The sequence below is a fragment of the Xiphophorus maculatus genome, chromosome 9 (assembly GCF_002775205.1).
Source record: "Xiphophorus maculatus strain JP 163 A chromosome 9, X_maculatus-5.0-male, whole genome shotgun sequence".
Taxonomy (NCBI): Eukaryota; Metazoa; Chordata; class Actinopteri; order Cyprinodontiformes; family Poeciliidae; genus Xiphophorus; species Xiphophorus maculatus.
This window is the reverse complement of record NC_036451.1, coordinates 16,158,645-16,269,470: the sequence shown is the minus strand read 5'-3', so window position 1 is coordinate 16,269,470 and position 110,826 is coordinate 16,158,645. Positions and strand designations below refer to the sequence as shown.

The 110,826-nt window shown below is 38.1% G+C and overlaps 9 protein-coding genes across 14 annotated transcripts; 6 read left to right on the top strand and 3 right to left on the bottom strand.

The window, feature by feature from the left end:
• The first annotated feature begins 5,372 nt into the window (after positions 1-5,372).
• On the top strand, positions 5,373-32,989 carry tpm4 (tropomyosin 4). 4 transcript variants are annotated; one of them, XM_005806375.3, is made up of 9 exons: positions 5,373-5,676; positions 7,799-7,924; positions 26,024-26,157; positions 26,260-26,377; positions 26,836-26,906; positions 27,022-27,097; positions 28,909-28,971; positions 29,247-29,316; positions 31,912-32,989. In XM_005806375.3, the coding sequence occupies exons 1-9, from the start codon at positions 5,563-5,565 to the stop codon at positions 31,992-31,994; spliced, it is 855 nt and encodes a 284-aa protein (XP_005806432.1). In that variant the 5' UTR covers positions 5,373-5,562; the 3' UTR covers positions 31,995-32,989. The 4 variants fall into 4 exon arrangements, with proteins under 4 accessions (XP_005806432.1, XP_005806431.1, XP_005806434.1 ...); XM_005806374.3 differs by lacking the exon at positions 31,912-32,989 and adding an exon at positions 29,888-30,099; XM_005806377.3 differs by lacking the exons at positions 5,373-5,676; positions 7,799-7,924; positions 31,912-32,989 and adding exons at positions 14,484-15,053; positions 29,888-30,099.
• Positions 32,731-35,037, bottom strand: LOC102224586 (40S ribosomal protein S27-like). The gene is made up of 4 exons (XM_005806373.3): positions 34,101-35,037; positions 33,577-33,685; positions 33,386-33,496; positions 32,731-33,288 (listed from the first exon to the last, which is right to left on the bottom strand). Exons 1-4 carry the CDS (start codon positions 34,104-34,106, stop codon positions 33,260-33,262), a joined length of 255 nt encoding a protein of 84 aa, XP_005806430.1. The 5' UTR covers positions 34,107-35,037; the 3' UTR covers positions 32,731-33,259.
• A 665-nt stretch (positions 35,038-35,702) lies between these two features.
• Positions 35,703-41,720, top strand: rab8a (RAB8A, member RAS oncogene family). The gene is made up of 8 exons (XM_005806372.3): positions 35,703-35,912; positions 37,272-37,332; positions 37,745-37,805; positions 38,146-38,223; positions 38,332-38,421; positions 38,501-38,566; positions 39,733-39,783; positions 39,887-41,720. Exons 1-8 carry the CDS (start codon positions 35,789-35,791, stop codon positions 39,974-39,976), a joined length of 621 nt encoding a protein of 206 aa, XP_005806429.1. The 5' UTR covers positions 35,703-35,788; the 3' UTR covers positions 39,977-41,720.
• Positions 41,721-45,600: 3,880 nt separating this feature from the next.
• Positions 45,601-50,416, top strand: hsh2d (hematopoietic SH2 domain containing). The gene is made up of 6 exons (XM_023339286.1): positions 45,601-45,746; positions 46,111-46,239; positions 47,662-47,751; positions 47,828-47,993; positions 48,156-48,416; positions 49,241-50,416. The coding sequence occupies exons 2-6, from the start codon at positions 46,115-46,117 to the stop codon at positions 49,685-49,687; spliced, it is 1,089 nt and encodes a 362-aa protein (XP_023195054.1). The 5' UTR covers positions 45,601-45,746; positions 46,111-46,114; the 3' UTR covers positions 49,688-50,416.
• A 1,204-nt stretch (positions 50,417-51,620) lies between these two features.
• tax1bp3 (Tax1 binding protein 3) lies at positions 51,621-58,962 on the top strand. Its single transcript, XM_005806405.2, has 4 exons — positions 51,621-51,850; positions 54,985-55,104; positions 57,381-57,458; positions 57,598-58,962. The coding sequence occupies exons 1-4, from the start codon at positions 51,812-51,814 to the stop codon at positions 57,793-57,795; spliced, it is 435 nt and encodes a 144-aa protein (XP_005806462.1). The 5' UTR covers positions 51,621-51,811; the 3' UTR covers positions 57,796-58,962.
• A 3,563-nt stretch (positions 58,963-62,525) lies between these two features.
• LOC102223915 (excitatory amino acid transporter 1-like) lies at positions 62,526-74,800 on the top strand. 3 transcript variants are annotated; one of them, XM_005806371.2, is made up of 12 exons: positions 62,526-62,682; positions 62,795-62,882; positions 66,907-67,173; positions 67,281-67,418; positions 67,583-67,790; positions 68,958-69,000; positions 69,087-69,209; positions 69,314-69,498; positions 69,646-69,879; positions 70,998-71,192; positions 72,477-72,611; positions 72,895-74,800. In XM_005806371.2, exons 3-12 carry the CDS (start codon positions 66,951-66,953, stop codon positions 73,091-73,093), a joined length of 1,683 nt encoding a protein of 560 aa, XP_005806428.1. In that variant the 5' UTR covers positions 62,526-62,682; positions 62,795-62,882; positions 66,907-66,950; the 3' UTR covers positions 73,094-74,800. The 3 variants fall into 3 exon arrangements, with proteins under 3 accessions (XP_005806428.1, XP_005806427.1, XP_023195383.1); XM_005806370.2 differs by lacking the exons at positions 62,526-62,682; positions 62,795-62,882 and adding an exon at positions 63,688-64,574; XM_023339615.1 differs by lacking the exons at positions 62,526-62,682; positions 62,795-62,882 and adding an exon at positions 64,581-66,073.
• A 940-nt stretch (positions 74,801-75,740) lies between these two features.
• On the bottom strand, positions 75,741-81,625 carry LOC102231954 (C-C motif chemokine 17-like). The gene is made up of 5 exons (XM_005806404.3): positions 81,449-81,625; positions 80,664-80,793; positions 79,067-79,214; positions 76,705-76,781; positions 75,741-76,599 (listed from the first exon to the last, which is right to left on the bottom strand). Exons 1-4 carry the CDS (start codon positions 81,510-81,512, stop codon positions 76,743-76,745), a joined length of 381 nt encoding a protein of 126 aa, XP_005806461.1. The 5' UTR covers positions 81,513-81,625; the 3' UTR covers positions 75,741-76,599; positions 76,705-76,742.
• A 9,550-nt stretch (positions 81,626-91,175) lies between these two features.
• Positions 91,176-93,475, bottom strand: pole4 (DNA polymerase epsilon 4, accessory subunit). The gene is made up of 4 exons (XM_023340030.1): positions 93,099-93,475; positions 92,342-92,426; positions 91,573-91,614; positions 91,176-91,442 (listed from the first exon to the last, which is right to left on the bottom strand). Exons 1-4 carry the CDS (start codon positions 93,345-93,347, stop codon positions 91,429-91,431), a joined length of 390 nt encoding a protein of 129 aa, XP_023195798.1. The 5' UTR covers positions 93,348-93,475; the 3' UTR covers positions 91,176-91,428.
• A 2,091-nt stretch (positions 93,476-95,566) lies between these two features.
• Positions 95,567-105,642, top strand: LOC102231438 (serine/threonine-protein kinase NIM1-like). Its single transcript, XM_005806402.3, has 4 exons — positions 95,567-95,621; positions 98,101-98,403; positions 98,695-98,963; positions 102,588-105,642. Exons 1-4 carry the CDS (start codon positions 95,600-95,602, stop codon positions 103,338-103,340), a joined length of 1,347 nt encoding a protein of 448 aa, XP_005806459.2. The 5' UTR covers positions 95,567-95,599; the 3' UTR covers positions 103,341-105,642.
• The last annotated feature ends 5,184 nt before the right edge of the window (positions 105,643-110,826 follow it).

Sequence of the window (110,826 nt, the reverse complement as noted above, 5' to 3'; positions counted from 1 at the left end):
GAATCCATTCTCCAGAAGCTAAAATAGAGGGCCCTGCTTGCCCGATTTGATCTTTCTTCCTTGAAGAGGCTTCCTATAGTTTCTGACCCGAGTCAGGCCAAATTCCAGGAAATTATGGAACCTCCAGGTTTCCACTGGCAAAGTCCCCACTATCTCTGGATCCAGGGCTGGTTAATCTCTCTAAGGTTTACCAACCACTGTGCTCTACCATCATTGAGATCATCCAAAGGGCAAAGCTGTGGACAGAAAAGCCCCCAGCATCATAGGGCTAATCAAACTCCTGAACCACATTAAGGTGGTCGTTCCACAGAAGGACAGGACGGGTACTGAAGTGGTCATGTGATCACCTTCATTCATGGGGGTTCTGGACATGATGAGACCAAAGGCCACACCCAAAACCCTTTGGTCAGGCCAGAGCATAACTTGGGATCTCTTTCTAAACCGGTTGGAGAGAGTCGCTGTGGAAAGAAGTCTTTAGATTTGTCATTAAGCCTCTCTACAGCCCCTCTTCCTGTCAGATTACTGTCAGTATCTTGACACAATATGTTGTGAATCAGAACTACATATGAAAGCTGAATCTCATATTAAAATTATATCTTACCTTTATTTTCTTGCATTTCATAGTGAACTGATTTGTAAATTTATCATGAAACACTGATCATGAATCTTAAACTTTTAAGCTCATTTTGTGAACTACTGCCATTTTAAGTTTGTAGAAGAAAAAAAAAGAAGGAGCAAAGAAAAAAAACATTCCTAAAGAATAAAGTCAGTCGTCTAGACAGTCAGTCCTCAATAGTTTCTGCACTGCAAGTTTTGGATGTCTCCCTGACTCAGCACACCTGAATAAAACATATGTTAATTTAATGACTTGCTTAGGAAACAATTTATCCACTTGAATCAGTTTTGTAAAAGCAGGGACACGCCTAAAACATGTGAGTCCTAGAGGACCGAGTTTGGACACTGCTGAGTAAAGGAGTTCAGTTGTGATCTCAAATATGACAAATCTTACAATTTGCTTGCAGTTTCAAAGTTTAATGTTCAAGTTGAAGTGCTAAATAGGGAAGTTGCAGGATTTTCCCGACCCTGATTTCAACATCCAGTATGGCTCCATTACTGACATCGATTGACATGAGGAAACACATGTTTTATGCTTCTATTTGTATCTCATTGAGTTTAAATAACTTCTCCCAATTTTAAAGTTCATTTTCCAAAGAAATACATTGATGTTATTAGCTTGTATTGCTAATTGCCAGTGCATCACTATGCTCAACAATTAGCTAATCCCCCACAGGCCGCTAATGTCGCTAATTCCACCCAGTTTTAAAACTTGGACCTAGAAAATGACTACATTTGATTTTGTCTGAGTTTAAAACGTAAATTGAACTCAATGTTCCTGTTACATTTGAATACTAACAGTTATTATTTTTATGTTACCTTGAAAAGGATTAATACCACAATTAGCATTCAAAGCATCTTCTCATGTGAAAATATTATTAGTAATGTCATTCTTTCTTTCTTTTTTCAGGTGTCTTGCCTTGGCATTTCATACATTTAATGCTACATTTGGAAGCTGGTTGCCTTTGTCATTACTTTAAAGCTTACATATTTCAGGAATGTTCTCACTTTTTACTCATAGGAAGCTAATCCACACTGGCATGATTACTGATGGTGAGTGAATACGGTTGTGAAGTAAACAAAAACCATGAAATTATTTACTTGAACCAATGTCCAGCAGCAGATTGAATATAACATCTTAATGTTTAGTTGTTGGGATGACTGTCAACAGAAGTTGTAACCTTCTCTTGGCCATAAAGAATACTTCTATATGTTCGAACTGTGAGATTTTTCTTTTTCTTACCTGATTAATTTCTAACACCTGAACGTCAGGTGCAGTTCAGGTGTTAGAACTGTCCTAGAGTGCTAGAGTTGTGTATTGAACCTGTAAGTCATTTAAGCTGGAAGAAACAATTTAGATCAATTAAACAAAAGAGAAAAACATGTTGAACGTTCTGCACTTTCTGTACTGGAGTCATTTGACTCAAGCTGTCTGTTACAACATATTAATTAAGTACATCTGGGATGACATCTGAAGTTGTGAAACAGTAACTGTGCAGCAGATTGTGTCACAGTGATGTGTTTTAAAAAGATGTTCAAACATGCAGACCTCAGTCTCAGAGCCAAGCCTCAGCCTCAGCAGTGAAGCCTGAGGGGAAAGGGTGAGAGGGGAAGTGGGGCTGGTTGTGGAGGGCACGACGTCATCACAGGCAGTTCAGAAGCTTAACGTCACACTGAAAATATGTGCTTCTGTCTACAAGGGTGCAAAAAGGTGCAGAAGAGGAGTTTCTTCACAGCCGACATGAGTCATGCTTTATGTTTCCACCCCAAAGGCACACGAGTTCACTGATGAATCCTTAGTAAAAGGATTTGCTGTTTTGCTTCTAGGAAGACTGCAAAGTTTGTTCAGCTCGACAGACTTTTTCCTCTGTGGTTGCATCTTCTTCCCCGACATGATCTGTTATTCATCATACATAATAAATAATAATAAAAAAAAACAATTTCCCTTTGATCGGATGCTATTCTTCTTCAGTCCAGATCCATCCGCTGCATTCCTGTGGCTGGAAAGGAGCTGAAAGAAGCACGCTTGCAACAATAAGGCAAAATACTCAAGAAATCACTCATGTTCACTGAGTCAAACTCTGTGACATTCATGCAGCAGACACAGGAGACAAACAACACCTGCTTTAAAAAGTAGAGCAAAGTAATGCTGAGGCTGGTCTTTACATTTAGGTTAAACTTTCTTTTTTCAATGAATAACTTACGGAAAAAGCCAATACAGCATCATGTTTTCTGCAAGATAAACATAAAATTTAGTTCACAATTTTAACTGTAATTTCTATTTCTCAAATAAAACTAGTATGATCACTGAAAATGTGTGGTTTTGGCATAATCTACATCATAAGCTAAACATTATTCTGACTTTAAATTTGTTCTTCAGCTTCTAAGCTGCAACTTCAGATCTTCAGATGAAACCAGATGTTTACGCTGTATAAAAAGACTATATCTTTTTTTTTCTGGCCTAAATCAGAGTAAACCTATCCTTGTTTTAAGTCACATAGGAATACTAACATGTTTTTACCTTCTCATATTCAGAACTTCACTTAAATTTCTTTAATATTTGGTAGAGATGAATTTAAGCCACCTGACTTGGGTTAAACATGTTGGATTATCGTCCACAAGCTTTTCTCTATAGTTTCCTGGAATTTTGGTTCATTCCTCTAGAGTCTAGACAGAGACTCAGGGGGCAATAATGGCCACTTTAGTTAACAAAGCCATCACAATGCTTCACTGTAGCCAGCGTGATCTTTTCAGCTTCATCCTTCCTCTACAAACATACCTCTGAACCATAAGCCTATAAATTTATACTATCGTTTAGAGAACATATTCTCTGAACGTCATTGGATTATTTACATAGATTTGAGCAAATTGGAGTTGGTTTTCCTTGTGCCTTTAGACTAGTAGTGGTGTCCACCTTGTAGTTCAGGTATGGCGCCATATAGAGAGAAAACTGAAAACTGAGTTGCATTGGCTGCAACTCTTGTGTAATTATTCAACATAAAATATATTACATCAATATAAATTATGGCTATATAGAATGTTTCTTTTCTAGATTTTATGAGAGATAACACTGTTGTATAAACATTTATAAAACATATTCCAGCACAAACATTATTTGAAGTTTTTAATCACTTACTAGTGATTTTTTTTAATGAAATGGTTTAAGTCCATTATCAAGTCTGTACAGATGCAGATAACAAGTTGGTTACAATAAATCAACAGACTTTTGTATCATTTTTGACAACATGGCTGTCCAGTTCCACAGTACACATCCATGCTAATGTATTTTTGCCTACTGATGTGTTCTTTTGTTTTTTTTGCATATTTTCTCACTCTTTACAGGCTGACTGTGTAAATTGTTCTGCAATGTTCCTATATTTCCTCTGGTTTCATCGCTCACTCATCAAAATGTAATACAAGGTGCACAGAGGACCAGAAACCTCTTCTTCCAGACTCTGTCTATAAATTTTATCATATTTCTTTTCTTCCACTTTTTTAATTGCACTTGCAACAGCCACAGCAGTGTAACAAAGCTGTATGACATTCTACAGTTATGAAACCAAAACAGTTTGTTAAGTATTGGGACACATTTGCAGAATGTAATGGCTGCCATTCAGCATCTTCTCACTGAAAGTTTGACCTCCACTTGATGGAGGTTTTCTTCCATCTTACCTCACCTCCATCCATCTTCCCATCATCTCGGACTACGCTAAAGGGGCTGCATTAGGTAAAATCAACTTCCACACAGCTCCTCCTCTGCCAGACTATCAGCTGCAGCAGCAATTACCTGGAGGAACTGCACATCTGCTGAGCTCACCATGCAAACTACTTTTCAGTGCAACACTCCTAAGAACAATTTTAAAGCCTTATAAGAGGAATGTTGTTGTGATGACATGCTGAAGGCGGAGTCTCAGAAAGAACAGGAGTTCCTTAAAGAGACAGGGACCCAAGATCGATGCGTTAAATTCCAAAGTTAAATGTCTTTTGAGCCAAGTTTGATGCATTCAACACTTTTATAACAACTGAAGGTAAAATACCCAATAGATTGTGCCATAAAATGTCACTGTGTGTCTGGAAAATACATACTGTAATACTGCCCCTTTAAGGAAAGTATGATGGTGCCACCACCATGTTTTATTGTAAGGATGATATTTTCTTGGGTGATGTTCAGAGTTAGTTTTGCACCAGTCTGAATGTTCTTTCAAATGCTCTCCACACCAGATAGTTCTGTGGTCTTGATGCAGCTTCACGGCCACATACAAAGTGACATACAAGGTTAAGAATATGATCGCAACTTATCTTTCTCTGTATGTTTACATGTTATTTGATCAAGCGCATGTTTGTCACGTAAGTGTCAGATATGTGTACTGATGGAAAACTTGCAGGAGGTTATATGTGGAAGCCAGACCTGTTGGTATGTGAAAACCCAGCAGCCCAAATAAGGAGATCAGGCAGGGTGAAGGGTAAGTGGAGTGGAGCAGCCTGACCGTTCCTCACAGAGAGGGTTCAGTTTGATAGGGGGGAGAGAGTTGCTGAGAGGCTGATAGTCAGGGAGTCAGGATGGAGTGAAAGCAGAGTGCTGATTGGAGGGATGAGGAGAGGAATGAAAAGAGGGGAGAAAGGATGGAGAGGAAGGCTGGATAGAGGGAGGGAGTACTGAACCATGGGAGGAGATGAAGGAGGAGGAGAGGGTGATTGGAGACAGGAGGCAGGTTCTGCTGCAGCCCAAATAACTACCCATATAGGGCTGGGCTCTCCATCTCTTTCCACATCTCTCTCTGTCTCCTTCCTTCTGTCCTCTCCCTTTCTGTCTCTTTCCCTTTTATTGTTCCTCAGTAGCGCCCCACTGGAACATATTACCCTCATCAAAAGGCAACAAGAGTCATTAAAAACACGTTTTAAGGTGCTTTCCCCCACATCTGAGAAAAAAGGAACTCAGTCGACACCATGGAGGCCATCAAGAAGAAGATGCAGATGCTGAAACTGGACAAGGAGAATGCCATCGACCGAGCAGAGCAGGCGGAAACGGATAAGAAGGCGGCCGAGGACAAATGCAAACAGGTGGGAAAAATACAGCATTGGGAGTAAGATAGTAACAGTATATGGCCCAGTCTTTATTTTTTTATTAATCAAAAATTTTGTTTTAAAGTAAAGTATCTGCAGTTTTAGAGCTGCAGTCTGAAATAATAATTTTTCATTGAGTTCCTGAGCTCAGATTATCTTCAATAACTATCATTCCCCCACTGAATCAGTCTAAAAACTTTTATAGACTGTGAAGTATTTCCTTATCGCTCTTATCTTGATGCCATTAAACATTTTTATAGGCATCATTACTGTCTTTTAAAAAGTGGTTTTCTTCTGTTCTTCTGAGTCAATGCAGAAAGTGCAGGTCATTTTCTGCATTGAGCAACCTCATGATTAAATGTGAAAAAATAAATAAATAAACAAGGGAAAGATTACCAAAATGAAAAACTGAACTTTGCGTGAACAAATCTTGCACACAAACACTGAATCGTGTGTCTTTTTATGGTCTCAAATCACTTTCTAGGTCAGCAACAAGAAACTAACGATCATTTCCAGCTACATTTTGAAAAAGTTTGTCTTAAACCTCTGATTCAAGCTGCTGAAAGAAGAAGGGTTATCAGTAGAGACCACCCAGGAGCTGGCTCAAACATCCCACCTCTCCCAGCTCCTAAAATGCGTTTTTAATTTAATAGATATCACAACGTGTTTGCAAAGGTGCTTTAAACATAAACACACACATTCTCAGAAAGACACAGTAGCCCTGTAGCTCCAGATGTCTGTTCTCGCCGATAACGGCTGTATTTTTAGCATCAGGAGAGAAAGTCCGAGTGGAATATAGCTGGATTATCAAACAAACTTCACAGGCTCTCCGGGTGACACTGATTAGGATGAACAACTGAGTCTCTGTCTCTGTGCGAACAGAGAAACCGAGGTATCAGCTGCACACTGGCACTCTTGTCAGGAGAGACTGATAGCTACCATGGTCATTTAAATGTTGCTTTACATCATAAACACAATTAGACTCTCAAATCAGCCACCGCTTTGCTATCAGTAATGTTCAAAACTTTGGCTTCACTGACGTCAGGAACTCAATTACAATTGGCGATGAGCTGTGAGACATTTTGCTTAAACTTATGAGGTATAATTTTATTCTATTTTAAAGATAAGTTGGGAGAGGTGTTGAAGACACAGCACCAGTTCGATGCATTAACACGACTAGTAAAAAATTTTAGGAATTGATAAATAAATGTATAATTTCTGTGTTAATATGGCCACATGTTTTAGATCATCACCTTGCTGAAAGACCCAATCATGACCTATTTAAAGTTTTCTACTGGAGTCCATCAGATGTTTGTTTAAAATCTCCTGGTAGTTAAATGGTACATGATGAATTGCACTCTAACGAGATTTACAGGGACTCTGGAACAGAAACGGGCCCACAGAATCACAGATCCCCTCCCATACTTAACACTAAGCATCAGTTGCTTTTCTACATATTCATACATTGTTTATATGTTTGTGTCTGTGATGGTAGGACAGGTAAGGCTTCCTTGCTGACTGTGTGGTGGCAAGACAAATATAGATCTTCATTCAGCTTAATGGCTAAAAAGTGTTATAAAAATATGTAATATTTAAAGGAAGCAGGAAGTCCTTGATTACTAGCTGGAAACTTCTAGATAGTAAAAACAACGTAAAAAATTTTATGCTGAATTCTAAAAAATGTTTTGTGATGTTGATATTTAAGAGATTCTTGGGGAGGCAAACAAACATGCAGCTTATTGTTATTTGTTTCCCTGTGAATAAATGTGCTTAAGTACGTACTTATCTATACTGTTCAGTGTAAGGTCATGCTGCTGCAAGATTTGTTTATATCTTCAGGTGTTTTAAAAATGTTCACCATTCAACTATTTCAAGGTAGCATAGGATTACATTTTATTTGACAGGATGTGCATAAGACTGACAGGACACTGTCATGAACACGACATAACAGAGTCTTTATGAATGTCTATGTCATGAAACAACATTCGGTAAATAATGACACTTCTAATGCGAAGTTGTTATAAAAGTTGCCCTGAAAGTCCATTAAAAGTGCCAACTTTACATTATTTTGTAAATAATGAAACTTCTAATGCAGAAGTAACCTCTGGTCTTGTTGCAGCTGGAGGATGAGCTGCTGGACCTCCAGAAGAAGCTGAAGCAGACGGAGGATGAATTGGACAAATTCTCTGAGGGCCTCAAAGATGCTCAGGAAAAACTGGAACTGTCTGAGAAGAAAGCTGCAGATGTGAGTACAACAGCCCCACACCCCCAACCCACACACACACTCACACTCACACACAGACCTGGCATCACAAGCTAAACTGAACCTCCAGCCAAAGTTTGAAAACAGACATGAGGCTTCTGCTCCTATCATCAACCACTTGTTCTGTTAACAAACAGACCACACACTTACACACATATTACCTTGGCAACAGTTGAGACTAGAGGCCCATTACGCCACAGCTGGTCCGTCAGCAGCTGTAGGTTTACTTTGATCCATGGCTTGGCGCTCGGAAACTGTAACATTCCTGTGCAGCACTCTGAAAAGATAAACGAGTGGTTAACCTGCAATCCGTTTAGTCAAACACACACATTCACCCAGATCTTTAAAAAAAAATATATATATATATATAACACAGATCGTCATTATTAAACAGTAAAATGATTTTTTTTACTTTTGGCATTCAGTGAGACATTCTTAAGGTGCTTATTTTTAAAATTTTTATTTCAAAGTTCCTTCCAGAATATACATACCTTCACGTATCCAACGCTTTCCTTCATAGACAAAACAGAAAATATGTTGCTACAGAAAATATTTAGATGGGAAATTTCAAAAATAATACTTGAAAAAACTTTAAACAGAGCAACTGTACATCAGTTTGTGCATCACAATCCGGCACCTTTAAGCTATAAAACTATATACAGTACAGACCAAAAGTTTGGACACACTTTCTCATTGAATTCAATTTCTCATTGAATTCAATGAGAAAGTGTGTCCAAACTTTTGGACACACAAACTTTTGTGTGTCCAAACACAACTGTTTGGACACACAGTTGTGTCCAAACTTTTGGTCTGTACTGTACATAATATATTGGTATCAGATTTAACTCCACCAAACAACAAGCAACAAAATGCTCCATTCAAAAATAAAAATATTTATTTTTAAAATGACAGAATATATATTAAAGTTAAGAGATGTCTTGTTCCCAAGGGTTAGATTTTTTTACTCAATGATTGGTGTAGAAGTCTCTGACTAAACTCACCTCCTGACTCCCGTTGTTGGTGTTATGTCTGAGAATTTACATTGTGCTAGCTTTTTAGAGGAGCTGTTGTCTGAACAATACCATTGTTTTCTTTAGCTCTGTGTTTGAACCTCACTTTGCAAAAAGTTTTTGGTTAGGGAAAGGTTTGAGTCGTTCAAGTCCCCTTCCGGACTTGAACGACTCCCCTACCGGATACAATAGAATAGAGTACCCAAAAGTTACTTGGTATTGCCTAATGCTAAACCTTGCTGTAAATGTTTCGAATACAAATCAGAGATAAATGAGTCTTAGTGCTTGCAGCTACTCTGGCAGACTCCCCTCTGGTTCACAAACATCTTGAATGGTAAGCAGACAATATGACAAAAGGGCAGCAGTCACAACAAACATTTGGAAAACATAGCATAGCAATTATAACAGTCTGATAAAGATTAAAGATATATACACTGCTCAAAAAAATAAAGGGAACACTCAAATAACACATCCTAGATCTGAATGAAAGAAATATTCTCATTGAATACTTTGTTCTGTACAAAGTTCCATTTGCACAACAGCAGGTGACATTGATTGTCAATCAGTGTTGCTTCCTAAGTGGACAGTTTGATTTCACAGAAGTTTGATTTACTTGGAGTTATATTGTGTTGTTTAAGTGTTCCCTTTATTTTTTTTGAGCAGTGTATATATATATATATATTTAAAGTGACCACAGATTGTAAAATAGCTTAAATTTACACATAGACTGTTTTCACATCTTCTTATTTGTGGCATTAGTTGTAGCAATTAGAGTCAAAATGTTAAACATTTGACATACTGGAGAATGGGACCATAAACAAATCTGATGAAATTGCTTCCTTCATTTTTTTTCCTTCAATTTTTCTTTTAGTAATTTGTATTTGCAGTTCTCAGAATAAATCAGTACTGACCTAAACAGACTTAAGGGGTCTGTCCAAAAACCTTTAGGGTTAAAAAATCCTTTTTATAAAACATAACTTGGTGTAGAAGTAAAAACCCTAAACTATGCAGCTTAATCAGTACAATCTGGGTGGAAAGGCCATATTTTAGATTGCTAGCATCACCACAAACCACAAGACTGTATTTCTGTCAGTGTTGGTTCCTCTGGCATTGGGGAGAGAGCATGCTTGTGCACAAGAGTGTGTTTTGTTGCCTGAATCTGTAATTATGTGTTTGTGTGTGTGGAAAGCAAAGAAAAGAGGCTAAGTCAAGGGCAATGAATTGTTAACATCCACACCAAAGACAAAATAGTTTGTTGGTAAAATGGCATATTAACAAAAACAAATTAGAATCCAATGATTTAAATTTAAAAATAATTTTTAAAAAACAAAGCAAGCTGAGCAGAGAGAGTTTAGTCAAAGACAAAACTCCTTTAACCTTCTTCAAGATGTGCCATTGTTAGAGCCTCATGTGGAGGAAATCCCAGGGAAATGCAGCTTTGTTCTGTGTGCACACAAAGACAAGGGAGGGCCTTGCCGTACGGACTCACAGCTGGCGTCCGGGGCCATGCAAGATTGTCCTAACGCAGTGACTGAACACAATCTGAGGACGACTCCGAGAAGCCTCACAGGAAAAAATGATAAACTGGACTCTTGAAGGGCAGTTTACAAATCTGCAGACTGAACATAAACACAGATCGGATGCGAACACTCCACATGAGCATAAATATCACATCAGTTTTGTGATGCTTTTTCTAAGACGGAAAAATGTACAACATGAGAAAAAACTGTATTGTTTACATGAATTTTATTTTGTGGTGTATTGTCTTTAATCCAGGCAGAGTTAAAATTAAGCATACAGGTCGAAGTTTTAACACACAGCCCTAGTATGATTCTAAATATCTGAGGATGTTGCAGTTCATCCATAACTTTTGGTAGAATTTGTGGAGCTCATTTGAAATTAGTTCATGTCTTTAAGCAGAATCCACAAAGTTTTATTTTATTTGACTTGAGGGCTTTCAAATTGTCTCAATTCAATCTTGTTTGGTTTAAGATTCTGTTCACATTGTTTTATGAAAATGCAAGAATGCAGTGCAAGAACCACAGCATAATGCTACCATCTTCATTTCTAGTCTTCTTTGGTTTGAGAGATTCAGTCCTCTGAACATATCTGATGTTATTGTACTCCGTTTTTCTCCAAAAGACATTTGGCTTGTCCATGTTCATAACAGTAAATTACTGTATATTTCAGCTTTAGTGGTTTCAGTACAGAAGCTCCATTTCTGGTCAGCTTGGATCAAATGGCTGAAACTTGCACACGAATGAGTATTCCAACAGGAACATGAACTGGAATCAGCTTTAGAATGAAAACAATTTGATTCTTTTCTATCCTTCCCAAAAGCCCTGACATTACATGTCCTTAAAAGCCAAGTCTATACAAAACTAATGAAATTTAAGTAAATTAACTCGACCAATTCGGTCTTGAAGAGCGGTCAAACATTTTTGCCAGAATTGTTCCACAAGCTTCTCAGTGGTTAAAAACATGAGACTTCCCTAAGGACATTTACCCAAATAGAAGTCAGAAGCTGCAGATTTGATTAATAATCTTTATTATGTCTGGATTAGAAAGAATCAGCGATAAATTCAAATATTGCTTTTGCATGCTATGTAATAATTTCACCTCCCTAAAAGAAGAAATAAATAATAAAAATCTGTGGATTCAAACTTCTAACCCGAACTGTCTGGAGTTAAAACTCTTAAGTAGAAAGACAGATGTTTCCTTTGAATGTATGACATTCCCAGTGAAGCCAGTGAAAAGACAATAACAAGAAGTAAAGATGTTCTGCTCCACTTGCACAAATTCTCCTCGGCATGTCACTCATTAGAGGCAGCAGTCAAGTCATTACACATGTGAATTCAGAGAACTGTCCAGAAAACCTCTAAGCTGCTCTGAAGCAGCCTTTAGCAAAAAAAAAAAGAGAAAAAAGTTGTGTTTTCTAAAAGGGAACCAGAGCAGAGGTGCCAATATTTAGGTCATCATTGTTTATTGTTAGCTCAGGCTACCAGACGGAGTCCGTACTTCTGAGCGCAAGATCCCAACCTCTGTGTAGCCTGTGGAGATAAAGATGGCACCATTCAGTCATTGTGTGTGGATTTATAACTCACAGCAGCAACAGTTACAGTCTGAGCGGTAAAGCTAGTCTGCTGTGGCGGCGGAGAAAGCAGAAAGAGAGAAGGAGGGGGTTGGAGAGGGGTAGAGGTATGTGAAGAATGCAGCTAAGGCAAACAGAAAGTCCCACACTCCTGTGTCTAATAAATATCAGGGCTTCCAGCTTTTCCGGTGCAAGGGGCAAATCAGAGAGCGGAGTCTCGATTGACACATGAGACTGATTTGAGAGGATTTTCTTCTTTCTGCAAACATGTTTGACTCTGAGCTGGGCTCTGCTGCCTCCCTGTCCAGTTCACGCAGCACTGTTTGTTCCCAGGCTGGTCATGTGAATAGGAGACGATGAGGGTAAACACACAGGCAGGTCTGCGAGGGACACATGAAGGGGGGAGGAGGGGCATCAATCAGATTTACACCCACTCAAGGCCCATCATTTTGTGCTGGCAGGTGGGGAACTCGTGGATGTTTGCTCTCTCTTTTATGCCAAACACTCCGCATGGTTCCTCAAAAGCACAACCATTTACACTGAATATTTGAAGTTGTAAATACAGTAAAAGATTAATATTACCTTACTGTCCATCCATTTTCTAACACCCTTGTCCCTAATGAGGTTGGGAGGGGTGCTGGTGCCTATCTCCAGCTAATGTTTCGGGCGAGAGGCGAAACATTAGCCTCTCGCCCGAAAGGTCGCCAGTCTGTTGCAGAGCAACACAGAGACAGAGAGGACAAACAACCATGTGCACACACACACTCACACCTAAGGAGAATTTACAGTCATGTTTTTGAACTGTGGGAGGAAGCAGGAGTACCCGGAGAGAACCCGCGCATGCACAGGGAGAACATACAAACAGAAAGACCCCAGGCCAGTAATGGAACTCAGGACCTTCTTGCTGTAAAGCAACAGTGCTACCAACTGCACCACTGTGCAGCCCTATTACCTTACTACCATGAGCTAAACTGTTTCAAGCAAGTGTCTCAAATATCCAACGCCTTCCAAGTTTAGTTAGAGCATCCAGACAGACTATTTCTTATAAATATATTCCACACAGGTGTGACAAAACCTCAGAATAATGACAACTTTAAATGAAGGCATCAAAGATTTGCCAGAAAATATTAGTGAGCACACCAAACAGGTCAGGAATAAAGTTGCAAGAAGTTTCAAAGGTTATGAAACAACATCCCAAACTTTAAACAACTTCACATTGTATTGCTGAATCCTTCATGTGAGAGTGAATAAACGCCATGGCATAGCTGTATATGGAGTGAGTCGTGGTTGTCCACCAACAAGCCAGGCAAGGAGAACTTTAATCAGTAAAGTTGCAGAGGTCCATAGTAACTGGAGGAGGTGCAGTGGTCCACGGTTGAGAGAAATGAAACAACTGAACTTTCTGTCCTACATGTAAAATACGATGTTGGTCAGAAAACACATCATCCTAAACTCAACAAGTCCAACGTTGAGCATTGTGGATTTTTTTCTTGAACATTGAGGATGTGTATATGTCCATTTTATGGTACACGATAACCGGGAATATAGATGACAATCATTAACAGCTTCTGCAAGGATGGTAATTCAATTAAATTCAACTTAAAAATACTTCACTGACCCCAAAGAGAAATTAAATGTACCTGTAGCTCATTTAATTAAGGAGTTACTGTAGATGGTGATGCCTGTGGGCAAGAAAGATCTTCTGTAGCGGTCTGTATTGCAACGACTTTGAAGAAGCCTCTGACTGGAGAAGTGGGAAGGTGGAAAAAAAAAAAAGGTGGACAAGCAACTATGATAATCACAGCCCATTCGAGAGTTTGGAGGTATTCACGAGGTAGAGGGAGTGTTTCATGAGCCTCCCATCGTATCCCAAAAATGGGCTGCAAATGTCACATATCCTTGTGTTAAGTGACTCCTCCTGAACCAGGAGCAATGTCAGAAGTCATTAACCTGGGCTAAGAGGTAATTACCTGGGTAGGTAAATGCAGTAATTAATGCAAAAAGAGCCACCATCAAGGGTGCTGTTACTGTATGTGAATATTTTCAGTGGTCTTAAATAAAATGCATTTTTTCAGAGGAGCTGATAGGATGTGCGCATAATCATCAAAATGAACAGAAAACACTTGAAATTAACAACTCTGTGTGTAAGGAATCGATATCCAAGATTTACTTTTTTTAACTGAAATATCGAGATGACATTCTGATTTACTGTGATGCAACTGGATATTTATGTCTAATATTTATGTCTAATGTTTTCACTGAAGAGAAAATCAGATTGTGGAGCTTTGAATGACAAAACGATAAACCTACTATTGACAGATTAATTAATTAGTCCTGTTTTTCCTTTTACTGCACATCAGACCTTCTTAAACACACACACACGCTCATAAAAACGTCCCGCCCCTCTCTGACCTCACCAATCATCGCTCTCCCTCCTGTTCACTCCGGCGCTCTCTGCTCTCCTCTCCGCACACCGTCTGTGATCCTCCTCAAACCCGGGACCAAAACCTGCTGCGCACATTCCTGAGGACGACTATCTGGTCTGCTCATGATCCTTTCATTCCCACAGACCAGGAGCCATCTTTGGAGATCACCTGGACACTCACACTTTTCACTTATTTAACTTTTTTTTTCCCCCTACCGGACTTGAACGACAATTTTTTTTTTTACCAGTCAGGGACGGACATCTAGTGTTTTGTTTTTCTTGTCTCTGCAAACAAGCGATCAAAGTAATTATTATTTTACTAGCATTTTAAATTATTCAACTGGGTTGACTAAGTAAGTTGGAAGCTGTAGCACACGCCTTTTTATTTTTTTTTGCACAACCCAATTCTCTTTTCCCTCTACGTTTAGTCTTAAGTAACAAAAACAGGGAACAATGGCAGGTTTGAACTCTCTGGAAGCTGTGAAGAGGAAGATTCAGAGTTTGCAGCAGCAGGCCGACGACGCAGAGGACCGGGCTCAGGTCCTACAGAGAGAACTGGACGGTGAACGGGAGCTCCGAGAAAAAGTGAGACTATCTCCTCCTCCTGCTCTACTTCTTTCCTCTCGCTTTTAACCCCACCGCTGCGCGCATACTTTTGGTTTTGTTGCTGTAATGTTGTCAGGCTGCGGAACTGGTTTTGGCAGGCTTCGCATGTACCTCCACGGGTGTAAAGCGTCTCATTAGATCATGTCATTGATTCACTCGCGGGCGTGATTGTGCCACAGTGCAAGGCGTTGGTCTGCAATGAAAAAAAAAAATGGAAAAAAAAAGAAGTTTGGATTCCTTCTTGCGCATGCGCAGTGTTATCTAGCAGAACTGAAGTGAATGAACCACGTAGACATTCACATGCAAACGTTTAATCTATATGTGGACGTTCTTCTGATGTTGGTAACATTTTCATCGAGTTTCACGAGTTTTGACTACGTTTCTATTTATTTGTTTTTCAAACTTCATTGGTCTGGCAGTAGCACATCAGCTGTTTGGACGCTTTCTCATTGCAGCAGATAAGAAAATACAAAACACATTGCTGGAAAAGGTCTTCCCCTGATATATATAAAATGTGAGCGTTTTCTATCATGCGTTGCAAGAAAACAGCTTGTTAAACAAGACAATTATTTTCACTGGCCTTCTCTAATCATGCTGACTTTTGAATATATTGTGTTGATGGGCTGGTGTATGTGACCGGTAGCTGTATTAGCATCATTTCAAAGGGTTTTATGCCAAACAAGGTGTGGGCCTGTGTGAGATTCTTGAGTAAAAGTCCCACAGTTTCCCATTGTTTTAACATAAATTGAAATTCAAAGAATGGTCTAATAGCTTTTTTTTATATATATATATATATAAGTACGTTATAAGTACAGCCATAATGTCTCTGGTGTTCATTTATTGTTGTTTTCAATTTTCAGGCAGATTTAAGCAAACATATAAAGAAAACATGCTACATTTAACTGTATTTTCCAAGTCAATATGATTTTTTTTTTGCTCTTTAGCCCTATAGAGTAACACCAGCTGGTATTAGCTGGTTAGTTAGTTGCACAATTATCTAGCCTGCATTCTGCTGTTAACCAGTCATGATGTTTGTAGCTTCCACACTGTAGTTTCTAAACACATCATGCTTAATAAGAGTAATGGGTGACCAGATTAGTGAGCTGTGTCAGCAAAGAACAAGTTTTGAAGCTGGATTTCAGCTGACTAGCACTTCTCAGCAACTATATAAAAAGAGTGATGATCTTTTAGTTTCCATATTTAAATGTCTTCTGTTTTTTTATTTTTTTCAAATGACTACATTAGTCTTTCTTGTAATCATGGTAAAAATGAGGGAGCCCTATCTCTACCAGCTGACCAGCAATGTGCATGAACCGGTAGAGGGGTGGGTTATTCTGCTTAAACAAAATGTCTGAAAAGTGTGGTGGAAAATTTTTGCAATTCAGATACTGTAATTTCTTTATAAGTGCTGCATACTTTGGTAACCGTAACTAGTCCTTGTGTTGGTAGAACTAGTTAGTCAAATCAAAATAACTTAAACTAAACTGTCAAATAATAGGAAGATCACATGTATCTGGGTTAAAAATGTATTTTTTCAGCATTTTAAAATTATATACACTTTTTTTCTTACTTCATACATGCCTGAAAACATGAACTAAAAAACTGTTTGGTTATTGACAAAATCCTCTAGTTGATCGAAAATCCAACCTTAGCATCAAACCCACCTTCATCTGACCCAGCTTTGAACTGTCAAGGCAAAAGAAATAATAGCAAGAACTTCAGCTTGCTTGTGCTTACATTTCAACACTCTGCAGTTATGTAACTTGGTCTGAAATTGGCAAACGTCATGGCTGAAGCTCCACAAAATGTGCCTGTTTGGACAAGTCAGAAATATTCACACCCGCACTGCCTCTTTGAATCAGGCCACATCTGAGTTTTATAACTTAAAGCAGCAAAAGTAAAAGTAGTACAAGGGGAAAAACTGCTTAGCAGCACAGTTGGGTATGGTTTTATAGTGCCATACCTTCTGGTTTGCGGGACCGGAGGGAAGATTCAAGGAAGAGTGGGAGGAGGGGAAGGTGTGGCTCTAAAGATATGGCTCCTGAGCTGATGAAAGGAGCAGACCCGTCAGAGGACTTACCTCCTTTTGTTAGGCTGCCTATTAGGTAACAGGGCACCGTTTTTTTTACTTGACAATTGGGCGTTTGCCTGGCTTGTGGTGCAGACGTAAATATTGACATCTCAAAGAATTATATCCCGTCTGACTTTATACTTCTCAGAATGTTGCTAAATTAATTGAATTTTGTCATTGCTTAATAGAAATCTTGCGTTTGGACTGCAATAAAAACAAGTTAGAAATATTAACAAAGGAGTTATTCTTTTCAGAAGGTACCAAATCAAAGTTCACAGATGCATCAGCTCCGTCTTACTGTCGATGATTTCCACAGGGTGTCCTCCGACTTTGTTTGCTGATTTTTTTGCAGAGGCGGCTTCAGACATTGCACATTTGTGTCCGTTTGTGTCAAGAGTCAGCCATTCCGGTGCACACTTGTGTGGCGAGGTCGGTGTGGTCCCATATGCGAGTAATTAGAACAACCTGGAGTCATTTCTTCTGCACAAAAACACCCTTTCATCCCGGCATGGGGAGATCAAAAACAGGACCCTCGCTGAGTACAATGAACGTGAAAATGTGGAGCTATCAGGGTACCCTTTACCACATCTGTCACACCCCTGCCCCTCCAAAAAAGAAAAAAGTAAAGTAATAGCTTGATGTATCTCATGTGGATTTGATGCTCGGGTGAAACTTTAAAGCTACTTTAAGAGAGGTGATCTGGTCGTGATTCGTCCATTAGACTTGTTTATTCCTAGCCATCATTCTCAATGAGCGGCTCAGTTTTCTCTGTGGTTACTCCAGGGCAGGCTATAGATAATCATTTGCGCTCTGTTAGAGCTGCTCGGGACACCCGGTTGGACCAGATTAGCTGCTTCTAGCAGCATGAAACTTTGTTGTGATGCTTTTAAGTAGTTGAATAATCAGAGGGAGAGCAGTATTAAACAGGCAATTCCTCTTTTGAAGTTAAAAAGTTCTTCTGCTTGTTCAGTGCGGTTATGTTGGGAAGCAGGAACACAGTTCACCATGGTGACGGTTTGTTTTTATCTTCTCAGATCTATTTCTAAAATCTCATTTAAAAAAAAAAAGAGGAAGTGAGACTCCAACCCTCACTGATGTATTCCCCCGCCCTCACTGCCCCTCCCAGGATGTCGTCTGGCGACTCTGGTCCAGCACTTCCTGTACTTCTACTCCTAACGCTTCCTGTCCCTGAGCTCCAGCCCAGATCAACAGAAAGATTAGTGTTTGAGTTGAAATTGGATCTCAGATAGTTGTGTACAACTTTGGCAAAGCTTCAAGACTTCGTATTCACTCCTATCTCTTTCAGGTGTTATGATTTAGCAAAACAGAGAAGCAGTGAATTTTCTAATTGATAGAATATGTCTGTCAGCTTTCTTATGTCTGTATCTCCATATGATATTCGTTTCAATGTGTACAGCAAGGAAGGTTGTGCATGCAGCCCTTTTATTTGAAGCTGGGAAAAAATCCTCAGTAATTTCTGCGTGTAACACAAGTCCTTTTTGTCTGACATGGATTATGTATTAAAGCACTAGTCAATGAGAAGTTGTCACACTATCCTCTTTGAAAGTAGACAGAATGTGAATCTCAGGTATGATAACCATGAGTAAAAACACTGCGGTTTCCTAGCAACACAGTTTTGAAACAAAAAATTTGCGTGACCTGGTTTCTCTTATCTAAAACAGAGCAACAACAATTATTCCTGCTACTGGAAAAAAATATACGATGTATGGATTATGATAGTTTGAGTATATGTAACATTTACTGTTCTTTATGACTTGGCAGAGGTTCTCAAGTGCTTATTCCACAGAATATTATACATTTTTTATTCTAATATTTATTGAGTGAGACTGGAAGTATTCATTAGTCAGACTATCTGCTCGGCTAGACTCTGCAACCAGCTATTTAACATCAAGCCTCAACACATCACTATCTTAATAAGAGCTCCCTTAGTTTCCACGCCGTGCCGGTTTATTTTGCTCATCATAAACGAATCTTGTTTTTGCTGCAAGCATGGGAAAAGTGTACCGTTTTCTTTTGACAGCTTGGAGCAGCAGGTGCACTACAGTTCTGTTCTCGTCACTCTGGCATTTAGCAACATTTTAAACAAATTATAGGAACAAAATTAAGTTTTTCTAATTTTGCAATACCTGAATATACTGTATCTTGAAGTGGGTAACTGCCTAATGCTTAGTCACCAAGAATCATCCACAGAACTAGGGAAGCACTATACAGTATATCGGCTCTGGAGCTGCAAGTGACTCTTTAAACCTTTCAAATTGGGACTTAATAACTGGATAAAAGTAATTAAAAAAACAACTAATGTGTTTCAACATAGATAAAATGGCAAATGCAGGTCTCAGCAGTTTTTTCCTTAAAACAATTTCATCGATTATTTTCTTATAGAAAAATTAAACGTTCCCTAATGTAAGACATACAGAACGTCAAGATACTTGAACTGCTTCCAGATGCTTTCACTGTCTGGTGAACTGCAGTATCGAGTCGATAGCTATCATATCATAACTCTCCATCAGGTTATCTTTAGTTCCAGTTTTGCAACAAAACGTGGTTAATTTTGATTTGATAAATTTTGCTCTGAAAGGCTAACGAACACACCTTCTGCTTTTTTACCCTGTGATCTGTTTGCATGCATTCCTCAGATCTAGTTTCTGCAGCGGAGCGTCATTCTCACTGCTTTCTCACTAAACCAGGTTACCTTCATTGTAACCTTCTCAAAGATAAAAGCTTGTCTGGATAATTTTTGCATTTAAAAGCCCTTTTGTTCAGGTAAAATTCTAGTGTTGTAGTTTTCTAAATGTGCGATTACTTTGCAATTAAGTGCTGCGTTGCTGCAGTTTTTCAACTGGCCTTCTAACACTCTTGCAGATTCTCTGGAAAAGGCTATTTCCTGATTCCAATGTTTTCTTTGGACCTACTTCCTGGGAATAGCTCAACTTTCCAAATATAAACGCCACATGTTGATACTTTCTGGCGGTCTGTGGCATTTGGAGGAACACCCCCATGTTAGTGGCTTTGCTGATTATGCAGGCCAAGGCTGTGGGTTCTCCCTCGAGTGAAGAGCAGAATATATTTGTGCATTTAGGGCAAGCAAGACTAAATTTGTCACAGTGTCACTAAATAGTATTTAGAAACTGTGAGTAATGGTTTGGCACCTGGCAGTCAAGCAGCACAGGAAACATTGAGGAATGGAGAGTCCTGCAGGACATTTGCTTCTTTCTTTTATCTTGAAAGAACTGCAGAAAGTTCAGCTGTTTGTGTAACTTGTAAGAGCTTTCTATTAGTTCAGAGAAAAGCAGCGGCCTCTGCTCAGCATTAAAAACCAAAGGAAGAACCTCTTGAAAGTCCGATAAGGTACTGAGCAGTGGTGGCAGATTACATTCAGCTCAGAGACGGTGCTCTTGGATGAGCTTGTCTTGGATGTTTAATGACATTCTTTTACATATCATGCTTCCTAACAGAGCAGCTTATACTCAGTGAAGCTGCGTTTGCATGCCAGGTCTTTACAGACGGAGATTGTCTCTCCTACCATCACATATTCGCACTGAGCACAGCCACCATCTGTGTCAGGAATAACTTGCCCAGAACCCCAGCAGCACCGTGCAGCTCATTAACCCACTGCCCTGAAATCGCCCGCTAATTGGATTCTTCTTTCATTTGTCCTTGATCTGGACTGCAGCGCATAAAATGCACCTAGGTATTAACAAAGTCCCTCTAAGCTGAACTGTGCTGTGTCTCCACGTGGTGAGGTTTCAGCACTGCTTATCTTGCAAAAGAAAATGCGTCTAAAGAGTGAAATCGGGACAATACCTGCTGGTATTATTGATTAAATGTTCTACATATGCCATTACCTAAAGCTATTACTCAGCCGTCATGCACCAAGCTCAGCAACAACACAGTGACGCGAAACACTCCCTCAGTATTGTATTGGCAAGTGCAAGTCGTCTCCCTGAATGCAATATTTGGTTAGAGATCATATTTCAAGTGAAATGGATTCACTCCGCCTGACAGTAATACATTTACCTATTTAAGTGGTTTCTAATTGAACTCCATGCACATGGGTAGACTCTACGGCACACAGCAACTCGTGGGTAAATACTATTGATAGAAAAATGTGGGCCGATTGTGGTAAATATGGTCATAACATTCAGCTATGATACAGCAACTTTACATTTAACCTGGTACCATGTAGTGAATATGGCAGGGAAAAAAGCCTGTGTTGTTTGCATTGCTATTCATTCACGTTATAGCAACATTTTCAGCTGCTGAAAAAGTAGGTGGAGAAAGTGCTGGGATCGCTTTAAAACCAGTTTTTACTGTTAATAGAGATGTTGTTTGTTCATCTTGTGTACCTGCATTTTCTATGTGATTATTATGAAAGCAGTTTGAACTTAACCAGAGAGTAAACGAACGCTACAGCAGTTGCATTATATGCATGTTTCTTAGTGAGAAGATAAATCAAAGAATCCAGATTTAATCAAGTGTTACAGAACTAACTTAGTAATACACAGTCTGCTACAGTGTAACATGTCTTTCAGGCTTGTTTTTGAACTGTATCTGAACCAGTGTACATGAAGATGAACAAATGCACCTTTACACTCTTTCTGCTAATCCTTTTATTAGAGATGCACTGATCAGGCTTCTCCAGGTCAAAGTCGACGTTTCCTATTTAGCTTGACTTGCTTATGTTGACTTTGATCTATTCTGATGAGGCTACAGCTTTATAAAGAATATAATAAATAACTCGGAATAAAAATTCTGCTGCAGTTTTTTTTGATTGGGGTAGTTTGATAAATTAAAAAAACAACTAAATTGAAGTCAAAGTAACTGCTCTTGGTTTATACATTTGTAGACTAAATTGTGGAAAATGTTACGCTTGGTGCATTTATTGAACAGGTAATAAAGAATAATTTCTAGATCATATTTTCTGGCCTTCTGAGAAGCCTTCCTGTGTTTTAATAACCTGGTTGGAGATTTAGGAGCAATTAAATCAGTAGGAGTGAATCATTTCTTTGAAAAGTATCTGAAGAGATCAAACTATGTTCACCTTTTACTTGAAATATCAAAGAAGTTGTTGTGTAAAGATGATAGTGTACAGGGCGTACAGTGCCTTCAACATGTAATTTGATATTTGTACACAATTTAAAAAATAATTCTTTAGGAATAGTTGATAAAATGTTCGTCAGTCCATCAATGTTTTTTGTATATAGTTAGTTATAAATACTGTTTGAAAAGGAAAGTGATCTTATATCCAATCAGAACTGTTGTTTTATGATCATTGTTGCAATTTTTAATGTAATTAAGACTACACAACATGGTAGTTAATCTTGGGTGTGATATCCAACTAGCAAAGAGTCAGCGCTCATCCAGAAGTAGTTTTTCTGGCTAATAGCAGATTATTCAGATTGTAACGCTAAGAAATATTTCAGGATTCATTGTGAGCTTTGAACTATCTCTGAGCCTGAATAAGGAGTGGTTCTGACCTTTGATTGGACAATAGGTTGAGGTATTTTCCTGTGCCAAGTTTTATAAATTTTCTTCACGTTACTGTTTCACTTTGCTAACACTTTTCCATCATAATGTTAACTTGTAACATAAGGTGCTGCCATTTTCTCTGGCTTTGTGAAGCACAGAGTAACGCAGCTCCCCCATGTGTTGCTTCTCACTGGCTGAAAGACTCTAAACCCGTAAATTGTAGACCTGCACCATATTTTTCTAAGTGGTTAAAGTGTCCCAGTGTTTGTGGAATAGCAACGGAGCTACAGGAAATATTTTCACTTGGCATATTTTTAAGAGCACAAAGACCCACTGTGATATGTAAGGATTTCTGTTAAATATTTTATCAATGTAATGATACAAAATGGCACAATTAAACAATTGTTAAAATGTAGTAGTTTCATGTATGCCGAAATGTTTCTTTTTAAAGTAGTATTTCTTAAAAGAAAGGGTGGAAGGGTGTTGGAAGAACCCTAGGAAATGGTGATTCAGCCTTAATGTCCTTTGAATACCTTTCTTTCTGTGTGTGTGTGTGGGTGTGTGTGTGTGTGTGTGTGTGGACATTTTTGCCTATTGTCACAATCCTACTCAACCACAAGCATTCTCCAGAGTTTGTTTACCTTATAAGGCAGAGTGACTCCATTGCTGTGGGAGAATGCAAAGTGGGTGCTAAGGGAAGAGGCGTGGCCAGATCTCTGCATCGCTGAAGGAGAGAACAATCAAAGGGAGGAAATGAAAGAATGGTGGGCTGCCAACTTCCTGTCACCTTTTCTAAGATCCTCATATTGAAGCAATGACAGCAGTGAGGTTGGTCATTCCAGGTAGCTCTTGTTCTTGGTAAATCATTTTGCAAAGACTCAGGAAAGCAGCTTCTTAAGGTACAGCTGCACCCTGAGGGTTTTCAGGCTCCCCCCTATATGAGAATATGCTCTGTACACGCATAAACTTTTGATTTTAACACAAAGCTGTCAGTGTGCATGAGGGGCTCCCCCCACCCCTTTCATGTTTATGAAAGCCTGATGACGGATAAGCCACCAGGTTACACTTTTTTGATTGTGTGTAAGGGCATGTTTTCACGGTAGTAGTGTGAACTGGTTTGTGTGGTTCTTTTCTTACTCTTGGTGATAGACGGGAACGCAACAGGCTGGGAACTATATCTGTGTGTTTTCGGAGCCTTTCAGGGTCTGTGGCAGCATGGCTGACCTGAAGCTCATGGGTGACGTTTTTTGTTTCTGTCGAGGTCGTCCTTCTTGCCTCATTCAGGACGCCGGGAAATGACGGGCTCTGTTGTTTCAGGCTGCAATTTAATCCTGTGCAACGTTTCTCACCTCCCAGACGGTGTGCCGATGGACGCTGATGAGAATTCAAGATGCTATGAGAGATTTATTTCTCGTTCATTCATTCTGCAGTGGGCTGTCTTTCCTCACCGGTGTGCTGAGACATGCTGAAGATTCTCTAGCAGGCATTTCCTGTCTGGTATCAGTGGCCCTCCCTTGGCACAATATGCAGAGAAGAAATGGTTTAAATATTAGTGGGGACAATTTGGTCTGAGTCAGAATAAGGAGAAAAGAAAGCTGAAAGATGAGACACTTTCATTTCCTGACATATGAATATGAAAGAAAGTATAGCTTTGAACATGAACACACAGAATGCTTCTTCTTCTTCTTCACTGAGATCTTAGCTGTTCTTTGCGGTTCCTCCTTCTCTCCTCATTGAGTCTTTTCTCTTCAGTTTCAGCCATTGCCTTGCAGAATGACTCACCAACCTGCAAACTGAGTGACAAAACCCATTTGACTGTTGAACTGACTTCTGGACTCATGATTAGCTAATGAGTCACTGACCTACTAACTGCTGTGGTGCACCTTCAGCTGCTTTTTCTGGACGTAATTGTGTCATTTATGAATGGTTGTGACCATTCGAAGGTCTGCCCTCTGTGGTGGACTCAGTTTGAAAGCAGATTACTAGGAGATAATAGTTGTTTTGGGCAGGGGAGATTCTTGTTTAGTTAAACCTTTGCCTCCACTTTTCTCCTCTGTTTATGGAGAGCAGATGAGGGGGAAAAAGTAATTTGTTCTCTCTGCCTGGCTGATTTCTGCATCCACTAACCCTGGAAATTGAGTTTTACTAGGCATTTCATTCAGATACCGCAAAGGATTTACGCTACAGGTCACACTTGGCTCAGTAGACAGCAATGCTGTTCCAGCTGTTATTTATCAACTCATTGATTGGCATAGCAAGAGCAGCTCACTAACATATGGTGTTTTTGTAGTCCACCTATAGCTGAGCATTGCCTTTGTTTGGATTTAGACAGTTGGTGTTGAATTATTAAAATGCCTAAATGATAAAGCTGAATATTTTCCAGTTGTCATGGCGCCATGGTCATGCTCTTGTGGTTGTATTTGAATATCTTTTAACGGATGTTTTGTGAGAAAGAGCCGAGTTAAGCGCGTGGGTACAGTTGGGGCGATTGTCCTTGACATGTTTTTTTTTTTCAGGTTTTTATGGCAGTAGTGGCCTTCAATCAACCGTAGCATCACAGACAGACAGAAGAGCAGAGAGATGAGGGGAAGAGATGGGAGGGCAGGGCAGGGACAACTGCGTTGAAGACTGTACCCTTAATTTAGGATGTGCCTGCTTTAATACTAAGCCATGCAGTGCTCCATCTTTGCCTTTTTTAATGTCAAATAAAGCATAAAATAGGCAAACTCTTTGCCTATTTTTCTGATTTATGAAAAAACAGAAGTGGTTTGGTGAAAACTTGTCATAGTCATGAGGAACTTGGTCAGTGGTGACTGCTGCTCTCCTTTAAGATGCTTATTAATCCTCCCTAATGTTCATGTTTGGTCATATATTTAGATTTTCCATAAACATGGAAAAAGAAAACAAATTATTGAAAGATATTTATGTTTCCAGACTTCTCCTTCTCTCAAATTCTAAAGTATCCATCCATTCATATGCCGATCTGTCCAGCCATTCTTCCTCTTCTTTACAACTTTTTGCAGGTTCCATATTGAAAACTTTGCCATTTTAGAAATATCTGACATAAATCTTTAGGAAAATTTTGCATTCCAATGCTTTAATTTGTATCTGGGAACATATGGAGTTTTGACACGAAGTATGTGTTGAAACCAACATTTATTTCTTGAGCAAAATGTCACAATAAGCATTCTCAAAGCAAAATAAAACAAACAAAAGACCAGAAACAAGACTTCAAAGATATGGAGTCATTCAAATCATCTTCATGTTTTTGTTTAAATTTTCTCCTCTTCCTGTCATTTTATTCTGGTTTGATAGGACACTGGTTGGATGTTTTCTTCTAGAAATGTCTGGCTAAAGTTCTCTTCTTCCTCCCCATCTTGTCCTGCAGGCAGAAGGTGATGTCGCAGCTCTTAACCGTAGGATCCAGCTGGTGGAGGAGGAATTGGACCGAGCCCAGGAGAGGTTGGCCACAGCGCTGCAGAAGCTGGAAGAGGCAGAGAAGGCCGCAGATGAGAGTGAGAGGTCAGATTTGTTTCCTTTAATTATATACCTGGCTTTCACGTTACGAATAATCAATGTAGGAGTTGTTTTGAAAAATGTATCTGTTGTCTTTTTTCACATCAGAGGGATGAAGGTGATCGAGAACAGAGCGATGAAGGATGAGGAGAAGATGGAGATCCAGGAGATGCAGCTGAAGGAGGCCAAACACATCGCAGAGGAAGCTGACCGTAAATACGAGGAGGTAAAACTGCTTCCTGCTCCTTTGGTTCCTAGGAAGTAGTAAGGGTGGATTAGGGTGCAGAGTCGGGGAGAATTGCCCACACCTCCAAATTGTGCCTAAACTCGGCAGATAGTGATTGTCTGTTGACCAAATAAAGTAGTGAGGTTTTCACACTGCAGGTGAAATGCAACTTGGACCTGTCAGTCTATCAAAAAAAAAACTAGCACCACATTCACTGATGATGATGTGGAGGAAATGTGAGAATCAGCTAGAAGGATATGATTGAAGTTGACCAAGAAAGCAATTTCATATCCTGTTGGTATTTATAATGGTGGTTTAAGCAGCAATCTTACCACCTTTTCCAGAATTATTATTCTTTAATGTGGGCAAAGTTTGGTAGTCCATCCCAAATGTAAGCAGCATAATGAAATCTGTCCTCCCACTCCAAAATATAATAAAACGTACCCCGTTTGTGTCAGGTGGCTCGTAAGCTGGTGATCTTGGAAGGGGATCTGGAGAGAGCTGAGGAGAGGGCTGATCTCGCTGAATGGTAAGACAAAAATGCACTGTAAAACATATTTACAGCATATGTACTTAGAAACATCTGGATGTTTATGTTTTGTTGTCTAATATAGCTAAGTGTGCTTCTGTTTTTTTGTGTGCAGTAAAGCCAGTGACCTGGAGGAGGAGTTGAAAAATGTGACCAACAACCTGAAATCCTTAGAAGCCCAAGCGGAGAAGGTGAGAGTGGACAACAAAAACACCATGTTCAAGTGATAGGTGTAACTTTTGCACTCTAAAGTTGTACATGTGAACTAAAAATCCACGCAATTGTAAAACCAATTTTAGCTTGCAGCAGATTAAAAAACAAGTTTTATTTGGAATCCGGCAGAGCTGGCGTGAAACATCACAGCACAAAATATAAGTTTAAAAAGTCTGAATATGTAAAAGAATCATTATAATAAACAAAGGTCTCCGACTCTGAGAACATGGATCCTGTCATTTGGGTCACACTTGGCTCAGTAGATGGTAATTCAGGCAAACTGCGTTACATCACTAACGTGTTGTTTAATACCAGTTCTGTTGTTGCTTAGTATAACTACAGTAAGTCCTCCGTTTTGTACAACCATGTATTTTCCTGTTTCTTGTGGAGACAAAACCCATGAAAGTAGTGATTTTATACACAATTACTCACCAAGACATTTTTCTTTGTGCTGTCGGTGCCTAGATGGAGGGCCGTGTAAAGGTATTCTCACTGCATTGTACATCATTGTGATTTAAAGGGGTTTTATGTAATAACAAAACACAAAGTAGATTAGAGTGAATCATTTTTAGGGTTTATGGGCAAATAGGGATGCAACTAATGATTATTTCAGTAATCCATTATCTTATCAATTATTCTGATGCTTAATCGGATAAAATTTTAATTGTTTAATAAAATTGCATTCTGTAGTCTTTCCACAAAAACCCATAAATGAAATCTAAACCATCCAACTGCATAAATAGAATCCACCCATGTTTTATTTGATCTTTTTTACATGCAGCTAATCTGTGAAAGCCTCAAAGATTTATTTGAACATTAGAGAACAAACAGCATCATGAAGACCAAGGAAAGGCAGCAGTCAGGTCTGTTCATCTCAAAATGGACAAACCAAGGCACAGCTTTCTAAACTAGTCAGATATCCAAGCTGACAAGGAAGAGGAAAAATGTCTTTAGTCAAAGAAGCAGCTAGTCAATTGTTTGTCACTCTGGAGGAGCTCCAGAGATTCAGAGCTCAGGTGGGAGAATCTGTAGACATTATGACAAATAGTTGTTCAATCTTCAAATCTGGGGTTTATTTAAGAGCCACAATGCAAAAGTCTTTGTTGGGTAAAAAAAAAAAAAAAGCTACAAGAAGTGAAAGGCATAGACGGGACACAGAGGAAGGCTGCTCTGGTTGGAAGAAACCAGAAATAAACTTGATGGCCTAAAAATGAAACAAAATAGTGGCAGCATAATGCTGTGAGGAGACAACTTAGAATGTAAATCTAGATTAAAATGACTCATCTTGGATTATTTCATAATGAACAAGCAGAAATGTCAGCCCGTTGATGTGTAGAGCTGATCGACAACATGCACAGTTCAAAATCATGCCTATCGCATAAAAAACTAATGAAACACATTGATGTGTGTGATTGTAACGTGACAAAGATTGAAGGTAAAGACACTGTAGGGCGTTTATGTGAATGCCAGCTGCCCTTTTGTCTTCGCTTTCCTCCCAAGGTCAGGCATGCAGTATGACAGCATGCCAGGTTAACCGCATGCCTACTTCTGCTTTGCGTTGCAGTATACGTTATGCTTTTACTCAGTCAGGCCCGTCATGGTTGACGGCACAATAGGTTGTTCCCACAGCATAGCAACGTATTTGCCTCTGAGGAACTTAACCTTTTTCCTGTCTAAGGAGCTGAAGAAGGAGGAATTAAAGTTCACACTCAGTTAATCTGCAGGTGAAAGCATGTGGAGACATGTTTAGATTTCTGCCACTGAGTTTTCTGTTTTTCTGCCTCAACAGTACTCAGAAAAAGAGGACAAGTATGAGGAGGAGATCAAAGTTCTGACTGACAAACTGAAGGAGGTGAGACCCAGACATTCCTCTCTGATTATACTGTCATCTCAAAGCAGGACCATATTTCCTCACTTCTTCACATCCCTTAAGACGAAAACAATACAAATGTGTGTTTATTTTTATGGCAGTATCATTTATGTATTTTTTTTTGTCTGAGTTATGTAAGGGAGACATTTTCTAACAGCAAAACACCCAGAAAAGAATGTGTAAAACTTTTCCAGTGGTGCATGCTGGATTACTTTGTCAAGGCTCGCTGACTTTGTGTGTGTGTGAACTCCATCCAGGCTGAAACCCGAGCAGAGTTTGCAGAGAGAACAGTGGCCAAACTGGAAAAGTCCATCGACGACCTGGAAGGTATGCAAGCATTACCAGTCTGCTTAACTTGTAGACGGATTATGGTCTTCGCTGCTCAAGTTAATGCATTTTTAATACAAGCAGCTACAGTTTTGGTAGAAATCTTGAAGGAGTGGAAACATCCTTTTGAGGGAGTGGGGAAACAATGATATGTCCAAAAGCTATAAAAACTGGCCACAAAATCTGAAGAGATCCTCTTTTCCGAGGCTGCAAAGAGGACAGTATGTGCTTTCATGTTTTGTAGGTCAGCATTATTTAGTTGATGAACCACAGGGAACTCACTTTATGGAGTTATTGGAGCAGCTTTATAAGACACTGAGAGCAAGCTGGAACGCCCACAGCTCACCCGGCAAAAAGGGCTGCTAGCCTAATTAGACATGCATCATTCTTTTAATCCAAGCATTCTATCTCTTTTGTAAAAGCCTGACCTAATTTTTTTCTCCTTGTCTTCTCCATATTTTCTCTGCTCCTTCCTGCCTCCACATGTCTCTCATGCTGCTTTTGGCTTGTCTGTGTTGCTGCTGTCCTTGCCACCTGTCTGTACTCGGCTGTGGACCTCTGTGACCTCCAGACGAGCTGTATGCTCAGAAGCTGAAGTACAAGGCCATTAGCGAGGAGCTGGACCATGCCCTCAATGACATGACATCTCTTTAGGCGTCTTCTGCTCGCTCCGATTCTCCTCTGTCGCACTCTGCGTAGCTTTTTCCCTACAGATCATATGTGCCTTTTGCTCAGCTTGCTTTGCTAAACTGTTTCATTAAAGTCTCTTTATTTCCTACTTTGCAGCATTTGTCTCTGTTCTTTTTTATGTAAAATAAACCTTTTCCTCCTTTTTTTGTCACAGTAAAACCTCAAACTTTTTTCATTGTGATTTCAGTGAATGGACCAATACAAAGTAGTGCACAATGGTGAAGTGGAAATAAAATCATATATGGTTTGAACATTTTTTGAATGAAAAATATGGTGCCCATTTTGCATTCAGTTCCCTTTACTGTGATACCTTTAATTTATAAAAAGTTTCCACCTGTGTGTCATTTAATCTCAGTATCAACACAGCTGTTCTGTGAAGGTCTCAGGGTTTCTCAGAAACATTGGTGAACAAAAACCATCATGAAGACGAATAAGGGGTCCTGATTCAGCTTTTTCTCTTCCAATACCGATATTACAGCTTTTAGTATTGGCCATTACCGATACTGACTCGATACGATGTCAGCATGGACCATACATTTACACTTGATCAAGTGATATTACTCAGAGACAAATAGTCAACGACAGCTATGAGAACAACTGACCCATTTGTTTAAGCCAATGGGTCTTCATTCGCTGCTGCACCAGAGTGCTTCTATCGGAATGCACGTATCAGAGATCTTAGACGCAGGCCAGTGGGAACCAATACTGCTTTTTTTTTTTGGTTGCTAACAGTATCTGATAAGGACAACCCTAAAGATAAAGAAACAGCCAGTAGCTCATATAGAGAATTATGGAGAACTTTGAAGCAGATTAGGTTATTAAAAAAATATCCCAGTCAATCATGCAAAAAAGATATAGCCCAACTACAAACCTCACTGTCCACCTAAGCTGACTGGCTGGGCAAGAAGAGGATTAATCAGACAACCTGGTACCTTTGGATCTGCAGAAATCACCAGCATGGCTGGGGAGAATATATTCTCACATTACCTAAATGTGGATGCTATGGAAGAGTGCTGAGAGAAAAGTATTATTGGAATACAAGTTAACATTTGTAGCCATGTGTGGGAAGATACTCTGGTTTGGCAAGACCAAAGTTTACAGTAACATTTTGACTTGCATACAAAACACTTGTTTGGTGGAACGCTAAAGCCAAACGTTACCTTGAACACAGCACCCCTACAGTGGCAGCATTATGCTGCTTTTGTAGATAGGAACTGGAAAGCTGGTCAGAGTTTGTGGAAATATGGACTAACTATTCAAAAAAATCCTTCAAGTTGGAGGCTGTAAAACACTGAAGACCGGGGCCAGGTTCGTAATCCAGCACAACAAACGACACTAAGCATTCAGCCAGAGCTGCAGTGGAAACCATTTTTGTGTATTTGAATGTGTCAATCAAAAGCACTCTGTAAAGACTTAACAATTATGCACTACTTTACTAATTTGAAACCTGTAACCTGAAAATATGAAAGCATTTAAGTGGTGTGGATACTTTTGGAACACACTGTTAAAAAGTTTTGCTGATTTTATTATAACAAGGCATTTGGTTTCTGTTGTACTTCGCACATATGAGAGTCATGTATACAAGGTGAGGCCTTCTGTTATATTTACTGTAATTTTAGTTTGAATTAATACAAATTGCAGCCCCCTGTAGACCTTTAGGACACTTGGTTTAAGTAAAACACCTCTGCAGTCCTCTAATATAGCCATAATATATTCTAACAGTCAAGCAGCCACTTTATGCATGACAGGCACTGTGTTGTGGTTAAATTTTTGCATGTGACTCAGCTTAACCCGAGTACCTATTCAAAACATCAACCCAGGAAAACAGTCCTCTGTGCTGACTGAGCTGCTGCATCATTATCTGCTTTTTAGGAGCTCAACATGTCACTTTTGTTCTCTTTCCAGAGAAATTATCACATGCCAAAGAGGAGAACCTGGGCATGCACCAAGTCCTGGACCAGACCCTGCAGGAGCTGAACAGCTTATAAACGCCTGGAGAGGAAGATGGAGAGGATGAGATCGTCATTAACATTCCATTAAAACGTTCGACTCCATTCCACATTTCAAGCTGTAAAATCGTCTCTCCTCACATAAAGCGGGGAGGATTAACTTAATGCTTGTCCCTTGGTGTTATGTTTTTTTTTCCAATCCTCTTTCTTATTGCTTGATTTTTATTCCCACTTGAAATTGCAGGAATTTATTTCGAAAAAGATTTTTGACCACTTATTTAGAAAGAACCGTGATAAATTCGCCTAGAGAAATGGGTTTTGATGGAAGTCCTACAGGTTGAATTGCTCAGGCAATTTGTTGCTGACATAAAAGTCACTCGTTTGTTTTTAGAAGGATGCAATTTAAGACATTTTACTAATCTGTGCCTGTCTGATCCGCATCCTCCTAAATCTGCTTGGGTTTTAATCTGCGTGGCTGATGGAAAGGTTTTCAGTAATAAACACACTATTAAGGCATAAGCTGCTCCTTCACTTTAATCTTATTTACGATTAATCAGAGTCCTGAACTTCAGAGCAGCTCTGACCAACTTGAGGACATTTTGGATATTTACAGTGCATTAAACTTTGGATAATTTGGGTATCATGAGAGTCTGAGCAGGCTGCACTACCTTTCCTACCGTATCAGAACACTTGAGCGAGCAAAATCCCAAATCAGGATCTCAGTCAGGTCTCATCAACCATTGATAACTATTGTACATAGTAGGAGAATGTTAGGTATGTGACAAGTGGTAATGCTCTGAATTTTTTTTTTGTTTGCTTTTATGCCACTTTTTTATTTTCCAAGGGAAATGCAAAGACCAAAGAACACATGACACAGACAATTAATTCTTTAAATGTTTTATTTTATTTTGTTGTGATGGTCTCAGCTTATGTCAAGGCCTAGGAGGGGGCCTAAAAATTTGATTGAGGTCCTTTTCTTTTTGTTTCATTTACCACCCCCTCCATGTTCAGCCCTCAATAAATGTTTTACATAAGTTCTGATTGATTTGACTCCTTTTGCATTTTGAGGTTTTCTATGCTATAATTGCCTTCATACATTTTACATTGAGCATAATGGAGTGTACAAGCATGGTCCTCTATTCGTGTTGTAATTAATACCCACAAGAGGGTGAAAATATCTCGAAATTACAAGTTGCAGATCGTATAGAGGTGATGTCTCTATTAAGCCACACGGAGTGGCTCTGATCAGATTTTTTCATGGTCCCTTCTGCTGCCTCCTAGTGGATGTCTTGGCAAATTGCATCTCAGGAACATTTCTTCCTGAAGGCACAGCCTAAGTGGAGAACAACATAATGTTGGCAACCCCCAGTCATTTAAAAATGTAAATGATGTACTTTATTGTAAGGACAGGTTTGTGGCTCTGCACCTACCTGCGGTCAGTCTGCATTTCCCCCCTCCTGGGCTGCAGAGGATCACAGAGCAACCGGGGCAGGCCACCACTGTGTGGGCATGGCTGAAGATGGTGGAGATCCTGTAGCAGCCTAATAATGTTGAAGAAGAATATTACTAATCTGTGAGATTTGTTGTGTGACAGTGTGCTGTCACACTAGGAGGTGGCTACCTATGCATTTGACATCCATGAAGTAGGAGTTGGGGTTCTGCACCAGCCTCTTCTTCTTGTGTTTCCTCCTCTCGTCTGCAAGACTGGGGTACAACAAGTCCTTTGCCAGCTGCAAAGTTCAACAGAGCATTCCCAAATGATGGTCTTTGCAGCTGATTTAATATTCTGAGGTGAGATTTGTGGTAACTGAACAGGATCCCTAGATATTTGAGGTTTACTGCCCTCTACCGTCTGATGAATGAATTACTAGTTGAAGCAAAGAAACATGTCTAGACAGGTTCCTAAACCATCTGTAGCAGACATGGGAACAACACATGTGATATAATTGCATATCTGTGCAAAATAGCCTACTACAACGCAAGCAAAAATCTTTAATTTATGCTGTCACTTTACATTTGCTTGTTATCAAAATATTTTCATATATATCAATATTTATGCAGTGATGTTCTGTCAGTGAAAACCAAACTGTAAAACATATTCAAACTAGTAAGAAAACAGATAAAACTGGATACATATTTACTTACAGACATGGTTATTGAAATCAGCCCAGATGTTTTGTCCAATACAAAAGAGACGAGTTGAAGTGAGACTAATCTGCTCCCAGATTCACCTGCTCCTTTCACAACTCTTGAGGTCTGGTGCTGAAGGAGGCTGAGTAGAGGCAGGTCTGTCTGTGCAGGGGAGGGGCTATGGATCCGAGAATGAACTATAGGGTTGGTTAAAATCAAAACAATAAGTGGAGATGCCAAAAGAATACTGTATAGGAGAATACTATGTCATAATAGATCTAAAGCAAGATCTGGTCTGATGTATTTTTAGTGCATAAACCAGTATCCTTTAGAATCACCTTCTTTTTCTTTGTACTTCAACTTCATTGCAGGTCAGGGTTCATTTTTAGGATATTATTGGTGTTTAGGTGTGTCTAATATTTTCCATATCTATTATAGATTTTTACCATATTGTTTAGTTAAAGAAAAGCAATGTGGCTTAGTCCAGGCGCTGGAGCATCTTCTTTGTCCTTGTAGAACTGCTGAGGGACTCATTGGAGTTTGATTGCCCAGTCCATATGTGTGTTGGGGATCTTTAGCAGACCCAGTTGTGTGTTTGGGGATTGCTACAGGAGTCTAGGCTATCAGGGAGGCTTTTAAAGTCTACAGTCCTTATATAACAAATGTAATAGCATCTTTGTTGAACTTTTTATAGTAGAGACTGGTCTCTACCAAAGCTGCCACTTTTAGATTCCCAAGCCAGAAATCTGATAATATATTACTTGGAGCTCATTAGCAAATATAAACCATCATAATGCAATCAGCTGTAGTTGATCTTACTCCCTAACCGATGCTGATAGTCTGCTCAAGCTACTTTTAAAACCTTTACTGCCAATTACAGACTAATGGAAATGCATAGATTTGATATTTTTTATGTTTTGGTATAAAAACACACACAATAAATTCGAGCTTGTTCAATTCTAGTTTTTATTTAATTTATGCTGTTGTAAAATCTTTCTACACTTGGAAAAAATTTTTATGAATGAGAATAAATGTTTATATTATGTACTAAAATACGATGACTTGTTTCATTACACTTGTTGAATGTCAAATAACTAGTTTTAGTAATATGTCTAGTAATTTCTCCAGTACTTTTAAAGACTTTTCTCTAGAAAGCCTTGAATGTTTGGTATTTCTATTATCACCAGTGTAGTCGTTGCTTCCTTTCTCTTTGAAGGAGAAACTAATTTTAGCCTGCTGCCTCTGACTTGTCACTGATCGTGTTGGATTGTCTCATTTCCGTCGCAACATCAGTCAACGCCATTTTTCACATCCTTCTGAGGAGAACGAGTTCTTAGTTAAACATCCTGTACTTGTTTGTGCTTACTTTGTTTAAATAAAGTAAAAAAAAAAAGTACATATATATATATATATATATATATATATATATATATATATATATATATATATATATATATATATATATATATATATATATATATATATAAAGAGTTCTTGGTTAAACATATCAAATTTACTGTAGTTAATCCGGGTGGCAACAGTCTCCAAAACGAACACACCCACTCGGGCGGCAGCAGGCTTCCTGAGCCACGACGACGTCGCAGAGTGACAGTTGATTTGACCAACAGGACGCCCCGCAGCAGCAGCGACCTCTCCGTCTGCACAACGGGCGGGACATCCGCAGTAGTAAGCTAGCTAATAACATGGCGAAGACTTACGATTACTTGTTTAAACTACTTTTAATCGGTGATTCGGGAGTCGGGAAAACCTGCGTGCTTTTCAGATTTTCAGAAGATGCCTTCAACTCAACGTTTATCTCAACTATAGGTGAGTGGCGCTCGCATCCTTAACGCCTCAGCTGACTGAAAAGCGGCGCCGGAGCTGCCCATCCCGTCATGCTAAGTTGGTGCTAACTTTTCTGGCTAGCATTCAGCGACTCAGGAAATGCCCAACCGGCTTCAGGGAGAGGTCTTTAGGAGACCTTCACTGATTATTAACATGACTTGAATGCTTTGTAAGCACGGATATCACTGATTTGTGTTCGCTTCGAGCCCGTTGTGATTGTTTTATAGGCTACACAGACGTTGACAGCTGAGGTAACGTGCTAAAAGCTAAAGCAAGTTAGTTGGCAGTGTCATTTCCCTTATGACCAGCTGGCCTGTACTTCGATCTGTTGTTGACAACGCAATAAAAAAAAAAGTCTCCATTAATCTGAACATCACGAATATTTATCTAAAGTTCATCCATAAAAGGCCATTCAGTTTGGCTTATTTTACCGTGTTTAATGAACAATATGGATTATTATTACACCAATAAACATTAGCGCAACTTGTAAAATGTACCGTAATTAACCACAACGACCGGTTTCTATCTGTAATCCAGGTTAGCCACGCAGTTTGTGCAAACAAGCAGAGTCACAGCTATAGGACAATATTTATTTGAATTAAAATTAGCTGAAGTAGTGTTATTTTACTTGAATAAACTCTTTGGGTATTTCACCTAAGATGAGTAAAAGAAAATATAGTGATGCACTGATCAGGCTTTTTTCTGGCCACCTATTTTTATTATTTCAATCAGCATTAGTTTTAAATCCTATATGAAATAAAGGATTTATAATAAAGTACAAATTTATAGACCTATGTATCCTAAATAATAAATAATTAAACCATAAATAGTACATATTGTGATTGATATAAAAGGCATGTATTACTATTATAATGTAAAAGACACTAATGAATTCAGTCGCAAGATGTCCTGACATTTAATATCTTCACTCATTGGCATAGTTTGTTCATATGTTGGACAAAGTATGCCAACTATAGACATGACTGTGGCACCTCATGGTTAGATCTATGGGAGCCTTTTTTGCCATGCCAGTACAATTTAAAACCATATGTTTGCTAAAGGAGGTTGGGCAAGTCAACGTAAAACCTTCCTAACAAAGAAACGCATTAAAAAGTTCAAAATTATTAGAACTTAACACTTTTTTAAGTGGCATCAGTCCCAACATGGATGAGTGGATGTAGCTGATTGCTGGATGGATGTTTAAAATGCAGTAACTAAATGTTGTTGTTTAAGTGTGATGTTGCAAAATAATACTTCAGTATTTCCTAAACAACATACACAGTTTTGTTGCTTTATGAAAATACTCAGGTTTTGTTTGTTTTTCTTTGTTTTTTTCCCCAGGTATTGACTTCAAAATCAGAACAATAGAATTAGATGGAAAGAAGATCAAACTACAGATATGGTGAGACGAACAAATGCTGAATATTTAACACTAGTTCTAGGTAGTTCCTAGTATGTATTATCACCATAAGCTTATTTATTTATTTTTTTATTGACAAAGTGGCTACTTACTTGTTTACTTAGCATTTTATATTTTTACAATTTATAGCATTTTATATTTTATTTTTTATTTTATCTACAACTACTACTCAGTAGTAGTTGTTATTGTGTCTTGTCTCTATGCTGTAACTGCGAAGTAATTTCCCCGCTGGGATGAATAAAGTACTTCTATTCTATTCTATTTACAGCCCTCAGCTCTAATAAGTGTATAAACAAATGACAGTGAGAACTGTCTAATGCAATCTAATTTTGTAAGCCACAGCAGTAAAAAAAGGAAATTTTACAGAAATATTTTTTTTTTTTCATGTGTGCAGGGACACGGCGGGACAAGAGAGATTCAGGACCATCACAACAGCCTACTACAGAGGAGCCATGGTAAGATGCATTGTCATCTTTACTGATGATACGTTGAAACTGAACAGGTGCAGTGACATTCATTTAGCTACTAGCTGTTAATCCTTTACCTTTTCAGAAACACGCCTCGTACTGGTGTTCTTCTTTATGCTCTACACACCTGAAAATGAGGAGTGTTTTGTTCGCCTCTTGTTTAGTTTAGGCTTAGCTGCATGCCTATGTCTTAATTTGAAAATATACAGATGAGTCAGATAAACATACATTACAGAAAATTATATTTAATCTAGCAATCAGATAAGTAGGAAATGGAATCAGATTTTAACATTTTTTTTTCTTAAATGTTTTTTTCTGACTTCTCTAGGGCATCATGTTAGTGTATGACATTACCAACGAGAAGTCCTTTGACAACATCAAGAACTGGATAAGGAATATAGAAGAGGTAAGACCTTAGATTTTTGGTGACAATATTCTGCAAAGATGACAGTAGTGAAAGTACTTCACTACTGTAATCACCTATTTACCTCACCATATTTTGTTTTTCCTGCAGCATGCCTCTGCAGATGTAGAGAGGATGGTCCTGGGGAATAAATGTGATGTCAATGACAAGCGACAAGTGTCCAAAGACAGAGGAGAGAAAGTAAGAATAGCGGGGATGTCATGGAGTCTTTTTTTCCCCTTGCATCGTTTCTGACTTTTTATTCTCTGAACCTGTTCAGCTGGCATTGGAGTACGGTATCAAGTTCATGGAAACGAGTGCAAAAGCAAACATCAATGTGGAGAATGTGAGTCCCTTCCTTTTCTTTCTTTACTTTTATTACTCAGAAAATCAGTGAGAATAGCCCACATGTTACAGGATGGTGTACAAGTGCTTCAATCTTTTGGGGCTACTTAGTTTTGCGATTATTGAAAAGCAACAAGCTGCTGCATTGCCAGACTCTATGCTTGTACTTTGTCACCTGTAGAAATAAAATAGTGTTAGCTTAATCAATAAAGTGGCGCTTCTTTAATTTCCACCCTATTTGTGTTTAGGTGGACAATAAATCAATAACAATATACATCACAATAGACACATGATCAATTTTGATAGCTAATACATCTGATAGTTTTCAGTAATTTCACTGAACTCTGATCTAGAACCGCACAGCATTCTGGGGGATGTAGGCAGAGGAAAGACTTTATCGGGAAGGTTAGAGGCACCCACTGTCTCACTCTGGCTACCTAGCAACAACAACTCACTACCATGCCTCATAACTACTTAAAATAAAAAGAACAGATAAAGGTTGAAATGCCGCCACCAGTTTGGCGCTATTTCAGTTATTTAAAATAAAAAAAAAACTAATCAGTAATTATCCATATTAGCCGATATAAATATCTTATATTGTGTTACGTTTTTCAGCCATATTGCCAGAAATATTTTAAAGCAGTTGATAAATGTCTTTTAGTGTAGGAAAAATGCTTCTTTCAGGCAGCTGACCGGCAGCGTGCAGCAACTGGTATCTATTGGCTGCTAAAGAGCTCTGACTCTGACACTTTCTCTGGTTTACAATTTGGAGAACTTGAAATCCTAGACATGGTGACAATAACCTCATTAAAAAGTTTACATCTGACACTCTTCAGAGTCTATGTATCTGAGGTGCTGCATAATTAATGAGCATAATAAACGGAGACGCCGTCTCCTGCATTTGTCTAAACTGGCTCCCTCACAGGGATGAGCATATTTGTTGATGTAATAGTGTCGGATTGTCACGGCTAGATGACTACATGTTTAATCACGATTCACGTCTGTGGTACATCTGGTTTCATGTGGGGGAAAGATAACAGACCATTTCCTTTTCTTTTCTATTTTTTTCCCCCCTGAGGTCGTCTTCTCACACAACTGCACACTCCCACCTCTCCTGAAGCATTCATCTGAGACACAACTAATGTGCATGCTTGTTTTTGTCTGCAGGCCTTCCTAACCCTCGCCAGAGATATTAAGGCAAAGATGGACAAGAAACTGGTAAGAGTGAAAACACGGTGCGACGCAGTTCACTGCCGGTTGGGGAGAATTTTCGTTTTTGCCGTTTTCTCAAAACTGGAAACTCTTCGTCTGTCTATTTCAGGAGGGCAACAACCCTCAGAGCAGCAACCCGGGAGTCAAGATTTCAGAGCAGCCCAAGAAGAGCAGCTTCTTCCGCTGCACGCTTCTGTGAGAAAGACGGTAGCGCCGACATCCACCATCGCCTTAACTGCGTCCCCCACTGGACAGAACTGGACAGAGCACACTCTGATGCCTGTTTTATTCTTCCTCCCTCGTCTTCCTTCTTCTGATTTATCCTTTGATTAATTAGATAAAAAAAAAATAAAAATCCCTCCTAGTCTTCCTACCTGTGGATTTAGCAGCTGCGGCCTCGGTTACACACTGACAGCTTCGACTTGAATCCAGAAATTTTATTCACTTTTAAAGGCTGTCTCCTGGTGAGACATTGAAGACGATCAAACCTTTTCTGCCCACTTTTTCTGCCATCTGACTTTACAAAGTCTATTTATTTCATTCTTCTAGACAACAGGACCCCAGATTCTGCTACATGTTTGCACTGACAGCTTGGTCAAAATTTTCTTTTGTTTTTACATCTACGACATGTAAAATGCAGCATGTAAATATCTATGTGTATCACTGATTATGAAAACGTACCTTTTACTCATCACACCTCCTCGTGGGATTTACATTTTCTGTCCGTCTTTATCGTTCTTCATGGGTTGAAACATTCCACGCTTCTCGTTAACACTTTGATGTGCAATGTGACGTATGTCGGGCCTCTGGTTTGCGCTTATTATGTACGCAGACGGTTGCCTTGTATTCGGTGCAGTCTAAGTTAAAGTAAGACGAACAGCCGTACTCACACCCAAACACCTGGAGGATAGTGCAGGAGGAATCGCAGCGACGATGAAATCATTGTTTTACGCTTTTGGGTTTTTTTTCTACTCGATCCACTTGTCCGTTCCAATGGGGGAACACGTACTCGACAGTTTCCTGGGCCTTGGATTGGGGCTGTGCTGTAGCAGTATTTATGGAGAGAAACAAGACATAGCACCAAAATGACAAAGTGCCCTTTTTATGTTCTTATTGAGTATGCACTTTTTCCTTTTTGTTCTTCCTGTTTATACAAAAAAAAAGTTCTTAACATTTATTGACTGTTGCGAGTCTTAACTGAAAGAAACAAAAGATATTAATGCACAAGAGATTTATTTACCCTCTTTGGTCCTCCTGAAAAACACCTGAGCTGTGACGCCTCAGTCGTCTAAGCCATCGAGTCCCATTAGTCTTTTACCAAAGCATTCCCACTTGCTGGTTGAATGTTTCTGCAGATAGCAGCTAAAGGCGGTCGGCGTCGTAGTGAAGCTGCCCTCGCAGCATTCTGTCTGCTCATGGTAAAACCTAAAAAAAACAACTGTTTTGCACATGTGATTCAACATGCTTTATTTGAAATTAGGATCTCCAGAATTTTGTTCACAGGGTTAAAAATAGGAAATTATTAGAAATCTGAGTTCATATGAGAGGTCATTCCAATGAGAGTCTCTTAATTACTCGTGGTGCTATAAAAGTTACTGAATCACACCTGTAACTTCATGCTTAGTCTGTGGTTAACTTTTGAGCTTTTGGTTTGTTTTCAGCAGTTCTCTGAAGACCCATTTGATTAAAGCACCATTTGATTAGTGAATTGATTCTCTGTCTTTCTGAATTTGACAGTGTTCTCATATCTTCAACATTCCTAAAGTCAGGTTGGGATTTCCTCAGAGATTATCGATGGACTCGGTGTGGAATACATCAAATAAATACTTCAGCAATTGTAAATAAGATCTTCAATGATTGTACTGTAGTTTCATAAATCCTATTGATCTACACTTTTTGTAGATATATGTACCTTTGATTTATTAAAAAGATTCTTTGACATGTTTTGGTGTTCTCTGTTGCGTATCTGGAGCTGGGTTTTTCTTTATGAGTGCAGTGCTTCACTCAGATTTTCTGCAGTTTTCAATCAGAAATCACATGAGGTTCTGTTTTAGGTGAGTTAATGTCAGGTTTTCCCATTTGCAACTTGGTATTTATTTGCATATAAGGTCTGTTGCATTTAAGGAAGTAAGGAACATGTGATCGGTTGGATATACTGTACGTCAATCTCAGCAATCATTAATATGATTCGCGACAAGATTAAAAGAAGTACTTTACTAGGATTGGGTTATGCAACTTGCTTGTATTTTTACCTTGAATCTCATTACATTTTACCTGGAAATTCTTTACATTTCTTTCAAGGACAACATACACACAATCAGTTATGATAAATCAGTTAAAAGTCTTGTCACATAACTTAAATGTATTTTTATTAGATTTTAATCAATTATCAGTACAACATTCATGCTTGTTTATGCTGAAGGAAAGTGATGCTGGTTTTCAAACATAATTTACAGATAAGATTTGACAAGTTTGATTCAAATTTGAATGCAAACTCCATAAATGTCACAACCACATTTTGCTGCATTTCCATCTTCTATCCACAGATTATAAAATGGATTTAGTGCTAAGTATTAGTGGGACTAATCTAACACATGAATATTGTTAGATATAAGCCACTCCATTGTAACTCTGGCTGTGTGTTTTAGTCTTGTACTGGTGAAAAGTAAGTTCTTGCCTCAGTCTCAAGTCTTTTGGAGCCTCCTGGATTGTTCTGTGTAAAGCTCCGTTGGTGGAGATGTGCTCACGGTGACCTGAAATGTTAGTTTTTGCATTTTGCTTGCTGACAAAAGGATCTAATTTTGGTCTCATCTGACCAGAAGATTGTCTTCCTTAAATGTCTTCTAGCAAACAAGAAACAGGATTTTCTAGTGCTTCTATTTCCGTGATATCTTTCTGCTCCTTTTCCATAGTGGTCATATTTGTGGAGAGACTTACCAATAGCATTTGGTAGAGTTACTCTGAGCTGCCTTTCTCATTTGTTTGACCAGCCTGTCAGTTTTGGTGGACAATAATATCATGATAAACTTGAGATGTTGTTTTATTACTTAACTGTGCTTTAAACTTCTCCACAACTTTATCTCTACGTCCCTCGGTCATTGTGATGCTATTTTATTAGTTATTTTTCCTCCAGTAAATCTGTGAGGCCTTTAAACAGCCTTTATACTGATATTAAGTTTTATTTTTTTCAGGGATACCAGAGTAAGATAGGCTAAATGTGAATGTCAATGCCATTTTTTGAAGATCTGTAAATATTTGTTAAAAAAAGAAGGAAAACCATGCAATATTTTCCTTACATTTTGCTTTTATGTGATACTTTGGGTTTACTATATGCAATTTTGTGAGAAGCTTGTAGTTGTAACATGGCAGAGTAAGAAACAGAGTACTTAATGGTTCACTTTTCATTTGGGTTCACATTTGAAAGGGCTACTAGACATGTGTGTGTGTGTCGGTTCCTCCAGGTACTCACACTTCCTCCAACAGATGAAAAACACGCATGACAGGTTAATTCCCAACTCTGAATTGCCTCTAGGTAAAAGTGAGTTCGTTCATAGTTGATTTTCTGTGTGATGATGGCCAGGCAACCTTTCCAAGGTGAGCCACACCTCTCACCTCCCGACAGCTTGCTCAACATCTGAAGAATGTGTAGAGTTTGCATTTTGTTTATCCTTCTACTCTGGTATTTTCTTGGTTTTGTGCAAATATTAAATATTTTAAGCACTAATTTGTATACACCTATAACTAATCTAACAAAAAAACTGGCCACTGGTACACTTCCTCTTCCTGCAAGTCGGCCAAATGTGTGTGTATTATAAGCTGCAGCCTTCAATTGTTTTATTTAAAATATATTAACTCACAGAGAAGTGAAGGGAGACCACAAAGTGACAAATACCAGGTTACAACAAAGCTTTTACTTGCTTTTCCCCTCCATTCATGCAAAAACACAGCCCAATCTATCAAATAAAATGGCTCCCTTTCTTTTGTGGAAACAAATGTGTGAATGCTTGTAAAGAGAGCAAATGGAGAAGAGTCCTCGAAAAAATACTTCCGTGGCATTCCAACACTTCTGTTTTACAAACAGTCACAGAGGGAAATCAGTGTGCTTTGACCTTTGTTCAGGCATCAACTGAGTCACTTGTCAAGTTGGAGGGCTGTTCTGAAATGTCTTTGTGGAAGTTCAGTGAATCAGATCATAAAGCTGTTAATTTGTCACCGAAAGCACACAGCAGACTAATTCATTAGTTGACTGGGATTTTATTGTCTTCCACAAAGTCTCTGGTAATGCATGTAGGGATGGTTAATTTCCTTTTGTATTAAATCCAGGAAGTTTCAAACTGAAAACAGCAAAAGATGGAGTTTTGTGTGTAGCCTGTCAGAGCTGACCACTAAGATTTGCACAAAAAACAGCTTGTTCTGACATCACAATCTGGCTCCTGGCAAGCCAGAACAATAAATGAGGACTGATACTACTCAGGCTCCAGATGCCGACAGTTTGTGATGGATCGTTGCTTTATTGTAGCTTTGGGGTCATTGTCCAAGTTTAAATTCAGGAAAAAAATGACTCTGAAGATTTACTGGAATACTAAATTAAAAACACTCACATAAACTCTTATCTTTGTAGACTTGAGCAGCTGTAGGTTATGTAACACTGACAGGAGGGTAAGTCAAGTCATGAGCCACTCAATTGTTTTTTTCCACTCATAATCTTAAACACATGAGAACATCTGCTTCCACAGAAATAGAAATCCCATTTAGAGGTGACTTAACCCTCTGTTTGACCAAGCATCAGACATCTGGCTACAAACAGTGCTCTGTAAAGGGATTTACAGCCACTTTGAACTTTTTCAAAACAATGTGTAGCATTACAACATCAGTAGATGGTCTAGAGGTGTGTGTTTAAACAGCACAGAGTAGTTCATAATCATTGGAACTGAAAGAAAATCATGCAAATTTGGATTTTTACATTTTTATGAGTAAAATTCTCAAAGTTGTGGTGTGTATTTATAGTCAGCCCTTTTTCTCTGATGCCTATAAATAAAATTCACTACAATCAGCTGCCCTTAGGCATCAATAAATTGTTGGATAGAGTCAACCTGAGTGTAAGTCATAATAATACAGTTGTACAGTGAAAGGATTGGGGTTTGGAGGACATTACACTTGGAGAACAAGACATCATTTACACTAAGGAACACAGCAGACGGGTCAGGGATAAATTTGTTTAATAGCTGGTGTTAAGTCATGCAACAGTATATTAAACATTGAGCATCTCACAAAGTACTATTAAATCCATTATCCTAAAACTGAAAGAGGATGGCACATCTGCAGCCCTCTTAAACTCAGAGGCGATGGAAGGACAGCATTAATCAGAAAACCAGCCAAGAGGCCTGTGGTACCTCGGGAGGACCTGCAATGATCTACGGCTCAGGAGGGGCAATTTGAGGAGGGGGCAGCAAGTTATGCGCTTCACAAATGTGGCCTTCAGGGAAGAACAACAAGAAGAAAACTGTTGTGGAAGAAAGACAAATGAAATCCTATTTGCGATATGTTTTAAGCCGCATATGGAGCGGAGCAACATCTGGTACAAGGTTCTCTGGTAAGATGAGACCAAACTTTGAACTTTTGCCCAACAAACAAAATGCTGTGTGGAAAACTGATATCAAATATCAGCCTCAAAAACTGTGAAGCAAAGCGGTGCAAGTATCCATCCTGCTGTTGGGTTGCTTTTCTGCAGCAGAGACGGGGAAGCTTCTTCAAAGGTCATAGGAGAGATGGATGGTAGAAGAAAACTGCAAATATTTGCAAATATTTGCAAATATTTTGCAAATGTAAAACACTGCATTCTGTTTTTTTCCAAATATGTGTCCCTGAATGTGCTGCTGTCACGGGAAGACTTTGCCTCCGCCCCCACGCAGGTGTTGACAGGTGACTGAGTTCTGCAGCGTCATTTCACCCTGAAGCTATCAAAGAAGGTGAGTCACATTTGTGTTGCTCTGAGCTTAGATTTACGCAGCAAAAAGAACTGATGTGGATCTTCATTGTCATCAACTGTAGCAGAGTTCTGTTTCACTCTTTAAAAGCAACTTGTTTTCTTTGGTTTGAATGAAAATAGTTAGAAGTTAAAGTTTGCTTTTGTGAAAAGTCTTAGAGAGGAAAAATGTTCTCAGTGTATTACATGAAAACACTTCCTTATGAAGGAACAACAAATACCGAGAAGGGTAATGAGTTTGCGGTTTAATGAACACTGCGTAGAAAATATCTAATGTAATGAGTCAGTGGAATAAGTAATTTGGATGTGCATTACAACAGAACTACATGATGTTTTTATTTTGTCAGGACGATGGAGTGGAGTCAGGCGACACAGGGTCAACAGGATCCTTTAACCTGGTTCACGGAGTCCCAGCTCAGGTCTTTGTTCAGGAACGGCTCGGTTCCAGATTGGTTTCATGGGATCATTACGAGGAAGTAAGTTTTCAAAGTCTATCACCATCTTCCATCTGCCACTGCAGCAGTAGGAATGTACAGGAGAGAGCTGGGCTCTTACCAATCACACACAGGAATGATGTCAGTGTCACAAGGTGCAGCGATTGTTTTAGTAAGCTTAAAATAGCTTACTAACGCAAGCTATTTAAAGGTTGCTTTAATGAGTTTCTTGAAAACAATCAAATACAAAACATACAGTTTTGAAAGAAAGCTAAAAAAGAAAAAATGCAAAAGGACCAATTAATGAGACTTTTGCTTAAAACTTCAAGTTTTGAATCTTCACCAATTACTGAACAGGAAATAAGTGGTGAGCACGGCCCTGTACAGGTGTTAATATTTTATCACATAGTGCCACTTTAAAACTACCATACCATCCTCACAGTGAAACATGGTGGTGGTAGCATTATGGTAGGGGGCGGTTTCTTCAGCAGGAAAAAGGAAGTTAATCAAAGTTGGGGGCAAGGTGAATGGAGTTAAATACAGAACAATCCTTTAGAGGAACAAAAAGTAAGAAAACAACATAAAATTGCGTTAAAATGCATTGAAGTTGGTGGATGTGACGTGACAAAACATTTCCTCCAGCAGACGTTTCCTCCTGCTGCAACAGTGCAAGTAATTACCAGCTGAAATGCAAGTTGAGTTTTATTAGAAAGTCATAATGTGCATCTGGTTTTCAGTTAGTGCATTGTGTTAATATACTTCTTCCTATAACTGCATCTGCAGACATGACTCCCACTGGTATTGGTATTTATAGAGGGTCAGTTTCATACAAAGCAGAAATCATCAGAATCAGCAAGAGAAAGATGCAGAACTGCACAGCAACATTTCTGTCATTCGTTTTATTTCTCAGTTAGTTCCTTTCATTGTTCTGTGCTTGTTGCAGACCTATGATGCGTGCAGCATAAAAGTGAACCATGATTGTTTGCAATTTGAAGGAAGGACATCTGTTGATTGACCTATTAAAAAAAACAATAGTTCTATTTGCTACAGCTTTGCTGCAATATTTACTCAGTCCTGACCTTTACTTGTGCTACAAATTATTAATCTTTCACACTCAACAGATCTGCCCACACCCAATTTAAACAATAGACAATGGGTTAAGCTAATCAGTATTGGATAGGTTTCAGTTTACTGTATTGACAACGACTTTGGGATACTTACGATTCTAAAAGAAATCTTTTCTCGAAGCAAAACAAAACAAACACAGTCTTTCTATATTTAGTTATTATTCTGGACAGTTTATTTTCCATAATTTGTGAATGAGAGAATATGCTGTTATTATGTAAAAGTATTTTTTCTGTGGCCATTAAAAAATTGAAAATGCGATAGTGGCGCAGTTAAAAATGCATTTCCAGCTGAAAGTGTGTGTATGAAAGAGGCCTTTGTCTGCGCTGATTTGTGTAGGACAGCAGAAGAGCGGCTCACGTTGAAGCCGCCCGGCTACTTCCTCATCAGAGTCAGCGAGAGCAGAGTTGGCTACACCCTCTCATATCGGTGAGTGTTCACAGCTTTGTTGTGCCGTTTGACTAAGAGGTCAAAATCATCACTCTGTTGTGTGGGCCTACCTCAGTGAAGACGAACACTGCAGACACTTCATGATTGATGTCCTGGAGGACGGCCAGTACATCATATTAGGGGAGAACAGGACTCACAGGAGTCTGCAGGACCTGGTGGACTTTCACTGCCGGAATCCCATCATGCCTTTCAATCAGGTGCTCACAGTTGCTTGTGGAAAGGTAAGAATATAAGTGTCTCTTCTTCTTGATATGGATTTGCATCCTCAAAGTTTATATGGTTTTGATGAATATTGCAAAAGAAAAAAAATTGCAAACAATTGTGTGCAAGTTGAATTAAGTCCAAAAGTGAATCAGTGCCTGCTTTGTCTCATCTTATTTTAGTCATCAGCTGACCGTACAGACTATGCAGAAATACTGTTCTCCCAAAGACCCCGAAGCTACACCACCAGTCTGCTACCAAATAACCTCCGACAATCCAACCCGAGTCACCCACAACTGGCGGACGAGATCCCACCCGCCCTTCCTTATCGACCCAACAACCTGAGGAACTCTGTACTCTTTCTCCCAAACAGCCAACCAAACAAACTCTACCCTAGTTTGGAGGACGATTTCCAACACTTCACCTCTCCTCTTCCTGCTTCGGTAATGTGAAAAGAAACATTACCGAATTTCAACTAATTCAGTAATGTTTTGTGGTCAAACTGCCAAGATGGAAACAGTTTTGTTGTTTCAAGAAGAATGCTCATGTATACATTTTTTATTTACATTTTGTGGTAAATGATGATTCTTACTTTTTAATATCTATTTTTTTTATTTTACAGATTTTTCTTTACATTGCATTTTGGTTCCCTTTTAACTTTTATTGAGGCACCCTTTGCCTTTGCTGAGGGTGTGTTACATATTGTACAAGACAGAGATTTAGCACAGTTGAAATTAGTCTGATTAGTTTTTACTCCAGACAATGTAATGGACATTTTGCATTTTCTGCTTTACATTTAGTTACAAAATCAGACATGTCTGCAGGGCAAAAACCAGTTTTGAGCTGCAGGGTGGTGAGGTTATTAACACTACTGCCTCAACTTGGGCTTGACTTCCAGCTGGGGCTTTTCTTTGTGCTGTTTTTGTGTTCTCACACTGCATGCAAGTACTCTGGCTTCCTAAAACATGCATGCTAAGTTAGATGTTGGAGGTTAATGCGCACCTTCATGTTTCTGTTCCTCTTGAAAATTAAAACAACCAGACACCACAGTTTGTGGCCCACCGTTTATCCGCTATTAATTTTTTTTTGCAGATGCAATGAAGTGATCGAAGAGACTACAATTTCTTTGCCTGTTGGAATATTTTTCTACCTTAAACCTCAGAGACGAGACTGATCGCCAACTTATTACACTCTATGTTTAAGAGACATGAATGAGATTTTAAAATCTAAATCCATGTGTCCTGTGTTTTATGTTTCTGATCTGCAGCCAGCACCAAATATGAGGAATAGCTCTCCGTGTATCCAGCCTCCTGAAGTCCCTTTGAGGAATCATGTTGTCCAAAAGCAAAACCTTGTCTGCAGCAGAACAACCTCGGTGTCCGACAGCTCCTCTACACCGTCAGCCACCGAGAGAAAACTCTTCACCAACATCCAGCCAGTGAAGTTACATGATCTGAGGCCATCAGTAGCTGTGAACCTAAAGAGCCTCAAGAAGAAATTCCAGAAGAAGATGAGCAACCCACAGGAAAACGTCTATGCAGAGATTACTAATGGGCCAAATGACAGCAGCGAAGTCATAGAAAACGAATACCAGGAAATCACAGGAGAGCTCACATTTCGTGTTCCCCCTCAACACCACACAGACGTGAGACTAAACGATCAAATGCTACCTCAAGAGTACAGATCACCTCCACCTTTTGCTCCAGGTTACTGAGATACTGGCATTCATTTTAAAGCTTCCCCTATTGACTGTGTTGTGAATTACACTGCAACCCCATCAGTAGATAGTAAGGAGAAATCGCCGGATCAAGAAATCTTGACTACAAATTTGTGATGTGTAGAAAGGGGATGAATAAAATGCAGGCGTGTATTTTGTTTCCACAACATAAACCTCCATATATAACTTGTATGACATCTTTCTTTGAAAACTGATTATCCAAATTAATCCAGATCTAATTTGGCTTTAAAAAAATATTTTTGTTCCGTTTAGACAGAGTCAGATTCACTGTTACACTGTTTGAATTTTTTGTGACAACCTACAAAGCAACACATGTAAATAAAGGTAACCTGCTGCAATTTTAGGCATTAACTTTCCATAAATGTTTTACACTTCAATGAAGTAACAAATCCCTGCAAAGAAAACTTGTGAAAATATTTTTGTTGAGTCTTACAGCAGACAAATGGGTGATACATTTGATAACATCTGTTATCAAAAAGGTGCAACTGAAAGAGAGAAAATGAATACTGGTCATGCTGGTTTCACAGCTATAAAGTGAGTTAAAACAGTTGTTGCAAACAGTTTTCATTGAAATACTGTATGTATAATGTATAATATGTACCTTTGTAACTTTCTAATGTATATTCAATGCAGACTTTGGTGGTTGCAAAACTTGTTATTTCACATGTATACTTTTGATATGTAGATGTAATATCGTTAAATGACCAAAATAAAGCACTTTAAGAGATGCACATTGTAGTATTTGCAAATCCTGTGCAGTAGATAATTAATTTTTAAACACAAAGAGCCTGTCAGTACACGCTCTGGTGTTTTGTCCCTGCCAGAGTTTCAGATCTTGTAGATTACATCTTTCAAGACAGATCAGAGCGCTCCATTCCAGTTTAATAGAAAACACATGTTCTACACTCATCATCAAGCTTGGAAGAACAGCACCAGCTAAATTTAAAGATGGACCTTGCGAGAACAGAGGCTTATCATAGAAGATGTTTTAGGCAAATACAAAATTTCATTATACAGTATTTTACTGGGGCAGATTGACTATTTTTAGAATTTGAGAATTTTACAGAAAACAAAACAAACACTGTAATTTATTTGCAACTTCACAGTAGGCCTGTATAAATAAAAGGCTTGCTGTGGGGAGGTATTCAGCTCCCATGCGATTACTCACACAGTTTTCCTTTAGGGTATGATTCTGTGCACTCTAAGATACAAACACAAATAAGATGTGTAAGCATGAACACCATGTAAACGTGGAAGCAAGTACAATAGTGCAATACGATGGAGATACAAGGGTTATGCAGCAACATCCAAGATATTGGATGTTAGTCCCTTCCCAAATGTCATTGCTCGTCATAATAAAACATTTCATATTTGATAATTGAAAACATACACAAATTGTTAATGTTGGGAGGAGAGATTGGCAGCTGGAACTGGGGCACAAGTCCTGCATAAGCTCTTTGACCATCTCTGGGGAAGAGTGTTTTTTATAGTAAGGAAAGTTATACAATTATTAGTGTCTGTATGACAGGTACATGTGCTTATTAAAAGTTAAATTAAGACACAGATTATGTGATTATTAAACCAGTTTCATAGCATGTGATCCACAGGGAGTTATTCTGACTTTTTGTTAGTTCATTGAGCAATAATAATCATTAAATTAACAGTAATAATACTATAACTAGGTCATAGTATTACTTCATATTATAGTCAAATGCAGTACTTTAGACGACTGATTTTGTGCCTTAAAGGAGTATGGTTTCGTTTTTAGAGGCTCAGCCCTGCTGTCCATTTAAGGACATTAATCATTCATCTCTCTCTGACGCAGAAAGAAATGTCTGGAGGTAAAAGGGCAGCGGCCAGCCATTTAACACCGCCCTCCCTAGCTGCCAGGGTGAATGAAACACTCACATCTGAGTTTCCTGAGAGGCGAGATTACGTCATCTGGGAAGACTCTGGTTTTCAGCTCGGGATCAGCCTTCTAGTAACTCGGGGGAAGTTCTTCCTCCACTAAAAACACATTTTGAAAACTTTTACGAAAGCTTTTGTTAAACATTCCTCGGCTCGTTTTTGTTGTTTGTTTTGTTAAATCACAGCTAAACGATGTCGTTTGTCCCCGGTCAACCAGTGACTGCAGTTGTGGTGAGTTTAGGAGAGCGACTGTGTTTCATTGAACTGGTATCCATTGTTCATCTTTTTGGCCAACATTAGGGATTAAACTAAGTAGATATGTGTAAACATAAGCGCGAATTAACTATCATACGGTAGTTCTTGTTTACGGTGTTAGTGTTTTCTTTGTTTAGTGAAAATCGGAACATTTGTGTCAGATTAAATTGTAGTTTACTCATTTACATTCAGCCAGGTAATTTGAATAATCTAAGATGTTAGTCGATTTTTAATTTTATTTTTAACAATCTATTTTTACAGTTGTTACTTTCACACAGTTTGAAAATGTCCTGACAGGTACGTCACTCGCTAGGTGTGTGAGTTCTTCCTGGTCCGTGAACGCAACAAAACAGCAACCGTTTTTAACCCGTTATTTTAAAATTCCTGACTTTATTTTTTTTTTTTGACTGTATCGCAAACTAGGAAGATCAGCATGAACCATTCACTACAGTGGTTCTCTCTGTGGTTAATTGGGGCCTGCCATGCAAAGCAATGGCAGGAACCTATTGCTATTCTCCCAATTCTTTATTTTTCATCCGTAACCGTTAATGCGGCTCATACCGCTGGGTGCACACCTACAAATGAGGTATCAAAACGTGCAGAAAATTCACGCCATTGTTGCTATTACTTTTGGTGGGATTTGGGCTTAACGTGGCGACATAATTCGCAAAAAACTACGAAAAAAACCCCATTATAAGTCAATGGGAAAAATCCTAGAAATACCCTATTTTTGAGGATTTTCTGTGTCGTCACGAATTCACGTAGAAATGCCATTCAAATTTCATTTTGTAGATACGTCTGTGATCTCTTCGAAAGTGAAGACGGCTCGTCGATACCAGTTACGGTTTGTCCACAATTTGTCTCTAAGCGACCCAAAGTTTCTCATTTTTCCGAAAATTAGAGTGAGAGCCAGGGCCTTTAGAGTGAGAAATGGAGAGATTTTTTGAGCCCAAAATAATTTTGAAATCGCCATCACGCCCACAAATATCAATTCCAAAATAAAAGCCTTTAATACTTTCTTTAATATTTTTACATCAACTACTTGTGTTTTGAGCATTATATAACTGATTTTATCCAATGACTGTTATTCATGGGATTAGGTTGGCCCTTTGAAATGAAGTTTAACAAAAATTCCAAAATAAAAGCCTTGAATATTTTTACATGACGTAATTGCTCTTTTTGGCTTTATTTGACTTTTTCATCCAAAGCACTGTTACACATGGTATTAGTTCGGAACTTTAAAATGAAGCATACTGAAAATTTCAAAATAAAAGCCTTGAATATTTTTATATGACATAATTGCTCTTTTTGGCTTTATTTGACTTTTTCATCCAAAGCACTGATAAACATAGGATTAGTTTGGCCTTTTGAAATGAAGCTTAACAAACATTTCAAAATAAAAGCCTTTAATATTTTTACATCAACTACTTGTGTTTTGAGCATTATATAACTATTTTAACCCAAGGACTATTACGCATGGGATTAGTTTGGCCCTTTGAAATGAAGTTTAACAAAACTTCCAAAATAAAAGCCTTGACAACATTTTAAATCATACTGAATGGTGCACGTCCGCCTTACTTAACGTTCTTGTGATTCTCAGCATGCTATTGATTACGTTGCAGCGTTCTTTAGCATTGATGCCAATTTGTAGCGTGACAACGCCGGGCCCAAACCGACGGGCACGCCTTGGCAGGCCCCGGCTAAATTTCTTCCGAAATTTTCTAGTTTACGGACTTACTTTTTTTCCTCTTTTTTTCCTAACATCAATGTGATGAAATGACTCGAGAACTGAAAAAAAAAATAATTACAATCTTTGTCATATTCTAACATGTATTTAACTTTTTCTTTGTAGAACAAAAAAGCCTTTAATTATTATGTGACATTGTTTTTACCCGCTTTCCCTTGCAGGACTGTGTGGGGCTGGTCATTTCATTTTTCTTCATTTTCCAATTCAAATGTTTTTTGTTGTTGTTTGTTTTAGCACATTCCTGTTTATCTCTGCATTCTCTTTCAGCTTTTCCTGAGCTCACCACTGATTTTTATTTTTTTTTATAGGCTTGATGTCTGTGGCCTTTTTTTAGTCCAGTGTGTGATTATTACTCTGTTAATTGTTCCTGCTCAACAGTCAAGCAGTGATCTGTTTTTTTAGTTTTCTCTCAGGTTTGATTTGAGGTTCATCTGACCAGTTCCAGCTAGAGTCCCAGAAGAGTTTAGAAAACTCTAAATGTTTTAGTCTTGCTTGCTGAACAACCAACCAGTTGCCAAGAAGGTAGCTTCTAATTATCGTTATAAATACTTTTGTCCCAAATCACTTCCTGTTGCAGCTTTGTACTGTTAGTTTTGAAGCTTTTCTTCCCGTTACCGTCCCGCTCATTGTGCATGGTGGCAAGATAAGCTTACATTGTTGTCCAGGCTTTTTTTCTCCACCGTTTTAGTTGTTTAGGTGCGTTGCCGTCTTCTGGTCACCATTTCCAATTTATAAACTGCAACATACATCTGTCTTTCTTTCTGCAATTACATGTTTTCTTCTATTTGCTGTTGTTGCCCGTGGTTGCAAAGCTCTAAAAAGGAGAAGTTTTTTATCTGGAAATCCTGACTCATTGGCTGATCGACAACATCAGTGAAGTCATCTCTAGACTTCATTGTATTAGAGAGACTCTGTGGTTATTCATCACCGCACACAAGCGGCCTTTGTGTTGGAGGAGCTCTAGAGTCAAACCCGTCCATCAGTCTGCAGCTGATTATCACACTACAGGGAACTTATTAATCCATCTTCCATCTTTTTTGACTTCAGTTGGCAGAAAATGTCTCAGAATCAACTCTTATGTTGTGCAGATGCTCCCTGATGGTGTAGGAATATTGAATGCTTTAATTAGCAGCAAGTTTTATTTTGCACAAACATTTCTTTGTAGTAGCAGAAAAAAAATGGCACAGCTGCAATTTGTGCTGATTTTGTGCTCATGTCTGAACAGCCCAGTAATGACACAGTTGGGCAACAATGCCAGATCCCTCGTGAAGATTTCATATGTGCAGAACAGCTCCCAGTAAGTCAGTGGCTTATACTGAATGTTTTGCTTAATATCTGATTTTGTCTGGTTGTTTTCTAACAGCAAAGAGTTGAAATCCAGAAGCTGTGCCAAGGAGAAAACCTGATTCTGGGCTTCAGCATCGGAGGCGGTATCGACCAGGACCCCGGGCAGAACCCCTTCTCTGAGGACAAGTCAGATAAGGTCAGAAAACAAACATCTAAGCACTCATATCTACTGACTGTTTCTTATAATGGCTCTTTAACCTTGAGTTAAACTAAGATACATATTCTTTTATGCTACAGAGGAACAGAAAAGTTCCTGTTATTTAACTTGGCATATACCGGTGAGCTGCAAGTAAAGAACAGGCCTGGACGTATTGTTAGTGGCCTCATGTGAGAACAAGCCAGACCCAAATATGTGTGTAATTGAACGACGTACTGCAGGTTTATGCAGACTCAAGTACTACCTGATTATTGCATAAACTCTCTAAGCTGGTGGAAGTGTTTGAGAACTAGTCATGTGTTTCCACTTATCCTATTACAGATGAATGATAACTTTAACTCGCAGTCGGCTGCGGCTCTTGGAGGTTTGTGTCTGTATTTTAAGCTAAAGTGTCTGTACCTTCAGTGCTTTGTAAAAAAAAAAAAAAAGAAACACCCTTGGAGCAGTTACAGCTATGAGTCTTTTAGTCTTTATCAGCTGTTCACATCTGGAGTCTGAAACTTTTGTTCATTGTCGCATTGAATGTGTCACATTCGTACACATAATGTTTCGAGTCTTGCCTCAGATTCTCAATTAGATCTAGGTCTGGACTTTGATTAGACCATTTTAACACATGAATATATTTTAATTGAAATTGTAGGTCTGGCTGTATGTTTTAGATAATTAGCTCCAACCATCCTCTCATCATCTCTGACCAGCTTCCCTGTCCCTACCTTAAACAACACTCAGATGATAAAAATACAAACAGGAGAAGTGAGATGGAATTATGGTTTTCCAAAGATGTTTGCAGCACAAACATATAAAAAAAATTTAATTCCCTTTTCATAATTTGAAACACATAGTTTTAATAATTAATCAGTACAGTCCACTGTATGCTAAATGTGCAGCTCAGGTTCAAAGCAGAGGGTGAATAAACAATAACTTACCCAACTATGACACCACAAGGTTGCAACACAATGTGAAGAAGAAAGAAGTTTCTGAAGAACATTGTTGCTTTGAAAAATGGCAGAAATTCAGGGCAGAGGACTTTCCTTTTCCAATGATTTCTGCACAGGAAACTGAGATACAATGTTAGAATTTAATATGACAGATGCTGAGCACTAAAACAGAGTTGATCTTAATTATTTCTGGGTATTGTTTAGATCCTGTTTACAGACACCAGATAAATCATCTAATTGATTGTTGATATTTTGCTTAGAAAACAGAGCTGATAAAAAAATTATCACATCATCAAAACCTTAAGTAAAAATACCTCAGATTCATTAAACAAAACTTCTAATCGATCATGTGTAACATGATCAATCTGTTTTTACTCAAAACTGGAAAGATGTTTATTCCTTATTTTAGGAATCTAAAACAGTGCTTCCCAAAATCAGTTTTGGTGTTGTGAGTCAACAAGTGAAAGGTCTTGAGATCCTTTTTTTAGAAACCCAACAAAATAACATGCATAATTATGGTAGACTGGTATGTTTGTGCTACAAAGAGAAGAGATAAAAACGGTGCCAAAGATAAAATTAATTTATTGTATTTTTGATTGTGTTTTTGTTATCATTGCACCTTTTTAACTGATTTTGTCCAAATAATCAACCAGAAATCTGTGTGATGGCTGGAAGATCAAAAAGATTTAGATTTAGATTATGATGTTTTTATTGTGATTAACAGATAACAAAAAATCAGAAGTTATTGATGGATAAATGTAGTTTTTCAATGCATGCTCCAAGTTTTTGTGCAACTGGAAATATTTTCATACAATTAAATTTGCCTTTCAGCCAGCTAGCCAGAAGATAAGATAAGATTTATTTGTCATTGTCATTAACAGATTACAACGAGATTGAGATTTGCTCGACTCGAGTTAAGATGCAGGTTATGTGTATATACGTAATATACAAAGATAAAGAAATAAATAGTACAAAATGAGAAATAAACTTAGACATCAGAAGATGGTTGCAGCGCCTGGTACACAGTGAAGTCAGGGTTTACAGTAAAACCTTGTCAGAGAAAGCTTAATTATCTCAATAATCCCTGTTTTCCAGTTAATGTGGAAGAAAAATGTGAGAAATAAAATTTTATTTTAGAAGAGCGATTGCTTATTCTCAGATTGTGAACTGAATGTAAAGCAAGAGTAAATATGACACGAGCTGTTCCAGTTATTTCAGTATTTAAAATGCACATTATTTGAGTGAATACTCAAAAACCTTAGTACACAAAGAGAAGAGAAAATATTATCTGTATTTAGCAATGTGTGTGGTCTGCAGGGAATCTATGTGACCAGGATAACTCCAGGAGGACCAGCAGAAAGTGCAGGGTTGAAGATGGGAGACAAAATCATGCAGGTGGGTAGTAACAACTCTCATCATTGGATGCGAAAGCCACAAGATGGCACTGTAGGGAGCAGTAAAAAAAAAAAAAAGCTGCAAGTTTTATTGCTTATCCTGGACTGAACCTTGAAAAGACTGTCCTCCTTCCTACCAGGTGAACGGCTGGGATATGACCATGGTGACTCACGACCAGGCTCGTAAAAAACTGACAAAGAAGAGGGAAGATGTGGTGAGGCTACTGATAACCAGGAAGTCCCTGGAAGAAGCGGTTAAACATTCAAAGGGGAGCCATCCCAGCCATCTGCCTGCACAGACTAATGCGAGGACAACAAAAGACAGAGTAGTTTTATAAACGCTACAAACATCTCCAAATGCAGCTGCCCTGTGGCCTGTAATGCTACATCAATGCAAAGAAAACAGATTCAAGTCCATCCATTTAACATTTGGTGACTTATTGAGTTATCTGAGGCTTGAGTCTAATCCCAATTACAATAAATTTATCAGCTTTCCCTTTAAGGCCTGTTTCTACTGCTAGATAGATGGATAGATAGAAACTTTATTCATCCCTTTGGGATTTACCCTCAGGGAAATTGTAGTTCAGTCTCCCACAGCACCAATACATCAAATACTTAAACAATTTATTATTTTTTTTTTATACTTATTATAGCTCAGTAAGAAATGAAATCACCTGAACAGTGAAGTGAGTTAGATCTTCACACTACAGCACACAAATATAATACCAGGTAACTTTTGACCACTGGCAGAACAAATACAAAGGCTTGGAAAGCAGAAATGTTGATTGTGTGAATGAGTGTTGAACAAAATGATTCCTTCATTCTGATTTAGCTGATATTTGTTAAATTAATCTTGTTAGCATTTAGATACCGGGTACTATAACTAAATCATATTGATCACACTAACCAAGCAGCTTTCCTCTTATCTAAAGCAAAGAACCAATATTCTGCTATCCAGAATAAACGCCAAAGTTAAAGCCAAAATGCAGGGTTAGTGATTTTTTTTTTCTTTCTAAAAAAAGACAGAAAAATGGGATAGAGTATGCTGTGTCAGTATCATAGTTTATTATTATTTACTGGTCATTTTCTTGCTTTGAGTCGATCAACTTTCTAGATCTGATTAATGTGACTGAAAATCTATAACAAGTTGTTTACACAAACACCATTTTTTAATACATTTTATATTTATTTGGATGGCACCAGTCACTGTTTTTCAATAATTCTTTGTATACATTTTAAGCCCCTTGACATTTATCAGGTTCAGAATTGAGAATCATGTCATATTTTTATTCATTAGAAGCTAGACAGGAAAAAGTGCAGCTAGAGAAGGAGAACACATGCATCGGGAATCAAACCGGGGACTGTAGTCTCTAAGACTGAAATATGTGTTTTATTAGAAATATTTCCCACTAAAACTGGCTTTGTACAGATGAAATCAAATCAAGAAATGTTTTGAGATACAAAAACAAGTTCAAATATATTAAATCAACACCTAAAACAATAAACTGTGTTTCCAATTTTCTCTTTTGTTTGTGTTGTCTGGGTTAAACATCACTTATTTAGGCTCATAGCTGACAGAAAATAATGTTCAGATTTAATTCTTCTACTAATTAATATTTAGTTTAGCATTAAAACAATCCATAATCCATATAAATTATGGATTATATTCACTAATCATTTATGCCTGCGTGACAATATTTTGTTTTTGTTAAATTCTGATTTCGAGTAAAACAAACAGGTATGTATGTCTTTTTTTCACTGGCATGTTTGATTTTATGTAATAAAAACTTATTTGAAATAATTAAGTTTGAGTTTGAAGTCTTTAAAGTATCCGCTCTAAACCTCGCCGTTTAAGACTGATTTGAATCCGAGGCAAAATGTTTTTTTGTTTTACTTTTCTCACTTTATACACCAATTCGCTATATTGAGCTATTGCAGATGTTTTATTTCTAATTTCTGTGAAGAAGATAACTTTTAGCAAGTTAAATAAGACGACATTTCTCATCAATGTTTTGCTTTTTTTTTCTCCAGTCTACCACTCATGACATTGCACAATCCTGATGTATTTTTTCCATATGTGGAATATTGCTAACACACAAATCTAACATGATGTATATTTTTGCCTCTCAAGTATTTTTATGGTCCTAGGTCTGAATAATCAGCTGACATTTCAAAGCAGAGGGATCTGTACTCTGACCTTTCTGTTTATCCTGTGGCTTTTTGATGTACAGAGTTTTTGCACTTTCATCTCCTAAATATTGGAAATCTATACCAAATGAAGCCGTCTAAGATATCGTGAAACCCCAAGTAGAACTTGAATGAATACCTGTTATTTTGACTCCGGTTCAATCGGTAATTATTAAAAATCTGATCAGTGGTTTGTTTTCTGAGGACAGAATTAACACTCCTACATTACGTTTAGAGTCATAAAGTAACACCTGCCACATCTTGGGTGAGAGTTGGGGCGATGCTGAGCCAAAATCCTGTCTTTGAGAAATAATTGATGAGCGATCCGTCATCGTGTGTGTGTGTGTGTGCGCGCGCTTCAGGGATGGGGAAGCATGCTTCATTCCACTTCTCTGCCCTTCATACTGTTTAGAGACAATGACATGGTTGCCCAAACATCTGAGACAAAGCTCAGACTTGCAGCTTCATGATGCTGCGGCGTTAACACATGGCATGTTGCTGGGTAACTAATGGACAGTTTGTAAGTGGAAGCAATGAGCATCTAAATTCATTACAAGATGCACTGTTTGAGGTAATCTAATTGACATGCATTACGTAAAATAATCATGTTTATTTTGGTTGATCTGTATATATGTTCATTACTTTATCAATGTACTAAATTAAAGGAAATTTCAAGTTGGCATTCTATGAAAATCACTTGTAATTAATAGAGCAAGAAAGAAAAAGGCAATTTACACTCAAAGAAAACACTGAGAAAAGTCTTTGTGCTGTGGGCGAGCTAGTAATTACACCAAGCGTGGTTCATACATGATCCATGCCTCCTACATTATGGCATGATAATTGTGTTTCCATGGCAATGCAATCTGCCTCTATCACTTTTTCCTACACCAAACTGGAACAGGATCATCAGAAATATATATATAAAAAAACGGTGGAACTTCTTAGTTGATTTTTGAGCATTCAGTGGACATCTCTATTTTTACCCTGATAATTAAGAGCAGATTAGAATGATGACACTATCTTTAATTGAAAGTAAAGGTAAGATTTATTGAAAGCCTCTTATTGTGCTGTAGATGCTGCTGTTTTTATTTTTACAACATAAACATACTTAAAATCTAGCCAAGACACGTTGAGGTCTTTAAAATACCCAAAAGTCAAGCTCTAAAAAGGATGTGGAATAATTCCCATTTTAAAATAAAAACCTCCACCCTTTTATGGCTGAAATAATTGTCATGTGATTTAAAAAATTTAACAGTATGCAATATTTTAATTCAGAGTTGTATAAAAATGTGGGGAAGAGAGACAGCTGCTGCACCACTCAATATGTCATTTTGGCCTGGGTGCTCTTTTGGAAGGAGGTGAAGATGGGAGGAGGAAGATTTGATCCCGTCCTGCATGGGAAGAGAAACTGCTGTTTACCATAAACCAATTCTTTCTGACCAGGTCAAGGTTTGTTTGTGAACTCCCATGAACTTCACAGCCTTCATCACCTTTGCTGAATCATTGATGTGCACCACCGTTAACGGATCAGCTTCTTTCTAATGGTCTCATTTGATTCGTCAGTAGTTGAAACACTCTCTGCTCTCCTTATTTAATACTTTGAACCACCCCTGCAGTTTGTCTTTAAACTTGTCTTGTCAACCATTAAAGTCCAACAATCTCTGGAGCGTTCAACATCTCAGGAGAAATCTCCGCCACTTCTGCTGCGCTAGCCTTGTGGAGCGTTTAAGCTTTCTCATCAATCTTTGGTGACAGAACAGGATTCTGCTGCCACAGCAGGGACCGTGGTGGCCGGATTCAGGAGACCTTCCACAGTCATCAATCTGGGGCTGTGATCACGCTTTCATCCCCACCTCAGGGATTTTCCCTCTTTTATTCCTTCTGAATGAACAGTTTTCCAGAACTTTATCAAAGTCAACTGAAAGCCGTTCAGTTGCCTCTCTGAAATCCCTTCACATCCCAGTTTTGCTTGCAATTTTGACCTGCTTGTTGCAGATCAACACATCTCATCCCAGGCAAGATAACTGGCTACAGTTAATACAAATAAGCCTTGACAATACTCTTAAAAATAAAAATAAAAACACTATGTTGGACGCTCAGTTGTAGGCGTAGAACAATTTGACAGTTTGAAAAAACAAAAAAAGTAAAAGGTAGCTATATGTATTCATGTAATAACAAACCTGGACCCTTCGAGAGCTACAGAGGAGCCACTAAATTAAACCTTATGGAGATGAGATAAATTTACTGATTTATTTATTCATTAAGTTTAATTCTACAGCCCTCTGCTCTGTGCATTGTGAAAATGTTTTCTGAGATATTTGAAAATATCAGAGAACAGAAAACCTTTTTTTAGCCACAGAAAATAAAAACTAAACATTTTTCCATGTTTTGTGTCTCTTTTCCTGTGTTAGCTTACTGTACGTCCCTCTGAATAATACACAGTGTAGCGTGACTGGCTGCTGAGGAGCTTCTTTCTCCTCACACTTTATGTTCATGCATGTTAATGGAGTTTTGTGAAGACGAGTGTGATGTGTGGGTGTGAGAGCAGAGAGCTGGGCAGCTGGATGCCAGCAGGGTAACAGATACAACCAGTTCCCTGGAGTTCAGTGCTGAGCACATGCTTGTTGTCATAGCAATAACCCTTGTGTGCCGTCTACAAGCACCAGGACCCAAAGACATTACGTGAACAGTGATGGTTTTTGTTATTTAAGTTCTACTAGAATCATTTAATCAGATTTAGATTAATCCCAGAACAAAGAGGCTCATTCAAATTCAGGTTTTATTGATACAAATAAATGATCATTTTCACCCCTGAAGATTCCTCATCCTCTCCTCTCCACCCATGCACACATCCCAGGCGCGCCTCCTCACAAAGCACGACGTGCTACAACGGATTACGTTGTAAATCGGGAGTTTACAGTGCGGATGATGAGGGAAGAGTGTGTGAGTGGGCATCACTGCTTCATTAGCAGCAGCAAGCAGTGTAGCGAAGATAGAGAGATCCACATGATGGAGAGAGCATCGTCTCTGACAAACAGGTGGGCGAGACTTGTTTCTAATTAGCTTCTCATCTTTTTTACTCAGCTGATAACAGAATATAAAGTTAAAAATGAGATTTGAAACACATTTTTGTGTGTTGACTTTGTAAAGGTTCTGAAGACCTGCAAGGAGAAGTGAAAAACGAAGAGAATGGACAAGTCATGAAAGTCTGACATAAGGAAGGAGAGACTCTTACAGGGTAAATAAGTTTCTTTCTATCATCTATCTATCTATCTATCTATCTATCTATCTATCTATCTATCTATCTATCTATCTATCTATCTATCTATCTATCTATCTATCTATCTATCTATCTATCTATCTATCTATCTATCTATCTATCTATCTATCTATCTATCTATCTATCTATCTATCTATCTATCTATCTATCTATCTATCTATCTATCTATCTATCTATCTATCTATCTATCTATCTGTCTATCTTTTCACGTGTTCCTACGAGTTTGTAAAGTAGAGCTGTACTAAATTTTAAAAAAGTCAAGCAGTTTCTTTAGACATATGTCCATTTATTTTAATATATACATTATTGTGTCAATATCCAGGATTAGCATTTTTAAATAAGTGATGACAGAGAAATAGATTTCATGTGTCATTCTCTAACTTCCTGTTCAGATATAGTAACCTCTGGATATCTAAAAGTCAAAACGATGACAACGCAATTATAAACGCAAAGGTTTTGTAATTATAGTTCACAAACTGCAGCTGTCACACTGACTGCACCCATGTTTTATATTTATACTCTTTCATTCTTTCACTCTGAGTAAAAAAGGATCTGAGTAAAAAGAATAAGATTGGGATGACATCTATTTTGGCTAAAAGCTGCACTATGTCACTTTTATACAGAATATATATTCTTTGTAGAAGAATATATTATTTTCATATTTGTTAAAACTGTCACCATGTTGTGACAGTATGCTATGAGACAGATAATATGTGAAAAGACCAATTCCCTTCACCTCCTCCCTGAGCTACTTTTTAAAAAAGGCACCACTCCTGACAAAAAACAACCAATCAGAGCCAGGGGGAGGGTCTTAGTGCTGTCAATCAGTGCTGCTTGCTACATGTGCTAATGGTGAGAAATAACTTACCGTTTATCCGCCGTCATCTTTGGCCTTGCTATCTAGCTTTAGCATTCTCTGCAGAGAGCAAGTGGGGAAGAGGGATAAGAAGCGCCACATGAAATTGTGATTGACAGTGCCAAGACCCGCCTCTTGGCTGTGATTGGTTGTTTCCAGTTATCACTGGGAACACTGAAAAGACAGAGGCACTCGATCCTGTAACAAATTATCTGTTTCATACCACACTGTCACAAAATACTGAGAGTTTAAGCAAATATGTATAAAAATATTTTTTATATAAAAGTTAGATACTGCAGCTTTAATGCAGACAACTTGATAAATGGAGACTTTTCTCATCCTACCTTTGTTTTGACAAGCTTCTCTGCTTTAGAAAATACCTCAGAAAAGTTAAATTCTGCATAAAGAGTATTTAAAAATAATTTACATAAATGGGAAGTCAGAAATAATGTCTACCAAACTGCCACTTGTGTGTAATTAACATATATGTGGGTTTCACTTCCTGATAAAGTTCCTGAAATAAATAGGCTTTTATTGAATGGGTTCGGGAAAAGATGGTCTGTCCTTTGTGTGTGTGTGTGTGTGTGTGTTTTCCAGGCTTATGTGTGGAAATGTGAGAAGGTCAGACCATAGGAGAGGCCTTTTCATGTCTGTCTGTATATGAGCGCAGAGCAGAGCTGTAATCATTGTGCTGCTCACTAATACAGCTTAAGGTCATTGCAGTGCGTGCTGGTCGAGCTCTGATCGTCACCTGACTTTAATTTAACCGCTCCCAAAGACTGAAACCATGAGTGGTGAGTAATCATAGGGCACCTGAATTACACCTGCCTCTATCGCAGAGGGATATTTATTAAGAGCATTTGCTCAATGTTACAAATGAATTACAGAAACTGTTGTGTATTTACTTGTACAGGCAGCATGTACTTGGTATTACAAGGATAAATCTTAAATTTATATTATTTAAATGTATGAAACAAGGCATAGGTGTGTGTGTTTATGTTTTAGACTACAACTTCAGTGTTAACGTTCTTTAGTGTTTTGTCTTTTCTCCAAGTTCAGGTGTGTTTTGTGACTTTTGGATTGATTTTCTTCAAATCTGTAGCAATTTACATGTCTTATGTTTTTGTGTAAACTGTTGCTTATAAAAAATAACAACCATCTACACTAACACCAATTTTATTCTGCATGACCAGTATTGATTTAAACAGGGGTGTTTCATACTGTTCTGTTAAATCATAATCCACAAAGTTGGACAAAGCAATCTTTTGTTAAAACAGGTCAGATTTAAAACTGTTGCACAGCACTGTCTGTAAATCACTGAATTTCCTTTGACATTATGCAAAAGGGTTAGCCAAGATGGTGGTCCAATCAGTATGGTTGTAAATTTTTTGTGGCTTTGAAGTTGATAGTTTATAGTTGAACACACATGATGCTGCTAACTGTGTCTGGATGTTAATAGCATATTGTTTTTGCAGCTGAATGTGCTCTGTTACAGTTGTATTTGGTCCCGTCTTCTCAACTGTGCAGTCAGAGGGAACCTATTACTTTCACCTTTTTTATTCTGGAGCAACATAGATCTTTTTATTTTGAAATAAAAAGAATGCTTTTAAGATAGAGGACACCAGCATATAAACTGGTTCTGGGTAATCGCTGCGATCTCATGCCCACCTGCTACTCTTTCATATACAAGAAATCCCTAAAATATTTTGTATGCATGTACTTACGCATCACATATCAGTGGTTCATTTAATTTGACTCTAATATTCAAGATTTTAAATTTTGGACTATTTTCATTGATTCTCTTTCTGACCCATATTTGGGCCAGTTAAGTATTGTGAAATATGTCACATTATGATCCCTGATCAAACCAAAATAAAATCGAAGGGGAAGAAATTAGCCTATTTAGTGAGGCCACATAATAGCAAACTCTGGGTAAAGAACGATTACTTTAAATCATCTGTGGTCAAAGCAGGTAGAAAACAAGGAAGATAATTACAGAAAAACAGATTGTTACAAAAAAACACCAGAAATGTAAACATATATATGGGGCGAGAATGATGCAGAAATGTAAAATTACTGCTGTGAGGTGTTTAGTTAAAGGGAGATCATGTCTGTGTGACTTGGGAGTGTAGATAAACACATGAATACGTCACTGAGTCAAAGCGCGGGAAGTCTAGTCTGTTTGCAAAGGGCGACGTTTTAAGAGGAAGCAGGTCAGCAGACGGGGCAGATAGGAAGACGTAAAACTATCAGCCACGTGTTACTACACGCACAAAGAAAAGAGAGAAACACGGTAAGATTTAAGAAAGTTCAGTAATTTAACACTGACAGCACTTTTCATTCAGGACATTTAAAAAGGACACTTGCATTTTTTTTAACTTATCTAATTTCAAAACAAGAAGTTTTTCCTGCTTTAGTCATAATTAGGAAACCGAACTTGAGGCTTTGCAGTGTCAGTAAAAGTTTGCAAACTCACAGAATCAGGGTGCACAATGTAGTTTTTTTGTTCTTTTTGCCACAGCTAAAACAATGTATTAATTTTTGTGAGATATTCAGCAAGTTCTGTAGTGGGTAAAACTAAAGTTGTGTACTTTCAAAGTAAAGTAAGAGTTGAATGGAGAAAGTGTTTGGCAGTGACAATCTGCAACAGGACACAACACATTAGTTTAAGTGAGAAGAGGCTTGTGTTGAGCTGCCTGTTACTTCTTCTTTATGCTTTTCTTTGCTGCTTCATCAATTTTGAAGCAACATTTTTAGTTTATTGCACAATAATAATGTGTGAACTCTTGCTTAAGAGTTAAATTTAAAGTTGTTTACGTAACTTTAAATTTACATAAAATTTAAAGTTATTTTAAATTCTTTTTGCTTTAAAATTTGACATTTTGGCTTAGAAATTATGCTATACTGTGGAGAACTCTGACCATGAAGCTAATTTAATTAACAAGAAAGCATAGGCCAATGGTAAAACAGCCTCCAGAGTTTCACATGTTTTTGTCAGATTTTTGGTCACCGTTTAATTTTGATTTGCGGCACTGGACAGGTGCTGAAATCTGCTTCTTGGTTTCTTCATCCGTTCGAGACAGAACATGGAATAGCGACAGATACTGCTTTTTAACCCTCTTTCAGTTTCACACGAGACCTGCTTGCTGGAACAGGTGTTGGAGCTTATTATGAATGAGAAGCCACCCAACAGTGCAAGCCGTTTTCTAAACGAGGACACAGAAAAACCAACGTTGCCGGACAAAGTTGAGCTCAGGAGGCGTTTTCGCAGAGCCATGGAGAAGAGAGCAGGCAGCATGAGGCAGAGGATCGGCTCCATCAGCAGGAAAAGCCTCAAAGGTTTCTTCAGGAGGAACCTGTTCGTTTTGTTCACAGTGGCCTCTGTGGCTCTGGGTGAGTGGGAATAAAGTCATGTTATGTTGGTGGACTTATCAATTACTCGGGTCCACATTAATTTCTTTATTTGTTTGAATGTGTGGGAATGTTTACTTTCTGTTCAGGTGTAATCCTAGGCTTTGCTCTACGACCCCATAACCTGTCCATGAGGGAGATAAAATACTTTTCCTTTCCTGGGGAGCTCCTGATGAGGATGCTGAAGATGCTAGTGCTGCCGCTGATTGTCTCCAGTCTGGTCACAGGTTAGCTTCTGATGAGTAAAGTAACAAAGTCCTAGTGCTTTAATCCCATCTCCTTATTTACTGAAAATGTCTTATTCAAATCACAAAAATAAAGTAATGATACCATTAGGGTTAGGGTTAAGAGCATTTGGCAGTTTCACAAACAATTTTTTTCCATGTCACAGGTATCTCCTCATTGGACAGGAGAGCATCGGGAAAGATGGGTGTGCGTGCGGTGGTCTACTACATGGTGACCACACTGATCGCTGTGTTCATCGGCATTGTGATCGTCATGATCATCCGGCCGGGAAAAGGCAGCAGAGACAGTCCTGCGGTGAAAACTGGAAATATTGAAGCCATTCAGGCCACTGATGCTTTTCTGGACCTCATCAGGTGAGGACCCACAGGTTTAGTAAGATCAACATGTTTGGCTAAAATGCTATGTGGAAAGTTGCACAAAAAAAGAGAACAAAACCTGGGAAGTTTTCACACCCTTATTAAAAAACATGTTTTTCCAAATTAAAGGACGCACAGGCAACAATTGAAATATTACATTTTGCCTAGTGCCATCATTACATGTAAAAATGTTGGTTAAAGTTTTATTTATTATGTTTCAAAAACAACTCTAAACAGTTGAGTTTTTAGCCTAGATTTAAAGGAACTCATTGTTTCAGCTGTTTTGCAGTTTTCTGGAAGCTTGTTCCAGATTTGTGGTGCAAAGAAGCTGAATTCTGCTTGTTTGGTTCTGGTTCTGGGGATGCAGAGCAGAACCAGAATACCTGAGAGGTCTGGAAGGTTGATACAACAACAGCAGATCTTTCATGTTTTTTGGTGCTATTCAGTGATTTTTAAACTAACAACAGTATTTTAAAGTCTATGACACAACGTTTGGCGTTTGGGCTTACCGTCATATGCCCAGTGAGAATTTGTTGTATTGAGGTAAAAAAAAATAAAACAGTGTACCGGTTATTTTCAGTCTCTTGGCAGTTTCTTGTGCAGTTTCTGTCTTGCCTTCTTCTCAAATATGGAGAAACGTCCAGTTTTGGAAACTGTCTTTTTCCCAAATTTTACTGTGCCATGGTGCAGGAATATGCTCTTCTTCTGAGTGTCATTTAATGTCCAATGAGGTCCAATTCATCCTTTTGTAATCTCTGTGTAAACTATAAACATATTAATGCAAATAAAATCCTAATAGCACAGCTAAACGTAATTAATTAGTCACTAGAATTGTTGACAGGCGTGTGAAACCACCAAGACTGAATGCTGGACCTTTTCTTTAACAAAGTATTAGCTTGTAGGTGTGCACAATTATGCAACTAAACAATGTTAGCATTTCCTTTTTTTAAAATGTCAAACAGATTTGTTTGTCTTTCAGTTCAAATGTACAGGATATACGTCACACTGAAGGCTGATTTTATTGTTACGTCAGAAAAAACAGCAGTTTCAACAAGTGGTCTGTGCACTATTTATCCCCTCAGTATTACAGGACTATTTGTGATATTTCAGACAGTTCCAACAAACTAGTTTTGACTCATCTCGAGCTTTTGTCTTTCCACTTAGGAACATGTTTCCCCCTAACCTGGTAGAAGCATGCTTCATTCAGGTAAATCTGTTTAATCTATTTCCAGTTTCTGCCATGCAGAAGTATTCACTTCCTTTCCATAACTTCACATGTGGGCTTATTTGCAGCATAAAACTGTGTACAAGAAGATTGTTTATACAAGAAACGTGACTCTGAACCTCACCGACTTGTTTAACATAACAGACTCTCCTCTGAATGAAAACCTCACTAGGGTGCAACACACCATACAGGTGAATTTAAATAATAATAAATAAATAATAATCATCTTGCTATTTACTAGAATAAAGCCCTACGCCTAGATTATGAACTACTGTTTCTGTGTTGTGATCTGCAGGAGACAGTGGAGGAAACGGTTCCTGTGTCTGGTTCCTCGGCTGGAGTGAACGCTCTGGGTTTGGTCGTCTTCTCCATGTGCTTTGGTCTGGTCATTGGTAATATGAAAGAACAGGGACACGCTCTTAAAGAGTTCTTTGACTGCTTAAACGAGGCCATAATGAGGCTGGTAGCCGTCATCATTTGGTAAATAACAGCAGAATTGCTGCTTTTTCTGCAAAATGGATTTTCTGACTTACTTGAAAAACTGTTATGTAGATAATGAAGATTGCGCTTGCATTTTGTCATGTTTGTTTGTGACAATAAACAATGTTCCTGAATCATCTTCTGCAGGTACGCACCAGTTGGAATCCTGTTTCTGATTGCTGGAAAAATAGTGGAGATGAAGGATCTAGCAGAAGTGGGTGGTCAGTTGGGGATGTACACAGTATCTGTCATTGTGGGTCTTCTAATCCACGGACTCTTCGTCCTGCCACTTCTCTACTTTCTGGTTACCAGAAGGAATCCCTACAGTTTCATCGGCGGCCTGCTGCAGGCCCTTATCACCGCTTTAGGGACATCGTCTAGGTGAGTTTCACCATGAAAATATTTCTCATTTATCTTATTTCTCTCTTCCATCCCTTTCCCATCAGGACCTAATGGGTCCCTCTGCCTGGTTTGGGTAGGGACTTATCTTCTGTCAAGAGTTTCCATACTCATTATAACCAAAAACTAAGTCAAGGAAAAAACACTATTTCATTGAAAAGGCTTTGTATTTTACTATCTAAAATACTTAACAGTCATACTGAATTTTAGAATGAAATGTTCTGATGAGCGTCCGTCTTGGCATGTAAAGAAATGTTGGCTTGTGCTCACAATGACAACAGCACAGTAATGCCAGAAGCAGACTGTTTTTGCAAAAAACAAATGTATTTTCTATCCATTTGTTTAAACTTCCCACAAAATAGTTTTGATTCATTGACTTCAAGTTGCAGCCAGAAAACTCTAACAGAAACTTCTTCCAATGATCTCCAGGGTTCAGCAGTTTTATTGCCATCCTACTGTCACACACCTTGATCGGTAATGTCCAAAGTCAGTCCTTCTGACCGGTTCATCTTAGATCTGGATGTAAAAAAACCTCCTGAATCTAATAAATGATTAATCACCTGGCCTTTGCAGGACTTCAGTGCATGTTGTGACTTAATTCACTACGTTAGCACAGCAATAAATCTTTAAGATGCAGCACACAACACCTATAGGACAGGAGTTAGACACAGGTAGTCTTTGGACACATCTTGATTAATCACATACATTATATTGTCAAAAGCATGACATCACCTACCTTTATCAACACATAAAATTTAATGTGTTTATATAGGCTTCATTCTAGTATTAATGAAGCTATTTTGAGACAAAGACTTCAATATAGCACCGACTCACCATTTGCATCAGTGTCCGCTCAGAAGACCGCCTACAAAGTTCATATTGTAATCTATCTGACCATTAATCCAGAACAGCATTTCGAAAGTCTCCATTCAAAACATTGAAAGGTTGAAATTAGCAGTCACTCATTATTCATGTTGGGGCTACTCCTTAACTCTTCTCAGGAGCATAAAATTGTTGTGAATATTATTATCTTCACAACCCAATTTCTGATCACAGACACTATAATCTCTACATCTTTTGCCTTTTTTCCACTCTTGCAGTTCTGCTACTCTGCCCATCACTTTCCGATGTCTTGAAGAAAACAACCATGTTGATAAACGAGTGACTCGCTTTGTCCTTCCTGTGGGCGCTACCATCAACATGGATGGGACCGCGCTCTATGAGGCTGTGGCAGCCATCTTTATCGCTCAAGTCAATGACATGGAGCTGAACTTTGGGCAGATTCTCACCATCAGGTTAGCAAGTTTTTATTAACCTCTAATAACTGAATTTAAAGCATGATGAATGCAAGAGTGGAATTAATATTTTACCTAAATGATTACCTTTTTTTGTACAATTTGTCTTTTAATACTAAGGATATTTTAAGCCAAGTCACCAGACCTTTCAGTTTAAGGTCTGAAGTTTCTTCAAAAATAAATGTGAACACATCTGTTAAGCTCATGTGACATAAGAACAAATACATTGTATCATTTTTGATTTTTCTAAGTTTGGATAGCAGACCTAAAAAACACATTTTGTGACAAAAAGCCACTGTCATTTCATCATCAAATTATTGAAAATTATTACATATTTCTTGGTTTCAAACACTTAAATATGCTTACAAATAAAAATTTTACAGTGCCATCTTGGGACTTTGGCAAAGTGTCACATTATCCAAACAATCTGCTTATTAATAACTTTTGATAATCTGTAGTTTTGGCAGGCTTTTATGTAGTTGAGCAAAACCTATTGAAGTTTATAAGTCAAACACAACACTGTACTAAAGCAATGATATATCACCATGGACTAACAGTGAATCTTACTCAACAAGCTCTATGCTTTGTCAAGAAACATTTTTAAATCACTGTTACAGTGAATGATTATAAATATCTTAATTTAGCATAATTTTATCGATCTAAAAATGAGAAAGACATCAGAGATTATGTGAGGTTTAGTCTGAAACTGGTTGATGAGTTTACTATGGAAATGAGAAACTGAGTCTGCTGGATGAAATTTGTCAGATGTGCACCTCAGTGGTGTATGTATTTTACTTTTAAAATGTAATCCATCAAAGCTTTTGTAACTGAAACATTTTGTTTGTTTTTGTCGTGGAAAGTAGGAAATTTTGCTCAGATTTACAATATTTATTGAAGCATAACTAATTAAAGTTTTTAGAGTAGAGATTTATTAGAGGTTGATGATGTTTGGTAAAAATCTTTGATGTGAACAAGAAGATGAGGTGAATTGAAAAGGAAAGACCTTTTCTCTTTTTCAATCTGGTTTTGTCCTTTGACTTTCTTATATAGAAGAACTGATTTATGGATCCAGTATAAGATTTTCAGAAAACATATTGCATTAAGCAGTGTCTTCTTATTAAGTTACGTTAAATGTGGAGTGTAACACAGTTTGTAGTGTAGGTAGTGTAATAGTTCCGTGTTTGGCTTCATCACTCTACTACTCCCACTATGACTGCACATGTGCTGTTTGTTTGTTTCCCTTTATTAAATGTCTCCACTCTCCACTCCATCCCACCCACTCAGTATCACAGCAACGGCTGCCAGCATCGGAGCAGCAGGCATCCCTCAGGCTGGCCTGGTGACCATGGTGATCGTATTGACATCGGTGGGACTGCCCACAGAGGACATTACACTGATCATCGCCGTGGATTGGTTCTTGTGAGTTCCCAGTAAATGTCAGCTTGATGGGGATTGGTCTGGGACTGAGCCAGCCTAAATGTCATTGTCGAGCTTCAGAGAGCCTACAGGCTGCACGTCTACAAAGGTTATTGATACATAATGCAGAGCAACAGATTAGAGAGCCTGTGAGGATATTTGTAGTTGATGTACGCCAATGTTTCTGGTTGAAATGGTTCTTTGCATAATCAACCCCCCAGGTGTGCCCCAGGTTCTCCTCCTTCCACTTATCATCTAATATCTTCTGTCTCCGTCTCCGCTGCAGAGATCGTTTGCGCACCACCACCAACGTGCTGGGCGACTCGCTCGGCGCCGGCATCGTGGAATATCTCTCCCGTGAAGAACTGCAGAATCAAGATGCTGACCTGCGAAACTCTGTGATTGAGGAGAATGAGAAGCCATACCAGCTCATCTGCCAGGACAATGACACACTGAACCACCTCAATAATGAGACCACAATGTGAGGAAATTAGTTTTCATCTGAAAGGACTTAACAGATCAATAACATTTCATCAAGAAAGTGAGGATCATTGAGATAGAGGACTTTCTTAAACACCTTAAATTGAAATTGGTTAAATAAACTCCATTTTCTGCAACAAATGAGGCATTCTTAAAGGGAGGGAGTATTATGTAAAATCAACTTTTTGAACTTTATAGCATATTATAATGTTATTCCCTCATCTAAAACATATCCGGAGAGTTGCTTCGATTCTTTCATGCATGTTTGAGCAATCATTCAATCTCCTGTGGCCATCATTCGGGTTGCCTAAACTCTAGCTCCCACAATGCACCAACTATTTCCACAAAGCTCCTCCCTAGAGCAGCAGTCCCAAAGTCAAACTTCTGCCTTACAGAGCACTAATCAGTCACAACTCCCCCACTCAACTCCTTCAGACTAGTGGCAGCGACAATTAGGAATTGCCGAGCTCTGCTGAGCTCATCATACGAACAGCTTCCAAGCTCCAGCGTTGGTAAAGTATTATGGAGAAGCATCGTTATGATGATGTGCTGAGGGCGAAGTGTCAGAGAGAGCAGGAGCTTCTTAAAGAGACAGAGGCCCAGTTTCAGGGCATCAAATTGTAAAATCAAATTTTTTTTGTTATATTTTATAAATACAGCATTTTCATAACAACTAAAGGTAACATAGTATCTTGGTTGTGGTATAAAATGTCACTAGGTACTTTGTATCCTAGAACATTAATATAAAAATAAATTTAGGCCACATAAAGTTCAGAACCCTTCTCATTTCCAAAGCTTTATTTATCCACTATGAAAATATTTTGCTACATTAAATGTGTTGTTTTTTCCCCCAACTAGCATTACATCCTAGCCTCCAGTGAGGCCATTTCTTTAACAGGACCAATATTTAAAACAAATATTATTTCTTTTCTGAATTCCCTCTTTTGTCATTTTCATCTTGACTCCCTCTCTTTGGGAGTTTTACAAGGTTTCACAAGGTTTCACAAACCACCAGAAAAAGACTCAAGCTCATCAGTCTGTAAATAAAAATTACTGAAGTTTTTTTTTGTTATGGGGTTAAAAATTATGTGAGCTTTCCTACTCAGTTTAATTAAGTCTTTGGATGTACTTTACTGCTTGAAAAGTGAAATCAGGAAAAATGATTTAAGTGTAGTAACATGGGGTAAATGATTTTACACACTGTGCTTTCTTAGAGGTGTTTATTTGATATCAGATATTTATTTGGTGCTATTGCGACCCGGTAATTTCAAAGAATTAACTACAACGATGCTAAATGCTGTTATTTTTTATTTTTGTCTATCCACAACACTGTGTGACTAAGATTGTTTTCTTCTTGTATTTTTATTTAGAATTGTACCAAGTAAGCCAGTAACTTAAGATCGATACATCAAAACTGAAAAATCTGAATTGACTGTTCCTCTTATTGGTTTGTGGACGAGTACTGTGAAAACATATTGTGAGAGTTTAAATATAAATTAGCTTTTAAGTGTGGTGTGACTAGTGATTGACAAGTGCTTTTATTTATCGGTTACTTGAAGGCTTTTCTGACTTTGTGCAATGTTTGTTCAGAAATATGACTTAGTTCTGATGCTTGATGTTACCAAACAAAACTTTGTTTTATATGGAAAAGCAGCTACCTTTCTGCGGAGGTTGTATGAAAAATGTGATGAATAAATGTCTCAGGAACTGAACTGTAATTCTCATTATTGTGATTGTGGCTACCCCTTGTGGAGGATATTATCCTGAAGATACTATTTGCTCTTCCATGTCACTGTGAAACATGGGACACTGAGATATAGCTCTACATTTAATATTTTGTCACTGGGCTCAGTTACATTTATTTAATTACAACACCCTAACTAACCAGCAACAACAACAACAAAAATTAATTATGATTTCAAAACAAAAACAGATTGAGACAGTAGTCATGTCTCAGAAACAAAAGCGGGTATATAAGCCCTCATCAAGTTAGAAACATGATTCACCATGGCAACAGGAGGAAATAAGAATACAAGAGTAAGTCGGCTACCTGGTTTTCTGAAACATGTTCTTTATTTCATGTTTCAAAGGATAAAATGAATAATTTCTGGATAACAAATGTTTTTTTTTTCTTACTTTGGTTTAGATTCAGACTACTTCCTTAACATTACTATTTGCCACAAAGTTTTTATATGATTTGTCCAGCCCACCCAGTTTCAGAAATTGCACTGAGTGACGTACAATTTGTGAAACCTTTCTCTCCTCCTTCATCCCAGCTGTTTCCACACAGTTAATTACGCTCACCTGTTCTGGTTTAAATAATCACCCACCCAACATATAAATCTCCTGTGTCTCTAGTTAAACATGATCCTTCTCCTTCCCATGTTTGTACTATTTTTTATGCTTTCATTCTGCTTCTGTCGACATACTTGTGTTCTTTCAATTTAACCTGCTATTGCTTCACTCCTTGATTTTTGGATTGTGTTTTCAGCCTTGAGCTATATTGCTATAAATTATATTTTTATGTTATGACACGCCTGTTCTGCTTTTCTTGCCACCTCCCTTGCATTTGTCTTCATGACAAACATCAACATTGTATAATCTCTACATAAGACCACCCAGCCCCAACAAAATGCACGAAACCAGTTGTAGTTAATGTTTCAGATTAATTTATAAAATAATTCACTTGAGATACAGTGCATTCCTCTACGTTACAATGCTTGTGTGCTTTACACACAAGACAGCCCTCTAAGTTTTAACAGCCTTGTCATTTAATGAATCAACTCATGAGTGCTTTGGCATAGTTCATTGTCAAACTACTAATTTAAAAGATAAAAGTAAACTTAAGCCAAGTTAAATCTGATGATTTGTTGATACCGGTGGGTCAAAATCCAAAAGATCTACTTATATTTTACAAACAGTCAATATATAAAGTAGACAAAATGTGTTAAAAAGTATGTTAAAGCCCATGGAAATCATCACCTTGTGATTTTTTTCCATGCTGGCCTCAACAAAGACCTGTAAGCCTCAGTACAAATACTTCAAAAGAAAGCCAAAGGAGAAAAGAGCAAAGTGCAAGTTAATATTAAAAACATGTTTTTCAAATTTCTGCACACTCAGCTGATTTTGACAAAACCCCAACTACATCATTACATTATTTACGCAGTACGAGTCACAAATAAGCACAGAGTATATTGCAGATATAATATATGAATGTCAATGCTGTTTCACTGATCTCACATCAGCCACAAGTGTTTACACTATTTCAGAGGGCGATACTTTCAGGCAGGCTCTGGCAAATAACAGTATAAGCCATTAAATAAAAATTACTGCAGCTTATCTTACAATAATACTCTCCCTCTCACATATTGGGAATATTTTATTATACCATTTAAATAAGTATTGCTGCCCAGGTCTGGTCCCAAGGAGACGGATAGAGAGACACAAGATGACTGGAACGTCAGCGAGCGTCGCAGATTAAAGCCGACGAGCTGCTGAATGATTACTTGGCCTGCAAAGTAAGAGGAGAATTTAAAAGATTTTGGATTAGACATTAACATAATATGAGCTTTAAACTAATTTCAGTAAAACTTTATTAAACTTAGAGAAGCCTTACGTATGACTACGACTAACTCCACTGTTGATGGTGCTTCATCACTCCACATTCAGAACTGCCCAGTTGTCTTTTTTGTCCTGATCACAATAGTTGAAAACAATTGTAACAGGTGAGCAGATATATGAGAATCAAAACGGAGGAACAGTTGAGCTCAAAAATATTCATACCCAAGAAATACTTTCATTCAACCAAGAAAGATTTTTCACACTGGAAATCAGATAGACGTGCTCCAAAAAGCAAAAAAGCATCGTAAGAGAGGTAACACTGTTTTTATTTCAACAAAAATCAACATGTTAAATTATTTATACCATTCTCCATAAACAATCAGAGCATTGTTTTCATTGCTTTTCATTTGTTTTCATTTTATACTTGCTGACCAGCTTTTTGCATTGGTATTTGTGGCATTTAATCTTTCGGGATGAGCCTTAAACTTTTAATGTTGAGATGCATACTTGCCATCACCCTAATCTTTAGATTTTATGTCAGATTTGATTTTTGACTGTGGCGAGGTCACTGCAACATGTTAATAAAACATTCATTCAGATAAGACAAACTGGTAAAAGTAAAATCAGAATTTTCCAAGGGTATATGAATATCTTTTAGCTGAACTTTATTTACATTTTCACTCTGTATTTACGCTAAAGAGATACGATCAAGCGCGATGTCGCAGAAGATTTGCAGCAAAAGGGACAAATTCAGCTTACTGGGGTATTGTTGAAGGGTGAGATCTGGTTAACAGAAAGATTATTATTTGTCTGTCAGGCTCTGTCAGAGGAGACAGTGTAGGAAAGTGCACTGGAGAGGGTAAGGAAGTGCAGCTTAGATGGTAAAGTCGGAGACGCTCTCGGTAAAGGGCATCATTGAGGGGACACACATATCGGAAATCTGATAGATCCGTAAATAGCTTGAGCAGAAATGTCAAAAACAATATGTCATGAACACGTTACTTAGTAACGCGTAACTCTAATAACAGCATAATGACTGTTCCAGGACTGAACGCTTACTTTCTTATTTGCCTCTTGCATTTTTTTGGTCAAAATACATTTGGCTATTTCTCAAAAATCCATTTACATATGTTGACTGGCAATTGAACTGGTTCTGCCTCTTTCTAAAACCTTAAGTAAAAAACAGATATAGTAAAATAGGATTCAGCATTTTTAAACTCAATCCAGCAGTTTGACCAACAAAAATGAAGTCTATAAAACAAGCGCTGTACTTCGTGAACAACTCTACATCAGTGCAACAGTTTGCCCTACAAAATAAATAAAAATGATACTTTTTACATCTAACAGACACCTTACTGTAGCTCCTCACTGTTAACTCAGTCTCACTTTCCAGCCCTCCATTCAATAACTTACCAAACATGAGCCATGGCTCTCAAAAGATTGAAACACAGACTGAGGCAAGAAATCCAAAATGTTTTTTTTTTTCCTCCTGTCATTTTCAGCCACAAACATTTAATTAAAAATATCTACTGTTGTGCATTACTGCCTCTCACCTGCTGGTCTGCTCCTGTCTCTCCCTCTCTGCATCCTGATATCCCTGCATGGCATTCATGTATTTGCAGCAGACTGCAGTAATGTACAGTATCAGAATGTGAACTAACTAAAGAGTATGTTTTTGTTTTTTTATCATACAGAATGAGAATTTAAACAACTGATTTAAATTAAAATAAAAGCACGCAAGTGGAGGATTTCAAATTCAAATACTTTTCGCAAATGCGGTGAAATATTTGGGTAGGACAAATGCGCCTGTGCCCAATATTACCCTCCATTCTCCACCCAGAGGATGGAGGGTAATATTGCTCGCATTATTCCACCATTACTGGACGAGACTACAACAGAGATAAGGGTTAGATGTTGGGCTTGTATCTGTGTCACTATGTCAGAGAGACAGACTTAGATACTGTGTGTTAATAATTTGATCTAATCAAAGTGTATTTCACTTTAAACTGTTCTCTTGAAACCATGTCAGACTTTCAGAGTAATGTATCCCAAACCAGCAGACACTGGGGGCGGGGGGAGTTATTATTTTACAGCAGCACAATTAATCATTGCTTTTCTGTTTCATGTTTTACATTTTGTTTTAAATTTGCTTTTACAAATGTGACATTTGAAATTGAAATTGTGGTATTTTTAATTCCAGTGAGAATCTTATAGTGGCCCATGCCAAAATGGCATGCACACATTCAAGGTCTGATTTACAGATCTCCACTGCTTATTGGGCTTTTACAAACAGATTTCCCCTTGAAACATAAGGAGGCCTGCATTCAACTACAGCTGTATGCATGGGGAAGATAGTTGGCTCTGGTGAAAGATGTGGTTAGTGAGTAAAAGCAGCTGCAAGGACGTTCAAACCTAACCTCTGACATGGCGGGCAGGTTGTCGCGAGGAGGCAGCCACATTGTTCTGTGGTTCTTCAATCTCTGTCTCTGCAGAAGCTTCCTCAACAACCTCTTCACCTTACGATCTCTGGGGTCCGCACATTTCACTGCCTTCTTTGTGTAAAGTCTAGAGAGAGAATCATATTGCATTAAGCAGAACAGAATCTCTCACTTGGATCAACCCAACACTCAACAGATTTCAAACAAATTTGAAAGACGTAAGATCAGAAATATGTTTGTCAAGGATTAAAGAACAAACACGATTGGACATGGGAACAAAGTGATGAAAGTCCTGAGTTGGTAAATTAAGAATGTTCATATCGCTAGAGTCTTTTTGTATTTGATCACTTTAAAGCCACAAACGTCAGAGTGATTTATTGGCATTGTTGAGAAAGGCCAACACAGAGTACTGTGCAATTGTGAAAGAGATGATTTTTTACAAATACAAATCAGAAACCTGTCGTCTTCCATTGATCTCCTCTTAATACTTTGTCAAATCACCTTTTGCCACACTGTAGCTGCAAGTCAATTTGATTATGTCTGTACCACTTTTTCACATCTAAAAACTTTGATTTTTGTCCAATTTTTGCGTGAAGACCTTCTGGGAAAAGCAATTTTAACCTCTTATCAGAGTGAGCCTACATCCAAACCTCAAGATTTTTGCAGGTAATAAGTTTTCTTGCCCTGTATTCAACAACTCACCTACTGACCATCTTTCCTGCTGAAAAAAAGCATCTCTGCAGCATGATGCAGCCACCACCATGTGAAAGGCTTATTCAGGATTTTTAGTTTTTAAAACACATTCTGCATATTGGCCAAAAAGTTTAATTTTGGTCTTATCTAAGCTGAGCACAGTCTTCCACATGGTTGATGTGTTTTCCATGTGGTTTGTGGCAAACAAGACTTCTTATATTGTTCAATCAACACTTTTGTCTTTCCACTCCACAACAGGACAGACTTGAGGAGTGTTTGCGTTTGTCAGATTCTTCCACCTGAGCTGTGAATCTCTGCAGCTCCCCAATAATCGCCATGGACATGTTGGGGAAGAAATATAAACCTTCTTCTCAATTACTCACTACTTGAGTATTTGAGCATCATTTAAAATCTCAAGTACATTGAACAATTGTGGTTGTACAATAAAAAGGGGAATGAAAACTTTTACAAGGTGCCGTAAAAATATTTTGTGTGTGAGAAGACTTCTGTGTTTGTGTTAACTGGATCGTGTACAAAAGCAAACTCTCTTGCTACATCGGATTTCTGTGAACTGCTGGCAGCGATCGGTATCACAGTGTCGTTTACTTAACTAAACCCTGCTGTTCTGACTGAGTGACTGAATGCTGCGGGGCTCAGCTCGCCTGAAAGGTATTTTCAGACGGCTTGTTATTCCCACATATTTCCTCTTTTACTTCCCTGGCAATCACAGCAAGCAGCTCTGCCATAACAATTTGACCTGGAAAGAAGACAATGCCTCTCGGGCCATGCAGCCCTGCTCCGACGCTAACGAGAAGCATTTTTTCCATGCCTCCAAATTGCTCTGTGCTCTTAAGCTCCAGGAGTGGATAGCTGAAATACTTGCATGATGGCTTGTATGCTGCAGTCGGGCCCCTCCGTCTGCACCTCAAACCGCAGCACATCTTTGGTACGCACCTTACCCTGGGAGTACAGCATGCAACACTGGACATCCCTCTGCATCTGCACGCCTTTTCCTGGGAAACAGAAAACACACCTTAAAATATATTACGTACTACATCACAGCATCAACACAAAAAATGCAATTAAAAAAGTTTGGTAATAACCAAGAATCATCTTAATGTCAGCTACAGAATAATTCTGCATTATTTCCACATTATCTGTCCTAAAAATCATCCTCAGAGGAATGTCAGAGGAGATGCACTGGTTTACCCTGTTCAGTGTGAGAAATGAGTGGAAGTGAGATGAGGAGAGGGGGAGTGTGTGTTTGGCATCATGTCCCCTCATTCAAAGCCAATGTGTAAACAAAACAAAGTGAGATCTGAAACACTAGGAGCAATGTGAGCTGTAAAAAAAAAAAAAAACAATAGAAGGAAAGAGCTGTTTGCTATACCATGGGTGATGCCGAATCAGAGCATTTCCTAAGCTGTGTTTGATATAAGAGGCTGGCATGTTGCTCTGCATGCGTGTGATTTTCAGATGCTCATCCTGCGTTCTGCCCCTCTGTTTACATCCATGCCTACATCCTTGCTGCTGCCATGCCTCTTTCCCTCTTCTTTCCTTTTTTTGTGTTCGCCATCGCTCTGTTTGCCACCCTGTCCACCTGCAGGGTGCATGCAATACATGCAAGACGCAAAACACACAGATATTCAAAGGATAGCTGTGTCCTACCTTCTACAGATGCCAGGAAGATGACAGTGAGCGAGAGAACAGTCAGCGTCTGCAGCATGAACATGGTGAGACTGGCAGGGAGGAGAGGATAATCTACTCTTGTCACCTCTCCCTCTATGGCTGCCTCTTGTAGATAACTCCCTCCCTCTCTTTATACCTCCCTGCCCATCTCTCACTCACTCACTTTCACCACCTCTCTTTTTTCTCTCTTACCGTCCTTCCCTCCCACCCTCTGTTTATCCTTTCTCATGTCCTCGCTCAGGATGCCAAACCCAATTTGTTTGATTTGAGGCTTTAAATTCCTTTTTTCCTCCTCTGCTGCATGTTTTGCCTTAAGGACTGAATAGATTTCAAAAGAGTGATAAGAACAAATAGCAATGCTCATGCTATCACGTTAAATCACATTCCCTGTCCAGTTATTTAACAAGCAAATTGACAAAAAACAGGGTTCGTTGTCCAGATTTAAGATTTATTTAGGTTCGTTTGCACTTCTTATGTGTACTGATGTCATAATAATGTGTAATTATGCATTTTAAATATTGTTTACCAAACAAACAACTTCAGTGAGCGTATTTTTTAATCTGCACATTTTCTGTAAGCAGAATTTTACAGGTTCAAAAATGTACATACACCCCACCAATATTTGATTAAATGTCCCTTAGCAGGTTGCACCTTAATCATGAGCTTATAATAGCTTCTGGACTAATTCTGGCTGAGTCGTTTGCCACTTCAATTTGTTGGTATTTCATTAGTAAGACATGAGGGTTACAGGTTTGAATCCCAGCTGGGAGTTTGTATTTTGAGGTTGCACGTTCTCCCTGTGCAAGCAGCTTTACATCATTGTGGACTGAGGCAGTGGTGACTGAAAAAGAATTAGCTGCTCCCAGACCGACACCTTCAAGCTTGACTGGCCTCTGCAGCTGAAAAAAACGCACAAATTAAATACCTTCAGAGAACAGTTATGATTGGGGGGATAAAGAATGAGCTAATTTTCTAGAGTTGCACAGCTTGAAGGAGTCAGGTCTTTAAAACTAAACACACTGTAAGGGTATTTCAATATGTGCCACTAATAGCCTAATATTCTTCCAGTATAGAAGATATAAATTGTCTGTAATTTGTCTTTCTATGTCAAACCCTTTGCCTCTCATGGATAAAGAAACATTATGTTAATGTCTACATGTGTTCTCGGTTTTTCATGGTTCAGGCTCAGAGCTCATCTGTTTAGTTGGCTTCTTGGTGAAACCATTTCAAAAGCAGCCTTTGTCTTTCTTTTTTGCTCAATGTAGAGAGTACACCCAGACTCCCAGTCAGTCACTGTATGTTGCCATTCAAATGGAGGTTTCTCCTCTATTTCGAAGTCAAAATACAATATGTTTGGCTTTTGAATTGAACTGAATTAAGTTGAATTAAATTGAATTGAAGTGACTGCATGGTGGCACTGTTGGTAGTTCTGTCTCCTGGGGTCTTTCTGCATACGGGATCCCCTTCCTGTGCATGTGAACTTGCACAGCACAAAGTGGCAGGAATAATAAAGATTGAAGAGTAACATCCAGCTATTCAGCTTGCTCCAACCCAACTATTAGCCAATGGAAAGTTTGACACAACTGTGCATTCCAGTCAGAAAATTAACTCCCAGAACACGTTCAAACCAGCTGATACTGGGGTTCTGGAATGGCCTCAACTCTACTGAAAATGTACAAACTTTGGTTAAAATTTAGGTTTGTGCCTGGAAGCTCTCCTGTTTAAGCCAGATTTATGCCATGATTTTGTTTCAAAGAGCATGTAGTTAAAACTCTAAAGGATATTTATTAATATATTAGTGCGAGTGTGTGTTTATATTTGAACTTATCAAATTTTTACTTCTGCCACAGGTGTAAACTTCTGAGTGATGCTACAGCTAACAGAGCAAACCCTGAAGTCCAACATCAGTATGAAACTAATCTGAGCACACTGCCTTATTTCAAATGTTGGCCCATTCAGCACTAAAGTCACCAAATAAATGGAAAGTATTTTTATAACAAATGATACAGATGTTTGAATAACAGCTCAGTGCCAGAGCTCTACATCTTCTCCATTACTGCGCATAAATCATAATAAAGTTGGGACTTTGTTTCCATAATCAAACAGCACAAGAGTAACGTGGAGCTTCAACATGCCAGTAAAGTGTATTCATCTGCAGCCTGGCAGCTTCAATGGAAAGCAGGAGCGCAGCCTGATTACATGATAAAAACCAGAGGAAATAAAGTAACCCTGCATCTGTTTCCGATAAGAATTAATATGGTTAGTCTGTGCTGGGAAAAACAACAGAAACAGGTTACGAAAACATAACACATCCAACAACAGCAGAGTGAAAAATGATCAATCATAAAATCTCCCAAAGCATTATGGATGAAGAAATACTGCTGCACTAATTAAAGCGTTATAAATCAAAGCTGGAGGTGTAATTTGTCACATTAACAGATTACTTTCAATTTAAAAAATACTCCAGTGGGATGTGTTGTCCAATTTAAACAGGAGAAAATCACACTTTTTTAAATCAACCTTTTGACAGGTCCAGAAATAGATTTTAGCTATATGACTCAATCTGGTGATATACAGTAATGATATACATTCATATATTGTTTTACAGTCTTAAGATGCTCAGATAATAGTGAGAACTGGGTTTGTTCATTCTCTCACTGGTAATATCTGTATTTTTGTGCTTTTGTAATGTAACTTTTCAATAAATACATCAAATACTAAAAAATACTCCTGCAGGTTTGTTACAATACCATACATGCTCGACACCAGGACTTTTTTCACACATATCATGCGTTCCTATGGTCCTAATGGCATTTTTTTAATAAAGACAATTTTGAACATATTTGCTTTATTCCAGCATCATTCAACATTACTTCCTTTTATCCAACCATCCATTTCCATACCCATTAATACTTAGCTGACGTTTTGCTTCAATACACCATGCTCCAAATTATTATGCAAGTGATATTTTCTCAGTTATTCCTAAATGGTCAATGCAAATTATGGTCAGCATAATTTTCAAGTCATGAACTATTACAGTATAAATAAAATTTTACTGAACAAAGCTCCCCATGAGAACAGTATTTTTTCAAAAATAAAAAACTCGAAATGCACTGTTCCAAATTATTATGCACAGCAGATTTTATAAACATTTTATGGATTATAAAGTACTGCAAATGGTCATTCTTTGAATGTGCAGCATAAGTGGTCACATGTACTAAAATCAAAATCTATTTCAATCAAAAATATCTTAACAGACCGAGTTACATGTTAACATATGACCCCTTCTTTGATATCACCTGCACAATTCTTGCATCCATTGAACTTGTGAGTTTGTGGATAGTTTCTGCTTGAATTTCTTTGCAGGATGTCAGAATACCTTCCCAGAGCTACTGTTTTGATATGAACTGCATTCCACCTTCAGATCTTCTGCTTGAGGAAACGCCAAAGGTTCTCAATAGGGTTGAGGTCAGAGGAGGATGGTGACCACACCATGAGTTTCTCCCCTTTTATGCCGATTGCAGCCAATGACACAGTGGTATTCCTTGCATCATCAAATGGTGCATTGTCATGCATGAGGATGATTTTGCTACTGAAGGTACGGCTCTTCTTTTTGAACCATGAAAGAAAGTGATCAGTCAGAAAGTCCATATACTTTGCTGAGGTCATTTTCACACCTTCAGGGACTCTGAAGGGGCCGACCAATGATTCTCTCCTCATGATTTCGGCCCAAAGCATGACTCCACCACCTCCTTGATGACGTCACAGCTGTGTTGGGATGTGGTGGCCATCCACCACCAATCCACTACTGCGTCCATCATCCAGTCCAGTCATCAGTGAACAAGTCTGTTTGAAAATTAATCTTCATGTACAGCTGGGCCCACTGCGACCGTTTCTGCTTGTGAGCTCTGGTTAGGGGCCCAATAGTAGGTTCATGCACCACAAGCCTCTGGAGGATCCTCCACCTGGAGGTTCCAGAGGCACCAGCAGCTTCAAATAACTGTTTGCTGCTTTGTAAGGGCATTTTAACAGCTGCTCTCTTAATCCGATAAATTTGTCTAATAGAAACCTTCTTCATTATGCCTTTATCTGTACAAACCCATCTTTGTTCTGAATCAGCCACAAATATCTTCACAGTACGATGATAACACTTCAGTTTTCATTAAATATCTAATGTTTTCATACCTTGTCATACAGCACTACACTATCTGATAATTTTTGTCAGCAGAGAGATCCTTTCTCTTTCCCATATTGCTTGAAACCTGTGGCCTGCTTAATAATGTGGAACATCCTTCTTAAGTAGATTTCCTTTAATTGAGCTCACCAGACAAACTAATCAACCCAGCTCTCTGAAATTAATTATAGTGATTCAAAGAGCCCTGACACACAATACCATCTATAAATTTAATAGCCCAACAAAAAATTTAATCTTTATGACACTTAAATCCCATTTGCATAATAATTTGGAACACAGTGTATTTCCACATAATGGTCTTTCCTCATGATGGTTTCTATTTTGTGAAGAATAGAAACCATTCTATGGTTCAAAACCAGGAACAGTTTTGCACCAGGAACAGGAGGGACTGTTATTGGTGCAAAACAGGAGGGACTGTTTTGCACCAGTCCCTCCTGCAGAAAAACATCCCCACAGCATATTGAAGCATGTGCTTCAATATCTAGAACAGTGTTTTCAGGCTTGTTGGCGTCCCACCTTTTTCTCAAATGTAGTAATGGTTATTAAGGCCAAACAATTCCGTTTCAATTTCATGAAACGTCTAGGCATGTCTCCAAAAATTTAGATCTCTAACTATGACAGCACTTACAAATTGTAATCCATAAGATATTTTGCACCAAACACATTTAACTCTAGCAAATAGAACCCAAGTTCTATTTGCTAGAGATGACAAATAGTACTTTTTTACAGACTAAATTCCTTGTTATTTATGCTTGGTAATTTATCAGGATTATAAAGTATACTTTGCCAATAAAGTCAAAAAGTCTGTAACAAACCTTTTATGTTTGGTTAGAAATCCCTGCTTTCTTTTGTCTTGACTTCGCTTAAAAATATAAAACGTTTTCCGTAAGACAGCTGGTATGGATCCACAAATGAATTTTCTGGATTGCTATGAATAGACATCACTTTTACAACTTTTCAGTTTTATTTGTATTTAGGATTGCAGGATTGTAGTTCACAATTTCTGAATGGATTTACATGCCCAAACACAAGTAATTAGAAAAAAAATGCAAAACAAGAACACAAACATAACATGTCCTGGAGGGATGATCCTACACCAAGCCTCCACATTAGTGCAAACCACAATGGCCATCCAAGACAAAAGTTCACAGGGCAAATATTTATATGGAGATTCATCCAAACAAATCTCCACATAAAAATAAGAAACTGTTGGAGACCTAACAATCGAGTACCCTACCCAAAAATTTAAAAGCAATCTACATGTCACCTCAGTGATCATCAAAACATTTTCTATTATTTTGAAAACCAAACTTTTATCAGTATTGAGGTGAATGTTGCAGTATGAGTGTGCTACCCCTTTCATTTCTCCAAACATACAGTCACAAGAAAAGCCTACTTTATAATAAGCCTTACAGTGAATCGAAGAAACTAAAAGTCTCCCTTTTCTCTAAGTTTGTGTTCCGCTCATGAGGTCTTAGCTGCACTACAGTAATGTTATTTTGAGAACAGTCTCTGAGAAGTCACTTTAAGCTAATACTACACATTCTGTGGTTGCAAGGAAAATCACCTTTGGAGATAGCAATTTCTGATTTAACTTAACAAAGCGACATGTGGATGTTAGCAAGCAGCTTTGCTGGCAGAGGACACATAAACACTAAAACCTTAGCGATACATTTTCTTATCAGAAAACATTTATACTTCCCTGCAATCCTCACCTGCAGAAAGAAAATGCCTCTCTAAGGTAGTGGCTGATGCCATTTCTTCTTGGTATTGTGTTAACACACTCTTGAATGAAAACGTTTAATGCCTTTGTGAGGCTTGAGGGGAAAAAACTGTCCAGACATGAAGGCAACCATATGCCCTTAAGGAATTCAAGGTATGAAAATATGCAGTCTGTGCTGAGGGGTGCGGCTGGCGTAAAAGCGTGCACTATGTATACATATGGGTATATGTGAGCGTGTGTGCATGATGGGTGTGGGTTAAAGAATTTGACCCAAGAAATCAGGTTGGAACCTAAACTGCACAAACATACCTTTCTCATGACTACAGGCCTGCCTGTGAGCCAGATACATCTTTCTGTTTATCTTTGCCCTGATTAAAATATCTGTCGTGCTGAGCCACAAATATGGTGAATCACAAATAAAGAACAACCCCAGGAGCGATGGGAAGGATATTTAATGCTTCCCTCACTCGGGGAAACATTATCCGGGGATGTAAGGAGGGATGTTGTGCCCTCCTGGAGTTGATGGAAAGTTTGGCCCGCTGAGCTGGACGTGCAGCCTCACAGACTCTTAATGTACCTGAAACGGATTACTGACGGATAAAATGCAGGGGGGGAATAGTTGACATACTCTTTAAATGAAGGCAAACAGACAAAAAGCTTTGTGGAATGCAGAAGCCTAAAAACATCTTTTTAATTATTTTTGTGCTAAAGGAATTTATTTAATAAATTTTTTTTAAATAATGGTTCAAATGCACTAATTTAGATATGTTACGTTTGTGTATAAATATGTGTATTGCAAAGTTGCAAGACACAAATCAGTAGGTTACGACACACTTCACTATTGTTGTCACTGGTAACATTTTTAATTAAAATCATTTCATTTGTTGTAACATAATCTAATGCTGAGTTTTTTGACTACCTTGGAGTAGAGAAAGACAGTATACAACAAAATGAAGTGTTTATTGCTTTTTTGAGGTTTTCTTACACAGAATTTTTGGACCCTCAAGCAATTTTTAGTTAATAAATGTACATTTTATAGGAACTTTTACGTATTATTAAAGGAAATAGTGACTTGGTAAAAAAAAAAAAATTTAAAGGTGTGAAATAATCAGAAATTATACATTTAAATTTGTTTCTGAATGTTTCAGTGTGAGACTTTTAAGGCATTTTAAACATTTCCATAAACCAAAGAGTTTGCTGTATATCATGGTAGTTATATAAAGAATTTACAGTCAGGAAAGCCTCAGAGCTGCTGGAAAAGCCATGAACTCTCAGTCCCATGACAGTTTACTATTTGATTGCAACAAAGTACAGATTTCGCTCATTTTTTTTTTTTTACTGGAAAAAATGTTAAAACGATATCTGTCTTATAGGTCCAGATGAAGACAGATATGGAGTTGGTTGTTTTATTTTATTTATTTATTTATGAAATAAATTGGCTTTTTTCTTTTGTCTGTCAGTCGTTTGAAAAATTTATCAACTGAATATGAATATTTTTATAAGCAAGGCCACATGTTCAGCACTAAATCCATCATGACTTGGAGACTTGAATGAATGACTCGTGTACCTTATTTTAATAGAGATGTTCAGCATTGAATTTTTCGCATTTTTTTTTTTTTTACTGTGAAAATAAAGCACTGCCCAGTCCTTCATCATGTGAGGACTGGGCAGTGTGAGGATAAAGAGCTGTGTGCATTCCTCTGCAGGGAGTAGACTGTTGTTCTCCTGAAACCAAACAGCTGAGCTTCCCATCACTCCGCTTCACTGCCCCCTGAAACACTAGACCCTGAAAAATCACCTTAAACACACTGAGGAATTTATTTTAGAAATCTCCACCACAAACATGTTTCAGGGTCTCGACTGAGCCTGGAGTCTGAAACTAGAGACGTTTCTATGTGTTTTACAAGTGCTGCCTGGAAGAACAGCACACATCTCAGATCTGGAGAGGCTCTCGTACATTCCTGGTGCGATGTGATTTTCCCAGTGTCACGGTGCAGAGGGAGAAATTCGAACCTCAGTATTTCTTCGTGGGCTTGCTTTATGTACTTTATGTGCAGCCAAGAAACAAAAGGAGAGAAGAACCAGCCAGCTCTCCTGACATGGCACACAGTCATGTAAAATAAAGTATCCCTAATTTTGTCTCAATAAGTGATTAGATGTATTTTGTTCCTAATTCTTCTTTTTAATTGTTCCACTAACAGGTTTTTTTTCCTGTTCCAGTTCTCAAGCTCACCAGAACTGTGATTGTTTTAAAGAAAGATGAATTTTTAACATCATGTAGCCTAAATCCAAGCTGGTCTGAATAAATGAGTCTTTAGCTGCTTTTTAAAAGAATCTGCAGAATGAAGACAGTCAAAAGATTGAGGCAATGCAATCTACAACTCCAAAGGATTTATTATCCCCTCTGGTCTTAATAAAAAGTATTTGTGAAACCACTAATTAAGCTGTTAAGCAAAGTTTAAGGTTTTGCATGGCTAGCTTACACAGAGAGTGAGGTTTGAAAATCTCTTTAGGTCCTGTATTATTATTTTTCACCTTTTTCAAATTCAGTCTAAAGTTTTTACTTGGATTTCTGTATTTTCTTCTTTAATTCTTCACCATTTCAGAAAGGCTTTTCTTAACTGTCATTAAAGTTGACGACAGCTTAGGAATCGGATAGTAAGATTTCTAGGTAGGAGGACAATGTTGTGTCAGTATCAAATCGACAACTTTACAGTGAAGGTATTGTAAATTGTAACTTTTGGCACTTTTTGTAGCCTGTCAGAAAGATACAATTTGTTCACACATTTCTATGGTACTTTTCAGGACACTCAAAGACTCTTGCTCTTGCTTTAGTTGAATATTTGAAAAACAAATATTTCAAACCCCTACAATCATATCAACATTTGTTGGACATGTTTATAATTAATTAGAAAAATTATGTAGCAAAAATGCATAACCAACTTGTCACGATGTTTACCAAAGTATTGGTGTCTGGGGTGAATGTTGATTTGTCATTTCCCCACTGTTTGATAACTCAAATATTTTCTTAAAAATAATTTTAAAAGATTGAAAAAAAAAGGATTTCTACATACCATAAAGTCTGAACATACCTCACCGGAGGGTCTGAATGCCAGCTGATATGACATTTTGTATTAGATGTTGGTTTAGTGGCATACAGGAGGATAAGAAAAAAAAACTAGACTAGAGCCAATAAGCTGCTGGCCACCAGCTGGAATAATTAACATATCGTCAGACTGGGATGAAATAATAAAGAAGAACCTGTTCTAGCTGATCAAACATCCACAAAAAGAAGGGGGCTGCACAGTGGTTCAGTTGGTAGTACTGTTGCCTTGCAGCAAGAAGGTCCTGGGTTTGATTCCCACATGTTGAATGTTCTCCCTGTGCATGCGTGTCTTTCAGGGTACTCCGTCTTCCTCCCACAGTCCAAAAACATGACTGTTAGGTTAATTGGTCTCTCTAAATTCTCCCTAAGTGTGTGTGTGCATGGTTGTGGGTCCTGTATGTCTCTGTGTTGCTCTGCGACAGACTGGCGACCTGTCCAGGATGTACCCTGCCTCTCGCCCGAAACGTTAGCTGGAGATAGGCACCAGCACCCCTCCTGACCCCATTAGGGACAAGTGTTAGAAAATGGATGGAGGAATAAAAAAATAATAATTTTTTGTGCTTGCCAACTCGGTTCTGAGATTGTTCCTTGACAGCAGCAGGTCAACTTTATGTTAAGCTGTGATTTCAGCTTAGCATGAAAGAAACAGGGGAGATACAGAAATCTGATGCAGACAAACAAATGCTGTTTAAAACATAAAATTTATTTCAATGTATGGTAGAATTACCCAGATATTTACAGAAGAATATACACATTATATTCTTAAAAGAAAATCCAAAGGGATCAGCTATATATAAAAGCTGTCAATAAACACTGAATGTGTGAGTTTGATTCAGAAACGTCCCAGAGAGATTTATCGACAGCTGCTTCTGCAAAGGAAGGTTCTTGTATGATGGCAGAAATGACGTCTGCTCACTGGTCTCGCAAAGGACTCGTTAATCTAGCGTACCTGCAGAGAAAACAGGAGAGGGTGTCTCTAATTTATGGAGTTAGGATAGTGCTCAAATTACACTGATGAAAGGTAAATAACTAAAATCTGAGCGCTATGCTGATTTGTGTATTGTCTGAACAAGGCTTACCTTCTAGGAAAGCAAACTCATCTATGGCCTCAATAGCATTGTCTGTGAACAAAAATACAGCCATGTTTTAACATTTTCATCACTGATATCAGTCTACTACATCCTATAATATTGTTGATAAAAAACACCAGAGCTGCTTAAAATGCATAAATATGTACCAATCATCTACAAGCTACATTTAAAATATAAAATGAAAACTGCAGTTGTGGAGAAACCAAATTATTTACAACGACAGACATTTTGAATGAGCAATATTAGGTGTCTGGTATTGATTTCATCCTATTTAACCAGAAAATTGAGATATAGACATAATATTCTGCCAGGTTCCATAATGTCATACAATAGAATAATCTTCTGATTTTTTTCGATAGTTTTCCCATTATATCCCAGAGTTCTCGTGACACTGAGCCTCCGTTTCCCGCCGTTGTTTTTGAGATTTTCCCTTTAATCACTGAAGCTGGATAGATATCAACTACGATAAATAAACAAAGCTAGAGCTCTTTGAGATTGGAGTGAAAGAGTTTGCTTAAAGAGTAGATAATGACATAATTCTACAAACATAATAAGAACCTTAATTGAAAAGCATAGAGGGTGGTTGTATCAGGCCCACACTGCCTCTGTCACAGACTGCATGAATTGTAAAAAGCATCTTTAAGAGTAAATTATCGTTTATATGTAAAATCAACATACTTCACAAATTTCAGTTTCACTGATGTGCTAAATATCTCATACTATACTGTAGTAGCTTATGTAACGTAACAAGACTTACCCAAGTCTTTTCTTTGTAATGTTTTCCTCTTTCCTTGCTGGGCGTACACAAGAGCATCTTTGGCAATCATCTCAACAAACAATTCCTATGAGATATGAAAAAATGTAAATAAATATTTAATATTTCATTTTATACATGAAATGAACATTTTATGCTTATCCAAACAATTAATTTATTTAGAATTTATGTCTATCTTCCTTATTCAGACCAAATTCTTACTGTAGTATTGTTCTCCCTGTACTATTCCAAAAACAAATAATCAGATTGAGAAAAACTAAAGAGTAGATGAGAAATTATAGCAATAAACATAAGCTATTTTTACAGGTTTATTTTACAGCTGCATGTGCTGTAGTTCTTTCCTTTTGTATCTGTTTCAACCACACTTTTTCCTTCCACTCAACTTCCCTTTACTATGCATACAAAACACTGAAGAAGCAGCTTCTTTAGTAATGAGCTCCTCCTTGCAGGTGAAGTCAATGCCTATGTGCTGAACAGTCCATTCATTTGTCTTATCCACTGAGGAACACTTCTGTATTAATATTATTGCTTCTTATCCTTATGTAAAGGAAAATTTGACTGAATCGTGGGTTTTCATTAGATGGAAGCCATAATAGTCAAAATTAGCTAAATAAAATGCTTGAAATTCATCAGGCTGTGTGAACGTCATTTGTATGACATAATAAAATCAACAGCAACGCTTCCATAAATCCTTGGTAATGATGCGACTGCTCTCTATTCCCTGCATCTGTGACTGTACCGTGGCTTTAGCGATGATGAACACGGACTCTTGGCTGGCGAGGGACACGTCTGGGTCGGTCTTCATCAGAGCTTTGATGCGGGCCAGCGGGAGTTTGGAGAGGCGGCTGTGAGGCACCGCGGGCCCGGTGGAGCCTGTCTGCGGCTGCTGGCTCTTCTCCTCCACCGCCGCCCCGCGGTTCTCCTCTTCAGTCCCGCACCGCGCAGAGTCCTGCTCCGCTGGGACAGGCGCTTCTACAGTAGCTGCCATTCTATACAGGTGATCGTAACTTTATTTCTCTTAAACTCCACTCAGCTGTGAAAGTGTGTATTCATGTCAAAACACAAACATCTCCAGCAGCAGCGCGCCAGCATGTGCTTCCGGCTTGTTGGTGAATTACCTCTGCTTATTGGTCCGTCAGCTCAGGCACCGCCAACAAATACTCGTTTCTGATTGGACAGCTGTGAGTTAGCGCAAGGCTATTGGCTGGAATGAAATGTCCTTCAAGCCACGTTACCGCCACCGAAGATTCAGATGGACATGCTGCAGTAATGTCGAGATTCAGACTTTGTTGTATGAATATGGCGATATATTTTAATTTTATAATGGTAAGATTAAATGTTCAGTGGCTATAGAAATTTTGAACGTACATATGAAGAAAATTTGTTAAAGTCACTTCACGGTTTACCCACTAGAGGGCAGCAAAAATCAACGAAAGCTATAAAGTAGTACTTGTTTACGCCGCTGAAGTAGATAGCAGCAAACACACAAGAGCACGCAAATAAAAATACTAAGCGAGATGTAATTTGGGATGTTATTCTAATAATTGTTAATTATCTCCATTATATACCTGTGCCAATATCATTGTGACAAAGACAAACAATAAATTACCACAACCATTTGTCTACTTATTTTATTTTGTTAGTTTGTTATGTAATAGCCTGTGCAGTTTCTTGTTAAAGTATTTAGTGTAAAACTTATTTTCATCATGCCACGTGATAAAAAGAACGTGGCATTCACCTATGGTGGTGAAGGTTCTTATGGTGGTGAACTTTCACCACCATAAGATAGTAGTGAACTGGAGAGAATCTTTTTATACATTATTTTACCTTTTGCAAAGGAAAATATGAAAATATGATCTGACAATTTTTCACATCCAGATATATTTTCCATATTTCTTTGCAAATAACTCAAGCTCAGTTCACCACTTGTAAGGATCAGTTTTTAAACGTTATCAATTGGACGTAGGTCTGGGCTTGCTGCAATCTAAACAATTTCGTTTTAGTTCTTGTTGTATGTTTAGGGCTGCTGTACTGCTGGAAGGTGAACCTTCACCACCGTCTCATCTTTTGCAGGTGCAATAGATTTTCTTTCAGGACTGTTCCAGATTTAGCTCCATCCATTTTCCATTAATTCTTAAACCAGCTTTGCAAATAGTGCTTTGCATGTAGGCCACACAGCTGGATTTATGCAGAGTTTAAATTACACTAAGGTTGACTCAGCTGTGTTCCCTAAATATTAGGAAGTCAACAATATTATGCAGTCTGCCTTTTATACAGCTGTAAAATGTTTTTTTAAATTGTCTTTAATTTAAACAACAAGGTTATTGTTGGAAAGAGAGCTAAAATAGAGCGAGGTAAAAATAACTGAAATAAAAAATATAATTCAGTTCACCAGTATACACTTGGTATGCTGCTTTTATTTCAGAAGTCAGAATATTCAGTGTTGTGTAATCAAAGTTAAGTGCATTCCCATTGCCAGCTGGGAAAACAGTATAACAATAACAATACATATTTTTTTTTACTCTTTTTGCACAAACAATAAAATATATTTTACTACAAAAAATTGCTCAGTGTTATCACTGGCAACTTTTAATACGTTTATTTATGTGGTAGTAATATTAGAGTTTGAGATCTGCAGTTGTTGCAGTTGATTTTTCTGACTTATTTAAAAATTAAAACTTCCTGATACAAATGGAAGAGAAATCTTATCTCATCCTGTCCACGTGCGTCTCCCTTTTGCATTCAAGACACTCGCCATCTGTTGCAAAACACATTCACTTCATTGCTCCTTTGGATAATGCAAATAATTAGTTTTTATAGTTGAAAATGTAATTAAATAAAAAATTGAGATGTATAATATTTAATATTTCAATTTGGTGGGAAAATGTACACAGTAATTTACCATATTGTGATATTTTTTAACATGAATCTTCAATACTTTCTTTAATTCTAAATGAAATTTGGTCCAGCGGTTTAAAATGCAAACAGCTTAATTTATATTCCGATTCTAACATCACAACTGCAAATATGACTCTATAATCTGCATGAACATGGACGAATGGTTGCTCTAAAATCTGGGCATATGTTTTCAGCACTTTCATGAGGTCAGTTTGTGCCAGGGGAGATAATGAGCCGTCTACTAGTACATCGTATTAATAGGATTGTGAGGAGTGAATTAGTCCTCTGGAGCTCTATTCACATGTTTGGTCACAGTCAGGTGGTAAAGCCTCTGGGACAGACATGAAGGACCCACAACTCCCTGGTAAGATTTCCTACTTTACTAATTTATCTAAAATTCAACTTTATAACTGCTTTTTGTGATTTTAGTTGGACTAAGTTAACTAGTAGGTTAAAGATCATGAACTATGATATTTAAATCATCCCTTTATGGCATGCTGTGTTTAATTGAAGAAGAGAAGTTTTGCTTATTGGACATTAACTTTATTTTAAGATTTTTTTTTAAACTTTCATATAAGCATATCTGGTAATTGAAGAAAATGTTTAGGTTTTATAACACTTTGTCATTTTATTCACTGAATAAAATGACATAAACTGTCAGTGTAATTCTCATGTAATTTTATATAGAGAGAAAATATGTCACAGAAATTCAGGGTTTAAATTTATCATTTAGATCATATAAGCAAGTTTATTTATTAGTATTTTTAATTAGCTAAGATAATATGTAAAATATGGTGAAATACATTGTCTAAAATGAAGGAACATTTTTTTTATTGTCAGTAAACTGGAATAATATTAACAAAAGTTGCTAATATTTTAACAACTTTTGTTCGGAGAGATCCCAGTCTTCAACACTGACCTCAATTTGGAAGCTCTTTAAAAAGTCATAGGGCCAGTAAGGTTTCTTAAAAATAACGTTCTACCTTTGGACGTAACCCATAGATACGTCCATGGGTTAAGAGAGGCAAGTAATCCTCATTATCCTGGGAAATTTGCCAAGCATGGACTAAATTTAGCCATCAGTGACCAGGCGGTAAAGCAGCGTGATGAAACAGCAGCTGACAGCGCAAAATGAAATATCTAAGAAATGAGTTTATATTTTAGGATCAGCAAGTCTATTATTTATCAGTTTGTTTTGGGAGGTTGAATGTGCTGACAAATGAACAGAACTCCTGACCCCTTTTTACCAGCTCCTTACATAACACTGAAGCTGTTGATTCCTGCTTCCTGTAAAAAGGAACATTGTGCAACTTTGGCATGAAAGTACACAAAGGTTCCTGTTTGACAAAAATGAAAGCTGAAGTTTTAAAAGATCAGCTTTTTTTTAATGTACTGTGTGAGAATTAAGATTCAGCTTTTTGGACAGAGAACAGGGGTCATCCTATAACATGTTAAATTAAACTCCTTAAAATTTACTTCATTTGTTTCTAGATTCAGTGCTGAAGTTTAACCTTGAAATTAAGCACCGATGAAACCTCCATTGTCAATTATGTAAAAGAGGGCAGACATTTTATGTCACACAAGACAAAATGACATGACAGGGAGGTTAATCCCATTACCAATGTTCTAGACATGGAACGGCTTTACTAGTCGTCTCCATGCGGATTTCCCATAAGAGTCAAACACTGATGGCAGAGCAGCAAATATCTTTCTTATATAAGTAAGTAAGTAAGTGCTGCTTGGAAAAAAAATGTTTTGCCCTTTATTTGTCAGTGGTTATCTTATAGTATTTTATTAAGGTACCTATAGACATTTTACATTTTTTCTTACATGATAACAGTGGTGTCCAAGGTCAATCCTTAAGGGTTTCTGCATGTTTTCATTTTTGTCATTTCTTCAACACAGTTTAATCAAATAATGGTTCATTAGCAGGCATCTGAAGAACATTATGACATGAGTTGAAGCATTTCAATCAGCTGTGTTGGAGCAGAGACACATCTAAAAATGTCAGGACACTGACCCTTGAGGACTGAAGGACTGGATACCTCGGCATTACACCATTTGGTTTCTATGTGATAGACCAACACAAAGTAGTAGTTGAAAATTGTCACATTGCATAGAAATAACACAGCACCTCACCATGAACACAGAATCCCAATATTGCGATGGAAGCATCATGCTGTGGGATGCTTTGTTCTCCAGATACAGCGAAGCTGGCAGGAGTTGATGGTAAGATGGATGGAGCATACAGGGCAATCCTTTAGCTATGGTGGTGGTTCAGCTTCCATCGGGACAATAACTGTAAAATACTCCTACAGAATGGTTTAGAGCAAAGTATGTTGATGTATTAGAACGGCCCAGTCAATGTCCGGAAATTAATTCAACTGAGAATCTGAAGCAGAACTTGAAAATGGATTATTATACACACTAATTTTGTAATCTGTCTAAGCCTGAGCCGTCTAGGAACAAAGAATAAGCAAAAATGTCATAGATATGCAAAACTGGCAGAATTTTATATCCCCCAAATATTTCATCCATTGTTGCAGCATAATCTGGTTCTACAAAGTACTGTCTACAAAGTGTTGATTCATAAACTGAAAATGAAAGTACACCACATTTTCACATGTGTGAAACGTTTTGAAGACCTAGGTATCATTTGCCCTTTACATTAAAGCATTGCTTTATACTGAGTTACCTCATAAAATCTCAATGAAATGCACAGAAGTTTCATTGGTAGCAAAAGGTCAACAGGTATGAAAACTTTTCAAAGGCACTGTTGTAATGCAACTCTCTCTGCTGTCATCATCTCATGTTTTTTTCTCTCCTTTTCTTAATTTTTCAAGGCATCAAAACACGGCTATGGCCAAAGCCAAAAATGAGCAAAAATGCCACAGACGACTCCACAAAAGTGGAAAAGTCAGCATCTCCCCTGGCTTCTGCTGCCACCAGTGTCATTCCACAGCTCACCGAGGCAGAAAGAGTCAAGCAGACTCCCATCGAAAGGGTCATCTATGACATGGCGCACAACGAGAGGATAGTTAGGGACCTGATGCTCGGTCGGCGGGTTGGGTTTTATGAGCTCCGTGGAGAGGTCGGCCAGGGAAACTTCTCTACAGTGAAGCTGGGCATCCATGCCTTGACTAAAGGTTTGAATTAATACCTTTTTCTCAAGAATTGTTTGTTTTTTAATTGCCCAAGTTGTAAAATGCTGGTAGCTTTTTCTAGTACAACTCAGCATCTTTCAAGTGATTTTTATGTGATTAGATTAAAACATGAAGTTCTATATTTTTACATCAAACTTAAACCTGTTTTAGTAGATTTAATATAAAAACCCTCAGTGTCCCAAAGTAAGTGTTTTGCTCTCACGTGAACTCCCTCTGTCTTCACTGGACGTTTTTACCACAAATCCACTCCTGCCTCTCATCTCCTGTTTGCAGAGAGAGTTGCTGTTAAAATTATTGACAAGTTGCGTCAAGACAAGAAGAGCCAGTCTTTGGCCTCCTGTGAGATCAGCTGCATGGAGAAGCTGAGCCACCCCAACGTAGTGCGCCTTTACGAGGTGATAGAGACCACCAGAAGGCTGTACCTGGTGATGGAGTATGGCAGCGGGGGGGACCTGTTCTCCAGAATCACCAGCAGGGGGAAGCTGAACGACCTGGAAACAAAGCTGGTGTTTGCACAGATCATCTCCGCTGTGAAACACATGGTGAGCCTTCGTGTCACTGTTAATCATCATTTACTACCCGGCACGACTCTACGCCACACATGGCAGGGACTGTTGCTACCCATTACTCTTTAACTAAGTTATGAGAAAATAATTTAAATTATTTTAAAGACTTGATTGTTGTTTTTCTTACTTTCACCTGCAGAGCAGAAGTTTTTTTTATATTATTCTAATTTTAAGACAGAGGTAGTTGAAAGTAGCAATAAAAGTTGCAAACTGCAGTCAAACCAAACCTATAGTGTTTCAACCAGCTTGCCAAGATTAATAGCTCTGGGAAATGTAATCTAAGAGTTTTGCTTAAACACTCTACAGACATTCTTAATCAAAACCACTAAAAAATACTGATTAAGGAAGTCTGAAGAGACGCTCAATATTTTTCTGAAACCTGGATTTAATTCAGTGATTTTCATTGCTTTAGCCTCAAACAACACAACTCTGCTCTATGTTGAAATTGTACTGGCTAGATTACCTGCAGGAAAATAAGACTAGACGAAACAAACACCGCGTTTTTTGGCATACGACTGAAGTATAAAAGTGATAGTTTGTTTTGTGGATGCTGTTTGATGTGCTGAAGAGCTCTTGGTGTTCTTCAAGCAGTACTCAGTGCAATTACAGTTAGGAGAAATGGCAAAGATTTATGACTTCTTCACATCCTGAGATCGTCAGAGTTGGTACATGTTATGGCATGACCCAGTTACCGCCACCAAGGCTGGTCCAAAGAGCCAATGAATTGAGCACGAATGATGTATCATTCTGCAGATTATCTTCCTGAGACTTTTGGGGCTTTAATTTTTTTATAATTATTGACAGTTTATTTAAATGTGTCAAAAAGTTCCTGCTAGTTTAGGACTCAGTTAGCTTTTGAAGTGAATGGCCTCATTTTTCTGTATGTCTCAACAGGAGGATTCAGCTCTAGCCAGGTATATATTATACAGGGTTTTGGTCTCTAAACCTAAACAAAAACAATAGTTTGAGGAAGTAGAAGCAAGTTCTTTAATAGTAGTCTTTGGTCTCAATTTAAGGCAACTTTTATTGCCTTTTGTACCCCAGTGTTGAAGACGAAACCTAGTTAATCAAACAATTTGCTGCTGTTTGTGATTTGCTATAAATTTTGGAGCCGCTGAACATCCCATGCAGTGACAGGTAAAATCAGCTAATGCCTCCCTGGAGAGACAACCTTGAGGCCGTGTCAAACTGATGTGGCAGGATTAAAACACGTCTTGTCAAGTTTTCTAAGGTTATCTAAGGTTTCTGGCATTGAAACCTGCCATGCCTCAAAGGCCTTTGTCCATTTAAATTCTCATTTTTCCTCTCCAAACCTTTACTTGAAGGTTAGGACAGGTCTTTAGATCTCACAATTGTACACAAAAAGCTGATGATGCTTTTGATAAACAATAGATTTTATGTTTTCATGTTAATTCAGTTACTAATATGTCAATTATTTATTCTTTAGGTAAATAATTTATTAGGTAAGTTCCATTGTAATCATTCAGTTTCTGATGAAATATTAATCGTGTGATTTTAAGACAACAATAACATTTCTGTTTTATAAATCTCATTCCTTTCTTTAAAATAAGAAGTCAAGGCTCTCTGATTAGGGAAAATCATTTTCCCTTCAAACTTATTTTAATAGATTTTACACCAAGAAGAGAAATTGTGTATATGACATAAAATTAGTATCAGGAAAGGTGTTAATTTTAATACTTTTTCCTCTAAAACAACAGAAATTTCACAAATTTAGAGCAGCTAAAAGAACATCACAGTTCCATAGGGGATTTTACCACACAGATGAATTCATATGTGAATCATGTTGTTTGACTATACTTGGTTCTGACCCCAATTTGGACCAGTTAGCTCTGATGAAATATGATAGTCATTGGCCTGTGATCAAATCAAAATAACTTAGTAAACGTCCGCTAGTATATGTAATTTATTGAGGTCAACAAGGCTTGAAACCTGATGACTGATGGGTCCAAAACCTCCTCCAGGGAGGCACTGGCTATTCCTCTCTTTGTATCAATATTAATTTTCTATAAATAAATAAGTAATATTTTATGCATTCCTTGGAATGGAAAAATTGTAGGCAAGCCTCACTTAGTTGAAGTCTGGAAATTTCCACTATTTGTCTCTAAACAGATGCCTAATTGTACACAGTGGGATGATATGATTCTCTTCTAAAAATGTTGCATCTTAAGTAAATGTTCGGAAAGCACAAAAGACAGAATTAGGCATGATATGGATATTTACTGAACCAGGAACACGTTCCCAAAAAGGTTTTAACCGTTAGATTTTACACTGTGGCACAAGTTGCAATGGTGGTACTTCCAAGGAAAATACGAATAAACCCACCAACCCATTCATCCGTCCATTGTTTGTACATGTTACTGAGGCGAGGTAAACCTTAATACCGCATACACTAAAATAAACCCAAAGTAGCACAAACTGAAGAAGATATGTAAGTAAAATAATAGATGACTGCCAACCAGTTGAAAAACTTTATAAATCATCCTACAATAGAGAAAATTATGTCAGAAAAATCACCTCTGACCCTCTCTAAATCATAAATACAGGCTGCTATAATCAAGTAGTTACAGCTTCCCCAGTTTAATAAGGTTATGAATGGACAATTACATTTGTACATCAGCCAACAATGAAACTAAAGATGAAACATTTACCAGCTTAGGGCAGCATTGTCTGCTCTTCTGTGCACTTTAGATTGTGTAAGTTTGCCCATAAAACCACGCTGTTGTGCAAGAAAAATCTCAGACATGTTTTGACAATAAAGTTTGATTATACAGTGTAATTTTCCCTCTTTGAGACAAAATGTACAAAATAACATCTTATCACAGGTGGTCATATGTCAGTGTGACTTACCACATTTCACATGTTACATTTAACAACATAAGTGAAACACGTGTAATTTGAAACCTTTTTGATGATGTGAAGCACATGTAAAAACCTCTGGGATTACATGTGACGCCCAGATGCAATTACATGTAAAGTGGTATATGTGCTGAGCCTATTAAAAACTACCTAAAGGACTTTAACAGTACCAGCATCATTCGCCCAGCTGCACTCCCAACCACTATACATTCATAGTTGTCAGCTGACGATTTAGTGCCTTGCCCGAGGATACTTAGACATGCAGTGAAGAGGCAGGAATCAAACTCATATCCTGTTGTTTACTAGCTAAAGATTCCTCCTACTGATCCACCATAAATATTTATAGCAACAAAAAAAAAGAAGCTGAAAATGAATTTGTTTTGTTACTTCAAACACTGTAGTAACAAGTTAACCAAGGAAGATTATTGGGTGTGTGGTATATGTTAGTTTGAAATTGTCTGAAATCTAGAGAAGCATTTTTATAGCAGCTGTTGGGTTTAGGAGAAACCAACTTTCCCAGGCTTCAAGCAACATTTCTGTTCATGTGCTTCAGAGGAAAAAATGCCAATGACTCCAAAGGTTTCAGGTGTTTTTGTTTAGTTTTGTTTTGGTAACATAATATGGCAAATAGAGGTTCTGTTGCAACATTCTCTTTTTTATTAGCTGAGTCTAGTGAGATTTATTTCTTTGTACTTAAAATGTTTGTCTTTTGTGATTTTTCAGCATGACAACAACATTGTGCACCGGGATCTTAAAGCCGAGAACATCTTCTACACCACCAACTACTGCATCAAGGTTGGGGACTTTGGTTTCAGTACAGAATGCGGCCCTAATGAGCTACTCACCAGTTTCTGTGGCTCCCCACCTTACGCTGCACCCGAACTCTTCAGGCAGAAAGGTTACGTCGGACGCTATTCGGACATCTGGGCTCTAGGTATTCTCTTGTACTTCATGGTGACAGCAACTTTACCCTTCTATGGAGACAACCTTGGGAGGCTGAAGCGCTGCATCCTGCAGGGGTCTTACAGCATTCCTTCGTTTGTACCTGATCCGTGCCAGCTTCTCATTAAGGGCATGCTGCGGATTGTGCCTGTGGACCGCTCCTCCATCACAGAGATTACAAACAGCACTTGGCTGAAGGGGATAGAGTATCCTCGCCCATATGTCTCTTTACCCACATCTCCAGCCCACTTTGCCCAGGCCAATCAGACTCTGAGTATGGAGGAGCAGGAGGTAAAGAATTTCCTCTCAGGTTTAGGCATTTCAAAGGTTCATCTGGAAAACAATCCATGTTTAGACTGTAGAAGTCCTGTGACGGGGACCTATAGGATCCTCCTGCATCGGGCTCAGAAGAGGAGGCTTGTGGAGGCCGTGGGATACTCGGCGCATCACCCTGATGAGTACGGGAGTCCTAGCAAATGGTCGGAAGCATCTGTTGGCAAACACCTTCCCTCTGCTGTCTGTGTGATACTGTAATATACATTAACAGTAGTGGACCTGGTGACGGATGTTGGTTCAGGCCTTGTCCACACTAACATGGATTATCTGCAAACCAGAGATTTTCTTTTCCTCTGTGTCTGAGATTTGTGTCATCTGTTTTCAATATGGAGGTCAGTTTTCAGTGGCGTAATAGAGGCCCACTTTGCACATGCCTACTCTGGCTTTTTGTGCTAGAATCCACAACAATAGAGCAATTTATAGGTATTTTATTTCTGATTCTGTTACCTTCAAACTGAACTGAAAAAGTTATTGGCTGAGAATAAAGGGCAAACTGAGTCAAAAAACACAAGCTGCAGTTGTTATTGGAGACAACTGCAGCATTTTAGCACTGCTTTTCCATGCTCAGGGTCTTCTTCTTTTAAATTTAAATGAATGTAGTTGATGTTGTCATTATTCCAGGGACTGAAATGTTTTTAATGGGAAGTGCAGTGGCCTAGTATTTATGGGAGTTAGGAACCATAGCTGCCTACAAATAACTAAAATCAATGAATACTTGAGACTCCCTCTAAAAATGCTTAAAACTACCTATTTCAATAGTTCACACATATCAAATACACCATATTGCACAGCGGAAACTATCTTAGCACTTAAGCATCAACTAATATTTACTGTCTTTCTTATTTCCCCTCTTGTGGATATAGTCGATCTGTGCCAAGGAAAAGAAATGATGCTCCTGGATGACAACCAATAATGCATCAAATATTTATTAGATACGTCATCTTACCAATGCTGCATTTTCTTTTGACTATAATAGATGTGCTCTACAAAATAAAAACTGCAAACAAGCTGTTTTTTCTGCAGATACTTTGCAGCTACATTCCACAGAAAATCCACCAATTGGTGAATCCATGGATAGAAAGGGATCCACTGTGAAGGAACAAATGTTATTTTTGCCCCCCCAAAAATCCATATAAACATATCAGAGTTTTGTCACATGTGGATCAAATTGACCAATGCATGGAGGATGAGGTCTCCCAAGTGATAAGCTGTAGCTTTCTGTTCTGATTACAACAAGCTTACTGACTCAGAACATTATCTCTGAATGGCTATCAGCATCTTCCAATCCCTCTTAGTCAGGACATAAACCCTCAGAGTAATGCAAGGCCACAGGTAATGTTAATAGGGGAGACACAGACAACATGCTTTTTTCCAATCAAATGAAAGTTGGATGTTAACAACACATCCAGGAAACGAGGCAGATCATATGAGTTGACAATTCATGGATTCAGATTAATGCCTGTGCATGCATGGGAGTAAATACAGAACCTTCCTCGCAGCTACAGACACATCTGGGACACATACGTTGTTCTGTGATTGTGTGTTTGATCAACTTTTTTGCCATTTGTTTTTTGTTTTAAGTAAAAATTGATGAATGCTTTTGAAAACTGGATTGCATTCAATGCCACATCTCCACATGATTATAATCATGACAGAAGTGAGATGCATTCATCAAAATGGTTTGCTCTAGGATGTAAAATGTTTCAGTTTTTGCTTTAAGCCTGAAGGATCAATAAAACTTGATACTTGTGGAGAGAGTTCTCGGAAATTTTGGACTGAATGCTGAAACAGGAAACGTATGTCTTCTTAGTCCTTTTTTCTTCCAAATTTTATCTCTAGATTTTAAATTGATGTTCTTTCCGTCACATCTCTTGTACCTCACATTTGGGATTTGCCTTCAGGGATTTAACCCAAGCGTGACTCCCTCCCATAATCATCAGCCCCCAGTTTACTGCCAGTTCTGACAGGGTCCGCAGGCACCTGTTCTGTCATAAAGCCAGTTGTAGCGACTTTGGGTTTCGCAATGGAGTGTTAATCCTTCAGCCTGCTGCCTGTTCACACATGAACGTGTAAACATCTCAATGGTAGGAGCCAATACTGAGATATTATCATAGTCTGTTTAAGTGCCAAGATGTTTTTGAATAGCTGTTTATTTAGAAAAACTCGTTCTTGCTCAATGTTGTTTCGACTTCAGAAAAATTTAATCTGCAGTATTGTCTGCACAATCATTCTTAGCCAGGATGTTATGATTTCATGTGGTGTCACTGAAAAGCAAACTTTAGAGATAGCAGCATCTATCTTCAGCATTTCTTTGCAAAAAAAGTACAAGACAATGGAAGTAATGATTTCAGAGCTTTATATCTAGATAATTAAACTAGTAAGAACATTAGATCAGTTAGCCTGACTGCAAGTTTGAGGGATATACTTATATAAACTACCTACAAGGGAATGTAAATCTGTTTGATCATGTTAACTAATGCATGACTGAAAATAAAATGAGACGCTGAAAACCTAAAGTCCTCTGCTTTTCTTTCATAAACAACTCTTTGCCCTTTCTGTCCTTTCACTTTTGAATTATAAAGTTGTGCCAGAATGTCAACTAAATAAGAAAGCTTGTTTTTGGCTATAACCATATTTGGCAGAAACGGGCCATCCTTAAGTTTTTGATGACTGATTAATGTGCTCGGATCATAAAACAAAACAAGGCTGATGTGATTGTGAAATACTGTTCACTTTCCCTTATATGGACAAGTTGCTCAAAGGGAGAATCCAATGGGACTGTAAGACTGTGGGAGACAAAATGGATAGATAAACTTGCCAAACCCTTTAAAATTAGGTCAATCATTTCCTTGAGAAAGAGATTACTTAAAATGGTCTGATGGGTATAAAGGCCTATAAAATCCTAAGCTTAGCTAAACACAATGAAGAATGAAAGCTTTCATATCTGATGTTTAAGGAGGATTTCCGTTGCTTCGTTTATTTTTCTTTTCCTCAATAGGCTACCTAAGTAGGTCAACGTTACGATCGCACCAAAAGTGCAGTGCAGAAAAGATTTGCCCCCTTTCAGATGTTTTCTGTTTTTGGTTTTACATCAAACAAATTTGAAAAAGAAATACTCTGAGAAAATGCAGCTTTTGAATGATTGCTTTATTTTCTTCAGGGAAAATAAAGTGGCTTAATGTGAAAAAGTAATTTCCCTCTGAAAGTTCCTCAACAGTTGTGCCAGCCTGGGCAGCAACAGCTGCCACCAAGTGTTTATGATAATTGACAATAAATCTTTAACATCACTGTTGAGGAATTTTGGCCCACGTCTCGTTGCAGAATTATTTTAGTTCTGAGGCTTGTCTAAGATCAAGCCACAACATCTTAATCAGATTTAAATCCAGACTTTGACTTGGCCACTCCATAAACTTTAATTTAGTTTTTCTGAGACATTTTGCAAAGACTGTGCTTTTGGATTGTTGCTCTTAGTTGAGTCTGTTCATCTTATGTTAAACCTTAAAAATGACTTCATAACTGTTTCCATTCTGATAACAGAAATAGATGATTTTGTTTTTCACCTTTTCTTGAATTTCTTTAGCTGGGGTATGATGATTTTTTTTTAGATTTTCTTGCCTACTTCATGTTGTATGGCAGGTCCAATTTTTATTTTTCTGGTGGTATGAATCATGTAAGCATGGAAGGATATAAAAAGTCAACAATATAAGAATCTGAATGGGACCACATGCTTTAGGGCACTTTACGAAGAGAAAATGTTGCACCTCTGGTTGCAGATTCTCCCGTACGTTTTTCAGGGAAGGGAATTCACGGGGGTTTATCCCACTACTGTAGCTACTCGTTCCCAGTCTCAAGTCAGTCAGGAAGAAGCCACAGAGATGGTGAGAGATCAGGAAGAACCAAAGCTGATTCACGTTAAAACAAAATTTCAGTAAGGAGGATAGATTAGGGAGCATAGCTGTGATCCTTAAATTACTGATGCATTGTCTAGTGCTGATACTTTGAAACCTATGGCAGGAGAGCCATAAGGCTTTTATGTGGAAAATAGTGTGTTGATGAGAAATCTGAGGAACCATCAACGTCCTGCTGCTGGAGAATGGAGAGTGTATCATCAGATTGCACTTCCCTTCTGCTACAGGGAAGAGATTATGAGATTAGCTCTAAAAATTCCTACTTCAGGCCTCTTGGGCATTAATAAGACCAACGCCAGGATTATGTGGCATTTCCGGAAGGACATCATGGCATTTTGTAAGAAGTGTCATGAATGTCAGATGGGTAGAAAGCCCACACCAAGCATTCAACCTGTTCCTCTTAATACAATTTAAGAAGGTGGAGAACCATTCAGTCATGTGCTAATAGCCCCCCCTCCCACACACACACACACAAGAAACAATATCAATCAATATCTGCTAAAAGCTATAGTTGTTTGATTAACATTTGCTCAAAAACCATTTTAGATTCCTTTGTTAAGTTTTTCCACTTAGTTTGAGTTTGGATCAGGGCTCCAACTTTAAGGCTGGGTCTTTCAGACAGTGATGAAGAAGTTGGGGGTCAATCAATTCAAGTGATCTGTCAACCATTCAGTCACAGAGAACACTGGAGCAATACTATCAGAGTTTTAAGTCTGTAATCAGACAGACATGTGATCAGGGCTTCCTGAGTAGATCAGAATGGGGAGTCGGACAAGAGTATTTCATTTCTGGTCCATTTGACTTTTAAGTGAGTAGTCCCTTAAAGTTGAGCAAAGGGAATTTTCTGCCAGAGAAGTCCGACAGAAATGTGTTGGACTACATATCTGAGTTTGAAGAGTGCGTAAAAGCGGTTTAGGTCTTGGCTAAAAGTCAATTACAACAGGCCCGGAGAAGGATCATTAAAAAGATCACCCATTAAAACAACTCTGCACTGGTCAGCTAATCAGTGTACAGATCAGTTGATTCCATCTTGCATTGTGTTTCTGTGTTTGTAATGATGTAAAGCATTTTGAAATGCCTTGCTGCTGAAATGTGCTATACAAATAAAATTTGATTGATTGATTGATTGATCAGTGTTTACATCAGTCATCTCTAACTGGTTTCCTCAAGGACCGGTGTCATGCAACCTTCAGGTGCCTCTCTGCTTCAGTACACCTGGCTGCAATATTAGCTCATCAGCAGAGCTCTGTAGAGCTGGACTGCATGCGAATGAGGCAGTTTCACCATTTATTTCAAGTTCAGGCTGCTGGTGGAACCGCGAAGTGCCTGTGCTATTTTCAACCAGAATTGCATCACTTTGTCAGGTAGATATCTGCCTTGCTGCTGTTAGTTTCGGTTCTGTCGGTGACATTGACATTGTAGATGTTTTTCTGACATCTGCCAAATTGCTTAAGGGCTCGGTTGATTACGAGTGGGCCTGGTTCGCAGTTCAGATGTATGCCGTTTGCTTTCTGTCATTCATATTGTTGGGGAAGGCTGTAAGTTATCTTTCCTGTCCTCTGAAGGGATGGAAACCGTAGCCCAGCAGCCCGCAAATCCAGGCCTCAAGGGCCAGCATCCTGCAACTTTTAGTTGCATTTTTCTACCATGGCAAATAAAGATGCAGAATCAAGGACTATAAAAATCTAAATGAAGCAATAAAGTTAAGCAACAACATTTCTGTCAAATATTGATTGCATTCAGAAACAATTACACCTCAGTTTTTAAGCTCCCACCAATATATATGAATATTCTTTCAAATGAGTCATCAAAATTTTCACTATCAGAACCAGAACTTTTTGCCTCAGGCAAAAGCTGCTTCATTTCACAATTTTTATATTATTTCAAGTTTTGATTTTTTTTTTTCACACTGATGATCTGAGCCAAAAAGACAATTCTGATAAGTTCTTTATAATCTTTGGGATGACTTTCACTTCATGGACTGTTTCACTGTTCTTCATCAAAATCTGTTCTGACTTGAATTTGTTTGTCTTTTCAGATTCATTACACTTTCACTAAAGTATGTAACCCTATCTGAACCCAGTGACTCATTGAGAGAGAAAGTAGTATAATCTAACTCTCACGGTTAACATATTATTTGTTGGATTTTCAGCCTGACAAATACAAGTGATTTAAAACACACTGCACTGCTGGTGTTTGCGAAACTCTTTGTTTCTTCACACAAGATTAGATGTTTTTCACGACTGATCATATATTGCTGAAAATACACTCATACCTATTTATATCGGTTAACATTTAAAAATTTTCAAGAGGTCAGACTACATCTAACAGTTTGCACAAACTAAAAACACTGCACAATTTTTTTGCTCTTATGATGTCAGGTTTTCTTTGCCCTATATCATTATCTTATAAATGCTATAAAAATCAAGCAGAAGTAAAGCAAACGCAGTTAAATTAAACCCAGCCAAAACAAGAGCGGTTCAGCTAAAGTAAGCCCAGTTATACCCAGATATTTACACACACAGAATAAATAGACACATACACTTTTCTTCTTTCTGTCTGAAGTTAAATCGAATCAATGTTCTCTTGTTTTGGGTTAGTTAGAATAACCAAAACTATTTCTATTTGCTAAATGCCAGAAAAGTTTTCTGACATTTTTTCAGAGATTCTTTGGCAACTTTTAAAGCATTCAAAGTCAAAAGTTTACATACATTTGGTCAGAATCAGCTATAACTGTCTTTTAAACTTGAATTTCTTTCCACATGTTTCTCACATCAGTTTTCTGGAGTTCTGGCTCATTCCTCATTTCTGCATCACTGAGTCCATTTTGTAGGTCGTTTCACTAACACACACCTTTGTCAGATTTACCCACAACTTCTCCATTAGTTTGAGACCACAGCTTTGTGATAGCCATGCCAAAACATTGACTTTGTTGTCCTCAAGCATCCACTTTGGCTGGATGGTTGGGGTTACTGTCCATTTGGACGATTAATCTGTGCCCAAGTTTTAACTTTATGGTTAGCGTCTTTAAATATTGCTTTAGTATTTCAGTTAATGTTCTTTCCTCATGATTGCATCTATTTTATGAACTGCACTAATCCCTATTGCTATAAAAGAACCCACAACATAATGCTGCCACCCCCATACTTAATGGTTAGGATGGTACAAGCATCCCCTTTCTTCCTCCAAATGTAACAATGGTTGTTGTGACCAAACTGTTCCACTTTAGTTTCATCAGACAACAGGACATTTCTCCAAAAATGAAGCGCTTCATTCCAGGGAACCATTGTAGTAAGCAGTCTGGATATTTATGTTTCTTTTTGAATAATGGCTTCCTCCTCACTGAGTTTCCTCTCACTGTGGATAAGGTCTTACCAGTATCTTCTGGGGTCAGTCTGCACATTTTGGACCCAAACCTATTCAACTAGTATACAGATATGAATGATGGTTGGACATTCCCATCATGACTATTCTTGCATTTAATTGATTGAAAAAATGAACGAGGCACCTTCAAGCATCAGAAAATTGTTCCCAAGGATGAACCAGACTTGTGCAGCTGCATAATTCTCTTCCTGATATCTTGGCTGATTTGTTTTTATTTTACCATCGTGTTAACAAAATAAGCAGTGTGTTTCAGGCGTGGTCTTGAAATACAACCACAGATGTTCCTCCGATTAACTTGGAGGAACATCTCTGATATTGACCTTATGAATTTAAAAAAGGTTACACAACATTTTTTCAAAAGGTTTTCTAGAAATAATCTTGGTAATTATGGC

Excerpts from the sequence above, each read along its gene's own strand:
- tpm4 (XM_005806375.3), top strand. The coding sequence starts at position 5,563 with ATGGAGGCCATCAAGAAGAAGATGCAGATGCTGAAACTGGACAAGGAG. Across the intron at positions 26,158-26,259 it reads GCCGCAGATGAGAGTGAGAG|AGGGATGAAGGTGATCGAGA; the intron begins GTCAGATTTGTT and ends TTTTCACATCAG. Across the intron at positions 26,378-26,835 it reads CTGACCGTAAATACGAGGAG|GTGGCTCGTAAGCTGGTGAT; the intron begins GTAAAACTGCTT and ends CGTTTGTGTCAG.
- LOC102224586 (XM_005806373.3), bottom strand. Across the intron at positions 33,497-33,576 it reads CATGGATGTCAAATGCATAG|GCTGCTACAGGATCTCCACC; the intron begins GTAGCCACCTCC and ends CAACATTATTAG. Across the intron at positions 33,289-33,385 it reads GAAATGCAGACTGACCGCAG|GCTGTGCCTTCAGGAAGAAA; the intron begins GTAGGTGCAGAG and ends TTCTCCACTTAG.
- rab8a (XM_005806372.3), top strand. The coding sequence starts at position 35,789 with ATGGCGAAGACTTACGATTACTTGTTTAAACTACTTTTAATCGGTGAT. Across the intron at positions 38,224-38,331 it reads GGATAAGGAATATAGAAGAG|CATGCCTCTGCAGATGTAGA; the intron begins GTAAGACCTTAG and ends TTTTTCCTGCAG. Across the intron at positions 39,784-39,886 it reads CAAAGATGGACAAGAAACTG|GAGGGCAACAACCCTCAGAG; the intron begins GTAAGAGTGAAA and ends TGTCTATTTCAG.
- hsh2d (XM_023339286.1), top strand. The coding sequence starts at position 46,115 with ATGGAGTGGAGTCAGGCGACACAGGGTCAACAGGATCCTTTAACCTGG. Across the intron at positions 47,752-47,827 it reads GGCTACACCCTCTCATATCG|TGAAGACGAACACTGCAGAC; the intron begins GTGAGTGTTCAC and ends GGCCTACCTCAG. Across the intron at positions 47,994-48,155 it reads TCACAGTTGCTTGTGGAAAG|TCATCAGCTGACCGTACAGA; the intron begins GTAAGAATATAA and ends ATCTTATTTTAG.
- tax1bp3 (XM_005806405.2), top strand. The coding sequence starts at position 51,812 with ATGTCGTTTGTCCCCGGTCAACCAGTGACTGCAGTTGTG. Across the intron at positions 51,851-54,984 it reads AACCAGTGACTGCAGTTGTG|CAAAGAGTTGAAATCCAGAA; the intron begins GTGAGTTTAGGA and ends GTTTTCTAACAG. Across the intron at positions 55,105-57,380 it reads CTGAGGACAAGTCAGATAAG|GGAATCTATGTGACCAGGAT; the intron begins GTCAGAAAACAA and ends TGTGGTCTGCAG.
- LOC102223915 (XM_005806370.2), top strand. Across the intron at positions 69,001-69,086 it reads TAGAAGCATGCTTCATTCAG|CATAAAACTGTGTACAAGAA; the intron begins GTAAATCTGTTT and ends GCTTATTTGCAG. Across the intron at positions 69,499-69,645 it reads CTGGTAGCCGTCATCATTTG|GTACGCACCAGTTGGAATCC; the intron begins GTAAATAACAGC and ends CATCTTCTGCAG.
- LOC102231954 (XM_005806404.3), bottom strand. The coding sequence starts at position 81,512 with ATGTTCATGCTGCAGACGCTGACTGTTCTCTCGCTCACTGTCATCTTC. Across the intron at positions 79,215-80,663 it reads TGCAGCATACAAGCCATCAT|ACTTTACACAAAGAAGGCAG; the intron begins GCAAGTATTTCA and ends TTCTCTCTCTAG. Across the intron at positions 76,782-79,066 it reads ACCTGCCCGCCATGTCAGAG|GACAAAAAAGACAACTGGGC; the intron begins GTTAGGTTTGAA and ends TATTGTGATCAG.
- pole4 (XM_023340030.1), bottom strand. The coding sequence starts at position 93,347 with ATGGCAGCTACTGTAGAAGCGCCTGTCCCAGCGGAGCAGGACTCTGCG. Across the intron at positions 92,427-93,098 it reads TCATCATCGCTAAAGCCACG|GAATTGTTTGTTGAGATGAT; the intron begins GTACAGTCACAG and ends CATATCTCATAG. Across the intron at positions 91,615-92,341 it reads ATTACAAAGAAAAGACTTGG|ACAATGCTATTGAGGCCATA; the intron begins GTAAGTCTTGTT and ends TTTTGTTCACAG.
- LOC102231438 (XM_005806402.3), top strand. The coding sequence starts at position 95,600 with ATGAAGGACCCACAACTCCCTG. Across the intron at positions 98,404-98,694 it reads CATCCATGCCTTGACTAAAG|AGAGAGTTGCTGTTAAAATT; the intron begins GTTTGAATTAAT and ends TCCTGTTTGCAG. Across the intron at positions 98,964-102,587 it reads TCTCCGCTGTGAAACACATG|CATGACAACAACATTGTGCA; the intron begins GTGAGCCTTCGT and ends GTGATTTTTCAG.